This window comes from Tyto alba, unplaced genomic scaffold (genome assembly GCF_018691265.1).
Source record: "Tyto alba isolate M040663 unplaced genomic scaffold, T.alba_DEE_v4.0 Super-Scaffold_2, whole genome shotgun sequence".
Classification (NCBI taxonomy): Eukaryota; Metazoa; Chordata; class Aves; order Strigiformes; family Tytonidae; genus Tyto; species Tyto alba.
The window spans coordinates 3,196,303-3,340,481 of record NW_024881282.1 but is presented as its reverse complement, the minus strand read 5'-3'; the positions used below and the strand labels follow the sequence as shown (position 1 = coordinate 3,340,481).

The 144,179-nt window shown below is 41.9% G+C and overlaps 1 protein-coding gene across 3 annotated transcripts; it reads right to left on the bottom strand.

Annotated features, from left to right (window-relative positions):
* Nucleotides 1-38,665: 38,665 nt before the first annotated feature.
* UVRAG (UV radiation resistance associated) lies at nucleotides 38,666-135,541 on the bottom strand. 3 transcript variants are annotated; one of them, XM_042792662.1, is made up of 16 exons: nucleotides 135,320-135,540; nucleotides 128,520-128,573; nucleotides 117,593-117,710; nucleotides 116,135-116,169; nucleotides 113,637-113,798; nucleotides 111,589-111,663; nucleotides 106,023-106,108; nucleotides 92,511-92,616; nucleotides 91,507-91,633; nucleotides 90,424-90,508; nucleotides 89,878-89,965; nucleotides 89,240-89,300; nucleotides 86,969-87,134; nucleotides 71,495-71,573; nucleotides 54,152-54,243; nucleotides 38,666-42,436 (listed from the first exon to the last, which is right to left on the bottom strand). In XM_042792662.1, the coding sequence occupies exons 1-16, from the start codon at nucleotides 135,398-135,400 to the stop codon at nucleotides 41,734-41,736; spliced, it is 2,118 nt and encodes a 705-aa protein (XP_042648596.1). In that variant the 5' UTR covers nucleotides 135,401-135,540; the 3' UTR covers nucleotides 38,666-41,733. The 3 variants fall into 3 exon arrangements, with proteins under 3 accessions (XP_042648596.1, XP_042648597.1, XP_042648598.1); XM_042792663.1 differs by lacking the exon at nucleotides 128,520-128,573; XM_042792664.1 differs by lacking the exons at nucleotides 38,666-42,436; nucleotides 54,152-54,243 and adding an exon at nucleotides 68,823-69,001 and having other exon boundaries at nucleotides 135,320-135,541.
* Nucleotides 135,542-144,179: the final 8,638 nt, after the last annotated feature.

Here is a 144,179-nt window from a genome sequence, read left to right as displayed (position 1 = left end):
GCTAGGTGTTACCACAATAGAAATAATAATAAATAATAATAATTAGTAATAATAAATAGTAAGAAATAAATAAGAAATAACAATAAATGCTGGAAATAATGTATGAAAAAGATAGAGCAATGTTTCCACAAAAGCACAGTCTAGCTGCTTCCATTTTCCAAGTGCTCAGATGACCCATTTTCCACATGACACTGCAAATTCTTCTAATGAAAGCCCCATTTGTATTTGGGCAACATGTTCTCGGGTTAAAAAAAAAAAAAAAAGTAAAAAAAACATTGATGGAGATGTCAGATCACAGTCAGCATTGTTGGGATGATGGGCACTGACAGAGCCCTTATGAAGTGAATGCTACAGATGAAAAATGCCAGCATTTCTCTGAACCAGGAGTCCCTTTGGTGATCAGCAGCGGCAGGTGAGCTAGCCATGCTGCCCAGAAGCCTGCAGTGGGGGAAACTGGTCACAAACTGACAATGAAACCATCCCCTCAGCACATCAGCAATGCATTCAAACATATGCTCAATGCTGGATGCCACGGGGCAGCAACATCCAAAGCACTTTGCTGATGTCAAAGTTGTTGTACCCCCATGTGAGATGAAGCCACATGTGCCCTGACATGGGTTCATCAGTGAGGTGGGATGGAGCTGTCGTACCCTGAACAAGGGTAAGTTTCCCAGCCTAAACTTAATGCAACTCCTCATCTTCTTCACCATCAGGACAATTTGGAATTCAGAGCCAGATCTCATGTTGGGGCTGCCTGCCCTAAGGTTGGCTTTGTATCTCTTCAAAAAGAGCTGAGTAAATGTAATTTTGGAGGATATTGGGATATCAGCTGAAAGCTGGCCTACAGCTCTGGGGTCCCAGCTTGAAAATGGGGAAAGAATCAGTGTCATGTGTCATCTGTCTTTGCCAATTTTTCCCGTCAGTCCTTCTGGGCCCTCTGTCCCTCTCCAACAGTGTCATGTCTTACTCATTGTGTTTCAGATCCAGACAATGAGCTCCTACATCAGGTTGTTCCACCATCAGGCTGGAGCATCCCTAGAAAGCTCCTTGTGCAGCCCAAAATATGTCTTCACTGCACCACGGGAGCTTGGAGACTGTCTGACACATCAGAGGAGACAGAGCTTCAGGAGTCTGCTCTTCTGCCTGTTTTTCTCTCCCTTGGCTTTGAGCTTACTCCTTTAGACTACCCCTTTGATTTATTATGCTTTTGCACTTCTGAGCACCTGGAAAGTGTTTTTGTCCCATTAATTTTGACTTGGAAGTTTCAATGTTTCCCAGAAGGAAAATAAATCACTCAACCTGGGAAGACGCACCCCACACAACCTCCTCCTTTATCGGGGTCCCTCCTCTCCTGCCTTCTACTTTCTTTCCCTCCTACTGTTCCCTTCCCCCTCTTCTGAGAGAGAAGAGGGGGTGATAAATGTGCCACACAAGGTATGACCTTCACATACCAGGAGCAACGAGGTAATCCTATCTGTCCAAACATCGTTTTGTTGAGCACCTAAATAAAGATCTCTGCACCCAGCACATTTCCCATTGCTGGAGATGAAGACTGTGGTCCCAGGGAAGAGGGCAACCAGCTGGAGGTGTCTTATCCTAGCAGGGGTCTGTCTCCACTTCTAAAACATTTGGTCCCCAGAAGTCTGAAACACCTCTGCATGGTCAGTATTGGGCTGAAACTGCATTTCCTTTAAGGTCTCCGCAAAGGTGACTTCCAACCCAAAGGTCTCAAGTCTCTCTCAACTGCAGTATTATTTCTCCCACTCTCTCGGGTTGCCTCCTAGCTTGTTATTTTCCTCCTTGCAAGGAAGCAACCTACAGTAGTACACACTGGTCTTCCTGGACAGATTATTACCCCAAATCAGGCCTTTTCTCATTTTATCAGGCACAAGCATACAGCAAGGAAATGTATGTTCTCTTGGTTTCTATGGTAAATCTGCCCCAGTCCTCCAAGAACATTGATTTCTTGCTAAACTTCTGCTGTGTAAGTTAAACACTGCTGATGTCTTCTGCCAGGATAACTCCTGCTCTGCCTTGGGGCCATTATTCCTTTGCTTTAGGATATTCACTAAAGACTTAATGATTAGGATTTTGTAATATTCTCCCTTCCCTCACCACTTTGACAACTTGTTCAGAATTTCTTCCAGTGATGAGCACGATGGACAAATTAGATACACTTGGTACTAAAGGAAGTGCTTCAAAATCTATTAAATGTTTGTCTAATCAAGACTTGGGTTTTTTTTTTAAAAAAAAAAGAAAGATAAAATTTTAAAGATAGCCTCAATCCCCAAATTCAGACCTGGCTCGAGATTTTCCACAACTTTCTTCCTCTCCACTCAGTACAGGAAATACAGTGAGGGAATAACTTGTGAGTTCTGTTTACTACTTTAATATATGATTATTTTTTTTTTCCCCCTTGGAAATTATATTTATGTCATCATTCAGTCTGTCATCTATCTGTCCCCAGCAGATTTCTCCACCTGTTGATTTTGCAACCAGCTTTGACAGAAAGCTGAAGGTCTCCAAAGGAATTATGTTCCTATTTCCACATAAAATAAAGATTCAGAGAAAGGAGTGAATTAAATCTAAAGAGCGTCTTCTTACTTTTTATCCTATTAGCTGTTTTCTACAGGGCAGGTGATGTACGTAGCAGATTGTAGTAGATTGTAGTAGACAAATTGTACAGAAACCCCAAGGGAATTCTAAAGGTGCAACAGAAAACAGTGGACAACCTTAAAATAAATCAGTTTAACAGGCCAACAACTTTAAGACATAAATCCATAATGACCAGGCTCTGCTTGTTGCCATCCTTTGTTCTTCTAGTTTCTGTCTGGATTTGAGTCCACTGAAACCCTGCTAGAAAGGTAATTCCTTCTGGTATTTCCAGGCTGTCTAGAAATTTCTGCACAGACAGTATTGACAATTCTTCCAGAAAAAAACATTTTCACATGGTTTCCAGTTGTATTTTGTATGCTGCAGTCCCTAGATGCAGTGTGTGCATTGCAATGAGGAGGCAAAACATTTCAAATCAGTACTTACCCCAGCACAGAGTCCAGTGCAACCAGTGCCAGGTGTGTTAAAACTGGTGGTGACTTCAAAACCACCACCTATCCTGGTGGTGACATCTGGGAAAAAAAAAAAAAAAAAAAAAAAAAAAAGAAAGTAGGTTATTTTCCTCTAGACCAAACATTTAAATTGCTCGGTGATGTCATCAAGAGCATGTTTAGGACATAACTTGTCTCAACTTAGACTTTGTCAGTAAGTTAAATGAATTGCATCACCAAGTGCCTGCTTCTCTCCCTTACACTGAACATAAAAGTAATGAAAGTAAATGAGACTGAAAAAAAAATAAAATCATTCCAATAAGAACACTGTAAAGAATGCAAGTCTTCTCACTTTATTCCCTGCTGCCCTTTGAGAAGTTACAGCGTGGCATTCAATAGTGTCAGAAAGAAGAGGCTTGTCCAATTCCAGAAGTGCAGCCCAACATAACTTCATTTGAGACCTGTCTTGATCAAATTCCACTGGAATGAAAGGATTTCCTGGGGGAAAACCAGCCTAGGAGAGCAAAAAGGCAGGCAAGCGTGTTTTATGAAACAAGATGAGCATAAGTGCTCTACCTGCAGTGCCGTGAAGTTGCACGGAGGATATTCAGTTCCAGAGGGACATGGGGAGTGCGGTAGGTTACATGTCAACGGGGGTGCTAGAACAACACTACTTACACACTACATTGCTAAGGAGACCCACTTGGGAAAGCACAATAAATAACACGACTACTTAATAGCTCTGTAGTGCCTTTCATCCAAATATCTCCAAACACTGTACAAACATTCACTAGAACTGCTGCTAACCCCAGGCGAAGTCACGCTATCTTTGCCATGTGGCAGATAAGGAAATTGAGGTTACGTTATTTCCAGGAGCTTGTGACAAGGGACAGAGTAACAGCCAAGAGCCCCACCACCTATTCCCCTTTGCCTCATGGGAAGGATGGAAAAAAATGGAAAAGGAGGTGTGAGTCCATGGTAAACCCATACTAAAGTCAAGGGGTGCTCCAGTGGTGGTTTCTTTGGTTCCTCCACCAGCGCTGTCAAGCAACAATACAGGGAAAAAATGGAAGATATTAGGAGAAAACATAAAACAATTGCATAATAGAAACTCAGCTCAATGCATAGTACATTGGAGATGACAGATAATGACCCCAGATCTACAGGACACAAATATCCTTCTATGTTGGAAGCTGGAGACCGTGGGGGACACTCCAGGGCATCAGCTTGCACTACATGTCTACAAGCAGATAGATGGGTCCTTGATGTCTGAACTAGGTGTCTGGAGTCTGCTGTAGTGGAAAGAAATGGCAGGTCTGAAGCACAGATCACCTGCCCCAGCTGTTTACCCTGGTATTGGATGAATAATGACAGGGTGAGGCTGGTCCTTTCCACAGACTGTAGCAGACATTTAGATGATGAACTCAGATGTCAACTGTTACACTGAAGACGCCTAAATTGGGGCAGAAGACTCCTCCCTTTCACAGTGGAGACAGGGATGGGATTAGAGAATGTCTGTCCTTTAGACCTATCTATATCTCATGTGTTGGAGCAGGAAACAAATAAAATCAGATGCAGGGGCAACTGTGGGAGACATATAAGGGTAGGTTTAGCATGAGGTGCCCTCTTGAAGGTGTCACCAAATGTTCTGGGTGCCTGAGTTTCCATTATGAGAGGCAAGCCAAAAAGACTGTGGAGCTCAGATTGCTATTTACCTGGAACAGGACACAGTTGCTGAGCAGAAGTGTCCAAGTCACCTGAGATGCCCTAAGAGCACCTGACGAGCTCCAGCTGGCACTGCAGAAGGGCAATAGTATTTCATAAGCCTTCTGTTGCATTTGCAGGATTAATCAGGTATCTCAGACACTCTAGGCATGCTCTAGGGACTAAAGTACCACTAAGTGTTTACATTTAACCAGCTGGATATCATTTGCAAGAATGGTTGGCTAAATAGATCTCCATCAACTACAAAGGCAGAGCAGACATCACAGGGGAGCCCAAGTTTACGTGTCTAGGTCTGAATCACACCACACCCCTCAAACCTACAGAATTATGAGTCCCTTATGCCAACAGCTGGCAGCGGCCAAGTGTCCACACCTGGAACGCTCTGAACTGAGCAGTAGGTTGGCAGCAGTTTGTGACAATGACAAGACCTTTATTAAACAGTTACGAGCTGTGAAGCAGCCTTGGCTTCCACAGAAAACACCGGGAATTGAGGGAAACTCTTTCCAGCTCCCAGGATAAGGCCCATCCATGAGGGGCAGTCCTTGTCTTTGTCCAATAGCAATGTCAATATCTGAGTGAGCAAAGGCCCATGAACACCAATCCATTTTCTTCAAAGCCCTGATAGTTGTCCCTTCCCAAGTCCCTATTGTAATGAAACAGTCTGTTAACTCTAAGTTGTTATTTTTTTTAAGTGAAAAAAATGAGGAATTCAGATTGTTATGTTTTCTGACCTATAGCTAGCAACACATAACCCTCACTCTCCCTTTGCAACTCTAAAACGTTGATGTTAGTGTAACGTAAGATGCCGAGGAAGCGATTCCTCACAAATATTATGATGGGGTTGTCATGTTGCAGTCCATGTGGAGTGATATATGGACTGAAAAACAAACTGACCTGCTGGGACCCAGCCCCAAAAGATGAGTCTGCCTCTCACGGTCTACTCTGCACATGCCGGGGGTTGCTTCTTCAAAACAACTCCTTCGGGGACTGTGAGGGAGGAGGAACGGAGGTGCAAGAGGAACAGACAGTCCTCTCCCAGAGATGTAATGACCCGTTACTGCTTGCTCTAAATCAAATGGTAAAAGTTGGTTGATGGGGGCGTCTGTGGCTGAAGCTGCTCTGCCCAAAGGATGAAAAAAAGGAGAGGTGGGAATGGGTTGGTTTGAGTACAGGTGGAGATTTACTTGGGAGTCAAAAGGGGCTTCCCCCCACTGCTTTTTCCTAAATAGTATGGGATTTCAGGAGCTATTATGATCCTCCTGCACTCACCCTGTTTCAAGCAGGCAGTGCCCAGTGGACATGGGTCTGTCTGTAAAAAGATAAGTCGAACATCCCAGAGGAACCCTACTGACAATTTTACACTCATTTGAGACACAAAAGAAATATCAGAGCTCCGACATCTCTTAAAAACAGAGACACCTGCTTTAATGACAGCCATGTCCAAGTCCAGGGGAGATTTACAGGAATGTCTCCCACTGAGAAACAACTGTAATACCAAAACTCTCTCCAAACATTGGATATCAGCTCTTCCAAGGCTGTCTATAAACCTGTGACCTTGTCCAACTTCTTTTTATGTATATAGAAATTAAGGAAGGAAGAAAACTCCAAAAGCCCATCTGGTTGTCTCCTTCCTCCTCCTCTCAGGAAAGATTCCCACCCCGGGAGTTTATTTCTGTTCTCTAGGACTGGGCTTTTGATTTGGGAGCTCTCAGATCACATCCAGGCTGCCAGACACCATATTGGACTCTTCCATGCAGGTCCAGAGCAGACAGCTTGGGGATTGAACGTGAAGGTCCCAATACTTAAATCTGGTCCAGCTGGACCTCTTGTCTCCTTGACAGCAGTGTGGGATCAAAGACAGCCCCAAGTTGTAGCATAAACCAGCAGCTCCATCACTGTTTCTGCTTGGTCCAGACAGAGAGGAGCCCTCTCCTCCCACCACAGGGTACAGTGGCATCCCTGGTTAGCAGCTCAAGCCCACCTGGAAGACCCACAGCATCATGGAGTAGCTTCTCCTTTCCAGCTGGAGTGAGCCACCAAACTCCTTTATTGGATCCCAGGACCACCGTGATTGCATTTCAGCAGGCACCCCAAGTAGGACCAGCCTGCTGGAGCTGTAAAGATGCACGAAAAGCTGTGGCCCCTCTCCCCATGGCTCAGGCATTCCTCTGGCTGCTGGTGCCTTTGAGCTGCAAAATTACCTCCCATGGGAGTGCTCCAAAACCAGAGCATTTGTGCAGCAGGCTTCTCCACACAAGCACGTTTTCTACAGAAGCACAAGGCACACATGCCTGGGGACTCTGCTGCTGTGGGAATGTTCAGAAACTAGAAATGTCCCAATCTCTCTTAACCACATCTTGTGGCACATTACAGTTGGTGTGTTGGTACTGACATGCTATAGGATGATTAGAGAAGTGTTTTGGAGGAGAAGAGTAAAGAGTATATGCTCTTTGTACCCGACCCCATTGAAAAGTTGTCTGGAAAGCAGGGGATTGAACTCAGTGATGCTTCCTTCCAAGTTTCAGTCTCCTGTCCCATGTTCCTCTGCCTTCCTCTACCACTGTGGGGGACATACTTACTGCACATTCTTTCTCAAAGCATCCACTGCCATCAAAGGGCCTTCACTGGGAACCTTCCAGGACTAAGCCTAATGTGTCTTGCCCTGAGGGATGAGGGAAGACCAACCCACAACAGTTCTTCCTGGGAATCTGGTTCTCCAGACACTTCCAGTGCAGCAGAACAGCTCCAGATCTGTGGTTTCCCTTGCAGTTGAAATTTTCTGTGCCATATGGACAAGAAAACATCTGCCAAGAAAGTAATTAGGCACTGACATGAAGGCGGCCCCGCAGGGAGCATTTAAATCTACGTGCAGACTCCAGATCCAAAGGAGAGATGGGTCTAACCCCCAACCTGGAGAGGCATGCCATTTGCAACCTTTTCTCAGTCCATAATCAGAACCCTACAGTTCTCTGCTATGCCAAGACACAGCATCCCAAAGCTCCTTTGATGTATCCGCTATTTATTGCCTTACTAAAGAAAAGTGTAGGAGCTATAGCTGATTTTAAGATCTCCAGCATCTAAGCAACATGTGAGCACACACTAAGAGAATGTTGGTGTCTTGCAGGGTTTACGGTTCAAGTAAATATCACAGGCAAAGGGCAAGAAGAGACAGTGTAGAGAGCAGAACATGGCTTCCCCATCCTCTCTGCAAATAGGTCCTTATTTCTCAGGGTCTTGTCCCATTTGGCTGCTGACTTGTCTTCCATTTCCTGACCCTTGGTGAAATTAGAGACCCAACTGAGTTCCCCAAAGTCTACCCTGTCAGCCAAGCAAAAAGCGAAACCCTGCTCTCAAAGTCAGACTGACTCACACATGCAGGAGTCCCAGCAGAGAGAGAACCAATGGTTTGCTCAACTCCTCCTGTGGTCTGGACAAAGAGGACCTGTGAAAGACAAAGCGGACTACAAAGTGGACAAACTGCACCCTGAAAGGGATCCTGAAGCCACGGACATGGCTGGATCAAAGCTTCTCGGTAGCACAGGCAATGTTGAAATGTTGAGCTTTGGTGACCTCTGGATAAGAGGATGAGGCTGCCCCAAGCCTGAGAAGGAGAGAGCTGTGGGGCAGTCAAGGGAGAGCTCTAGGGCTGCAGGAGGATGGGGGCACAACTTAGGTCACAGAAGCAGGAGCACACAGTAGGTTTTTTTTACCAGCAGGAGCCTGTTGCTGTTGGCAAGTGCCTACTGAGCTCCTTGGCAGAGCAGTTCCCTTTGACTTCTCCCATTCATGGGACAGATCACTGGCCAGCACCCTGACCCTCACTGCTTTCTAAACTGGTCAAACCAGCCCATAAACCTGTCTCTCCGTTACGATACAGCCAGTAGTACTTGAGGACACACAGAAATACTACACCTCCATATGAGTCTCTCAATTTTCCTCTGGCTGTCACAGTGTGATTACAGGTATCCACAGCACCTCCTGCCCACACCATTTACAATTTGCAGTCATTTATATATATTTTTTTTTTTTTTCATAGAAATCACCACCACCACCCTGAAGCAAGAACAAAAGCAATTATAGAAAATCAAACAGTATTGCAGGCTCTAACTTCTTCTTCTGCAGAAATAGAATTTTGCAAAGGAAAAATATAACTACAGCAGCTCCACTGCTGAGAAATCCCGAGGTCTGCAATTTCTCTTTGCTGCCAGGGTTTGATGAAGGTGGGAGTGATTTGTTGCATCCTAAGAAGACGAAGTTTGTACAGTCACTCTTGAAGCACGTGGGAGGGAGTATAGATCTGTCCAACGGACTGTCTGCTTTTCCTCTAGCAATTTTTGAGCCCCTTCACCAATTTCCAGCTAATTTGACAGAAAAACATCAGTCTCCAAAATACTTGAGTTTCAACATGTTTTGTGAAGGAGAGAGGAGAAGAGGAAGAGGGACACAGTATAAATATCCTCACTGAGGAAAAGCAGGTACATGGTTTCTGTCCTTATTAGACCCTAGAAGATTTACATGGGAGAATCTGTGAACATCCCAAATACTGTAAAAGCTTCATCAAGGTTCATAGCTAGTAGACACTGCAGACCTCAAAACGGAGAACAGAAAACCTTTTAAATCAGGGTGCATTTCTACTCCTTGCTCAAAGTACAGCAATCCTTGCAGAGACCAAGAGTCCCCAGTGCTGATTGCAGCGGGTTGAGCAAGTCCTAAGTGTCTCCTCACCTGTCATTAGAGGTTTATCATATCTCCTCTTGCTCTTCCACTTCCCCTTTACAAGTCATGGACATTTTAATCTCATCCTGCCCATACCTCCCTCCCCAGGAGCTTTTTGCCTCCTCCTACCCACCACCCCTCTGCCGACCCCTTCTTTATCACTGGCGTCTGGCAGGACAATGCCGGAGTGAATTTGCACTTGTATCTCCTGCTGTTTGTTATGATGGCCTGGAGTATTTCTCTTGTTGGAGAGTTTGTTTAAATTCTTACATTTCCAGCCAAGTCTTTGTAGATGAGCGAATCCATGTGTCTTACTCTCTTTTCCCCTCGGAGCACTCCAAGCTTTTCTGGTTCTGCCCCAGGCATGGTGTCCAAGTCATGCTTGCTTCGTGGAGGGACAGGAAAGATTTGTGTCATGTGTGTCTACAAGGTCAAATTCTCAAAGCCCATGGGTTTCCACATACCATTATCCCAAGGTTTTTGGCTTCCTCTCTCCCAGTTTTCAATATTTTTAACCCTTTCTTTCACTCTGTAAATAGACTAATCATTGATCCACCAGAAAAACTTCCCCATACCATGCTGTTGAGAGTCTATTAGTATTTGGGACATTAAAAAGGATCATTTCACTCAGGGGGACAAACAGGGGAAACAAGCCAATTATTTTTTTTCTAGTAGGATGGTGACCATTTGTAGCAAATACCCACAAATATAAAATATGTGGACAATCAAACAAAAGGAGAGGTGTCTTCAATCTGTCCTCATCCATGTGTGGTTTGCACCCCAAAAGCCCTGTTTCTCTTTCTTCCCTTAGCCTGTATCTCTAACACATCTCCATTAGCTGGAGAAAATGAGGGAGGAGTTAAGACAGGACCAGTATGAAAAAAACAAGCAGAAATCCTAAACCAAGCACATGTAGACAGATTTGAATCACCTTGCTGGTACAGTTTTGATTGTGGAGAGGGATATCAGGGTTTTCTAAAAGTCACATGGAGAGCATATTGCCAGTAGAGTGGTATCCTCTACTGGGAAACACGCAGCAGAAACCTTATTCATTCATTGGTGAGGTAACCATGCTGTATTTTGTAGTCCCTAAGGAATGAGATATGTTAATTACTCCTTTTAATGAGGTGTAAAATGGCTGCTTGTGCAATTGCAGCCTTTACCTACAGCTGTCATTGCCTAAGAGCTGTTGTTGATGCTCTTAGCCTAGTGCTTTCTAACTAACTGCAGATCACAAATCTCTGTCCTTCCAATTCTTTCTCCTTTTGCAATGGCTCAGAGTGAAGCCCAGCCCTAATTAATGCACACTAATGAGCACAAGAGTCCACGGATCCTGGCCTGGCATCGGGCTGAATTTCAGACAGAATCAGACTTCTGGAGGTGACTAAACCCATCAGCTTCAGTAGGGATGGCAGCACACACAAACACAGGTCATAGTGTGCAGGCACTCTTCAGCCACCAATATGGATCACACGGCAAAGCTTCCACAGGATGCAAAAATATGATGTCACTAGGAGAATTTTCTGCGATGTCTTATTAAATTTATGTCAGCCTAAATCAGCTGGAATAGCTCAGGGATTCAGGAGAAAAATCACATGGGAAGCTCATCGCCAGGGCAAGTGAGAGGAGTGCATCCTTTCCAGGAACACACAATGCCTAATTTCTGCTTCCAGGCATGGGCAGGGAGGATCACAGACTTGGCTGTCCCTTCCACACCCTCCCCCAACAGAGAAGATACTTATATTTTAACATGAAAATTCTGTGGCACCATGGAAGGCTGCCAAGAACCCCAGCAAACCTCCCTGCCGGGATGGGCAGTCTCTGTGCTGCACGCCAGGAGTGGAAAGCATCCTCCTAATGATACCAAGCTCTTGCTAAGCCGAAACATGTAACAGGAGTCTCTGTGGGGAAGCACCAATTTATCAGTCTAACTGGACTGGAAATTCCTTTCCAGCAGGATCTGTTTGCTCTTGAACATGTGCAGCACAGCCCGAGGAATGAGCAACGAACATGATATCTCTTTTATGTCAGTCATGGCAGACTGCCTTGTAATAATAATAATAATAATAATAACAACAACAACAATAATAATAATAATAATAATAATAATAATAATAATAATAATAATAATAATAATAATAATAATAATAATAATAATAATAATAATAATAATAATGTAGAAAACCTGCCCGGTGACTTCACACCAGTCTTCCTAGATATAAAACATAGACGGGAAACACTATGAGACATTTGTGCTATTTACCCTTGAAATACCCATATGTTGCCTCAGTTTACTTCAAGGTTAATCGGTCACATCTTTAAGATGCTGTAATGTTTGAACAGCAAATTGCATAAACGCTGCAAGTCATTCCCATGAGGATGCAACTGAGGGACCCTGGTCCCCCATAACTTGGGTTTTCTGATATCTAGTAAGAGTTGTGCTCACCCCTTTCTTTTACCAAGCATCAGCTGGATTTCTTTTTCTTGCTTGCTCAGGTTCACAAAAAATCAGAAATTTTCTCTTTGGCTTAAACTGGCCAACAGCATTAATGGTTTTTGAAGAGGTAAACAGACACAGGCATGTGCAGAACATGATCATATAAGTTGTGCTTTCTAAGGGAGCCAAGCAGAAAGCAAGCCAGATGACTTCAACCCAAAATGCATTTAGCAAAGAAGCCCTTATGAAAGTGATCATGGAGGTGAGGATTAAGCGGGTGCAAGGAGAAACAGGCTGTGAGGGTAGCTGTAACTCTCGGGTAAATTAAAATAAACAGTGATGCAAATATAGGTGATATCAGTCATAAGGATTGCAGAATCTCAGCCAAAGCATTTGCACACTGAGAGCAGAATTTGGCATCAGATGAATAAAATTGCTACTAGTCATTCAGGGTAAATCACCCTGGGTACATCCATCCTACAGCATTGGAACACAGAAATTGCAGCAGAGCTGTGCTGATAATAGACCAGAGAGCAGGGACAGGAAGGTAAAGAAGAGAAGCCAAGGCACTTTCTCTTTGTCAAGACTCTCATGTTGTCCCTGAGAGCAGTTGGTTGAGTCTCACCTCCCAAGCTCAGATGGAGAGCAAAGGTTTAGTCAAAGCACAAGAACTGGTCTGACAGACATCAGGACCTGGAGGTATGGTGGTGGGTGCCATAATAATTCTCATCTGAGATCCTCTTGGTGCTTCCCTTTGGATGCTTGACATGGACCCAAGAATTTGTGTCCAGCCAGGGCTGCAATGGGTGTTGTATTCAGGCAAGGCTGGGATGGAGAAGGCACAATGAGAAGGCTACAAACCCCTCTGAAACCCATCTAGAGGCTTACAGAGATGCTGAACTCCCCTAAAGCGTGGCCATCGCGGGGCCGGGGAGTGTTAGCCGCACAGTCCAGGTTGAAGAGAGGTCAGCTACAGGCACATGTCATACTGGAAAAGGAATTGCAGCCAAACTCAAGGCTGAGTGGAGACCTCCCCTCTGAGACCACTTGCAGAATGAACATAATTGTCTGAGCATTTAAGAAAATAGAGATCCATCTTTCCATGCCAGTGGGCCTGCCGCTGGGAGGGGAAAGTTCAGGGAAGTGGTGGAATAAGTATTGGTGCTTTGAAAAGCAGAGATAAATCCACCAGCAAGGAGGGAGAAAAGTAAAAGATCTTGGGAAGCCTTTGTACATCAAATAAGCAGTTCATGCCCTGATGAGTGAGGGTGTTGGGGAAGTAGATCAATGAGCAAACACTCCAAACAGTAGCATCCATCTCTCATAATAAAGCACCTGTAATCTGATAACCCACCAGAGGAAGGGGGAAAATGCCTTTAAATGGTGATTATAATTCCCGTCATGGTGTTTCCTGATAAAGTGGCCCCAACGTGGTGTTAGTATCAATCATGACTACTACAGTAGCATCCTGAGGCTCCCATGGTGATCAGTACCTTCAGAAGGAGACCTTTGCTGTCCTGAAGGATCTCCAGGACCCTCATGAGAGTGAGGGCTCCACAGAGGTGAAATGAGTTGTTCAAGGCCTATGGGGTAAAACCAAAACCAACTATGCTTTTTGTTGTGGGATTACATGAGCATCTTGCAATCACAACAGTGTCGGCTGGTGGGGACCTGCAGAGGTCTCTGACCGAAACTCCTGCTCAAAGATGAACCACCACAAGCTTCCAGACAAAAAGAGCAGCTCACAAATTGGCATAGTCATAACAAACTGAAAGTGAAGATCTGAAAAACATAACCATCAAAGCTGTATGTTATTGTATAATCTCATGAATATCAAGCCAAGTGCTGGCAAGGAGCTGACTCTATGTTTTTAACTATGTATTTAACTGCTACAGGCTCTGCTGTACTGGTATTTCCTCCCATCTCTTCCTGGCCTGGACATTTCAGGCCATTTTTAGTTCCTCCATTTTACCACTAATGTGCGGAAGCAATAACAATGCTCAGGACATTTTTTTTACCTCCATTTCCTTCTCTTTACCCAGCAAAATGCGTATCTGTGGCCATTGTCAACACTGCTGCCATTTGTACTTCAGCTGTAACTAAGGGCCCAGTGCTTGGGTCAAGTGAGCCTTGTGCTAGGTCCTATAAAAGAGAATTCTTCCTCAAATAGGCACTGTATGACACCAGCAGGCGACCAGCACCTCATTCCCATCCTGAAGGTCTAACTTCAGACTTATCGCATGCCTCAACAATCCTTCTGATCAGCAGTCCCAACACAGCACCATGGCTTGACCCTCTCTCCTTCATCCTCCCTCACCAGAGAAGTGTGTTCAGACGGGAACTTTCATTCACCTTTGATCATATGAGTATGAGAGAAGATGAGATCTTAGCTGTACTCACCAACACGTCACTGGAAATGAAGATGAATTATGGAGACTGCGGTGCTGCACAGAAAAGCTGGGTGACTGAGGTAGCAACCATCCCACTTGAGACACATTGACCTCCTCTGGGCAGAAGAGCAGCAGATATCCCAAGATCCTTGTAACATTCATCTACCTGCCTAACTCCTTATGGCTGAGCTGGAATGGGAGACCTGATCCCATCCCTCCTCTGCTTTTTGCCTTCCCTAAGTGGTGAATTCTTCAGAAGAAGGACTGGCTAGCCCAGACATAAATCTGCCTCCTGTGGAGCAAGGGAAGTGGTAGGGCAAGCAAGAGGAGGAAAAATGTTGTGGGTGCTCCAGAACAATCATTAACACAAAGAAAACCCCATATCCCTTTTCAAAATAAAAATGGAGTGAAAGAAGGAGGTCAATAAAATTCCCCTTTTACAGCTCATATCATAGAGACATGGGTCTACCCAGGTTTCTGATTAATTAGGTACGTAATGTGTGACTGCTTCAGACAATGTGCAGGAACAGCTAATATAGCGAGCAGCACTGAATCACGGGCCTGAGAACAGGCAGAACAAAAGCCCCAGATTGCTTTATTATGTTTTTGTTATTAAATCATCTCTTCTAAAGAAAGCGTTGTTTTAAGACGGCTCATGGTTTCAGGCAGGAGGGTTGCCCAAGTCTGGTTTCTGCTCTGCAGCTGCAAACACTTCATTCCCAGCCGATCTACCTGAAGCAAAGGAAACTCCAGACCCTGAGATCTCACTGTTGGTTGTGTGTTCCTGAGAGTCAGGCTCCCACCCACCACCCTGCTGCAAGACCAACACCTTTCCTGGTTAACTCTGGATCCCAGAAGACGTTCTCCTCCCTGAGCCCATCACTGCCAGCTCCCAGTTGTATGTGACTGAGGGAAGCCAACCCCAGGGTCCTCTGGGTGCCTTGAGGAATAATTTGGAGCAGATCTACATGAAGACCTCTCAGTGACACTGTCTCTCTTCTTAAGGTGTGTCCAGACTAGAAACCATAAACAAATCACAACCCCAGTGACATTATGGATTTCCCCAAAATGATGATGGATGATACCTACTCTATTTGCCACAAGAGGGCACTTTTACATTAATTCTCACATCCCTGACTCTATCATGGAGTTTGCTTGAATACGTTTGGCCACAGTGGGATCCAATGTCCAAATCATTGGGGGAAATTTTTTTGCAAATACAGGGCAGTGCGTTCAGTGTGTTACTCATGACATTACAGGGAAGACTGCAATAAGGAGTATGGCCGCAGCTGGGAGTCTTGGAGTATCAGTTCTATACGAAGAGAAGCAATAGCAAAGAAAATCCCCACGATAAAGGATGCCATGTGCAAAGAAGATTTCCTCAGAGGAAAGTTTGGTAGGGAAGATTATGCAAAGCTTAATGTCTTTCAATCCAGATGAAGAAGACATACACTTCTCAACTTCTCTAGCAAAAGTGATATAAATCAGCATTTTGGAACCTGGACAGTGGTTTATGTTTGTTGCAGGCTGTCCTGGGTTGAGTGAGTGGTGGAGTTTCTGGTGGCAAAAAACAGAACCCAAACAGAAGTGGAGCTGACGTGGAGCTGGGGGAGCTTCGAGAAGCTTCTCACAGGGGGCCACCCCGATAGCCCCCTCCCCTGCCACCAAAAACTCCACCACTCACTCAACCCAGGACACAGACATGAGTCCTTCCTTTGCAAACACCTCACCAGCTGGAAGCTGCAGGATAGAGTCCAGGCTGCTGACTTGGAGCTGATTAAAAATCTTATTTTTCCCCCCTCTCCATCATACAGTAGATGTGGAAAACTGCAGACCCTGAGAATATGCATAGCTCTGAAATTACCGTTATTCATCATGTCCAATTGGCTCTTGGAGGAATCCCAACCAGTCAAGGAGTTCTGCAGCATAACAATAGGTGATTATCTTTGCTCCAATTCATTTTGTCACAACAGCCTCCCAGCCTCTGCCTGACTGTGATTTTCATTTGGTTTCCAGGAAAAGTACAGAAGATCCAAGCAATGATACAAGTCTTTGTTTCTCTGGGGAAGGCACCTCGTGTTTGGGCAAGAATTCAACTGTGCCTTGTAAGCCAGTTAACAGACACAATCACTATCTTTTGTCTCAGGTTGGAAAAAAAGCTAAATGTCTCTTTAAATTCTGCAACTTTAGTCCAGAAAGGAAGAGAATGACAGACATTAATTAGATCAGCCCTGAGAAAGAGAAGGTCTTTCTTCAGTGATCTTTACCCTCTCTCTTTTCATCTTAGCTTCATCTTAAGGATCCAACCACAGATATGAGACATAACATTTTTAAACGCCATCAACACTGTGAAAAAGGACAGTCAAATGTTGAACAAACACAGGAAAAGCTCACAGAAGAACGAGAATGATAAGAGACTGGATAAAATAGGACTTATGAAGAAAGACTGGTGGAGTGGTGACGACTCAGCCTAAAGAATTCCACAGAGGGAACATGATAACTGCCTTGGCATCACTTGCAGCACAGCAAGTTTAGGTTGGCTCCAAAGGAAACCTACTAAGTCGATGGAAGAGAAACACTGAAAAAGTCTGGACTCATTTCTACTGTGGGGTTTTATGAACTGGCAGCATGGTCCTTGGTGTAGGTGGTTAGACTAGGTGGTCTTTTGAACTTTCTCCTATCCCAAAGCTTCCTCCATGCCCAAGATTGTGAAATTCCACAGGCTTTTCTATATATGTACCATAAAAGAGTCTCTGTAGCTCTACCACCCAGACTTACACCACAAGGGAAAGCAGAATAGAAGAGAGACATCATTCATCTTGTCTTCGAAACCAGCAATGGTAGCCAGAGACACTCATTCACCCACGTACATCCCACCTCTGAGCACCACAGTTTACAAGGACTGGTTATGGTTAAAGAGGTTGAACTCAACAGATTGAGTGTGGAGGTCATGAATCAAATCCCGTTCTCAGCAACATCGGGTATGAAGTCTTTCTGCGAGCAGTTTATATGAGATTTTGTCCTTGCTGAGGAAATTCCAGTAAAACCAGTAGAGAAGAAGAGAGAAAAGAGCAAAGATTGTTTTGTTTCCTTTGTGGTAAATGTTCAGCATTTCACAGTATTGGAATACAATGAAGCCTTTCCAGCTGGATGAAGGAGACAGTTGAGCATTGCTGAGCCCCTACCTGAGCTGAGGTAGGACACATTGGGGTGCCTGCCTGCACCAAACACCCTGGCAAGAAAGAAACATGGGTCATACTTGTAATTTATATTTATAAAAAGCACCTCTGTCTCACAGCACCATGACCATGGCTGCAACCTCTCTGGGCCGCAGCAGAACTCATACACACCGTTTTGATTCAAACATGTGCACTCCAAAGAAGACCCAGCCACACATTTCTCATCCTCCCACAGAAAGTCCATGCACATTAGAATAAAACTTGAATCAAAATACAACATGACCCAGGGAGATTTCCCTAACCTATTATTTTCTAGCACAGGGAACAAAGCCTGCTTTCAAGTTGGAGCAGACTGAGCTAAAAAGGAAAGGCAGACCAAGGACAGGGAGGACTCCCAGGAGACACGACAAGCAGGAGCACTTATACTGTCTCCAAATGTCAGAGACTCCCTCTCTGTCCTCCTGCACTAACATTTTACCTTCAAGCATCCTCTTCCCAAACACGACCCCCCTCATGAGAGAGCTTTGAGGGGCAAAGCTATTTGCAGCAATCAGCTCTTGCTCAAGAGTCAGGAAGCACACAGCCAAGGAGGTTAATTAACAAGAAAACATTTCAATAACATTTCCGTTTTGTGGGACTCACGGTTTGCATTTGTTCCCCCTTTCCCCTGTGTGAAAAAAAAAAGTGTTGCAATGACTCTCGAAGACAGGGAGTGACATGTGGATCTCCGGCACCTTCCTGTTGAATTATTTCAGTGAAGGAGTCTGACCCTTCCTGGGGAGGAGGTTCATGCCTCAGCTGCATGTGTGTGATAGGAGGTGAACATCTGCACCAAGACAGCCTCCTTGCATGCAACAATGACCACAGAGTGTCTTCTTCCATCACCTTTCCCCAACCACTGATTCCCAAAGTCCATTTTGATTCATGGCTCCTTTCAGGCATGTATTTGTTGGACAAGATTTGCCCCCATCACTCATCTTACAGACAAGAACTACTCCCTCTGGTTATAAAAATCAAGTCATGGCACGCTTGCAACGTGATGATTTGAGAACAGAAGGTTTACAAATGCTTGGGAAAGCCTGGGTTTAAAACCCAGGTAAAATTCAGAGGCAGTAATGATAAAAATATAGATGATTTGCATGCAGTGGGTGAAATATGGTCAGTGCTGTGGATATAATTTTGCCAGTGCTAAGCCTCTTCAGCTGTACAGAGCGATCTGTGACTGCAAACCAAGGGGAGAAGCTTGGGTACAGGTCAGATTTGTAACTCATTTGTTGGCAGCTGAAAGCAGCAGCCAAGGCATCTCCAATTCCCAACCACACCAGGCATTTTCCTGGACCTCAAAAGAATGAAGAAATTCAGCAACTCCCAACTTTGGCAGAAATTTCCTCAAAACCGATGCCGAAAGGGTTTTCCCCGACATCTAGTGGCCGGCAAAAAACACTGAGAGAGATAACGTGGCAGGAGAAAACAAGCCGTGCTATTACCAGGAAGATTAATTATAAGTGCAATAATATCCAGGCCTTCTGATGAAATATTTTACAGTATATTGCCCTCAGGAGAGTGGCTCTTTTTACTGATTTATTTTAACCTTCACATTATGCAGATACGTTATAGATGTCTTCAGAGATGCCCTGGTGTTATTTCCCCCTGACAGCAAATAATAAACTCTTTCTCAGCTATATAACATTTCCAAGGAAGCCCTTGACGTGACTAGAAAAATATCAAGGACAATTAAGTCACATGGCACTCATAGCCCTGTGGGAACAGACTTGAGCTCTGCTCCAGGACACGGATAGCATGAGAAACCCTGGTTCAAATGGAGTAGCAAAAGTCTTGGAGGTAGTAATTATTAAAGATCTCATGGTTAAAGATCCTCTGGGGTCTCTCTATTATTTTAATAATGGTTCAAGCCAACTTTACTGCTTCCAGAGGAGCCTGTTAGCACAAAGGAGGAAGGGCTCATCGCAAGGGAACACGGGCAGGAGATCAGCAGCCTGCAGTTTTGTTCAGTAAGGAGCAAGGGGGTGTTGGGCACACACCTTTGGGGGTCCAGGTAAATTTGGTGGCTCACCCGCATCCCTGTTTTCAGCCTCACAGGATGGAGCAATGTCATGGGCAGAGGCTGCTATGAGGCAGACAACAACATGGGGCTGCCACGGTTAAAACATGGTTAGGAGGATTCAGGCAATTTGGGGAGATTTCTAAGCATCTAGTCTGCCAGCCCAGATGGTTTGCTTCATCCCTGCCCTTGGTTCCGTATTTGCACTTAATAAGGCAGCCTTTTTCCCTCATTACGGCTGTCTTGACTTTGCTCTGTGTGTGCAGCTCCTGGCACTCTGGCCACAGAGTCTGGCTGAGACCCCACACACTTATCACACTGAACAGAGATGCTTGCCACTGGAAGGGGCGAAGTGGGAGAGGCGACAAGATCCTGCTGATCAGCACCATGAGGGACCCACAGCATCCATGGGCATCAAGGGAGAAAGATGCTGACCTCCCTTGGGGCCTGAGAGCTGGGGAGCACACCGGAGGGTGTTTGCACCACGCCGAGCACACACAGACACAGATCCCCCACCGATGCTTTCACTCGTTGCATCATGCAAATCCATCCGTCATCCCTCCACCTGTATTCACAAGGTGTAAGTATCGGTGCTGATGCCACTCCAGGCCCCACCACGCTTCTGAAGTTTTCTCCACACCAGCTCAGTGGGAACCTGCTCTTTCTCTCCCTCGCAGTCTCCTCATCCCACCCACACAGCAAAACCCCTCTTAAATCCTTCAATAACTGTCAAAGCACCTTAATATAACATTAGGGTCCCACCCCATCTGACCCAGACGCCGTATCCAATTTCTCTCGGCGCTGTGAGTATTGGCGTGACGGCATGGGAGTTGCACATTAGACCTGTCTGCCACAGGCTTGTGCAATAAATCTTGGAAGACAATTGGATTTCAGCAGATTTAAATCCTCGTGAACATTCACCTTCTCCATTCACCCCCCTCGGGGCACTCAAACCCCACAGGGAGGAATAAATTAATTTCTAAAAAATCTTAACTAGCAAAAATAACACCGGGGCTTCTGGATGCTTCAGACGAGCCCTTGCTACATCATCAAGTCCTTGGTTCCTACAGCAGCAAGTTGCATCGGGGTCTCCCCTAGGTACAGTTCCTCCCTAATTTCATGGCATAGAAACTGTATTTTGCCATGAACAGGTCTGAAGAAAATAGACTGGAGCGAAGTCCTGGTGGCACGGCTGGCTGGTGGCCCAGGAGAATGGTGTGCCCACAAGAAAGGCATCAACATCTACTTCATGTAGATTGATGTAACCATCTTCTTATTTGTAGGATCCCTGCACCCCTGCTCTGCACTCATGTAGTAGATGGCAATGGATGAAGAGAAACCCTCTGAGATAATCATAAAGGTGACCCTGTAACTCCAGGTTTAAGCTATTCCAAAAGCATTCAGCACTTTGAGCTTCTCCTGCCCCAAGGGGAACAACTCCTCTGCCTGGGGGGTTGCAGCATCAGACCTCAAGCCCCTTTACCAACATTACAAACCTGAAGCAAAGCTTGTACAGTCCTCCGGTGCCTTTTTTGGCTCCCTCTTTCCAAGCCCTGTAATGCTGGAACAGATCCCTGCAAAACCACTTTGGTTGGAGAGCTGTTATCAGGTCATTTTGAAAAGTTTGCAACACTTTGCAAATTGTTCTTGCTGGAGGTTGTACAATAACAGTGCCATTACTCAAAAAATCCATCCAAGAATATTATGTTAGACACAGGTCAGATCTCTCCACCCACAACAATATTCCAAGGGGGAAAAAAAAAAAAAAAAAAAAAAAGGAAAATAAATTGTTAAATACAAGCTGGAGATGACAATGAAAAATTTACCCTTACCTATGCATATTTTGATGGACAAAGTTTATCTATCCATCCATCATCATGTACTAGTACAGGAAAGAGCCTGTGAGTATTTAGCTATTTTTATCTTGCATGTGTAGTTAAAGAGAAAAAATGCTAGTATAGATGCACGGCTGTCTCTACTCCCCGCCTTCTGTCCCCTTAGGTGCCCATCACAAACACTGCATAAATACATTTAGCCAGTCATCTGACCTCTTTTCATAACCTACATTAGGATGAAATGAGTAGAAGTGTCTGTTTCCAGCAACAACAAAGGGAGTCTCAAGCAATTAGTTCAGGTGTAAAAAAATCTTATGCCAGACCAATCCCATCTACATGTCTTGTTTTCTCCATCTCTAAAGCAGAGATGATAAACCTGCCTTTGAAAAGTACTTGGAGATCCAGAGGGGAAAGGTGTTCGTGACATAGGGATGGTATCTATGAAATAGCAACAATAAGGTTAACAAGGTTAGTAATGAGTTCATATATAAAACTTACTGTGGGACTGCAAAAAGCCCAGGCTGCCCTCCGCTTGGAAAATCATGTCTATAGTCTCCCTGTAGCTCAAACTAGATCCATCAAAAGCATTACTTTTCTACCAGAACTCAGTAATTTTCAAATGAAACGCTAAAGAAGAAAGGTTGTTATTTCTAAAAGCCATTCACTCAATACCTCACAAAAATTACATGACTGCACTCAGTGCAATTACCGTATTTTCCAGCATTTTGGTGAGCTGAATGCAACAGATACCAAAACCCACATGCATTAGAATATTTCTTTATTTTTCTTTTTTTTTTTTTTTTCCCCTTAGTTTTGCAATTTTTTTCATATTTGCATTCTCCCTTGACCTTCTGCCTTGGATTCCCCAGCATCAATGAAATCCTTCACAGCACAGGAGCAGAACAAGGACTTGACAGAGCCACCTTGAGAACGGGTGTTTCTCCACTGTCTCTTGCACAGAGGATGCTGCCTCAGCCTATGGGAAGCATCTTGTGCTTCAAGGCCGCACAGAGCCAAGACCTTATTTTCTGGGTTTGCAGCATGGGCACAAGGCTCTGGAAGGGGCCTAGGGTTGGAAAATCTGGGTCCTGATGCCTTAAATGTCTGGAAAAAGACACCCCCTGGGTCTTTGTCTGGTGGGGATGGGAGGTATAAGAAGAAGCCAGGGTTTGGTGGTGTCCCCACATGCACTTCAACCTCTGTGTTGGAGCCAAAACATCTGAAAATCCATGTCTCTAAGTCCATGCACCCTGGGGCTGGGTGAGACATCCCTTCCTATGCCATTCCCTGCAGGATTCACCAACGAGCAGGACGTATAAAGCCCCCATGGTTGGGTTGCTCCTGAAGACACCATGAGACCCCACAAAACTCATATCATCTAAAATAGACCCCTTCTAGCATCAGGGCAGGGAAATGCCAGCCTCTAGATACCTATCTGCTTCATGTCCACTCTTCACATCTGTTCCTGCACACTTTCAGCATCTTGAAGTCTCTGTGAGGGCCTCTGCAAACCTACAGCTCTGGATTCAGTGAAGTTTTACTGCCTCATTGGGTCAGATCAGAATCAGGACCCAAATCTTCAGAGTAATTTCTAAATTTCCACAAGGTTTCAACAACATTAATTTCCTTTCAATCAGCTTTTCCCTCTCTGCTGATCAGTCCTTTCTGCCTTTCATATATTTCCAGGATCTGCAGCCTCATAAAACCACAGGAGAACATTTCTGCTTGGTTGATGTGGGCAGGAAATTACTGTCATTTTTCGCTTCTTAAGCCCGAGGAGGTGTTCACTAGGCCCGTTATCAGGGGGCAGTTGCACGCTGGCCCTTCCAGAACCATCCCTAGAGAGGTCTCAGCACCAGCAGCCGATGCAGAAAAGAAGCCAAGCTCTTTGTTTTGACTGGCACGAAGAAGGCAACCTGGACGTTTCAGCAACACAACATCTCCATCCAACCCCTCAGCAGCATCTCAGCAGTGTAGTGAAGGCTGGAGAAAACCTCAGCCACCTCTGGAGGTTAGCAGCAACCCAGCTGCATCTGCTTATCCTGGTTCTGAACATATCACATCCTTGTCCCACCATGGCTGATTGAGTGCGAGCACCCACATCCCTGGCATACCTCTTTGCTTTGACACCTCTCTGGTGGACCTGGACCACAACGCCCCTGAGAAGGACTCCTACACACATGTCTGTACAGGGAGAGTTAGTAGAGAAGAGCTTTGTAGCAGAACACAAAGCCGAACGCAGGACTTGCAAGTGTCCACCAAGCTTTGTCTTCTTCCTTCATCATTTGAGGGGAATAATGAAAAGCAAAGACCAATGTTTTTGGGTGAAGAGCCACCTCTCCTTGCTAAGTACATCATTTTGTTATTTTTGTGGGTGGAAGGGCAGGGGTTGGAAGATGCAATTCTTGGGGAAAGCTCCAGGACATGTTGAACAGATGGGAAAAGGCTTTTTCTCCTTGGCTGTGCAGTAGCTCCCTATAACACATTTCTTGGTATTTTATCCAGAACAGCCTTCAAACTGCTACCTGATGAACTACACCCACTCCTTGTGGCAGGAAGAGCCTGCAATGCTCAGCTATCCACAAAAGATGATGATGAAGACAGAGCCTTGTCATTCCCTTCCTGTAGATCTGTCTCCTTGGGTTTAGCCCCCATCCCTAGCATTGCACATGCTTCTTCCATCCCAGACGTAAGCACTCACACATGCCCTTAATGATTTTGTTGGGATCCTGTCAGCCTATTTCTCCAGCCTGCCCAGGACCCCCTTCTGAGTATCAGACATGCTCTCCAGCACATTGGTCAGTCCCCTACCCAAATCTGGTGCCATCCACAAGCTTGCTGAGAAAGGAGTCCATCCAGATTATCAATGAAGACTTTCAACATTATCAATGCTAATATTGATTACTGAGGGATATCACTAGTTATTGGCTGCCAGGTGGACTTCACACCATTTATCAGAACCCTGTGAGATGTTCACACCAGAGCTAGCTACTCATGGCTCCTGTGATCATTGTGGTGATACCCAGAATCACACAATAACTGAGATTGGAAGGACCTCTGGAGGTTGTGGTCGGACCTCTGGAGGTTGTGGTCCAACCTCTGCTCACAGCAGGACAAGCTCCACTGTCAGATCAGGTTGCTCAGCCTTACCTTGATCCTGCTAGTTCAGCTCAGCCTTGCACTCTCACAAAATGCTGCTGTTCTCCCTGCTTTCATTTGGAGAGGGCAAACTCTGACCTCCACAGCAAACAGCAGATCACTCCATATCAACCAGCCCTGTGCCGTGAGGGCAGAGAAAAGCATATTGCTCTACCACATGCTCTGGGGCTAAATCTACTGTTCAATCAGCTTGATCCACTGTTCCCAGGTTTTACAGTAATGTTAGCCTCTTTAATTCCTAAATTCTTCCTGCATGCAAAGGCACACCTGTAATAATAAAGAGCCAAGGTTGCAGGTGCTCCATGCATGATTTTAATGTATTAATAATCTCTGCAGCCTGACAGATTCATATCCCAGGAAACATGAGGACATCTGATTTTTAAACAGAAATGAGAACAATCCCAGGGTTGTTCCAGTGTCCGAGTTCAAGAGTAACCCCAAATCACAGGGCCAGGGTTGCAAGAACCCTCATTCATTGAGATGTTTGTGAAGGATTTGATAAAAGATGTGAAGTACAAAGAATGCTTTCCTCCTCGATAACTTACTGTTTCACTATTTCCTCAGTTACCAGCATGCTCTTTCTCCTTTCACATTTAGACTTCAAGCTCTTTGGGGCAGGAGTTGCTTTTACTCCACTCATCTATGCCAAAGTCTCCACACGACTGAAACAAAACTGGATATAACCTTTCCACTTGAAGACAGAAATGAAGCACTCAGGAAAAATTCCACCTACCAGTTCCATTAAAGCCTTCTAGAAGTTTTCTGACCAACACATCCCTTTGCTGAGGAGCCAGGCTGGACTTTTGGTTTTAACATAGTCAGCCTAATCTCTGATTCAGGTCTCCCAGCTCAAAGCAGATGGGTCAATGAGCTGGAGGGAGCATCAGCAGGCCACCAACAGATATGACTGTCCTTGCAACAATCAGGAAGATGTGACTGTGTATAGATATCTATTGTAAGAAAAAAGATTCTATCTCCCTGTCCCACCATCCTCATTTTAGTCGAGTAAGCCATGCACATTTTAGAGATGTGTGTGATGATTAGCAATCATGAAACACTGAATCCTGCAACATTGTGCTCAGCAGAGGTGCTCATGGACTGCCTCTAAGCAGCACAATGAGCAAGAACAAGCCTGGAACAAGCCAACAGCATGAATTTGTCAACCTCGGCACCTAACCAGACTAATTAACTTGAGCCGGGATGAACTGTGACTCAAAGGTTGCATCCATTTCCAACACCAGAAAGGGTAAGAAGAGGATCTCACTGACAGGTGCCTCTCTTCTCTTCTTTCCCCACCTTTTCCCTACAGCTGTGGATTGATGTACTGCTCAACGAGAGACAGCCATGCTCAGCCCACACAACAGCTCAGCAGGCTTTCAGGAGCACTGTGTCAGACCACGCTTTCTCCTGCCACATCCACAACTCAACACCCCAAAAGAAAAGCGAAGGAACCAGATGACAGCATCTCCTAAGTAGGCTGATTGACTCTGGCTTAGCTCAGACCTCTCTGACCAGGAGGTCGCTGCTTCTTGGTGTTCAGACCTCAAAGGGACCCAAGCACCAGGAGTTGTTGCCTGTTGCTTCTATAGAGTTCTGGAGGTTCCCAGGAAGTCATTGCAAATCCCCCGTGTTTCACCATGTTGTAGGTTGCAGATCCCTGACCTAAACCCTTCAGACATGCTGGGCTTGAAAAAAAAAAAAAAAAAACAAAACAACCTGAACCTGAAGCTGACCCTGCTGTACTACCTAGTTTGAGGAAAACAACACGGCTTCTCTCTTTCCCCATCACCACCAGCAGCAAACAGACCGATTTCTAGGAGGACTTGGGCGGTGGTAAGAAATCACACCCAATCATTGTGCAAATAACAGAAATATTAGAACTCACAACTCAACAAAATTACTTCACCTACTGTAATTCGTGGAGAGGTTTCTTCAGCCTCTGGGTTTCCAGGCGTGTTCCAGCTTGTGTTCTCACTTGTACTTCAGCACTTGCAAGAAGGTTTGTTCCACATACGAGTGGTATGTACAACCCCAAGCCTGTGAAGTATTCCCTAGCGTTTCTAGCTCTCATGCCATTCAGAATAAGAAATAAAAGGCATCACTGATGGAGGTAAGCATATAAGCTATCAAACCCTGTCTCCCAGGTTCTGCCTGCACATTGCCTGCATTGGGATTTAGAACTAGGTTTTAGGGAGTCATATGAACTGTAAAGTCACAGTGTAATCCTGGAGAAAGAAGGAAAACCAGTCCCCTAGGAAAAGTGTGACCTGTAGGTCTGACTAGGGGTGCAGCTCGGCAAGAATGGCTCTGTATGTGCTGCTTCTCCCAAGCCCTTTCTGTGGCTGCTAGGGGAAAAATAAAGCTAAAACCCAAAGCAGGCATCCCAAGAGTGGGACCCCATGCTCCCTTCTCTTCACTGGCTCTAACTGGACCTCAGAGTAACCAGTTAAACTGCAGTGATCTGCAGTGCAGACATCCCTGTGAGCAAGCTCTTTTCCTCCAGCCTTACTGTCCTCACCCATCCTGAGGAGATGGTTGCTGTGATGCTGGTTTTGCTCAGCCAATGACAAAAAAGTGAATCAGTTGCTCACCATCCCAAATCCTGCTAGAGGAGAGCTCTTGGAGCAAACATGACTCCCCAGCCCCAGCCCCGGGGCACGCAGCCACCAGCTAACCAGGCGGGCATTGCAATGCCTGTCTGCTCAGTGGATAAATGCACAAGGACAGGAGGCAAAAATAATTTATTTTCAGCAAAGGGAGATAGTTCTGCATGCTTTGGTGACTTTGCAGCTAATAATTTCCATATGTTTAACTATCCTTCGCAAGCATCACTCCTACCTGACTTCCCAGCTTGCTTCCCCACTGCTGAGGATGGGGGAGAAACCTCACTCCTGTCCTCTCCCTCATTGGGGAACCAGCCCTGAGAGCTGCTCAGCACCCAGGACCCACGTTGCTTTACTGGCTCCTCAATATCATCCAGGCCAGGCCCTGGGCAAAGCCCAGCACTGGCTGTGGCAGACTCCTGGTTAATCCAGACAGGCACCTTTTTGACTCTTGTGCTGGACTTTCCTGGCAGGCAGGGAGATGGGAGCAGCCAGGAAAGGAAGGTTTCTAAGTATAAAACCCAAAGCATCCTCAGCGTCAACGAGGCACATGGTTGACCTGAACTATTTATAAACTGAGACCTGCTGGAAACACGATGGAGCAGAACCAAATTCCTGTTTCCAACCCATCCCTCTCCCCACAGCCTGTCACCTGAGCAGTGTGGCACCAGCCAGCATCCTTGGCTCTGACTTCCCCAAGGTCAGGGTCTAAACTATAGCTGAGTGCACAAACTGCACTCCTCAGATGAAAAGTAGGTCCTGGATTCCCCGAGGTACACAAATGGTGGTCCTCAGAAAGGTAGAGATGTTAGTGTACAGTGCATACAAGGAGAAAGCCTGGCTGATCCTGTTGGAAAGAGCTGTTGCCTGCAAAGGGCTCCAAGTATTTTGCTGAGGGACATAACAGGGTGGACACTTACCCTTATTTTTTCACCCCTATATCCATAGGGAAGGCAGACAATAAGAACAATGTGCTGGTTATGTGGGAGGGATGTTCCAGCTCCCCAGAACCAAAAACTCTGCAAGGTGGCAGCGAACCTCTGTGACTTTTATTTCATCTAGGGCAAGAGATGCAAGATCGGGAGGGACTGAACACATGGATCATTGCCACCCTCTGGCACACCAGACACCCCCCCTGTTCAGCTCACTTTTTCCTCAAAGATGAACAACAGCTCCTTGGGCAGTGAGTTACACCCAGGTGGAACCTCCACAGTCCCACCTTGGATGAGGAGAGAGGGTCCTGCTTGGCCCCTGCTCCAGCAAAGGTGATAGCTGCAACAGCAACTGCACATCACACCAAGCTCTGGGGACCAGCAGCCCAGTGCTCCCTTCCTGGCAGTGGTAGCCTCTTCCCCTCACATGGCTGGAGAAGAAGAAGAGGAAGGGCACAGCGGCAGGGAGAAGGAACAATTTGGGAATGTATGAGTCCTAGAAACGTGAAATTTTAAGACCTAGATCTATTCTGAGTCATCAGAAATAGTCTGGACTGGGAAGGTCTATGCCTCTAGGTTGAGCAGGTTTCTGTTCCTTCCTTTAGGGCATTTTTAAAGGGCAAACTTTGCAGGAGTCTCTCACTTATGCATCCATCCCTTGCCAAACCCCAGAGCAGCCTCTGCTCCCCAAATCCTAGGGGAGGAGTAGATGTAGCCACCAGGAAGAGCCCCATCCCCCTCTAGGTGACCAGGCAGCCCCTGAAGGAACAAGGTTCTCCACCTCAGCTGCTGCTTCTTGACACTTCTGCAACACAAGAGCAAGCCTGTAGGAAAAACAATCGTGTGTCGTTTGTCGTAACAAAAAGCTATCAAGAGAAGCAGACAGCAGACCACAGAGAGGAATTGTTTTCAACTCCAGTGGTTAATAGCTTTCTTTGCAGAGCTCATGGCTGATCCTCCACAGAAGGTCCCATGCTTCAGAAGGAAATGTTACCATATTTGTTCTTGTGCCATTGCACCGCTCTCGCAAGCGATAATCCTACTTTTATCACGTGTTCTTCTCACAGGAGCCATATAGGATGCTGCACTTCCAGCAACTAGCAAATTAATTGGGCTTAAGATATGTAAAATTTAAAAACCACCAAGGGAGGAAAGAATAGCAACCTTTTCCTGAGCTTTTTATTGAATTCTTAGGGAATTACGGATATGTGTGATTTGGATGAACAAAAACACAGAGCTGGAAAGGAGCTCAGGAGCCTGTGTAGACCACTGTTGGTCACTGAGACAGGATCACATTGGTATGGGACATCTCTCAGGGATGGTGGAGCACAGGGAGGCATCTGATGGGCTGGAGAACAACTTTTGGGGAAAGGACTTGGGACAATGAAGATTAACATTTCCATGGGTGATGGTGGCAAGAATGAAGCCAGCAGGGCCAGGGAAGTGATTCTCCCTCTCTTTAGCACTTGTCAAACAGGGCACTGGGGCCAGTTTGGACTCCCCAGTACCAGATGGTGAGAGAACCCAGTGAGGCCACCAAGCTGGCTGGGGCTGGAGCTCAGGGCATGCAAGGAGAGGCTGAGAGCTGGGTGTGCAGCGAGAGTAGAAGGCAAAGGGGGGGATCTTACCACTGTCTACAACTCCCAGCTGGGACATGTGGGATGAGAGACAGCCTCTGCTGGGAGATGCTCAGTGATGGGAAGAAAGTCAACAGCACAAGTTAGAATATAAGAAATTCCCATTAAGAAATAATTTTCCCCATGAAAGTGGTCAAACGCTGGAACAGGCGGAGGCCAGGCTGGGGGATCTCCATCTCTGAAGCAACTCAAAACTCTCCTGAAAAAAACGCTGGGCAACCTCAGATCAAACTTCAAAGCGGGCCTTTCCAGACCTGGTTACTCTGTGTGTCTTTGTTCTCACACCTTCCAGTAGCAGGGATTACAGTTTCCTTGGATCAACTCCTCTAATATTTTCTACTTCTACAGTTCTGAAATTTTTCCTAAAATATACCATGAGCACATTTGCTGTGTGTGCATGCATTTCTCACCACGTGGCAGGGGTGGTGCAGAAAGGAGACCTTTCCTACTCTTTTCTTTGCATCCCATCTTATTAATGCTTTTCAAGAGATGCATGTTTTTTTATTTGTAGCAGCATCACCTCTGGGCTGTTGCTCCACCTGGGATGGGGAACCTCTCAGCTCCTCTCCAAGCACTCAACCCCTCACATGAAGCCACTTCATATTTCCCCTCTGGAACACAGCAACATTTTCCCTTTGTCGTATTAGAAAACCAGCTTCAAATTCCACTGGTAGTTTGAAAATCCCAGCTGAAACCCATCAGATGGAGAGCTGTATCTGTTTTTGTAAGGTATCTGTTTCATTGAGGGGAGGAGGTGGAAGCAGAAGAGATGCTGTCCGTGTGTCAGACGGGCATGGACAAGTCCCAGGCCAAGTTCACACCTCATCATAACAGCTTATCAGCTGGCAGGTCAAGGGCTTGAGTAGCAACCCCACTGTGTTGCAACCTTCATGTAGACAGGGGAAGATTGGGAGATACATCCTGCTCATGGAAATAAGGGGAATATCTAAAGCCTCATCTGCTTGTAGAGTTTATCATGGCTGATCACAGGCTGTTTTGGTAAGATGTTGTGCAGATTTTTCTCTTGCTCTTTAGAAAGTGGGATGAGAGGAAAGAGTTTAGGTTCCAAGAACACTCAAGAAATGCTTAGCCATAAGATTGTGAATTCATCCACTGCTTTTTAATGAGCTTCCCTTGAGAGCAGCACTGAGACTCTGGTTGGGAGCTGTGCAGGGCAGGGGCCTCTGCCTCCAATCCCAAGCAACAAGGAAGGATAAGGCATCACTGCGCTGGACAGAAAATACAGCTCTGCTTCGGCTCCAAAAAACCTTTTGGCATAACTTGCTAACTTGAATTTTATCTGCAAACGGTTTCAGCCCGATACCACTGGGAATCCTGATTTTTCCGAGACTTACCAACAGGAAATCCCTGAGCCGGAGGGTTTAGCTGTAATGAACTTATTGTATATTCAAGCACTGAATGTCAATTTGGATTACGATGTCAAAAATAAGCACTGAGAGCATGCAACCGTACCCTGGGGTCACCTGTCAGGAACTCCAGACTGAAATTGGCCAGATATAGGCCAGCACAGCCTTGATTTATATTTTTCCCTGTGCAAATATAACAGCTAAGACTGAACAAACCTACTGCCTCTTGGAGATGAGCCCCCTCCTCCTCTCCCCAGTGCCTTCTTCCACTTTGCACAGGGCTTCCTTGACTGGGGATGTTTTGTTAGAAGCTGACAGAAAAACTCAGGACTAGTCAGATGTGCTGGGGGTCTAAACCCCTCTATTAGTGCATGTCTAAATCACGGCCACTTGTGTCATTCTGGGAGCCTGAAATCCAAGGCAAAAATCAGGATTCCCATCCTCCCAGACACTCAGCACGCATAGCAGAAGACAAGCTCTTGCTCCCCAGCCTTGGGCTAAAGACACACCAGAACTCATCCGGAGCACGGGATGCAAGAGGAGAGGTGCACAGGGGCAGGAGGGATAATTTACACCTTCCTCTCCAGGCACGTGGCCACGGCCCTGCCCCTGTTCAGGGGCTGCAGGCAGCTTAGGTCTGTTTTTCCATCCGTCCCCTTTTCTCCACAGCCTGGCTGCAGGCAGCAGCAGGGAGGCTGGATCAGAAAGCTGGGGATCTCTGTTTGTTTCTCATGCTCTGTCCCAAGCACTCTGAAGGGAAAACTGATCCTCCTCTGCTGCCCAGTGCTCACTGCAACCACGGAGCAGCATGGGCTCGTCTCGGCAGAAGGGGTAATCCCATCACACAGGGATGAGAAAAGGTACCCCACTAAGGGGAAGCTTAAATCCCAGGTAGAAGTTATGTTCTGGATTTTAAAGGAATTCCAGAATAGAAGATAAGAATCAGATGCAAATACACACCTTCTCTAAATAAACGGTTTTGCTAAAGTTTCTGTGAGCTAGGTGCTGTTATTACCTGCAACCTTGGTGTTCCCCCCAATTAGTGTCCCATCCCCTGAGATTTCCTCCTAAATCCTTCTCATGGAGACTCTACAGCCTCTTACAGTGAGCTGGATGGAGAAGATACTTGGAGACAAGGAAGGTAAAATTTGGTTCCTCCAACCAAAACTCATGGGACTGGAGTCTTAAAAAGTTAAATAAAATAAAAAAAATCTTCATTCATCCTCATCTCTCTCCCCAGTAATACTCTAGCCAGTCTGTTGTGAAGCTGGCAATGAGACCTTTATTTGCCTTGAGGAAATGTTGAACTTCCTCTCCCTTGCATGTGCCCACACACACCGAGCTGGGAGACCATGGGCCCCAGTACAGTTATTGAGGTCAGGGATGGGGTTTGCAGAGCACTTGCAGCCTCTTTTCCTCCCTAAAAACATTCAGCCACATGAATAGCTTGTCACCTCCATCCTTTTGTCCATCCATCCCTCTGGCTTCCAGGCACTGGGAAAACCTTCAGGGTGGGAGGATTTGCCCCACCCAAGTAATTGAGAATCGCCCTTGGAGAGCGCTTGCTCTCCCTTCCCTCCTCCATTTTGCTGGCTGCTGGTGTAGTTTGTATTCCTGAGCCTCCAGTTCGCTCCGCTCTCACACCAGCACCAGAATGAAAGTCAGGGATACTGGGTCAGAATAAAACCACTACTTGTTTTAAACTGTTTTTTTTTCAGGGAAGAATGTAGATCACAGAATCAGTTAGGTTGGAAAAACCCCTTAGGATCATCGAGTCCAACCGTTAACCCAACACTGCCACTAAACCATGTCCCCAAGCGCCACATCTACAAGTCTTTTAAACACCTCCAGGGATGGTGACTTAACCCCTTTCCTGGGCAGCCTGTTCCAGCTCTTGACAACCCTTTAATGAAAATAGTGAAAAGCCTTGGAGGCATCTCCTTCACTTTGGCAGATAGGAAAGGGTCGTTGTTTAACTTGTTCATCTTATGCTGAAGATCACAGAGGTTCAGAGACGCTCAGCCAAAGATCATGAAAAAGGCTGCTCGACTCTGCTGGTCCCCAACTTGACAAATATTCGCTCAAGGCAGAGAAGATTTTTGTTAATGCTGGAAGATTTGCTGCACAGAGCAAGCCCACGCTAATCAGCCCACGTACTCCAGTGCCTGATATCTGGCTAACGTCAGGGCAGGGAGGATTAAAGCTTCCCTCTTTGGCTGTCTGCAGTTCCCAGCAAAGCTGACAGCATCTTGGACTTCTCACCCAGGACAAATCCTACCCCAATTTAGCAAGTCTCCTCCCTGGACGAAGGGGTAGCCAAACAACCTCTTTGTGTTGTCACACTCCGCGCTGTTGACAAAGTTATCACTATAAAAACAAGCCAGATCCAAGCCAACCGGGGCCCTCCACCTACTCCAGCATGAGAGCATTTCCTGCTAGCTCAGGGAAAAAAGGTTATTAAAGATACACAGAAAGGCAAAGGTAAAGGTTGCTGCCACAGGTTGTGGAGCTGCACTTGCTGCGTATCAGCATTCAGGGTCTGCGAAAGGTGATCTGTAAAAGCAGGGCTCCATCTGGTAGATGACGAGTCCGAAATCCAAAGGCTAGATGTTAAAACTAGGCTGGGTAGATGATTAAAAAGGTGCAACAGGAACACGGTTGAATGCGCTTAAGCTGAACTGGGAATTAAATGAGAAGATGCTGCGGTTGCAAATAAACACTTTTCAGTTGCCAAAATTAATGCTCTGAACAGTCCTCCTCTCTTCCTCAGCATCTGCTATTCTAGGAAGGATTTCCAGGTTTTTCTGAAATACTGTGGCTTATATTGCAAATAGCACACTGAAAAATCTAGGTGGAACTCTATGGCCTGTATTGTATAACTGTGTAGACAAGACCAGCCTAAAAACTCAGCCTAGCCTGTTGGTACACACTCTTCTAGCAAATGTGGAGGGGAAGCAGAAACACGTGCAGCGTTATACGGGCATTAAGCACCCCTTCCACCGAAGATCTGTGAAGCAGAAGGTCTGGGTGCCTCTTGCCCTTTCTCCACACGCAGCTGGATCTCCTCGTTCAGCGGTTGCTCTGCTCGAGGACCACCAGCACTTCAGAAGGGCGATGCTCATTTTTCACTCGCGCACCAAGCCTATGGTTTCAGCTGTCAGAAACGTGCTCAGACCTTACTGGTGGATTGTGGTTTGGCAAACACCTGAGGAGAGAAATACCCAGGTAGATCTGTTATTAAGAACTGCTGGTAGAGCCCAGCTTGTAATTAATTGGACTGCAAACACCCTGTTCTAAAACAGTGCTAATGACAGGAAAAAAGAAAGGCAACTGACATCAGCGGGTGGAGAAGCCCTAAAGAATCCATAGGGCACTCTCCTTTAAAGGTCACCTGAAGGTATGTGAAATAAATTAGCCTCTTTTGGAAAAAAAAAAACAAATTCATATTTTTTACAAATTTCAATGAAAAACAGAGAATAGGGAACATTTTTAGAGATCCCAGCTATCCTTCAGCCTGCCAGTGCTGGTTTAAAGGGGCTCCTGGACTGCAGGAAACCACCATCCTGTTGTTTTTGTCCTTCTCTCGCATGGGAGCTAAAGGTTTCCTTCCTGAACACATGAAACAACCCGCAAGAAAGGAGGAAGAGCCCACCATCAAGGAAAAGTTGTGTTCCTGCTCTTCAAATATGTGTGGCGTTACCTGCATTTGCTTCCAGAAAGGTGCTTTTTAATTCCAGCACGGCGGCTGAAACTCCTCCTTTTAATCCGTCTCAGCACACACGCTCCTCCAATGCGATGCCCAGCCCAAGGCAATCGCAGCTGGGTCATAAGGAGGCACCTGTAGCAACTCCGGAGCCGTTCAGCTCTGCATTCACTGCTGGAGCATTACCTGCAGGGAATATATATAAAAAAAAAAAAAAAAAAGCAGCTTTGTAACCAGCATTTTGGTTTTGAGGCAAAGGAACAGCACGCTGCTGCTGTTGCAATGCAGCACTGGGAATCTCTGCCTGCTGCAAAGGACTGAGGAACCCCAACGTGCTTCTGGAGCTGAGTAAAACCAGCAATTGCAGCGTGAAAAACTCAGGGATGTCCAGACCCAAAGCTGTAGCTGCCCAGGGATCTTTTACATCCAGGCATATTTGACTCCAGCTCTCCAAGGGATGGGTGTTAAGCTGTGGCCAGGAGCGCAGCAGTCCATGAACAAGAATCCTCCCCGTCTTCGAGACCGGGCATCAAGAAATGGAAGAACTTTGTCGGGTCCAAGTTAGAGAGAGGTGAGCTTGGTTTACTGCCACTCCTTCCAGCATCGGCTTAAACACCTGTGAAAGAAAGAAGGATGCAGTGAGGTGACCACAAAGCTGAGATGTTCACAAAACATCTGCGCTGTGTCTGTGGGATTCCTGATCTCCCCTCGAGGAACTGTTCCCTCTCAGTCCCACACGGGGCACATGTATGTCTGTTTTTTATGGCTTCGGTTCTATAAGTGTCCTCTGTCTTTCTGCCAGCCCACTCACGTCTCCAATGAAACCATCGAGGATGTATCGGGTTGCAGTGAAATTTCACCATCATTGAAAATTTACAGGGAGAAGATTAATAGGAGAAAATGATTTCCAAAACCCAGCAGCCATGTTCTGAGCAGCGCCAGCCAGGTCAGATGGAACGGCAGAAGACAACCCCAAAATCCAAGACTTTTTCTGATCTCAGACCAACGACTGAAACCAGTCTCCTGAAAAAAAAGACCAGAGAGGCAGGAGCTGAAAGGAAGGGACAGATTTCTGCTGCAGAGCTTCACCGAGGAATGGCAAAGGCACCGTGCACGTCCTCCATCAAGAGGTATCCTGCAAGGAAAAGATTTTCTTCCCGAAAAGTACCTTTCCTGCCTGTAACGTGTTCAAGTCTCAGCTGAAAATAGAAGCCCTCGGCCCCAGCCGCAGTGACCCGGCCAGCTGGAGGGATTTTGCCTTCTTGAGCGGGGAAGCCTAAGGAGACTCGTGAGCAGAACAGTGGCTGAGAGGCAGAGCTGGGCTTAAAATTTAGGTAGGCACAGGTAATCCAATCATCGCACCATGCTGCCCCGATCTCCCACCTTCTGTAAGAAGGATGATGAAGAGAAAAATTTCTCAACGGACGACGAAGAGATAAACTTCTCCTCAACGGCTGGATTTCTTCTGCCTGTCCTGTCCATGGGGTGCAATGCCCACCGGTACCAACTGCACGGTCAAGCTTAACAGCTCTTCATGCATAGGCAGCTTAATTGACCGAACCACCTTATTACACTATTTAAAAAAATAAGGGCGTTTCATATGAATTTTCGAGGCAGTTGGGACTGTTTTGTTTGTGGATGTGGTTATATCTGCATTAATAAGCTACGGCACTTCAGGAGCTGCCCATTAGGAGTTGCCCATGATTTCAGTTTAACACTGGAGAGGTGACATTGCAACCTGAGCTGCAAACACCTTTTTTAACACAGTCATGAAAAACACTCCACATAGGAGAGCTGACAGGATGGACTGGAGCTACTTAGGCTTTGCTCACGTTTCAAGCACCTTCACCTAAAGGCAGCAGCTTCGGTGATACGTGTTGAAGAGCGTTCTCTCTATCTCACAAACACAGGAGGAAGGTCTTGCTGGCCCTGCCTGCAACCAAGCTACAGCACGAACCCATCTGACCGGTACCTTGCAGGGGCTGGGGGCTGGTTGCTGCCATTACACGATGCCTCTGGCACCGGCACACGGACCCTGGAACCACCGCTGGCAGGCGGACGCGTGACGAAGGCCAGAGCGCTGCTGCCAAAAAAGGCCAAAAAATCAATAATGAAAGCAAGTGTTGGATTTATTCCCCATCTCACCCCTGCCCAGCCAAGGAAAGTACATTTAGTTTTGCCTAAATAAACAGCCCGAACAGGCGCGGAGCTGCAGCAGAACCCGCCGGTTGTATTTTCCTCTGCGAACGACCGCGGGAGATCGCTTCCCTTGCTGGAGCTGGGGAAAGCAGCGCCGCTTCGCAGGGGTCACTCCAGCCAATTCAAGGCCTGACAGACCTGTGGCAATGAAACCTCTGTAATACTGGACTACCAGAAAGCAGTTTGCATTTTAATTATTTTTTTGTTTGTTTTTTTTTTTTCATGGCCAGTGCTGTAGTTTCTTTTAACAAGTCAGTGCAACACAGAAAAGGACTTTTTGTCCCTGTTAAAACCAAGACCACAATGGATACAGCTGTTCTAGAAGTCAGAAATTCAGAAATTCAAGTATGTTTTTAACAAAACAACCTACTAAAAGTAACGTAATAAAGCTAGACTGAAGAATCCAACAGATTAAGTGACAAGTTAGTCAGTGCAATACATACATGAGAGATTCCATCAGCAGCAGAGCTGATGTCTGACAATCAAGCACTTAGTGGAAAAAAGTTTTCATACTTTTTAATAAAAAATTGTAAAACTGTGTTGCATTGCGCCATATACAAAATAAGCTGATATCAAAATAACCAGCAACTAAAAGAAGTCTTAGTTTTTTTTTTTTTTTCCTGAAAAATATTTTTTCACCTGGGGTCAGGAATACCTTGCCTGCAGACAGGAGATGCTCATGGATGCCCAGATACCAGCTGAGCCGAATTGTTCCAGAGGACACAGAGCACGTGTAAACCCTTCCATCTGAAGAAGGTCAAAATCCAGAAACCAAGAATTAGCCTCCCCGGCCCTTTGAAAGGTGACAAAATGAGGTACAAAAGAGGCCAAGTGTTTATCTAGAACAAGTCCACTCTCTCCAGCAGCATCTCCAGCTGCATTTCAACACAAACCTTTTCCATTCAGAGACTATTCTTCACTTTAACGCAACTATATTTCAACAGCGCTGCTCGATGTTGCAAAACAGCTTAAAGTAAAATTTCTCTCCTGTATCTTCCCCACTTCAGCTCCAGGACTATGCAGTTGGCGTCTTGGCACGTTACTCTCTGCTGACAGACAGATTGGGTGGGAGGAAAAAAGACAAAAAAAAAAAAAAAACAAAAAAAGACAATCAACAAACCAAAACCAACAAAAAAAAAAATCTGTTGCTCTGATGATGCCTGGAGAGTCCCTGTAGCTCTTCACATTATAGCGCTTCCCACCAGCGAGTCCACGGTGGGGACAGTCTCCTCCCAAGACTCATGCACTAGACTCCTGTTCAAGGGGAACGTTAAGTTTTTTAGGCAGACAGATGTTGCTTATTAGCTGGGATCACAGGAGGTGCTGGACGAGGAGCAGTGCCTCCCCAGTTTGGGAACGCGGGCTTTCCGCTATCTGTAAAAGTTTGCAAACCAGCTGCCTCCCAGCCCCACCGCTGTTTTTCCAGCTGCCTGCCATCGACTGGGAAGGAGCACGAAAAACAACGGCAGTACCACCTCGCGTGAGATACGAGCGGGAGCCGACAAGGCTGTGAGGTCTTCTAGCAGACCTTCTCGCCCAAATATTCACGTTTTGATTAATAGGGGTCTGATGAAGAATAAGCCAAAGAGTTTGGGGGGGCTGGGGAGGATGTTGCGGTTCAAATCGGGCTTGTAAAGAAAACAAACACAAAGGAGCCATTAAGAGAAGACACACAGGTTGAGAGATACTAATCAGTTTTATTTTATAAATACAGATGAGCTTTCCCCGCAATTATCAACATAGTTTTAATGTGTCATTTACTATGGGATATTCTGGTTTTGCTTATTTTAAATACCTGGTCAAGCAAGGATAAAGCCAATGCTGTTGTGCTTGCTATAAAAATATAGTGGGATATGATCTTCCAAAACTAATATTCTCAAAAAATCTTAGGAATTCCTAGTGAGGGGAAAAGATCGCAATGAAATGTTTTCTCCACTTGAAGACATTTGCAGACATTTAGCAGTGTCACAGCTGTGCAGGAACTGAAAGGCTCTTGACAGTTTAAAGCACGCTGTGATATATCATCTCACCTTCAAACCTACTATTTGTTTCTCTTCCACTATGCTATTTTCAAAGTAATTTTGAGGGGGGGAAATAAATGCCAAAAAGAAAGCTGTGAGGTTGCTGCAGTCCGTACAATCCCCCATCCTCACAGCAGTGAGAAGTTTGTCAATGCTTTAATTAATCCTACGATGCTGCCCCCCTTCACAGCACCTTCTACATATAAAGTGATGCAAGTGGAAGAGAAATGTGGGGACAATTTAAGGCTTACTATAGATACATCCAGAGAAATCCCGTCAAAGAAGCTTTGCGTGACAGATGCAGAAATCAACCATCGCGTTTGACACATTAACAATCACAGGGCTCAAACAGGAACAGCAACACAACATCAGGGAGGAAAACTAGACTTCATTTGGTCGGGTGCAACCTGAGAAAACACGCAACTAATGAAACCAAAAAAAAAAAAAAAAAAAAAAAATCCAAGGTCCCACTGATGCTCTACGAACCTAATTTCACGTGTCGCTTAATTGCACTGAGCCGCTCTGTGTTTGCCTACAGAAACATAGCGACTTCACAACTACTCTTTGGGTTGCTTTGAAAAGTCACCACCACACACAAGCTACTGCCTTTCCCTTAGAGAAGGAAACGAGCGTGCCTACAAACGGATCTGGGCCGCTTTGGGGGGGCCAGATCCCATCCCTCAGGGTGCACGACTGACTCGACGTTACTGAATTTCACCTAGAATTATACTGCTAGCAGAAGATGGTAAAATATAGTCACAGGGCAGAGTATCTTACTTTGTTAGTAAGTGCTATGCTTTCAGGCATTTATTTCTGGCTCTCAGGATGCCCAAGCACGGCATGTGCTTCCAACCTATCTCCTCTCAAAGACGACAGCAGTGCTTTAAGCTCCTGCAGCATTTCCTTTAGGGAAACTTTTCATGAGGTTGGAACGGAGGAGCTGATTTGGGGGGGGAGAAGATACTCATGAATGCATCCAACTTCATGCCCAAGTTTGCACCTGGAATCACGTTCAATGCCTTACCAAATCAAGGTCTCTGCTTCTGAGAGCTTCCATCTAGCACATTATACTGGGACAGACCAAAGGTAACAAAATCGCTGTAGAAAGGCTCGATCCAACAACTCAACTGCAGACACAACCGTTAAAAGCTAACAGAAGAAATGTGAATATAGTTTTAATACAATCATTAAGGTGTTACCTGGAGAAATGCATATTCTAGAACAGTGCTATTATGTATATTGGTTCTCACATACACATCTTGTTTTGACAACAGATAGTTGAGATTATACATATCCACATTTTAAAAAGTTAATTTAGGCTAGCCTTACGGTGACGTTAGGAAAAAGACTAGGTCATTGGTTCAAAAGAAAGCAGAGACCAGGGAGAAAAAAAAAAAAAAAAGCCAGGCATGATGAAGTGTTTTTTATTCTGCTATATATTTTTATATTTGAGAGCTCACAACTGAGCCCAAATTCTTGGGTATACAATATAGAAAGCAAGAGCAATGAAATCCAAACTGAAACAAATACCAGGAATCACAAAGCAGGCTGCAAATTGCTTTCCCATTAGTGCAGCTGAACACATGTGCCAGTGGTAACCTACCTAACAGCAAACCGCACCCCCAGCGAACCGCTGGAAGTTTCTTCCTTTAAAGTACAGATGGTTTAAAGGATATTAATTTAGATTAATAATGTTAAGTGCCTCCTTTCTGCAGAGGGTGGAGCGATTCCACAAATTCGTCTAATTCCAAAGTGCTGACTGCATTTTCAGTCTGGGTTTTTTTTAGGAAGACGCCTGTGAGGTGCCCCACAGCACGGTGTCCCCTTAGACCCCTCGCAGGGTGGCAGCTGAACCCCGCTCAAGCAGCGCATTCGAGGTCTCTGCTGATGAGGGCTGTGACCACCTGAAGCAGGGAATGGTCAGGCTGAGATTTTTTTTTTTTTTTCCCTATGAAACCCTAGAGGAGATTTAGTCCTCCAGGCTTCTACCGGTAGGAACAGTGGGTATGGAGAAAGGAGGAGGAGGGGGAGAAAAGTCATTTGTGATTAATCGGATGCAAGGAAACCGCAGCTATCACACAGGTGCTCGTTCTCGGGCAAGTTTACACCACCAACTGAAGACCCATCAGTGCAAACTAGAACTTCAAAGGCTACAGAGCACAGCCAAGAGAAAGCTGTCCAATTATAAGAAATCCATGGTATTTCTGTAACAGTGGCTACATTGCTCGAGAAAACACAGGAGTACATGGGAGAAGGGAAAGAGGTCTTACTGTAAATGGTAATTTATGGTATTTTTAAATTTACTTTCTTTTATTTCTTCTGAAAAGATCAGAGTAATTTTAGCTTGAAATAATAATTAAGAAATTAACAAATATTCATAGGAGGGCCTGATCAGCGCTAGAACTTCTTTCCAGGAAAGCTTTTATAAATGGATTCCAATCCCTAATTAAAAAAAAAAAAAAAAAAAAAAGAATTTCCAACAGATTACAAATACCAGACATAAGAAGACTGGAAGCAGAATCAAAATTTACCTGGGCTGTGAATATACCATGATCCTGTGTTATCGTGCTCAAGTCCATTTGTCTAACACCATAGGAATAGCTTTAGCTTTTTTATTTTTTTTATTTTTTTTTTTATAATTAATATAAAGAATAAGTGCAATTTTATCTCTATTCCAGATCACTGATTTCACCTCAATGTCTGCTATCAAATCCCTGTCCCAGCTCACTTGTCCGAACTTTTACGCGGTCTGCGGAAGCTGGACATGTTTTCATTCAGTGCATAGATCCTTCGAGAGAACTCCTCAAACTCCCCTAGGACTTGTTCGTCACACTCCACTGCCACGGCGTGCTCCACCGGGATGGAGTTAAAGTCTTCTAGCTGATCTCCCGTGCTGAACCCCGTCGCTTCCATCCCCATGATCTCCTCCGCTTGCTCCACGGTGCAGCAAAGGACGGGGCCGAGCCGGGGCCGGAGCTCACAGGGCTGCTCGTTGCTCGCAGTGCCAGCGCACTCGCCAGGCAGAAACGCCCCGTTTATTGCACTAGTATGTCCTAGGAAAGACTCCTGCTGGGCTTGGGCATTGTTTAAGCTCCCGTTTTCTCCATTGAAACTGCTGCACAAGTCCTCGCCTTTCTTGGTATTTCCTTTCGAGGAGTCCATAGAGGTATCCAAGGAAGAAGATATCGATCCAGGTTTTTTATCTAACTCTCCTCCATGGGCTGTGATGGCAACAGGCTGCGTTAAAGCAGAGTTGTAACTAGGAGGAGGAGTTTTGTACTGTAGTCTTTCGTTTCCCGTGCTGGCTCGTTTTCGGAGTCCTTTATCTGGAGAAGGAAGCCCACTGGAAAAGCCAATATCCAATCTGCCGAAGCTAGAGCTCTGTCTCTTTGGAACAGGAATTGCACTGGATGTATGGTGTCGATCACTATAAAAGGAGAAAAGGATAAATCACAGCTGTCAGGCATGATCACGAGCAATACAGATGTTTAACCGAAGGCTGAAGCGATTATTTTATCGCAACTCCAGGCTCCGTTTGGCCAGCTACTTGTATCCTAAAGTGCTAAAACCCCAAAAGTGTTTAATGCTGTACGAACTACGGAAGACACCCCAGAGGATAGCTTTACTGCAAACCAGCAAGATTGTGTAGGAACACTTAAAGCTCTACGGTTTGAAGAGTCAATCACCCAAGAAACCACCACATTACGTTAATTTGTACTGTTAACACCATTTTATAGGACCGAGCTGTACTTTAGGAATTATTACTGTTGACCATATACTTATGTATTTATGGCCTGTACTGGGCCATCATAAACTCTTCAAAAGTGAATAATAATGGCCGAATCCTCTATGAGAGACTTCTTCCAACAGTGGCCTTTCCTGACAGCTGCACAAAGGAGAAAAAACAACACACTAACTTTGCTATTTGCAGAGGATTGTTTTTGCCAGATCTTCTGCTTTTCTGTGCCAGTCATTCCAGAACTTTTTAGGCAAATGTCAGCCTCGGTTTCTTGAGGAACATGAACTAATCACGCTTAATTTACAAGTTTGATTTCACTATTTAATACAGTGCCACAGACCGCTTACGCTGTCTCAGGGTGTAGGATTTGGAACATCCGCTTTACATCATCTTGGGAGTGTTATATGAATTTTCCTTCATCAGCTTAATCCTTATCCAAATATAATCACCATCCCATATGCAAATAGTATGTTGTACATTAACTTAAGATACCAGTTCATTTTCCTTCCAAATTAAAAAAAATTAAAACCCCCACAGCTATTACTGATCTGCTGAATGTATAGCTCCAAGATTCAACTGCTGTCAGTACGAGTCTCCTTCATTAACTCCATTTAAAAGAAACTCCTTCTACTCGAGGCCTGATACATATTGGGATCTGTCTTGTGGGGGAAAAATCTTGGAATAGCAGTTATGAGTAGTCCCTAGCGTGGATCCTTTTCCACTTTATTTTTCTTTTTTTCCTCCCTTTTGTAAATTGGATAAGCTTGATTGCAAGAAGTCCCTCTGTGAAAAATAAGCATTCCCATGGGAGGGCAGTGCAGACTACTACCGTTCTTTAATTTCCTCTCCCTTCTTACCTCCTCCCAGGCTGCCCCTTAATACATGTGTAGAGCTTCCTTCTCTTCCATAAAAACCTCAAATTACCTTAAGGAAAAGTTGCTTTTCAGAATTTACAGTTGCAGACAGTGAAGCAGAGAGATAAGCGCCACACACGCAGCTAGCAGTAAAATCATCAACTTTCTTCTTAGATTTCGACTGTTGTTTCAGAACTTTTTAATGCAAACTCTGCACAGCATTTGCAGCTTTGTTTGCAAAGGTTTGGAGCATTCTTAACAGAGGTGACAAAACAGAAAACAGTATGTGCCACAGATCCTAATAAGTGCTGTATACGTGGTCTTGGAGACCAATCTTCAGGTCCCTTACTGACCAGAGGCTTTAAAATACTTCAACCAACTTACACAATCAACCATTTATTTTTAAAATGATATAATATGGCAAACACAAGGCAGGAGAGTTGTGAACTTTACTGAGGCAATGTGCTCTGCAGACACATCGGGGATGGTCTGTTTTCCCCTCCCCTTCCCCCAGCTTAGTCATTTCTGCCTTGATTCAGAAAATAAACGTATACTTGGTATTACTTATTTGATAAGATTCTTTTTATCTTAAAACTTAGCTAAGAAACTTTTTCACATTTCCTCTAGGTTTGCTGAATCTTCCTTAAGAAAGAGCACAGGAAAAAAAAATAAAGGGTGACGTTTTCAGCTTTATCAGAAAAATGCAGCAAAACAAGCTATTTTGTTCTGTACTGAGTTAATAGAAACTTTACAATTAAATGGCAAGTTTTAGGAATTTACCCAAATTCCAAGACATGCATACATTCACAAGTCAACATGTCATTCAAGATACTTCCCTGGGTCCAAAAGCACCTCAACCTGTGTTTACATGAACTAAATCCTCATGGACAAGTGATAACTGATTACTACAGATGACTGTTCAAATTACAAGATACTTTGCAATTAAGTAGATGGTGTGCTTCAGTGCAAGATATCGAAGGTTTTGCTGCCTTTCCCATTCCAGACATAGTGATGTTGCACAGCTAAATTATCTCCTTCCTTCTTGGACAGGATAGAGTGTAACACAGTGATCTGCACGTCTTACCAAAGAGATGCGGCAGGATGCACGGCCCCCCCTTGAGGCACCCAAACAAGGACAAGCAGTGGCTGTGTGCCATGGAACTGGGCAGGGAAGGTTTCCCTCCTCTACTCTTCCTTACAAAACCAAGCCCAAAGCACAGGCTGGGATTAGTCCTGCTGCTGAGATAAAGCCTAAGCCTGCCATGAGTCTTGAGGAGTTCAAAGGGGAGCTTCCAGGCAGAAGAGATCTCAGCTGTGTGCACGTGCACTGTTGTGATCCATCACTTCATGGCTCTAAATGCAGGAGGCTCAGAAGACAGAGAGGCAAAAAGGAGAGATGGGTTCTGTGCTCAGTCTAGTATTTTAGATTAGGAGAAAAAAAACCCTGTTGGTGAAGGTTTGCTTTGTTTTGTTTGTACGGTATTGTCAATTCAAGATCTAGAGGGCAACACACTTGCTTTCTGCAGCTCTAGAATGAGCTGTATAAAATGTATTCTTAAGTCTGTACATATTTGACAAATTAGTTGTCTGATACCATTTAAAATAGCAAACATGTATGCAGTTCAAAAAGAACTGGGGTATATGAGAACACCATTTCCATACAAGCTCCTTTTCCAACTCAAAGGTCACTTATTGCCATCCCTTTCCAAAAGAAACGGGCTGTTCCCGGAACTGATTCCAGTATTATGTCCCCTGCAACAGTAATGCTAAAAATCTTTCTGCTTGGTTTCTATCAAGATGTCAGGGATGAGTCAAATGGGAATGCATTCCTGATGAACTGGAACCCAGGAGGGCTGCAGATTCCACAGAAACAACTGCACACGTTTGAAATAAAAAAAGCAAGACTAGGAATAATACAGACGTGGGCAGGCAGAAAAGGGTAACTTTTTTCCCCCCAGGTACAACAGAAGGTAGATGAATAGATGTATCATGTTGTTCTGCAGACAATTTGGGTCCAGATTCACCAAGGGACTTCAGCAGCAACAGCTGGGACAGTCTATATGCTAGCTGCAGAAGTTACAGTACAGGACACTTGCATCCTCTGCAAAGTAAAGCAAGAGTTTCATGTCAAAGCATCAAATAGGCAACACCCCGTACAGCAGTGAGGGCTTCCAATCTCCCGATCTAGGCACAATGACAAGAAATGTTCAGAGGAAATTCTGCCATTTCTCCCAATTTTATTCAACCATCCACAGGTTGAAATAGGCATTTAAGAGATTAAAATCTAAGCCAGGAAGAATTTCAAGCTGTACCTTGCAGATTTAAGTGCAGATGAATGTTCCCCAAACCAGTCAAAATACTATCTACTCTCTACACAATATTTTAGCAATAAAAGCTCTTGCCTGAAATGCAAGCAGTCAGAAGGGGGTACAGACAAACAACACAGTGGCCTGAACACCAGGCCCTCCTGTTGAATATATCACCTTGCAGCACAAGATCTCACAAGAGTAAGAGCCATCTCAGATGAGGAGGATGTGTAAGGAAAGGGGAGCCAAAAGCCATCCTAGGTTTATCCTAGCTCTTGAGTTGCAGAGGCACACCATTATGCAAAACACAAGTAATTCCTGGAGAGATCAAACTCTAGGCAAAACCTCTTCGCCATCTGAACGAGCAATACCTGCGACTCTCAGTTGTTGTGCTGGCCTGTGCTTCAAACTTGTTCAAATCCATTTATCTTAGATCAGACTCTTTAAAGGGCAAACATGTAAGTATGGCATAAGACTGCCTAATTGGCAAAACCCAAATTACCTCCAGCAAGTGCTGATCAGCCCAATTTAGGCACAACAGCAACTTTTCTGTGTAGCAGAAGAAAGAAGCAGCAGCAGAAGAAATTTGAGCGTCCGAGTAAACCAGCATGAAAACTGTGGTGTTTAACTAGCTTGAGAGAAGCAGCTTTATAAACTGTTCTAGTGGGCATGTAAATTTAAGTTCCTCCTAAAGGGAAACATGCCTAAATTCCTTTTATAAATCCAGGCCTTACAGGCAAACGGGCGAGAAATTAATTAGTTTGCAGGACCAGGAGAGTTTTTAAAAAGCTTGTTATGACAAGGCTATTCAAGCAAACACATTATGTATGCCTGAACAATACATCTTTAGTCCAGCAGCCAAAAAAAATCTTCCCTTCCTTAGTAAGTTGAACTGGCAGAATGATCTATACTAAGTGATCTAACAGCCTAAATGTAGCAGCAATACAAATCTAATCTCCCTCATCTACAAAATAACTTCCCAGTTAATAGAGTACGTAAGGGCTGCCCCATAAGGCAGGAAAGCAGGAATGATCTTCATTTATCATGCAAGCATTCAAACTAATGAATTAGAACAAAAAGCACTTGCAGCCGGGTTCTTTAAAACTACATGCCATGAAATGGACCTTACTTAAGACTGCAAAACCAGATTTTGAACTGCTGGAGACATATGCGGGCAGATTTCTGAAACTGTTCATTCCTACCAATAAATATGAATAGGATGGGTTTAGCTTCAGTTAGGAATAAATACGGGGATAACAGCCCAAATCTGAGAAAGAAGGAATGAAGTCAATAGAATGGCTTAACTACTTATCAAATATTATCTAGGGCACTTAGATAAAAGTAAGTTTGCATGAAGGACTTTGGAGATCAGCTATCTAAGAGTTCATTGCCTAGGCTCCTTCCACAATCAGTGGAGAAAGAAAATGAGCACTGGAGAGAAGGGTGAGTAATAACCCATTGCGAGCCATTTGTGATCAGTGGGACAATCACCCTCTCAAGATGCCTATTCCTGACCACAGGGGCAACCTAGGCAACAAGTTTAGGCTGAGTGATGAGTGTCTAGAAGGCAAACACAAGAAGATGAATAGCTCTCTGTATACTGTTAAGTAGAACAATGGTCAGTCTTGCAGGCAAGTTAAATAAAAAAAAAAAAAAACAGCTCTAGGAGCAGTGGATTAAGCAGTTAAATCAAGGGGTCTTTTCCCATTCCATCAACTCCCTCCAGGTGAGGATGAGAACTCAAATTGAGGGTTTCGTTCAAAAGTAATGTTTACAGAGAGGCACAGTGCTCAGAAATACTAGGTCGCTATTAATCTTCGTGAAAACAAGCAGCTGACAGAGGGTCTCTATTCCATTTGCATTTTCCTGGAGGAAAAGGCTGTACTGAATTCATAGCACTGCATCAAGGCAAAGTCCAGAGAAAGAGATGCTTTATCAGCCTCACGGCTCATGGAATTAATAAAATATATTTAAAAAAGCAAGTCATGTTTGAAAACTAACATCCACTTGCCCAGAAACTTTAGAGACTGTAAGGTATCATCACCAGTGAAAAGAGTTTGGCTTGCAGGAGCATTGCCCTTTACTCCAAGGCAAGATCTTGTTCTGAGTTACTAAGGTTGAGCTGGTTCAGCTTCCAGCCACAGTTACTTGGTCAGTCTTCTGAGAGAGCAAACAGATGTGGACACCCGTCTAAAAAGAAAGGCCCGTGACTAGTGGAGTATAAAAACTGATTTGATGAACTGTCACCAGGCCTTAATGACTTTTAGTCATTGAGTTGGATTAGACTAGAACTGGTTACATATAGGAGCAGGTATAGTTTCTATCAGGATGCAGGATTTCTAAATTAAAAAAAAAAAAAAAAAAGAGAAACCTCAGATTTATTGGACATTATAGATAAGAGAATTACATCATCACCAATCTCAATGTTTCAACTGCATCCAAATCTCAAAAGCCAATTCATAATAATCTAACTTCAGCTGTAAGTTTTACTGGCAGCAGAATTACAAAGTAGCTGCTTTCTCCCAAAAATATTAGTTTTCAGGAGTTAACAGTTGGTCCATTTGGGCATTCTTAGAGACCTAAGACAAAAGACTCAGACTCCATGCTGTAAACAGGCGAGATAAAGCGATTGAAGTTGGACACAAACATTTTTAAAGTTATTTTCTTAGTGAACAGATTCTGGTTGTAATCTGTTTGCAGTTTTGATAAAAAGTTTCTTCAGTCAGATTCAGTTGTGATTATCTAATCTGTCTGCAAGGGGCTCAGAGAAACTGTAAAGCAATATGAGAGACAGAATACAATTCACAGGCTCAAATATGTATCTTTTTCCTCCCCACAAAATGTTTCCTCTGAGGAACATTACTGGATCACAGCTGGTCAAAATACTAAATCTTGATTGTCTGGCCAAAAGCCAAAATCCACAGCTACAGCTCTTTGGTATGAGAATACTTTAAAAAAACCCAAACTTAAACACCATTTGATCTTTTTTGTTACAAACTATGACCTCATGGCAGTAAGAATGCTAAATGAAGGTGTTTAAGTTGGTTTATAGCCATCTGAAATGTTTGAAGCTCCAAGCACAGCTCCAAGCCAATATCATGTCAAGTGTGCTAAAAAGCAATAATAGTTTCTCACCTTTTTAGAGATTACTGGTTAAATAACGCACAATAGTGACAGGGCTGCAAAGGGAGGCTGCCAATATGAAGTTAAGGTGAAATTGCGTCCTTTGGCAGCTAAGAAATTCTGACACACTCTTTAAAAAAAAAAAAAAAAAATCTTCATAAATTAAGCTACCAGAGTTTTCTTAACTCAAACATAAAGCTTTAGGCTCCTCTTGAATCTAGCAATGTATGAATCAAGACATACCTTTGAAGCACAAGTTTAAGCATTGGCACGCAAGTATTTTTGAGTAAAGCTTTTAAATGCAGGCTCAAAAGAGCATCTCCCTGACTACAGGCAAGACTTTCTAAAGGAGTATCTCATATTTGCCAGCATTAGATAAGCCTGTCGTCTAATCTATTCACTAAGAAAAAACTCAGTCTCTCACTGGACTGCTCAAGTTTGCAGTGTGCTTTTTACTTGCCATTAATAAACACAAATACTATCCCTCAAAAGTTACACCGAGTAAATAAAATTAAACTGAAGAATGAGGGAAAATGAAAGTCTCTTGATTTAATGCACCCATGATCTAAAAAGCCTGGCTTATGAAAGAAATCAGAACATGCAAATAGGAATAAAACAACATTCAAAATGTCCAGGCTAAGTGTAAATATAGATTTGGTCTCAAAAGCTGGAAGAAACTGCATACTCAAGAGAAAAAGAATTTAAGAGAAAAACTGCGTAAGTTCTTTTGCATCAGCAAAAGCTAATCTTAAAATTGAGCTGCTTTTCTGGAAGCCAGTGATATTCCAGGACAAAAACCCTAGGAACGGAGAGAATTATTCCCAAAAGAAAACTGAAAAGAGTTGGGAGACCACAACTTAGACAGTCTAAATCAACTACAACTTTGTCTCATCACCTTTCACCTTAAGAGTCAACATCCAGATTTGGTATCAGAAAAATAAGTTTTTGCAGTTCTGTAGCCTCCGTAACAGTGTGTGCAGGAACCAACAGATCTGTCTTGATTTCATCTACATACAGCACAAATAATATTTTGCAGTAGGGGTAAGGGGGAAGAAAAGTAAACACAGAAGAATATAGGTGCCAGGAGAGATACGAAGAGGGAAGCGGAGCTTGTAGACCTGCTAGCTTGCTGCAATAAATCACGTGTGTTGGGATGTGAAAACATGTATTAATCATTTAAGTGTCATGCCTGAGAAACCAAAACAACACAAATCTCACCAGGCAGAGGGATCCAGCAGCAACGCAATTAAACCTTGATGCAAAGGCACCGGCCTCTGCAGACCTTCAACAGGGCCAAGGGCTGCCCCAGAGCAACAGGCAGAACAACAGAGCTCACGAAAGCCTGAAGCAGAGACTTTAAACACAAATTTGTTCTAAGTATGGAATAGGTGGGGTCTTCTTCAAAAACTGTGGGGGTTTTTTGTTTGTTTTTAATCTGAAGGGGTAAAGAAACTATTTTGTACTCAAATCTAAACTGATGCTTATCAGAGAGAGGTTCAGCCTGAAATAATTATGTATTTCAGTTACCCTGAATATCTAGGGGATTCAATTTCATTCCAGTCTGCAGAAAAATCTAGATGTCTCCAGTCAAAAAAACACAAAAATGAGGATGATGCATGGGCTAGGAATTAAAACCAGTCTTGTTCAAAGAGAAACTAAGTACAGTGCAAGTATTGTTTTTTACCAGTATGATTATGATTTAACAGAATTTAAATTCAGCAAAGCCCAGCTGTAGTGCTAAGAAAGGGAACTGAAGACCAGCAACAACACAAGCAAGCAAACCAGGCAGTGCAAGTGAATCTGTAGATAAGAAAACCCCATCACTGCTCCCATGTTCATGCTCTCATCCTGCAAATGAAGCATAACCTGGAAATACTTTACGGACTACCGTTTGTGGCAGAGGCTACCAGGTGACTCACCTACAGTATCCTGACAACAAAAAAAAAATCCTTCAAATACTCATTTTAACAGCTGGTGGCTTTTATGCTTGTTTAAATATATATAATCAGATATTATCCACAAGACAGTGGGCATCTGTACTCTATGTATGTATTCAACTGAAATGCCTGATTATGAAAGTCTAGCCAGTTTACCCCTTGAGCTAAACTCCCTGTAAAGCCTCATTTCCATTTATATTATTAGGAAGTACTAAGAAGCATTGTTTAGAATCATTAGCCTTAAAAAAAAAAAGTTAAAAATGAACAACTATTCATACAAGTTTTGGAGGTGAGAAGGAAATGAGGCATAGACATTCAAGGGGGAGGGGGGGAAGGAGGGAACGTGATACTCCCAGAGAACTGTGCTTAATATTCCTACATGTTTTGAAATATTATCCAGCCAGAAAAATGTGTTTTGTCTTGCTAATGACTGTGTATCACCTATAGGAAAATAAACCCCTGGTAGATGACGGCAAAACCTCTAAGGCATAACTAAAGCTTCCACTATCAGTTCTTCAAAGCCAGCACACACCAGAAGGGAAGAACAGACACTCTGTGTTTTGAAAATAGTTCCCATTTAACTTGTCCCGGAGTCATCCCACCTCTGCTTATCCAAGACTGAAGGAGACATCCACAACCTGTACCCCTCCCGCTCTGCTGATGAGTACACACAAGTGCTACACAAGTCACAATTTAGGTATTTTGGCCCTTCATTTTCAGATTTGCTTAGGGGACCACACGTCATCTTAAGACTTTTACATTACAGTGATGGATACCCCATGAAAACTCATAGTAATACTTTCCCTGATGAAGAAAGCTTTTCTTTATGCATCTTGCTAAGGGATAAGAAAAGCAGGGAGAATCTTTTCAGCTGTGCCTGAAATTACTGACAGAATAAAACTGCACAAGGGACTGAGCTTCCTTTTCTCAGAGCCTATTTACTTCCACTGTTTTGTTGGCTGAGTTGTATTTCCATCAGGCAACACTTTTTACAGTATTGCTCAAAGACTACTTTTTCTACTCCCGTATTTGTTTTCCTTTGCCAAGACTCTCTTCCCAAAATAAGTGATTTGGACACTAGCTTAGACCTCACATGGATCAGTATTTCTGTGCAAGGAATGAAAGGTAACAAAGGCAAAGAGTGACAAAGAAATAAGGGCTGGTAAGAGCTGTGGCATGATGACATCCCATAAGATTTTCATCACTGCTACGCACTGAAGCAGAATTTTTGTCCCAAAGGTCTGATATATTGAACTATGCTACTCTGAGTCACTAACCCTGTTTGAAGCTTGCTCTAATAATTTTCAAAGGGAGCAATAACAAAAAGCTTGGTTTTGCATAAAAGGATGTGTGATCACCTACTGCCTTTAGACCTATTGTGTTGTTCTTCCCATGTTCTTCATATTGCAGAAAAAAATAAAGAAAGGAGACTTTTAGAGCTTAGAAACATTTTAGGACCCTGTTAAAATATAGCAGCAAGAATGCTGTTGACATAGTAAAATCCTTTAAAAGTTGCCAAAGTGCGTACATGAGAAGGCTGTATTTCAGCAGTTTGCCCACTGTTTTTCAACCCAAAACTATTTATCACATGACACTGTTTGTTTTGCATTCATGGACATGTGTTTCCATCCCTACAAAAATCCACCTTGTGCTATGCTGCCTCTTCAGCTGTCACAGAGAGCGTGGCAGGAGACTAGGCTGCATTACGCTAAAAAAGGCTTTGCTACTTCTGCTGGTTTAGCACGTAAGGAATTCAGATATAATATGAACAGAACTAGAAAGCTCGACTCCACTGTTAAAGAAGGGCCAGTGTGGCAATGCTTAGTAACATTTCACATCTGATTTAAAAATTAGTTCAATCCTGGTTTTGAGTCTCCCCTAAAAGCCGTATACTAGCCCAAAAATACTAAGGTTTGGCTATTAGTGCTTTGTAGTTAATTATCTAATTAGGAATAACTAGCTTCTGTTAAGAAAACTGGAAGCACTCTTTCACCTCAATTTAGGATACTTTTTGTGCCAGAATAAATTATTTCTCAGACCACATGAAGCAGCGAGGCAGTCCATATCCATCACCAAAGCATCTTGCAGCAAAACCTGGTAGGGTTACCTCAGACTAGATGATATTTTAAATACCTTGGAGTATCCAGGGCATCTGCAGGAGGTCAGGTATGACACGGGGACCACACAAGACCTCTGCAACTTTGGAGCAGTGAATAATTAATGTAGGGATCCTAAAATGGCACGATGCTACGTTTGGGTGGGATTCAAGCACCCAAAGAACAAAAATGAGAATGCAGGACAAAATAATTGCTTAAGGTAAGAGGCTTCATGAGTACAACAATTCAAAGACAATAAATTAAAACAATGAGAATACAAAGCATCTAATACCTGAAGAAATACACTTGGTAGTGAATTGTGCCTTTCACATTTACTAAAGTTTACCTTGGTGCTTTTAAGGCGAACAGGTCAAGCCTCATGACCAAACAACTGCTGCAAGGTAAGCCTACCCTAACTTTGGTCTTACAACATAGAAACTGGTCTGCTTTGATTTTCTGAGCCCACAGTGGAGAGCACGTCTGGATCCTCCAGAGTGAATCAGAGCAGAAGCACTCAAGATTTCCCTGGAAGGTTACTATAACCCTTCAGTTACTTCATGTAGCTTCGGATTTAGCAACAACACTCAACACACAACAGCTATTTTCATTAGCAACAATTACACCCAACATAAAACTGTTGATTGTAACTCACATTCCCATGCAGCTCACCCGAATGACACATGTAAAGCTGATCAGGTACTGACCAGGCTCAGAGCTGTTCTGCTAAGGTTGTTACACCTTTCTACTCTGCTACACTATCATAATACAGAAGATGCATCTGCTACCAACCCTTAAATGATTACTTCATCTCCCTCTAGTGAAGAACACTGTTTTTCAACCAGTCTTCCCCCTGCTCCATACAGCTCTGAGAAGTGTTGCAGGCCCATCATAAGGAAGATACTATAATAGCAGAAGAAAATAGTAGAATATTGTGGACATTTACATAGTTTCTATTTGGGAAGGTCACAATCTTCACGGAGCATGCTTAACTCTTGTGAAGAGCAGCTGCTTGTTCATGAAAAATCTTTACGCCTAAATTTTTTTGTAGCACCCATCTCTTTCTTTTTAATTACAAAAAAATACTTACCATCTAACCATTAGCCCAAGCTCCATGAAGTTTTTCAGGTTAGGAAGAGTTTGCCTTAGATCTGGAGTACTCAGCCCATGTTGGTATCTAAGCTACAAGAACAGGAAAAACTAAAGTTAACATTGCTTTCCAAATGCCAGATTCCAATGAATATAACATTATGGTCAGTTAATTTACTAGGTTTTCAAAGAAAGTGTAGGATAATCAAGCAGTTCCAAGAGATCTATTCCCTTTAAGGAAATGTTCCATTTAATACTCATAACCTCGTATTAGCAAAACCCACCCAAGAACAGGGAGAAAATAATCATTCAGTCTGACTGTTAAAGCTCATTACATTTTTTCCATTTCCTATCTGTAACAGGAGAACAGCCTCCCAGCTTAATAAAAATACACCCATTAAGTAAAAAGACCAAATTTCAACACGATGTTCTATATTCACCAATTCAAAACATTTATTTGTGTGCAAATGTCGTCTGTGATCCTGAGGGCATCAATGTATGCTGGAATCTGTAGTGGAACTATTGACAGTATATTATTACAAGTTGATACTACTGTATACAAGTAATCTAAATCTGTGTTCCTTATACAGTTTATATCAACATTTAAACTGCTGCTATTATTCTCATAATTAAACCCAGCACTGAAATAAAACGCCATGTAGCTAAGAGAAAGGCTTCAAACACTGACACACTTTAGCCCAAGTATTAACTCCTATGTGGGTGCAAACATAAGTGAAAAGACTGAAGATGCTGACTTCATGCAAACAACAACTTGCTTTTACCCTCAGATTATCAAACAATGTACATGACATAACTGTCACTGCTGGTTTAAGACTTATTTAAGAAGTCTCCAAACTAAAAATACTTCTGAAAAAAATGGCACATAGAAAGGAAAAAGTCTTTCTTTCTTTCAAATTTGAATCTCAAAACTTTAGGGAAACTTTGCAGGGAAATTTATCCCTTGTATGGATAAAATATGGGAAAAAAAAAATCCCTAAATACCAGTATCTTTCAGGCTATTGGAATGAAGCAGTATCAACTTAATATGCAGTTCTCAGCAGATGTTAACACACTCTAGAAGTCACAGCTGGCCTCCAATATACACATACAGTAACTGCACAAATTTGATACTGATAGAGCTACTTTATGAAACAGGGAACAATCTCAAAGTTAAATTTGGTTTTTAGAATTACACACCTGTTTCCATAATTTCATGAAAGTAAGGTGTAGCCAAACATCCTCTAAGTCAGAAAGATTTCTGACTTCTCCAAAACAATGGGCCAATCAGTTCTTCACAGAAGAAACACTCTTGAAATTGGGAATGATTTCTATGCTTGTTTGAGTTTTAGAAAGAAAAATTGCTTTGGAAGAAAGTCATCCTCAGTACTGCATTGTACAACAGGAGGCCATTTATTACACAGTTTATTATTTCCATATGGACACAGTCAAGTCATATGGTGGGCTTGGATTCATATTTTCTGCTACAATGACAGAACTTGGATTAATACAACCATACAATATAAATTACTAAATGATCACCACATTCTCCTGATGGGATTACAGTGGATTTGGTTAACCAAAGAACTTGCCTGGGGCAAAAGAAATAAAAAAAGAAAAAAACAACATTACATTTGTTCCTCCTACTACAATCATATGTTCATAGAATACCCCTTTTTATAGTCATCCTTAAATTCTAGGGTTTCAGAGCATGAAAAGAATGGGATTAAGGGATCTCTCTATTTCCAACAGCCAAGATCAGAGGAATGCATGCGAGACTCTTGTATCAAAACATAAGCAAAAACACTGTTTCTGCTAAAACATATTTTCATACTGCAAATGGCAGAGATGTATATGCATAATAAGTAAACTTAGGATGTAAGTTTTGTGAAGACTCTAGGAAACAATATGATTTAACTTTATAAATGGTATTCTATTTTGGCTTTGTAGTAGCTTAAAAAACAAAGCAATATTGCCTTATGTGTCTGTATCAATGTACGCTGATGATAATATATTTACAAAAAAATCCTACAAGTAAACTCCACAAGCTTCTGAAAAGCTCACCTGTCTTCCAGTGACAGAAAAAATTAAGAAAAAAAAAAATCGGTTGAAGCATCAGAGCCATGAGTTACTTCCCAGGTTTTAGTGTGGTTCCAAAATTACTGCAACAAGGTTAACTCCTACTTTGCAGTGGTCTGCAGGAGTCTCACATATCCCTAAAAAGAAAACTCTCTACCTTTTGTAAGTGATAGAGCCCACTACACATACAGCACAGAGCAAACAGAAGCATGGAAGGAGAAAAAAATTAGATTTTTTTATTTTTTTTTTTTTTTTACTTAAAAGAGCAGAATTATTCTTCCTCCTACCCTTGCCCTCTGACAATGCTGCATTACTAGTAAGGACTGGGGCTTTTTTTCCCCAAATCGTAAAACGTCTCATACACTTTTCCTTAAATTTAATATTTTTTAACAGCCAATGCCATACATACAGGGATAGTTACTCCACCTCATCCAATAAACAGTGTGACACTGAACAACGGTAAAAACCATCACCTGTAACCTGTTGCAGCAGGATTCATACAAGTACACTTTAACATCAAAATCAATTTTAAAATGAGAAAAATGTAGGGAGAAGACAGCTGCTTTGCTCATGAGAGTTAAAAAGGAACTTACAGATAGAGCTCAGCATTATGGAAGATGTAAAGAGAAAAGAGGCAAGAAGGAAAGCAGTGAAGCATGACATCTGGATAGGAAAACAAAAGCAGAAAGAGGTGACAGTGTGCTGTCTCGAGTCTCCTAAGAAACTGAGTTCACATTTCAAGTGTTGCTATTAAACATCACCCGTCTCCATCTGCCCCACACTATGTTTCCAAAGGAACTAGGTATCATTTGCAAAAGCAGCATTTTATTTAAAGATTAGATTGTTCCTTCAGGATATTAAAGACCCAGCCATCCAAAGAAAACGTGCCTGCTTTGATTTGAGTTAACAAGTGTCCAAGACTCGTGTTCACATTTATGACTGTATTCTCCATGGGACTGTGACTAAATCATTAATGATGTTCAAGTAATAAAATATTAATTGCCATTTCCTTATTAATATTTAGCTCCTATATACAGCTTTGTTTTCCCAACTGCTGTGTGAAACATTACTTGATTGAACAAAAACACATAGCACACATGAACTGGAAAACAAATAACCTAAAGACATCAGACACTTCAGACAGGAGTGTGAGTCTGCTCTCATACAAGTTAACAGCAACAGTTACTCCACGTAAACAAGATGTGGCAGATGAGATGCATCATATTTTATGAATAGTTCAAGACAGAAGAACTTAAGAGTACTGATATTTAAGGAAAAACAAAAATCTCACTTTGCAATTTCTTTCAATTACACGGATTAATTCATTTTATTCATCTTAAAGAAAGAAAGTTTCAATGTTTTACTGTCCTTTCCTATATTGGCTTCTATGTTAACTGACATAATTCCAAGTTATTCAGAGATGTAAAGAAGTAGCTAGTCAAATGTAACTTTAAAAAAGTGTATATTCAAGTTTCTACAAGATTTTAGAAAACCACTCTAGATTCATCCAATTTGATTACTTTCTCAGAAAACTTGTATCCCCAAACCTCTGACACTGCAAATCCAGTGTGATGAACATAAGAATTTCAGCATTATCAAAATACTTTGAAAAGAGGATCGACAGTATTTATAACTGTCAGTAGGTAACTGCCTAGACTGAGTTTGTAAAATCAGAGTTTTTTGTTTGTCCTAAGACAATTTCAGGAAGTACCTGTATAGAACAATCTGAAGAAAGAGGAGATGAAATTTATATTAAGGCCAACTCCACCTCTGTAGAAGACCAGGCTATCATACTAGTGAGTATTTTATATTATAGTTGCTATTTATTTCAACACCAGAGAAAACCATAAATGTTGAAATAAGCTGCATTTAAAACAACGGTTCTCAGACTGAAAGGCAGATTTATTTTTAAAACTTGTATTAGCTTTCTAATAAAATGTTGAAATGCTTAATTTCCATCACGGACTAAGAAAATTGTTCCAGCTAGCACAGCCACAGTATTAGTTGTAGGTGAGGTATGACACACAAATTAAAGTTAACTCATAAGAAGCCAGGTGTAATTGGTTCAGACTCTAGGAAAAATAAAATAAAATTAAGTTGTTCCAGTTTCTACTTGCATTTCCTTCTGTCCAACGGGCTGAACTTCTACTGGAAGTTGTCGGTCCTCAGCAGTGAATCAGCTCCACCCTGAACATCTCTAAACCACTCCTGCTATCCAAGCATCTTCCAGGTAATTTGTCAACCAGACAAGTATACTTAATTAAAATCACGTCAGGCAACATAAAAGGTTACCACGTTCCTAAAGGTAACAACTCCACAATAAAACATTCATTCACCAAATCATGACACGTGTAGCTATCTCATTTGTTAATGTATTAAAATACAAACCTGCAAAGGCTTAGTTCCTTTCTTATACAGTAAGAGATAAGAGTACTAGAACTATTACAGTTTTTCAAGTAAGTTGCCTTAAAAAGAAACCATTTAGCTATCTTTCTATTTCTGGGTAAAATCAGATTGCACTCAAGAACAAAATTAGGGTTTATAGTCACTAAGGGACTGTCGCCTTAGGAACAACAACAAAATCCTGCATTTACGTGTGAAGAATAGCTCCCTTCCTACACTAATTCCTGTAACAGTATTTAATGACTAATGGTATACAAGCATATACATTTACTTCCAGACAGAAATCACCAAGTACCTGGACTGGAATATCCTTTTTTGGGAGCGCAGAATGACTCCAATTCTGAACTCATCTGGTCAGCGTTTACCATATTGTTTCCCCAGCCATATTCATCTTGTTCTGAGACATGTGGAAGCAGTCTGACAGCTCAGACTATGTTAATAAAGTTCAAAATACCAGCCACTTCAGTACATGTTATGCATAATACTCGAGTCTACACCGAAACCTCCATCATTTTTGTACTTTCCTTAGTCTCTACTGCAGGCAACTGGTCTTTGATGTTGTAGCTGCATCTATACAAGAGGTGGACCCAATTCATTACTACACTGTGCAAGCTTATGTACTGTTAAGGCAGTCAAGAGCAATTTTGCATTATTGTCAGTTCAACAAGGAGTTTTTCTTGATAGCATCAAGCGTTTAAAAGGACATCTGCTCTACAAATGTGAAAACCCACAAACAAAAATAGAAGCAAAAGTGTTCTTTCAATCAAGTTTGCAGTACTGGTTAGAAGCCAAGCATTTACATAAGGTTTTCAGAGGATGTCAAATGCTGGGACAGAAATATAAAATGCAAGTTTTAATAAAATGACATAGTTAATTGTTTTACAAGATCCTGGATGACTTTTCAGAGTATGAAGGAGCACTGGCTGGGATTCAGATGACTAAGCACTGCAATAATGAAAACAGAAAGTGTTGTTATAATGCCTGTTGCTATATAAACAACCTTGGGGGATCAGTGAAATAATGCCTGCTGCTATATAAACAGTTGTATGTGTTTATACCTTTTGGGGGAAATTATAAAATTTGAGATTATCTGCACTCTTAACATCTTGCTTGCCTTTGTTTTATTAAATCTAACGAGTTGTTCTCGCTCTGAACAGCTATGTGGGTTTACTGAAAAACCCTTCAGCTGCAACATAAGTGAAACACATTGTGGTATCAATTAGCTCTTGAGATAACATCTCAAAACTAAACATTTAAAATTCATTTTTATTTTTCATATTTAAAAGACTGTCAGTATACATCTATCACAGTTTGGAAGTAAATCTAACCAAGGCTTTTCTTTTTTTTTTTTTTAAAGCTTCTTGGGGAAGTAGTAGAGAAAAAAGCAACATAGCAAGCACTGTGATTATAACAACTCTTCAAGTCCTCAATCGCTTTCAGAAGGAGCACATAAAGGACTGGCACAGGAGGGACAGCCCCCATCCAAGCAAGAGAAAGTGCTCGAATACAGAGCTATTTTTATGGAAATGCTGACTTATATGTTGATATTCCAACCCCTGTCTCCCTCTCCCAAGTGGATAGGTCACCCTTGAACAGCAGCTGTTTACTTTGCAATTTTTCTAAGAGTACTAAACTAACAAGAAAAAACAAGTTACATCAACATCCCTGAAGACCCATGTCCTTCATTAATCCATCGGGCACAGGCTTTAAAGTTCTTCAAGGTGACCCAGAGTGCTTAAAAAAGCCATCATTAAAACCCTCTTAAAGGACTCCCATCACAATTTTGATTTAGCAGTAAGAAAGGTGGAATACAAAGAGCAATCAAAGCAGTAGCAGGAGATGACTCCTCCATTTCATGCTGTCCCTTCAAAGGCTGCTTACAATCACACTTATTTTTAAAAAATGCTTAGTCTAAACTAGCCTGATTTCCCCCCACACCCTCATTTACAAGGTGGAGGTATCAATAAAATGATAAAGAGATGAGAGGCGCAAGTATCTTTAAGATACTTTCCTCTTCTTTTTCTTTGATCTGTAACAGGGACAACTAACTGCCAGGATGCTGCACAGCCACTGTGGTCCAAGACAGCCAATGCTGCAGTTGGGAAATGATCTCCACATTATGGCTAAGTGTCTGCACACCTCAGGTCTGCATGGAGCTTTGATTCAGAGCTCACAAACTGCATCAAATTCATATGGTAACTTTTTCTCACACACTAGTTCTTGCTACCAGAAGAACAGCATGTCTCCTTTCCTCTCCTCTCAGCCTAAGAGGTTTAATTCACTTCCACCTGAGAGGCAGGGGAAATTCATGCATGAAATCTAGGTACAGGAGTGATTCATCAGGAAGCAGGAAACCCATATTCTCATCTGATAACACATCCAATTCCCTTCTACTTTCTTTAATTTGCCTTAAAATGATATTAAGCTGCTTCTTCCCCTTGCATCCACCAAAATACGAAGTCTGATCGTTACTCAAACACAGCAGCAGCCTGGAGGCTAACGCTCAGCAACTTGTAATATTCTGCCAAACATTTATGAAGTAGTTTTCTTCTCATTTTTAAAACTGAAATGTGATAATAGGCAATATTTAATACTGGTTTTTGGTTTCGCAGCAATAGTGTTTATTGGAGATAGACCACAAGAAAATAAGGAAATAGGAGTACGTGTTTGAGTACATGCAGAACACACTGTAGAACTAAACATTTAGATGAGCCAAAAGCCGCGTTTCCTCTCGCTCGTGTTCATGAAACTCTTCCTGAGCGTAAACACAATATCCCTCCAGAGGGGTCTCAAACATTAGCGTTCATGGTTCAAGTCTGGTGTCCCAGTAAGGATATGGGAAACCATTGTCCAAGACATGTAAGTGGTGTTTCCCCCAGCCTAAGTAAACTATTCCTGTAAAATCTGGTGGTTAGTTGGTTCATTATAAAAATAACATATATGAGCCCCCTTGCCCATAAAGGTGCTTCATATACCAGGTCCATTTTACAAAAAGAACATTAAAAAAAGCAATTTAGAAGATAGAGCAGTTACTGGCCTCAGAAAAGCTTCCCCCCTTCCCTAGTGAAGCACTCAAATAACTAAAACCATGTTTACTGTTCAGCTGTAGTCTTGCTGCTTTATAGCTTGATGAGATGAAACTATACAGCATAACCTTTCCAGGCTCAGGTCAGAACTTCTTAAAATGGCTTGGTATCACAGAGTGATGTTTATTGGATTATAAGACATGGGCACACTTACTTCCTATGACCTCATTCATCCAGAGCTTTTGTATTAAAAATCATTACATCAGGCACGGAACAAAAGGTCAGATGTGTAAAAGCCAGAAGGAGAAAGTCAAGTAACATTTTCTACCTCCATCTTGAACACAATGTTTTCTTTACGCAATTAGCTCCGCAAGCTTAATTTTCCACTGCATGAGAACATCTGAAGTTTGCTTTCTACCTACAGACACCAGACGGGCAACAGCCCGAGATGTGCACAGGCAGGTACAGAGAACTCACTCACCTCACCCCGGCTGGAAATCCGCATGAATATAGCGCAGAACCCAAACTCATCAGCCGCGCTGAAAGGCTGCACGGCCACCCCCGGGGCTGTCCCACCAGCTCAGGGTGGGGGGACGAGCACCCCCACCCATTTGCACAAGCCTGTGAATGCCTCTCTGCTAGCCGGGAGGCTTCATCACTTGATGACAGTTCAGAGCAATATAAGTAAAGTTTCCAAATAAGTTTTTGGAAATTTGCACGTGGTGCTACTCACTCCTCCTACATTTATTCGTTACCTTCACATTTTGACAAATCCACTCCAAAAACCAGGCAATTTTCCCATTTGGCATCAGTCCAGCTTCACCTTGTACCTTAAGACGCTGTAAGAAAGGGACCTGCAGAATTTTTTCAGTGTGCATGAAAAATGCACTCCATTAGGTATTGCGAACACAAAGTCCTTCAGCTATTTGTTCTTTCATGCTACGTTGGGAAAGCCTTTGTTTTAAGATGGGTAAAACTGAGCTTTTGCCAGTTCTTCCAAAGCATCCATCCAGGTTTGTGAGACCTGCTCCAAGTGAAAAGGCTCTTGCTTTGAGAAAACATGACTCAAAGGGCAAGTGGCCCATGACACAGAGCCTAAATGGAGGAAGAATTTGGGGATTCTCAGCTCCCAGCCCCATGTCTCACCTGAGCTGAACTGCTTCCCACGTACCCATTATGCTACTTTTAGTGGGCAAAGGAGATTGACTTCTAAAAAAGATTAGATGCTGAATCAAATGGGAAAACCTCTCATTCAAGAAGCACAGAATCAATAGTTTAACACGTGTAAGACTTGCTCCCTATCAGGATAACACTGTCATTCAGTGAATACCGAACAGCACCAAGACACACCAGTACTGGACATCTTTTCTCATACGGTGGATGATATTTCAAACTTAAAAGCTCAGGTCAGGAAGCATTAAATCAAGGTCTCTTCAGCAGTGGGCTTCCTGAAAACAACTAGCAACTTATACTTGCAAAATTGAACCAGAGTTTGTTTTTCCTATTTATACACTATGAACTTGAGAAATAGTCACACGAATTACGCACAAGACCAGCAAAGAAAGATACAATAGACCCTTTAGTATTTCCAGTCTCTTGAAAAACAAAATACTTTAAAGCTCTGGATTTCAAGAGTTCTGGACTGATAAAAAAAAGTAAATGAGCCAATATATATCAGACACTTTTATTCCTTTTATTGGAGAACAACTTGCTCTAAACTTCAACTACAGTATATAATAAGCCCGAAAGGCATTTATGGATGATTAAGCAGCTGTCATACCCAAAGCTTTCAAAACAGGATTTGTGCCCTGATGTGCCAAATCCTATGCATAGAAGTATGAGACAAACCCTGTCTCATGGAGCACAGAACATACATATTAAACTATACAAGAGGAGAACAAAGGATGTGCGTGGATGGAGAAGTGAAAATAACAGAAGCTCAGCAAAAAAAAAAAAAAAAAAAAAAGAAAAAGAGAGAATTCACAGCTTGTCACTTGTTAGTGGCAGATAAGAGTAATTTTTATGCATTAAAGCAAGTGAGGTTTCAGAAAACTATGTAGATTCTAGCATAACTTTTTTTTCCCCATTAAGAGGTGGCAACACAGCAGAAAATGAGAAGGCTCCTGAAGGAAGAGACAGGCTTACAAATGAGGTTCACGAATTCCACAGGTGTTAACACTTTGTATCTGAAAGTCAAGCTTTGTCTCCAGAGCACACACTCTATTCATTAAGAACAATTATACACTATATCTTTTTCCTACACTAACACTTTGTGTTGTGGCTTGATAACAGACTTTTCATTTTTCTATCTCTTTCAATTTCAAAATGTAGTGCTTTTATATACTACAAAGCAGTTTAAGTTGGCAAATCACATGTGTTTATGTCAGCTTAACTATATCAGGAACCCATTTTCCTTCTGATTACTAAATTTTGGTTCTATTTTAACAACGTACTCATTTTTTTTAAAAAAAAAAAAAAACCTTAGCAGGCTGAAGAGTTAATACACAGAGACGATGACAGCTACGCAGTACACAAGTGATCTAACACACAGGACATGTTTGCAGGGGGTGGTCCCCAAAATTGTTCTGAAGAAGCGACTCTAGGCCCAGCTGGTGATGCCACCTCTCCTGTTCCACACATCCACGTTGTTCACCCCACCTCATCTGCTCCATTTTCTCCGCATCCAGAGCGGGAAGCACAGCCTCCAGCACGGCCTGGGCTCAAGCTGCAGGTGCGGTGATGGGTACAGGTTGGAGTGCCAAGATCTGCTCCTCCGCGGAGCAAGTTAACACCGGCCTTTGCTGATCAGCACAGATTGCCCGCGGGCAAGGACAGGCAGGCTTTCATCTGAATGAAAGGGTGACTGTTGTTACAGCTAATCCAGTCTCATTTCAACCTATTTTATCTTGGCATGGGCGATAGGAAAGGAAAAAAAGAAAGCCTTCCAACAAGTTTTCAAAAAACATATGTAAATTCCCCAATTCTAAATGATCTGGCTAGGTATCAGCCCACTGCTACCCTAGGAGACTTTCAGGAATGAAACCTCTCCTAAAAGATTTTGGCTCTACGCAGCTGGGGAAGGTACTTTGTGGTTTTTCAGGTGCAGTCCCTTCCTCTTAACATTAAAATGAATGCTTGGCACTTTACAAGATGAGGACTTGACTCTGGCTTCAACCTGTGATCTTTCAAGAACACTTTTCCCTATGCAGTTAAATTGGCCACAAATTCAGACAGTCCATTCTTTCTGAACTGTACGGTTTATGATCTTAGTTTAGGGGCCTCATAAAAGATGTAGTGTGCAAGTCACAGTATCCTACACGCAAAGGGTCATAACCACTGCATCTACATCGATACCCACAGAACTCTTAAAGACACTTCTGCTCGCTAGTGTTTATTGCCAAAACAAATTTCTAGTCCTAACATTTCTGCCGTTCAACTTCCCATGGAAAAGTTTAATAGTTTCTATTATAAAGTTGATTTTTTCACATGTTTGATAGTCTAATAGAGCCAGAAACTGAACATCTTGCCTCATTTCATGTTTAAGAGCTGAATTTCAGTGCAGTTTCTTACATATGGCACTAGTACATAAGCATTCAGCTTTTATTCCATGCAGCTATTAGAAGGATCAGTTTGACTGCAACTAAAATACATCAAGAAGCATTGTGCTTTTCTTCTGTGCTTCTGTGAATGTTATTTACCTCGTGCATTAGACAAGCAACTGAACCAAAAAGCACCGTTCCCACGAGAGCACCACTGGCTGATCAACATCTCTAGCAGGTTGCCTAAAGCACGTAACTGCTGTCTGCCACCACGTGGACACAGCAACTCTGGACACACAAAAGGAGGGCTAGGCCCAAGTTACTTGCTTGGATCTGTATTGCATTGATGTGAAAACAAACACCCTTGGGGGAGCTGACGAAAGATTGTTTGAGTGATTTTTTTCATGTCAAATAGCAAAGTTCATCTGTTGCAAATGACTGTCAGATGAAAGCAGAACTATTCTTTGGCCAGGGTTCAGCAAATCATGCCAGTGTGAATAAGAGTATCAGTCTAAGATCACTCAATAGTTGTCTGACAAAACAAATCAAGGCTGGATCAGAAAAGAAGCCTTGTCTTGTGGGGCGATCAAGAGTATGCATTCAGCCTGAACAGAAAAAAAGTCCCCTTAACTCATGCGGTATAAAAAAAAAAAAAAATCAAAAAGATTTAACAAAACCTGGAAGTGATGCTCTGACTGGCACCAACTCCAGAGTCTCCCTGACAAACACCAGCAACGAACTGGGGTAAAACCAGACACATTCACTCTTTCACTTGGCTCTAGGAAATCAAAGAGTTGTAGAACAGTCTAAATTATTTGATACTCAGTTTTGCAAATCTCCAGTCGAGAGCCAGTAATTTAGGTAAGGACAGAACATCCACGTCCACCAAAGCCAGATGGAGGTAGTGACCAAGGTCACAGTAGCAACAAGACTAAAACAGGACTCGCAGTGTTCATAGTTCTGGCAAAGCTGGGCTGAGGTTCAGAATAAGAAATCCAGAAGATCAAGAGACAAATCAACTTCTACCCCCTTCAGTGGCTGACCAAAATACCCAATCATCATTTGATACTCAGAATTGCAAATAAATTAATGGTTCCATGCAAGGAAATAGCTGTAGTAACTCCTCTTCTGACTGGGACCAGAGGAAACTAGCTCTACAGCTGTAACAATTATTTCCTCTCCAAGCAATCTTGCAACTGGACAAGGAACAGTGCCTGTCAAGTATTGTGCAAAAGACAACCTCTTGAATACCTAATGAAATTAGAAGTTTCATGAACAAGACAGTCAAGCTGTGTTCAATTGCTATTCCTCATATACACATGGGTTAGAAATAATGACCAATACGGGAAAGAAACAATGTAGTATCATCTTTTATACAACTCTGGACCAAGTATTCTCCAGTAGTGACGCTGTGTGTGCTCACTAAGGACTCACCTCAAGGATGGTCACTAAAATAAGATGATCCCTTCACATGTAATGAAGAATCTGCCCTGAATTCAGGCCCAAGCAATCAAGGCTCTGGGAATGAAGGAAAGAGATAGCAAACCAGCTAGTAAAGCAGAAATAAAGCCTCCTTCTCCATGCCTGAGAGTTGAAACTCAAAGCCACTGTACTTTCAGCAACACACACTCTAAGGTTAAAAAAAATTTAAAGAACTGAGAAGAAGAAACCTGGAGTGCCAAGACCAGTGCTCAAGGACTTGTGAGAGCTCAGCTTAGCAAGGTCCATGTCTATGCCCCAGCTGAGCTGTGTGCCACAGGCATTACAGTCAGTGATGAGAACTCATCAAGAGAAGCAAACACAGAGTATGGGCAAGCTAGTATATCACCCACAAAAAAACCCCTCACAACGCTTCAGTGAGTTCCTGATGTTTATCTGCTATAACAGGAGGTTTTCACAGTGTAATCTCGACTCCTCTACTGTGGAAACCAATGCAAGAGTTCGTTTCATTCTCCTACTAAAGCCTCATCTTCCTCAGACACTCCACACACATCCAAAACTTAACAGCTGCAGAGTTTGTGGGGCCAGCTACCTACTGAATGATCTCCCAGTGCCTAATGCTTTTGAGAGCTGAGCAATTCACTCCCATTTTTAGCAACTGTATTGTGCTTCACCTTTGACAATGCTCTGGAATGACAGTGATTTTTTTTTTTTTTTGTTGATATTATTAGACATAAGTCACTAATTTCCCTTTGAAAAAGAAATAACACATTTGTATGTTTGTTAGAGTCAAAGAGCTGAAATCTTAACTAGAAATTTATGGTCTTACCCAATATTATCCAACTTGAAAAGCTACTCTGTGAACTTCGTGAGGGATTCAATTTTACAAATAGAAAATATGGGGATTGAAACAATTTGTGAGCACATACAGATGGAAGTTATTATGAACTCTCAGAATTAACACACATTGTTTTGACTTCGGAATGTAACAGCAAAGCAAGTTTCTCCAAATAAATGCTCTCTCAAGCTAGCACTGAGCTGCTTCTAATTCCAGATGAATTCTCCTGAGTACAAGATGTGGTTTTCATTGTTATTATCCTGCTGTTTTACAAAATAGTACCACTTTATCTCTAGAATAGTTTTTATTTCAGTAATTTAACTTAATATCAACCCAGTCTCACTTATTCCCCACTCACATTTCTCCTTGCTGCCAGAACTCCAGGTACTTGTGAAAGGGAGAAAAAAAAATATCTGTGAAACCAGGGAAACTCATATTAATCCTTTCAAGTATTTCAAGTTGATACAAGTTTTTCTGGGCTCTTTTTTTCTCACCTGCAGTGATCAAGACTTGCATGAATGACTCGAGTAAGGTGATGGAGACCCAAGCTCTTCTCTCAACACCCCAGTAGAGTCAGCACTGTTCCTCCTAGGCACCTCCAATCTTTCCTACAGCACCCAGAGGGAATTAAGCAACTGATCTGCATTTATTAATGACAGAATAATTTGCAGGACTGGCTCTCTGAATTAAGGCCAACACCTTTGGCCCTTAAAAGGATTCCCTCACAGGTTGTGATGGTCTTGAGATGAGAAACAGGCAGCTGCTCATTCTTCAAACTTAATTATTTTCACACACTCACATGAACTAAGCGTATCTGGAAGCTTTTCTCAAAGCAGCCTTAAGAACTTTTAAAAGCTACTTAAATTCAACATTTCCAGCCTCCAAAGGAATACACAGAGGATTCAAATCATCTCAGGTTTTTAGTTCAAGTTAGCCCAAGTGCACAGGTTTTGTGATGTATTTCTGCATGTTATCTACCTGTTCTGCTTTCACAATGGAATTTCCCCTTGGCAGATCTATAAAAAGCTGCAATATTTGACCAAGGATATCAAAACAAAGGCAACTACAACAATTTATATGGATTTCAGTAACACTTTCCTGATTAAATAAGTAGAAGCCCCCCAGAAATTCTGATTTACTTTTATTATGGTTTTATATTCAACAGCAAACAATGTCAAGCATTAACATGTGAACCACTGGTGGCGTACAAACCACTTCAAAGCGTGGCCACCGGTTTACTCTAGCTTATACCAGCACCAGTGACCCCATGTAAATTTGGAAACTTTTTTATACAAATATGTACTTAAAGTCTTCATTTACTTTTATGAGTCTAAACACATGCCAGTGATTTCAGAAACCAACTGCAAGGACTTGGAAGGCAACATGGGTGAGTGACCATGCGTTCAACTCCAGAAATAGGACAACAACAAAATAAGAATGAGAGATTTCAGTAGGTCCAACAGTGGTAACAACTCAGAGATGACGAGTCAAAGAGAAAAACAGGGAAACACGTGAAGTGGTGACAGTTCCTATAAAAAAAAAAAAAATATTACAGGCACAAATGTCAACTAACCCAGACTACAAGAATTGGAAAGACTACCAACTTGGGCCCAATTAAAAGTTCATAATCTCAATCAAGGAAGAAGCACAGAGCGCTTGCTTCATATAACTGAAAGGCAAACTCCAGAATAGGAATAAAAACATGAAAGGCTGAAAAGTAAAGCAAGCAGCATCACGACTCACAAATTACAGAATGAACTAATGTATTTACATAAGCAGAGATTAAGGAAAGCATTGATTTGATAGTAATGGAGAGAGAAAGCTATCAAAGCATTTGAAGGAAAGAGTATTTAATCCCTTTCTCTCAATAGTCTTCCATATGAAAGTCAAGTGTGAACAGCTGGCTGCCATTATTAATACCAGCAACAAAGAGTCACAGTCTAAGTTATATTAACAGCTTGGTTAAGTGAATTTCCAAGATTAGCAGGACTTGATTAACTTCGTCTTAAGATATTTTAGCCTTTAAGCAATTTCAAAGCCATTGGAGGTTATCTTCCAAAATACACTAAGCATGGGCAAGATACCAGAAGTCTGGAAAATGGTAAATGCAATTCAAGTTTAAAAAACAAACAACATAAAAAGAGCCAGAAGCTTTACTTCAATTTGGGGTAGGGAATGGGGAAAAAGTGGTGGAAGAGAGAACTGGAAAACCGAACAACTAGAAACTAAACTTAAAAAAGATCAGATTTTTCAAGAATAAAGCTGTCATACCAATCTAATTTCAAGCCTTACAAACAGGTTAGAAATTGAAATGTCATATTTCTGTTGGAATTTAAATAAATCTCTTGGCACTTTATGGTGTAATATGCTCACAAGCATGCTGGGGAAGTGGCATATTGATGAAGTACTAATGAATATAGAGCAAGTAAGTACTTTTTGGGTGTAGTTAAACAATGATTCACTGCTATAAATGGAAGTAACAGGGAAGTGGGGCTTCACCTGGGTGCAGGCTTTACCCAACTTCTATTCAATATTTTAATTAGATGACCTGGATAGAGAATAGGCTCCAATGCAGATAGCACAAAGCTGAGATTGAGTTCTCAACCTAATATCTCCCCATCTTCTAGAGTTACATCACCAAATCAGAAACATGATTAAGAGCAAAAAAAGTGCATCTTTAAGGATACATTCAAGGTACAGCATGTAAAACATGAATTAAATGAGTCACCCGTACAAATTCAGAATGGACTATTTCATTGCTTGGGATTGTTGATTGCACAAATCACAGAATTCACCGTGTTAGGCTATTGAGAGTACAAACCTATTAGAACATAATGAATTGGAAAAAAAAAAAAAACAAAACACCAAACAAAAACCTGTGAAGCTTTTCTCCCATCCTACTCAATGTTTTGAAGATAACAGTTGCACATTGTATCCAGCTTTGGGCACAGCACCTCCAAAAAGATGTGGATTCAGATGGAGAGTAAGAGAAAACAAGAATGCTCAGAAATTAAGAGGCACAACCCATGAGATAACACTTTAAAAAGGAGAGGTTGTCTTTCAAAGCATAAAAGTTTGCAAAGAAGAGACTTAAAAGAACAGATTATTATAATAAGTGATTATGTGATTAAACAGAAGCAAGACAGATTTAGATTAGATGTCAGAAAAGACTTTAATGTCCAGACAGCCAATCACTGGAAAAGACTACTCGGCTCACAGGCTTTACTTCAGGATGAGTTATACAAACATCTACCAGGGGTGGCATAAGAGCAGCTGACCCTGCCCTAGGACTAGGCAACAGCCTAAGCAGCCTCCTCTTGCCCCTTTCTGAGCAGCTTTTGGAACATTTTCTGATTTCTATACTAAATAAGTTTGTAGCAGATATTAGTATGATCTCAAATACAAGTTTGGAAACTTGTAAACTCTCATGAGTTTGCCAAAGTAGAGGATGACATAAAATACATCAAGAGAAAGGAATTAAGGATGGCTAGAGGGTTTTTTGTTTGTTTGTTTGTGGGTTTTTTTGTTGTTTTTTGGGTTTTTTTTTTGTTTTTTTTAATATAAAGTTATGTATTTGCAATACTTAAGATTTCCCAGCTTGTTGTGTTTTCTTATTGTAAGTATAGGAGTAGAAGACTAGTTAAAGTAATAATGCAGCAAAATTAAAGCAGCAATGAGAATGACACAAATGGATCTTCAAGTATGACAGAATAAATTTAAAAGAACCCACACCAAAAAAAAAAAAAAAAAGATTTCACAACAGTGTGTACAGACTAATAGTATTTATTTGAAAAGGAAAAAAATCATTATTAGCTGGCAAGCCCTTCTCCAGGCACCACAAGAGAAAGTCCCGAGCACAAAGCAGTAAGGTAAGCGAAGACAAGGATGTGAAGAATGCCTCCACAAGTTCACTGATATTCACCAGAAAGAACAGCATCACTAGACTGTAGATGCACACTCATGTCATACCGACACTAAGCAGATGGTAGATCCTCATGAAAAATAAATCTCAGTGTACCAACCTGTGCTATATTTTTGTTGAGAAGATATACTCCATATTCAAACTGCAGCTTCTCCCCTCCTTTTGGATATAAAGGAAATCTGATGGGAAAGAAAAAAAGAAAACCAAAAGCATTTAAAGTGAAATTATTCATTCAGATGCTTAAGCAAGCTTTAAAAAGCCACAGACTCCTTTTCTGAGAAGGTAAATGTTTAAAAACCCTCCCTTGCCGACTTCTCCCAGGAATCCCCTCCACAGGCTGTACTCGGGAACCCACTACAACTCCAGTAAATCAGCCTTTTAAAAACTGACGTCAAAATTCAGCTAATGAATTACATTTCTTGAAGTATTTTAAGTTTTAAAAAGATGCTTTATGACTCTCCCAGTGCTGCAACATTCCTATCACGAAACGAAGCATATTTTAAGAAGCGTGCAGCATAATACCAGATCCCACATCATTCCTTTGTATTCAGCCATTCTGATTTGATTAGCTCATTTCCAAACAGAAATAATATTTTGAGAGGTGTTTTCTTTTCATTGTTATTTTGTGATTGAAAGAGCACAAATCTCTCACGCAGAGAAGACATTTGCAGGCTCACTTACCATCACACCAGAACATTGCTCAGAGAACAGAAGTGATTCCTTTCAACAAGCTCACAACATACCAAAGGCTCAAGTCAGGAACAGCATCATTGGTCACTACAGCCCATGCAGTTATTATATTCCTAACATTTATCTCTCCTGTTTAATAAAGCATTTTCACAATTTTAAATACCTAGATGTAGCAAATAGCTTATAAGTGGCACAGCTTATTTCTGTCTTAACTGCTGTGTGAGATCAGAGGACCAAAACTTTTTTCTCTAAAGTACTGAAACTGTTCAACAGTCTGCATTAGAGAATGTCATTTTATGCATACGTTCTAGGAATCTTTGCTTAAGTGAAACAGTTCTCAATCAGTTCTAATATTTGTACACTGCATTTCTTAGGATTGTCTTTTGGCTCTTCCTTACCACCAGAGGTTATGAGGTCATCATGGTCAATAAAGAAATCTTAGTACAATCTAAAATGTATGTTTATGGGAACTACACCATGAAACGAGCTTTTGCCTTTTCAAGAACCCTATGCCCTATGTTCTGTAGCTCCTAATCAAGATGCCGAGTGTATTATCTACACAAACCCCACATTACATCAGAAACCAAAGTCTCTCTCAAATATAAGATAACAAATTTAGGAGATCAATATCTACTAGAAACAACACACATTCTAGAGGGGTGATTACACAAAGTGTATTTTATCATCAATCAGCCCCACAGTAGAGTACATTTGCAACTTTTAAGGAGAATTATATAGTGCCACTAAAGCTAAAGGTTAACAGGTCATGATCACAGCAGATCAAATATTAAGATGTCAGCTTCAAGTTTTATGCTACTTTCAAACTCACTAGGTCACTTCAAGTTGAGGAATATAAAAATCACCATTAATAATATATATCTAGCTCACCTTGCTTAATAGATCTATAAATCCAACTAGTTCCCCATGCAAGAAAATAAAACCTTTCAAAATGAACACATGCTACAAAAATTCTACAACACTTTATCCTAAGTGTAAAATACAAATCAAAAAGAATTCATTTCAATATCTACAATTACACTACCCAAATAGAGCAGGATTTAGACTTAAAGGATACCTTTACAATTAACAGTATAAAACTAACTCAAGCTTGACAATAAAAGCACCATTAGGAACACAAGCCATGTTTCACTAGAAGATAGTATTTCATTAAGTCACTAGTAATGGGAACCATGTATTCTATTATTAGACACAGAGCTCTGACACATGCAGTACAGAAGAGTATAAAAACTGGTTTACAGTGCTCGCTACTATCTCCCACATACAGTTTCTTTTAAGTGGTAAAGATTAAGCTTTTCTCTTTATCACGTTGGTCCTGCTTCTTTGCTAATATTGATTGGTCCTGCTTCTTTGCTAATATTCACATTTCTGTCCTCTAACTTCCACTAATTAATCTTGAAAGCCTCTAAACTACATACATCCTCATGTCAGCTTTCATAACATAATCATTTACATGAAAATCTTGAAAAATGTCAGCGGATGTCTTTGTGTACGCACATTTATGACTCAGAAAAACATTAACAACTTTTATGTCTCTTTATTTGTGTGTTATCTTGCTTGCCCATTAAGTCTGGTCACAAGCAATAAACTCAAGGAAGAGAAACCACGACATTTTATATAGCGCTTCATTGAGTATAACTGAATGCAACTTTAACTGCTGGTTCTCTATGTGAAATTCTTCTTGCCTGCTCCTCAGAAAAGCACGACTGTAGGCTAAATCTCTCACTTTGTCATGCTGCAAAAAGTCTGCTGTGTGACGTTTTAGTTATACTTGCTCAAAAAATAGATTTGAAAACTATTATTTTAGTATTTTTATAATCACGAAGCACTCAAACTCCACTTGCCCGTTCTACTCCAACACGTACCTTCGTCGTTTCTATTTTTGCTGGTATGTTTGGGGGTAAAAAAATAAATCACTAAGATCCTTCTCAAAGCAGAACACAGATACTTTAAGATGACAAACTCAAATGAATAAGTGTGATATGTTTAGTGGAAATTAAAAAAAAAAAAAAAAAAACACACAAACAAGCTACAGGTGTCTGCTGTGTAATCAGCAGAACAGATCATCTGAGAGAAGCTACCAAGTAGTAGGAAACTTGTTCTGAGTAGCCTTAGAACTTGAGCTCTGGTCTTCCTCAGAGCAGTACTTACACACTGTAGGGAAGCCACACACCGACCATGCTGGCAGGCAGTGATTATGAACAAAGCAGCTTCTGGTCAGTGAAGTTCAAATTGTGCCCTTGTAAAAATATGTTGATATTTATCTTATGACTATGGAATATTACTTTTCAAGGGTGTGTAGACTACTTAAACAGCCCTAATACACTCTGAGTTTAGAGTAGATATTCTATTTCTGTATATAAAGAGCACGCTGCTCAGCTGGAATACAGCAGTAATAATTTTAACATTGACTCACAGAGAAGATCTTAGTTCAGAGAGCATTAACATGACGCAAGAAAAAAAATACAACACTTAGTAACTTCTAACAGGTTAACTCCATTTGGAATTGTTTTTGCTGCTTGTGCTTCCATTATACTCAAGGTTATTCTTGCTTCACTTCAGACATCTGACATGTCAACAACGACAAGAGCCTGTGCTGGGGAGGAACACAAGGACCAGCAGTGATAAAGGGAATGAAAAACCAGCAGGCACATGGAAAGGAAACTTTAGGATCTTTGACAAGTGTGCCAAAGATGCTGAATTTAAACAAGTCCTCTGAATTCAGAAGGTGGAGAATGCTGTGTAAAAATGATCCAAAATGCACACCAGACTGATTTTAACCAGATGGTCAATATGTGCCTTTAAGATCTAAGATAACAAAGAGAATTCTCGATCTTAAAAGCTTACGTTTGTTTTGGAAGTTTTATGTTTTGCTTATTTCATCCTGAAGGACTGTGACAAATGCAAAGTTTTTATTAATTTGAGTCATGTATTCTGTTTTACAGGACTCTCTGGGATACAAGTCAGATGACCAGTGTTACCCAGCTGTACCACACTGCAGTAACAGAGGCAAACCTGTAATAAACCCCAGAACATACACATGCATTTTTAGACACATAGCTCACCTCCCCTTTCAAGGCCTGTTACTTTGGACAAAAGTTGTGTTCTTCTACTTGTGATACCACAAGGACAGAACAGTTTCTTCCATAGTGAGCCAGAACTATATGATGCTGATATCCTCAAAACACACGAGGCCTGTACTAATACTAATACATTCAAGACCCAAGTTCTCCCAGTCTCACAAAAAGAGGTTTTTGACTGCTATTTCTCATGGGCAAAAGTTAAAAAAAAAAAAAAAAAAAAAAAAAGAATCACAGAAGCAGTTACAAGGCATTCCTAGTCATCTCTGAATAATTCCATTTTAGCAGAGTTTAGAATAGAGATGACAACTCATCTACCCCCAGCATATCTCTCCCATCTCTCCTGCTTGGAGGGTTCCCAAGAATAAGCATCTCCTGTCTACCTGCAATCTTAATTCCAACAAGTAAACATCAAATGCTTTTTTTCAACCTATCCCCTATTAATTACTGCCACACTTCCTAAGCAGACATCAGCAGCTGGATGAAGAACTCCTCAGCTTAAACCTCAGCCAAGAAAAAACTGGCATGGGAGTCAGAAGGGAGCACATTCTTAACAGCTAGTCAAGAAATTTTCCATTGAAGGCACCTAACATTCAAATCAGATACTATTATTAGCACTGCAATCCTATGTTTAACACAACTGGATGCCACTAACCATGAACAGTTCTATGAACAAAGCAGGGGTTTTTGAAGTACAGAGGGCAACCGACTTCCAGTCTATTTACACATAAGGAGGTTTTGCTGATAAGCAATGAGTAAGCAAACAAGTATGAGCAGGTCAAGGCTTAGAGCACTGCTGATCCACATAACCAAATATACCTACTTGTAAGAAACTCAAAGGAGACCAACAAATCAAAGCATGCACTCAAGTATCAGAATACAGATTAGTGCAAGCCTAAAAGGAAGAATCTCTAATTTCCTTGTAAACTGCCCAGGCAAACAGGGGTGGAAAAGGAAGAAATCCCAGCTAAAAGGAACAGCTAAGTCAAGTGTCAACATCGGTATTATTTTACATTGTAGACTCCACACGAAAGTTTCTAGGGTACGAAGCCTCATTAAACCCTCCCCAAAGAGTTGTGAAAAGGAAAAAGAAGCAAAGGTTACGTGCTTTGTTCAGTTACTCTGATGGGGAAAAGTAATCTCAAGTCAGCCTTTTAAATAAAAACCAAAGCTGAAAGTCTACCTATTCTCCAAGCTGGAACTACCATCCTACCGTCAACAATGGAATTAAATGTCGAGTTCTTCAAGGACCTCATAACACTTCACAATTGCTAAGTTTTAAAATAGTCAATTTGAACTTGCCTAAGAAATGACATTCTGATGGGCATCAAGCTTACAGGTACCCAACTACACCATCAACAGGACTCTCGGGGAGCTGTTACTTTGGAGTTAGTCTTACTCTAATGAGATTTTTTTCTAACATGGTATTTAGTCAAGTAGAATACACCTTAGACATAATGAACACACATACACCTAATGAACTGAAAAGCAAAGTATAATCTTAGTATGGTAAATCACATTTTTAAGGTTACAAAGACTGTAGACAGGGTACTAAACTGTCAACTCTGGTTTAAAAGTCTTTTTATCAAGAAAAAAAACTTCAACATACGCATTTCCAGTCAATATGGGAAACTAATGGTGACTGGTTGCCATCATTTCCACTCCAGCTGAACCATTAAGATTCAAACAGCTAAACAGAAATATCTGTGTTAAGCCAAGGCAAATTTCAATTTTCTGTTCAAGGTGTATTCTTCAATATATCTAAACACATTTGTGGTCTGAGGGCAGTTACAGGATGAGCAGGCTGGAGTTTTGATGAACACCTTTGCCAGCTGTACCTGTTTAGGGGCCTGAAGACATTTCTGCTGGGAGTAGACTCTGTGACTCTGACATCTGTGCAACAATCCAATCCAAAAGCTGCAGCGTGCCCCATGAAACCACCAGTCATTGCTCTGTATTGCTGAAACTACCTGTTCATCCAGATACAAGCAGATCATCTTATAATCATAAAGCCACGGGCACAAAGAAAGTCTAATGTATCCCCTCTAAGGCAAGTTCAAACCACTCTGTATTCCCCCTCTAAATAAATCCCATCCTTCCTCGGGGTAGGAAGGTTGTCTAAATTACTTTCCAGTGTTGATTTCAGCCTTATTTTCCGTGATTCAAGGCAGAAGGAGAAGACTATGCTTATGTGCTGCCTCTCGCAAGGATTTTTCCTCTTCATACTTACAGTCTAAGGTGAGATGCCTGCAGTTTGAATCAATCCGGTTTGGTGGGGTTTTGCCTTATAAAAAGTATTAGTTCTTAATAAAAGAAAGGGATTTAACCCATCTCTTACTGACTTTTGAATATATGGACTAAACCACTGGTTTTCATAAGACAGCGTGGGCAGGAAGTTTGCTACTACAGTGTTTCCAACCCAAACCGCTCACTAATATTGATGTATTTAAAAATCAGAAAACTGACTACAGAAGAACAGTCTTTTAAAGACTGCTTATATTGCCAACAGATATTGATGCTGGCAAGCCAGAGGTCTGTTTCAAAGCTAAAAATGTGATTAGCCTTATTTCAGTGTTTGAAGCATTAGATCACCCTTCTTACAGCTCATAAATTGTGCTCAATATTCTACTCTAACCACTAAGAACTTTTCTTCACTGTCCTACCTTTTTCAGCTGACTTTAGAAAAGTACTTAGCAGCCATCAAGATCTCATTTAATTTTATATCCTCAGCTAATCTTTAGCTGTTTTACATAGTAACTTCAGTGTTTGATGAACAAGCAGTAAATCACCACAGGACTCTTGGTTCAGTCAGATGTTAACTGTTAGGAAAAGCTGAAAGAATCCTTATTCCATACATTTATTTCAGACCTCAAGTATCTCTTATGAATTCAAGTCCAAATACTTTTACTGTTGTGTTCTGTGATTTATGAACTCCTCTGTATCCAGAAAAATCACATATGTACCAATATATTGGTGGCCACTTTTTATTGTCTATAACTGCCTGTCTTTAATACAAACTATTTTTAAAGCTTAAAAAATTGCTTCATTTTTAACTGCTTTCACCTGCTTCTACTTTGGGATTATACCATGTGTTTTACATCTTTTATTCTCTTTTCTGTTCAGACTTCTGCCATATCCCAAATTATATTAAAGTCTCAAAGTTTAATCTCTACTTCAGAAAGCTCTTTAGGGAAGAGGTCAGTAAAATAATAATTTTTTACACATTACATTTAACTGGTTTCCACAGGCTGAAGTGTGGCCTAATTTAATTAGCATATTACATCCCATTTAGCAAATGGAAGTAGAACTCCAAATCTAGTTTGGAATTTTGTTAGATAACCTTAATTTTCAAAGTGATGCAAAAGTTCAAGGACCACTAATATTTGTAGCTTTGAAAGCTAAATTAACAGCAAGGACATTTATGTTTTAAGAACACTTAGCTTTCCAGCAGTTAACTGAAGATCACAAACTTAGTCCACCGACTACATGAAGCCGATATTGCTGTATTTTCACATCACCATATTTGCAGTACCTTTGTTATTTCCTGCCTAACCGCATCCACCGTATTTGTCAGAGAATAAACTTGACACGGCCTTTTCCTTCACTTTTTATTTCCGAGGACAGTAAGCAGAATGGCTGCAGGGAGATGACTGTAGAGCAGACTTGGCAGAATGCAGCTGCAGCCCAATATCTCACTAGTATACAGATAAAGAACTGATGTAATTTCTGTGACTGTAACAGTCATTGGTGTGATAGCAGGGTCATCCATCAGATCTAGGGAACAACTGTGCCGCACATAACACTACCAAAACATAGGGAAGTTTACAAAATTATGACTTTCAAGCTTAAGCCTGTGGACAGGACACCCTATACAAGGATAGAACTAAGCAGCCCAATCCAGATAAGATAATGACCTGAAAAAGCCACAAGTTCTTGCTCGATATGACTGAAGTATGAGGAGCATGCAAGAACAAGGTTTAAATATTTACTGAAGTTTGAGTTATTTCAACCTCACCCTTTTGGGGGTCTGTGAGGGGGACAGGCAGGGGAGGAAGGAGCTAGAGTTTTCCCTCCAACCTAACCAGATCCTGTTTGTTCACTCTAAGGGAATGCTGTATCCAGAGGACAGAGCTCGTCTTACTTAGAAGTGCTGGGACTCTGCTGAACCAGAAGAAGCAAACCTTGAAAGCCTTTTAAGTGAGAAGGACTACCATTGTCCAGCCAGCTCACCTGAAATCACTATTCCCCGGGACACTTAGAATCAAATATTAGGAGAATCAGGCTGCTGAAGAGCCATAGGCACCAAAACACGCAGCATTTCCAACCTCTTAGCACTCCACCAGAAGACCAAGGCACGAGAAGCTTTGGTTGCACGGCTTCAAAACCAGTTTCCTTCTCAGATAAGCTGCACCACGGTTCTATCAGCTTCAGAGCAGAGACTGGCACAGATCTTAATTAGCAGACCCTAGCAGCCAAGTGCTTGTTGGAAGGAACACAAGTAAAATGCAGCAGTATGAAACTGCTGTCACCACCCAACTTCTCAATTATAGAGATGCTACACAGAGCATTTGGGGTCCTTTTTAGAGCAAGCTACTAGCTGATGGTGGTGGCCACAAACTGACCTTAGGGTGACTATTAGCCTACCAGGAACAGCTAACTAGTCTGACAACAATCAGTACGATTGGAAAAGTTTTAAATGGAAATGTTAAAATCCCCACCTGGTGAGCAAAGCCAAAATCAAATGAAAAGGCAGGGGAAAAAAAGGATTGCAAGTGTGCACTTTGCTTTGTTAGAGATAAGATTAGGACATTAATATGAATCACAAATCACAAGTGAATTCAGATTTGATTACTATATGGTTTTTAGTTTCTACTTGAGAGAAAGAGCTACACTTGTAAAACAAACTTGATGACAAAAATACAGACTGCCAAGGGAAAAAAGCATATCCTCATTCAAGCTTTACACAATACAAAGATAATTAGTTTACTGAGAAAGGAAAACTATTGGCAGTTTCACTTTATGAAATGTATTTTCAAAATGCCTATCTGACTAGCTCAACAAGAAGATAATCAAAAGCAGAAGCACTGCCATCTTTCTATTAAGAAGTGTAACTGCTGTGACCTTGCTCTTGGAGAATGTACAATGGCTTCAATATGTAAAGGCTGCATAGAGGAAAAAGCAGAGATACAGATTATGAAAGTCAGGCAGTTCTTGATAAGACAGTCACCGATTTATACAAGAGGGTATCATTCTACTACTTCAGCACATAATGCTTTCAAAACACCTCAAAAACACAGCTAGCAATCCATGGAACAAGCAACACTGATGGCTTTTGGTAAACTGTGCATTTCCATCACATATTTCAGCCAGAATTCAAGACTTGTTACATACAAGACATGATGGATATCACAACACAAGGACTATCTGTAAGGACAGAGCAGACAACCTCATTATCAGAACTTTAAATCGCCCTGCCACTGAAGGATCATTTTTAACTAGAGGATACTTCCTACAGGTCAAGTCCCTGCTTACTGAAAAATGAAGTAATGTTTTGAAAAATAATCTCATCAGGAGTATAGTGTTCCAATGGGAGCAAATTAAGACGAGTTTATCTTCACAGAAACATTTCTCAGCTGTAGGTGTCTGGGGTCAGTGGGCTCATCTACTGCAGTAAACAAAATCTGCTTTCTCAGACTGGCCAGGAACATGTAAAAGCTTCTGGTTCCCAGAAACAGTGTTAACAGTATCTAAATTTATTAAAGAACACCTGATCTAATTCTTAATCTACACATAGTAATATTTGCTGACCTAATGAAGGTAAAAAGCAGTATTTTGGTGATTGAGAATAAAATAAGTCAGGATTCTAGCTAAATATCCTCAAGAATGTGGAATGTAAAAAATACAGTTCAAGATAAGTTCATGGCAAAAAACATTCTTTGAGCAATATAGTTGAACACTTAACACACACTCAATCTACCACAAAGAATCAACTTTGCTTTGACAGCTATTAGATTTCTCAACAAACCATCTCTCTCCATCTGATTTAAGTTTGCCAAGATTTCTTCCCAAATCTGCCATTTTATTATCTCAGCCAAAGTACCAAATAGGATTAAAGACTTCTTGATTGAGTTGGAAGATATTAATGTCAGTGGAAATTCATTCTTCACTTGTGTCATGATTTTTCAGATTGCTTAAAGTGTCTTATCTGTTACCAGGCAAAAAGCAATAACTACCTTCAGTTGTGCTAAGTCTACTAGAGCTGAAACTGTGATTTTCCCATTCTTTGAAGCAGAAGCAATGCCATGGTAGCGAGGACCGCTTTTAGACTACATTCATTCAGCAAGTGGTTTCCAAATGTTCCAAAATTATCCATATGACTGTTCAGCAACACCTATCTCCACTTACTTGAAAATCCAGCTTGTCACAGTTAAAGGAATTGAAAGACACCACAGTTCATTGAGAAAGGTAATTTGGAAATAGTCTTGTAGCAGAACTGGTTTTGATATAAACTCTGCTTTACTCGCGGCCCTGAGAAGTGAAGCTTTTTACATCAGAACTTGTGCTGTCAGTAACTCATACTGCATGATTTAATACTGCGTGAACCACACACAATATAATGGAACTCTTCTTTATCAGTGCAAATGAGCATGTCTAAAAATACAACACCAACACATCAAATTAACTGCTTGAACATGTGCAGATTCAAAGTACATCTGGCCTGACTCGCTCTTAACTTTTCCACTTCTCTGAAATTTGGCTCCCTAATCTAATTAAAAGCATCCCAAACTGGGACAAACCAACCTGCTGGTTTGAATTCAAGACTCAGTCAAGAAGCCACACGGATCCGTTAACATTCACCACACGCTGTGCTGCAGCCCTTTGGCCCTGCACTTGCACTTCGGCTTTAGCTGTACAGAAGCTGTGTTAGGATAAACTCACTCGTGGCTTCACATCCGTAAGGAATTCAGAAGTATATTCTGAAGATCCAACAAGGGCAGCTGTGTTTCAAGCTTGGTACGCTCTTCAGATCACCTCACCCCAGTGAAAAATGACCTGTTTTTTTATTATTCATACCTTTGCACTTCTCACACAGGCTATGGCAATGAAATGAAACTGGTCTTTAAGGTATTGGCATCAGAAGAATTACAGCTAGTTTTGAGCTCTGCAGTGCCTCTGTGATATATGAGGTCAGATGCACTCAGACTGTTCCCAGATCAAGGCTGATGCCAGCAGATCTCCACAACCCCGGCTCAAACCAGCTACTTCTAGAACCTTTACCTAAATTAAACATTAAGACGAAAACTGACTAATAATTACAATCTTCTGGCATGCTTGAAGTTCTCAATAATGAGACTGAGCTCCAGAAAAAGACAATTTTGAGCTTTAATTCCACATCACAGAAACAGTTTTGAGGAAATTACTTCAGGATCAGACCTACCCCTTTTAGCTGCATACAGAGCATACAGTTTTGATCCTGTTTTCTATGAGGACACAGTAGTGCAATATATAGACATTTCTTATGTTTAGTGACAACAGAAGGTATTCACAGGACAAGAAGCAGCATAATTTGGAAAGCCATGGCAGCACACTCAATTTCCCTCCTCCTTATGCCATTTCATACAACAGTTGGGTTCCTGAGGTACAGAAAAGTCACAAAACATAACTGCAAAGATGTCAGATGCCTAAGACTGCATCGCAGCTGTTTGTATATCCTTCAGCCTGCTAGTGTCTGTATTTGTCAAGCAGAGTGGAAGAAAAGACCTTAAATATTTCTATAAATTATAAAATGCCAAGGAAATCTTTACAGTAGTTCACTGTTATCTCAGAGCAGATAATGCCAAATATTCCTGCAAAAAAATACACCAGACTAGATTAGACTTCTTCCATGACTGTCTAGTGCCTGTCTGATTTTTATTTAATTTTAAAATTATATATATTTTTTACCTTTATAACATTAAGTGGCAACAAGTTTAATATTTAAACATTTAACACAAGGAAAAAAAAAGACCTTCAAGATCAGACCACTCTGAAATGCCTATATATGCTCCAGTAGCTACACTTGAAAATTATGATGTTCTTTTCGCCTTTTAAGATCATGTATTTTACCGCTTCATTTTTCCCCCTAACCTGAAATACGACTTTGAGGTGGTTACTGTCTTACTACTGCTAATTTTCTAATCCTCCCTTAACACACTTCAGTGGGAAGAAGGTATAGCATGAGCCGGAACAGACTGTATGTACTATTTGATTTCTCTTTACTATTGCTATAGAACAAAACTATCTATTGAAACCACTCGTTTCCAAACTACCTAGCAGGGAAGTAGTTCTTGAAAATCTTTTAAAAAGACACAGGTATGAATGAGAATGCAAAAATACCACAGAAATAACTTCTCTGATTATGAGTTTCACTTGTCCAGATGCACACTGGGTACCAGAAAGGTGATTAAACTCCAAAGTATGTTATTTTTTTCTTAGGGGAGTATACAAATTTCCAAGCTGTCTAATGTGATTTGATTAAACAAGTACTCTATTCTTAAATATTCAACTAGCAGGTTGTAGAAGTGTCATGTGAAGTTTCAGTTATAAAAAGTATCAGCTGAGCAGAGCTTTGAGTGAACAGAAATGCCAAAAGACTTCCAAACAGATGGCATGAGTGTGCTTTCCTGTACTCACTTTAAAACTAACAAGTAGACTGATACAGCTTCAAAAAATTCGGTAGCTTCCACCCAGCAAAATGCAGGCATTTACTTCGTGAGATGTTTAGCTTTTATCAGAATTGAAAAAAACTGAAGTGAAGACTATATAAAAAATACTACGGCAATAGCAGCAACACTAACACAGGCCACTGCACAAAGTATGTCTTGCTTCAGACATAACAATCCTTATTTTGCTCTAACTGGAAGCTGTTCTTTATTTAAAAATCTGGGAGCAGACTAACAGAAGCAGGGCTTGACAGACAGTGTCAGAACATATCATAAATAGTTTAATCTCAGCATTCTTGCTCTGTTTATGATAATGCAATGAAGTGCTAGGCTTCAGTTCCGCAGGAACAGTGCCAAAGAATTTAGGTGGTTTATTCAGCAAACGTGTTCATCACTGGAGAGAGGAACATGCTGCTGTCCTAAGTAGCTTAAATTCAAGAGTTACATATCTATCATATGCCTTGAAATCTTTCAAACTCCAGAATGTTTGAGAAATGGTACTCTTTCTTCCTACATCTTCGATGAACTCTGGAGATGTTGAAAGGGAACACTGAAGAAATACACTTAGATATTTAGAAAAAATCTTATTCTTGCCTTAAATTGGTAGTTCAGAAAGTCATAAAAGTAGATTTATGTGAGAAAGCTTACAGCCTTTTAGTAGTACCAAAACCATTTTATGAAATGGAAGAAGGGAACAGTTATTGAATAGATTATAAACACTAATAACTCTACAATTACAAAGCTGACCATATACTGTATGCTACTGGCAGGTATTCTATAACTCATTCTACCTTCAGTATTGTGGCCAAACAAGTGCAAAGTTCTCACCACAGCCTCTGAATTCACTCTTAAGTTCCAATATAACCAGTAACTGCAACAGACAAAATGGAATATTTCTACAAGAACCCTGAGATTTAAGTGACCTGTATCATCCAAGTAAACAAATCTGTAGCAGATAAAGTATTTCCCAAATGTAACTTACATTCTGAAAGCTCTCAAGATATATTTAACCAGCTTATTATAAGGGCTTTAAAAAGCTGGTAAAAAAAACTTGAAAGTGAAGTAACACATTTATACAGTATAACATTAAAAACAAGCACGTGTACCTATGAAATTGCTCGAGTGAAAACATCAGCTACTCCCCTAGTGCACAATTTTTAGAAGCTCTTAATATGGATCTCAAGGCAACCCTGCAGTCCAAAAGAAAAGTATGAAGCCAAGTAAAATGTTTAACCCAGTCAATAATGATGATGCTATGTGTTCTAGTAAGGACTGAGTATAGAGAAAATGTCACTGTAATTACTTAACAGTTTATGTTGGAGTTTGAAAAGCTGCTAAAGAACAGGTGATTGAAATAAAGATATTTAATAATGCCTGTTAATTGCTATGTTCAATTCAGTTAGGAGCAGGTGAGAAACATGAGCTATTAGTTTGGAAAGAAAACTGCAAGTTAAGACATTTGAGGTTTTCTATAGCAACCAAAGTCCTTTGAGACTTGGTAGGATTGACTCTCCAATAGCTGGGAAGAGAAGATCTCAGGCAGGAGCTAATCCTGAAAAAATCTTGCAGAACACAGGTAAATGGCCCAACAGGGATTCATATACTTAGCTAAACCTTCTCCTTTTCAGAAATCTATTGTGAAATAAAATATTAAGTCATGAGGGTTTGGAAGGCTATAGCCTGAAGGACTAAACCTTCCAATCTGTCTCAGACAACAGGAAATTGGTTTAATCTTTATACACCCACACACAGGCAGCTCCACTCCTCAGAAATTTGTTTTCCAGCTATAAAGGTTTTCCTTTGCTACCCTTCTGAAAGGGATGTACAGGAAGGAGTATGATCATATGCTCAGAGAACCAAAATGAAGCAAACCAGATTAATGTTCTATTAAGTTACACAGGAAATGTTTGGACAAGTTATTAAAATGGTATCAAAATTAATTTGCAACACATAATTACCGTAGCCATATTTTATTGTGTCAAAACAGGAAGACCTCTGAGTTTAACTCTTAAGGCAAGCTACCTCTGCTGTACTGCCAAAAGTTACTGAGCTTCAAACAGAAATCAGACACTTCCAGGCATCCCAATCCTCTCAACTTTGCACAATAAGACTCTTCCATCTTTATTTGGACTACTAGGAATTAATGTTAAAATGCTATAATGCTTTGATTATATACTTCCAAAGAGAAGAGGGGTTTTTTAACAGGTTTTTTAACATCAAGAGACAGCTAATTTCCACAAATTCATTTCTCTTCAGCCATTTCATTTTCTCCCTTTTCAAACCCTGCATATGGAAAAACAAAAAGTCACTGGTGCTGCAAGCCTGACCTTGCAGCCACCCAAGCATGCACAGGATCAGAGCAGAGCAGCTGACCTCCCACAGCAGGTCAGTCTGGCATTCCTGAAGCTTAACCAATAATTGCCACTATTTTCATATTAGAGCACAGAGGTGCAAAGACAGCGGGAATATAGGCAAAGTGCCAAAATGCAGGAGAAGGCAGTCAGAAAGTGAATTTAAGAACAGCAAGATAGTTTCCTAGTAGCACAACACTAACAACAGTGTAGCTACATATTGAAACACAGAACAAATAAAGAACTCCTCACTGAATATTAAGTTGATTTACAGTAGATAACAGTTCACAGTGCTCCTTCTCAATTGATTAAAATCCTCTGTGTTAATGCAAGCTATTTGTTTTCTCCTGTTTATGAACCACTACTCCAGTACTGGCAGTAACTCCTCCGTGAAGCTACACTTGCTATCTGAGGTTTATTTTCATGGCCAGTAGAAAAACATGGAAGGCAAGTTTTCCAACCAGCAACCAAAACTTGCCTATTTAAGTTTTTCTGCGATTATTAGAAGCCAAATCAATAGTATATACATGCCAACAGACCTAGAATGACAAAGCTGAACTGATCTATTAGGTCACTAAATTCCAACCTAAGAAACTCAAACGACTGTCCCACAGCTACTGAAAGCCGTAACAAATAATTTCAAACTCCATGTCCCCTCAGACTACCCAAAACCGTTCACAATTTTTTTGTTGTTGTTTTGAAGAAAGTACATAAGCATATTTGACATACTTACTCTCGCTCTTTCTCTGTCAGTTTGTCATTGATATTATCTTTGATTGTAGACCGGGAGCCCTTGTGAATTATAGGATACCTGAGTGGTACTTGTAAGAAGTAGGATATCATGGAAACCAAGTGAGCGGTGTAGCCCAGGGCAACGGCAATGCTTCCGTCATCTTTTGCTGTCAATAAACAAAAAGACTCCTTTGTTTAATCAATTGGATCTCAATGCAGGCTCAGCACAAGTTCATCCTTATTGCTTAGTGAATGATATAATTAATGAAGCTAGCAGAAGTTGTGACTTAAGAATAGGTATAAATCTGAAATAAATTTAGACTGCTTTACAATTTGCTGTTCACTGTATGTGTCTCTTTCATTAAAGGGCAATGTAAAATGGGTAATGGCTTGTTCTCCTTCCAACTTTACACTTTCAAAGTTAAAAGTTACTCAACATTTGGCTGGGTGGGGGAGGGTAAAGAAGAGATGGGAAAAGTGAAACAAAATTCCCAAGACAAAATTCAAGTCTTAAACTTTCTGCATTTCTCTAGATGTAGCTGACATGTATGACCGGGGTCAGGGAAAAGCTGCATTCCTCCATAACTGTATTCATTAGTGAGATCAGTTGGAGAGACACCGACCCCAGGGTATGAACTCTGTTCTCTGCCAATAACTGGAAGAACTTAGATTAACCCATTGTTTTAAAGCATCATTTTCAATTTGACTTTTAAGGTTTCAACTTTAAAAGCTTCACCTGATGGGAACACAGGCAAATGGCAATTCAAATGACATCCTTTAGCCATGTAAGGACTTTTCCTTTCTGTTTTCTCTCTTTTTCTTTCTTGTAAGTGAACGCACCAATACAAACAACATGACAGTCATCCCTTCTGAGGCACAAGGGAGTCCCGTAAAATCAATTAAACGGAGGACCTTTTAAGAAAACTTGTAACGATGTTCAGTAACAACTATGAAATCATACTGAGCTCTATTAGAACACGACACAATATATGGATTTAAGTGTTACATCCTTTTCAAAAAGGATTTTGTAAAGTGTTCAATATTTGCAGCAAAACTTCCTCTTTAGGGAATAAAATTTTTTTGATACTTCAAGTGTCCTGGGTTTTTTTAAAGAATATTATTATCTACCAAGAGCCTGAAATAAGATACACGTGTCAGCTGGTTTTCAGATATAACTGCACATTTCACTATCTTGAATGCTTAGTATTTCTTCCTTGTAATATAATTTTCCTAGAGACTTTGATAAAGAATAAGTCTTTTGTAAGGAATTAATACCAGCAAACTGAAAATGAGCCAAAAGATGCATGCCACTGGTTTCTCGAGAATTACCAAACTGAGTTCATTAGCACATTCAGTGCAATCAGGAAAACAAAGCAATAGACTAATTATTTTGACAAATAAATTCAGTTTAAAGATTATTCCTCCATTATTCTAGCATCCAGTATACATGTTAGCACAAGTTAAATTGTATGAGATGGCTTTAAAGAGTTAGACAACTGAATGACAATTGAATTGATTTTGCCCAAGAAACCACATTCCTTTCAGAGTGTGCAAGTACTGGGAGCAAGAAATTCTCAAGGGGATTTTAACGAGGTTCCAATTCATGTCAAACATTTGTAGATGAATGCATGCAGCTACCTGTGTTATACAGACAGGTATATTATATATTTGCTCCGCAATAAGATGACTACAGATAAAGTAGAAGCTGACTTGTAAAATACTCCATACTGTCAGGCAGCTTTAAAGTCTTACTTATGCCAGATATTTATTTGGTAAATTCACCAGCAACTACAGCAAACTGAATGGGGATTCGGGCATGTTGCCCCACCAAGATTTATGGACTGAAAGTAGCCACAATGGAATTTTAGGTCAGACAAATATTTTCCAGACTCACTAAGTTTGGAAGGTGCCTCTGGAAATTGTGTAGTGCTAGCCCCGTGCTCAGAGCGGGATCAGCTACAGCAGGTTGCCCAGGACGGTGTCCAGTTGGGTTTTGAGCATCCCCAGGGACAGAGAGTCCACAGCCTCTCCGGGTAACCCGTTCCAGCATTTCAGTACTGAGTCTTAGAATACAGAGTTACTTTTCCAAGAGTCAACAGTAACTTCCTTTGTACTAGCTAGGAAGCAGGAATAAATAATGCATAAGTTTTCTTCTAGTCTAGACCTTCCTTTCAGAAATTTGGATCCTAAGCCATTGCTATCAGTTTACTTAATTTTATGAAGTTTAGAAGCAGTGTCAACTGTAACAACTAAATCAAGAATATCCAGCTACCTTGAAAGTCTTCAGAATTAGGAAGCTTGACTCCACAAACAAAGTAATCCTTTTGATCATTCTGTAAGTTTAAAATCAACAATGGAAAGTGAGAATGGAACAACATCTAGAAAACAGAAACCCGCACAAAATCCGATGACAACAAAGCATTTTTGTAAAGAAAAAACCTAAATATTCAATGAAACCCAGAGTGACTTCGACACAGTGCTTTAGTCCACATTTCATATAATTCAGAAATAAATGCAATTTTTTTAAAGAAGGAAGATCTTCATCTTAATCAACTCATCATATAAAAGGTTTTGGAGCTCAGTATTTTGACATCTGTTTATATGCACTCTGTTAAAGTTCAGCTAGCCCACTGTCAGGGTTACTTTAGATACTTGTGAACAAAATGGAAAGTATCCATTAAATTACAACTACAGTTATTCTCCTTTTATAGTGGAGATTATTTGAGAGATGCTGGCATAAGTCGTCTCCCCATGAGGTTTGCAAGCTGACCAAACCCAAGAAAAAGCTGGAAAACACAGCATGAGTCTTGAGCAAGTTTCATCATGAATAAAACATTATATTTGCTTGCACTGTAATAAATAGGAAGTTCATTTCACAGCAAGCAGATATTTTGAATGTTAAAAACATACCAGATCAATGGGGTAGATATAGGATAGCTCCGACAGCAATTGCTTGCAGCGAATAGTCTGCTGGGCATTTGTCTTCAAAAAAAGTTCTCTTTGGGGAAAGAGATCCCAAAACAATTAGTTTCTTCAAAAGCTTTAACTAAAAATATCAAGCCCTCGTATTCCTTCTGCATCTTCCCAAATACCACCTCCCCTCTCCCAAAAAGCTAGGTAATTCCACCAAAAAAAAAAAAAATACAGAAGACAAAGCTAATTCTTTATTTTCAGTTGTACCTCATATTATAGGTGTATTTTGACTACGACTAAGTATTACAAAGCTGTGTTACATGAAAACAGACCTGAAAGTCCTACTGTGGTCTACACATGCAACCAAGCATCTGTTTTGTTCTCTTCTGGACTTACCACTGTTAATTATCACTACAGAGATGTCTTAACAGAAGTTATGGTGTGATATTAGGAAGAATTTGGTGCCAGGAGCCTGGTTTCAAATGGCCTACTCTCAAGCCTGTATTTCATTTCCAATTGCAGAAAAGGCAAAAGTCCTTTTACCTCTTAGCAGTGCATTCTTTTCTTAATTCATGCAGGGATTCGTTATGCTCTTGAAGTTTCTGGTATTCAGTCTCAAATGCATTTTCTAAACAACATGAGGAATCAGGAAAACAATTAGTACAACTAAGAAAATATTTTATCTGGAGTTTTTAAGTAGATACTGACGCAAAAGTTGGCAATGATCCTCCACTCACTTTTAGATACCCATTTTCCATATTATGCTGCCAAACTGGGGAATGACAGAGCAGGGGGAACACAAGTCTTCATGCACTATACACCATTCACCAGCCAAATACAATCAACAAAACCTCATTCTCCATTAATACATGTTCCCCTCATGCCCACAGTAGTGGAATAGTTCAGTTAAGGCATCTTAATATTTGCACAGCCAGAGTTAAGTAAATGGCAAAATACTCATTTTTAGTAGTGACTATTTTAGACTCAACTAAGTATTTAAAAGGAAAAAAAAAAAAAAAGTCCTGTACGAATATCAAACATCCATGCAGTTTGGTCCCTGGTGAGCTCCAAAGAGACAATGGTCTAACATTTTACTATAGGACATTTTCCTGGTAGAAAATACCACGACGACTGAGCATTTCACCTTTCACTTACATAATAAGCTATTAAGAGGGAGTTTTGTCTTCTAACACTTAAAATGGGATCCTAATCAGAGGTATAATAACATCCCTCATGACATTATAATGTGCCTGCATCAAGCCACTGTTTACTGTATCTCAGTGCAGCTCTTCTGATTTTATCATAGAACATTAATTAAGCAGAGATTTAAGATTGCTTTAGAGAGGTGTCATAGTAAGAAGTTAGAGACAGGATACCAGAAACTGCTGTCCAGAATTCAGTATAACACAGATGGTGAAGAGATTATATCTGGCTGCAAATTTCAGATAAAGAAAAACACAAGCACATTAGAGCCAGACTAAAAAAAAAAAAAAAAAAAAAAAAAAAAAAACACAAAAAAACCCAGCACCTTCATTTTGGTCACCATGATCATAAGGTAGGCGGCTACTATCCTGATCAGAGCATTATGACTATCTGCAGTAGAAGCAATAACATTTCTACGCTTACCTCTGTCACACAAAGTACTTTTTTTCTTATGTAACAAGGCTACTTCTTGACCAAGGGCCTTCCTCTGCCTCTCCAGTTCATTACGTAGCACCAGGATCTTCAGCTGTAAACATTCACTCTCCTTTTTCTATTGGAAGAAAAACAGATTTTAAAAAAATAAAAGCTTTTTCTGCACACAAGCAGTTTCATAAAAGGGGTGATAGAAGGGATAGACAAACTCCCACTTTTCTATTTTGTCAAACCCTTAAGCCAGTTTGACACTTTTGGAAATTAGCTGAGTGATCTCAACCCAGAATCTACCTTAGAGCAATAAAGTAACTTCACATCACAAGTTTGTCCTTTCCTATCCAAGGCACCAGATGGGTGCCAGTGAGTACCAATATAATGAAATCACCATGAGCCACTCTTGTTCTGTCAACTCTGCTTCGAAATGAGCTCAGCTTTTCTGATCAGAAAGTAGAAACTAGTGCCAGTACACTTTGTTGGAGAGGGGAAGAGGACAGGCAAAACAAACTGTCAAAAGCTATTGCAAGATCTAATATAATTCTTCCTTAAAATGAACGTGTCACTTGAGTGACAGCTTCTGCATAAACTCTGTTCAACCAAAGGGAGTAGTGGTACAGGAAGATACAACGAGTAGGCTCACCTCACTCTAAATCCACCACAGGTTCCTGTCAAGATTTATCTAAATCATTAAAAGTTTGTTTTTCCTGATAAACCTCTTTCATGCACTGTGCAGTATTTATGCTTTTATACTATAAATATATAAATTTGCCTTTATCCAAAATAAAGGTAAAAAGAGGATAAGCAATCTATCAATCCATCTGAGTAACATAAATCTAAAATCCATTACATTACACTTCTCAGATGAGTTCCCATTTAAAATGACAGGTTTAAAAAAAGATTTCAAGTTCAAGAGTTAAAAAAAACAAGCTTATGGTAAAGACCTCAGCCAGGTGCTTCAGCAAGCCCCGCGAATAAAGTTCTAGATAATCAAAACTTACCAGTTCGTTGCTTGTAGATGTACATCTCAGCTTCTCTTCAATCTCCCTTCCTATTTTCTGAACAGTTACCTGAGTCTGTTTAATTGCACACTGGGCTCTGTGAAGCCTGTAAGGAGAAGAGAAGTTACAGCTGCAGTAAAGTTTCCCCACACACACCCTAGTGATGAACACACCAGTCACCTCACAACCAGCAGCACTAATACAAATTCAGATTGCCAGCTTCTATTTTGAAATAAAACATTAAGAGGAATCATAACTTGCACTGTTTAGAAATCAGTATCCAAAGCAAACCAGCAAAGTCTCTAAATTTGACCAAGTACCAAATTTCCTTTTCACTTGTTAAATTCAATAGATAATCATAGGGATCTTATGTCACAATTAAGTTATAACACTGCTAACATCAAGACAGATAAACACATGACAATCACCATGAGCTCTGTTAACACCGGTCAGCTTTTAAAAAGTGCAAGTATCCTTTCAATAACACAGAGCTTCCCAGGCCAAAAACATGAAACACCCTTCAGCATCCTCAAATACGCTACAGGCCCTTCTGTAACAAAAACATGGGTTTCTTGATTGAATCACATTTGAAGCGTGTGTTTCTAATCAATAGCCCTGGCTTCAGGGTGAAGAAAAAAACCTGGTTATTTGCCATATTTATTGAAAAAAAAAAAATCAGGCAGATGAAAGCTATGGCAAAAAATAAAAGTCTAAGAGAGGCATTAATATCTACTTTAGAATTAACATGGGGTGGAAATTAACATATTTATTAGAAAAACTTAGAGTTGGTCTGCAGAGACTGTGTTTTTTAAGGCATGCAAACCCATCCAAAGTTTCACTATTAATGGCCACTTCTTTTGTAAGGATATTCTTCAGACAGCCTTGCTGCTGGGGTAAACACTTAGCTCAACTAAGGTCTTGAGGAAAAGTGGTCAGATAAGCTACTGTATGACATCAGTGCTTTGCTGGGCAAACATAAGGAAAAAGACCGAGCCTGATTCAATGCACGCTTTAACAACCACCTCTGCTTTGCTGCAGTTCAAAAGCTCTGCCTCTCCATAGGAATGCCTCATTTTACTAAAGTAAGACTATGAGTTTGCTGTGCTCTAGTGCTTTGGTTCTGGGTGCACACCGAAGAGTCTACTCAGCTCCTTCCTTTTACGTTCTCTAACCTCTTCCAGATTTATAAGCAATTGAGGCACTGGTATTGAAAGTTTTTGCCTAACAGTTTTTAATGGTCTGTACGCAGCTAGACCAAGGCAACCAGGCTGTATATTTCAAGTGTGAGTGACCACAAAGCATTACTCCTCCTCGCACCACCTCCCATCAGCATCCCATCTCAACTCGCCGGCACACATTACATCTTACTCAGTGTGAGGACAGTGCCCAAACCACCTAGCCCAGCAAACAAATACATGGGGAGGAGATTATACATGGACAACAGGGAACAAGCAGTGCTTGTAAGATTAAACAAGGTCATTGCAATTTAGGATTTTTACACGTGTAACTCTACAGTGAATACATTTAAGTCAGACACCTTTAGTTCCTTCATATTATTGTTTCTCCTAAATACCGCTCTCTGTAATGGTGCAATTTGAAACAAAAATTTAAGAGATTCCTTCGGTTTCTTTAGAGCTTCTCGGACTGCTCATAGCACAAGCACAGCTTTTTAGGAGTGGTTGTACCCCATCTAAATCACCTATTGAACAGCATGGCTGCTACCAGGGGTGGGGGGTGGAGGGGTAAGACCGCTGAGGCCAACAGCACTGCGTCACCCAAGGGCTTGGTCTCACATTCCTCATGGAGCAGAGACCTCCTGGAAACATTTCCTACTGGGAACTACTACTTATACCTCCCAGCTTCCTGAACGCATCTCGGGGCTGTTAGCTAGGTAACATATGGCTACACAGGTCAAAGCCAAGGTTTGCTGACCATCCTGAACGTCACACAGCAAGGTCTAAGTTTCCTTCCTCAACAGTTTCCAGCCTGCCTCTTTCCAGAAGTCTGGAACATTTTCTTTCCAGACATAAGAAAGCCTTACTCTTTACCTATAAGTTTTAGCTCTGGGTAATAACTAAGTGACATTTCCCTTTCCCCTTCTCTCCCCTTCATCTAATTTTATACTGGAAGACCATTCTTGATTTAGTCCGTTAGGTGATTAAGAAAGAATTTTTACAAGTCTTCACCTCACGCCATTTAGGTAGCAAAATCTGACTGCTGGAAAGTGTTTTACTCAATGAAAGAATATTTATGTAACTGATACATTGTTAGAAGAGTCATTTGCCACACGAGTTCCTCATAGTGGTTTGATCAATATTCAGCTAACAACATACAAATTTTCTAATACTTTTAAGTTCTTCTACCCATGCCCAAGTATAAGACACAAATATCTATTCAGACTGACTTCTCAAAACAGTACATACCTTAGAATACTACTTCAATTTGGTGAATCTCTACCTAAAGGTATATCCCTAACCTATAAGGACTGCTATATAAAATAACTAGGCAATTGAGTCTGTTTTTAATAAGAAAGGGTTTTATTTTTAAGCCAAATATCATCCAGTCATTTCTTGCTATATAAAAAACCCTTACCATTAAACTTGGCTGCCTTGATGTCAAATAGTGCCATTTACATTGCAAGACAGAAAACTTACTGATACTGGTTGACTCAATCCCAGTATGTTCGCTGTTGTTCCAAGAACTTTAAAATGGTAACAGTAAGATCATGACCACATCCGAAGTTAAGCCTTCCAAGACTAAAATTTTAGGGGCTTCATGTCACAAAAGCAGCAACTATCAACAGAAATCTCCCTTCCACAGCCAAAAAAGCCCCCACTGCACCCACATGGAAATCTTTGGTCATCCAACAAGGGGGGTACAAACTAAGCCATAAGAACATCAGCATAGAAATTTTGTCCATCATTTCTGCACGTACAAGACAGACTTCAGTGGAGGCAATTATGATTGCACCAATGAATGGAGATCAGCAAGCTGAGGCTATAAATATGGATTAAAATTTATACATAATGAATGGAGAGAAACCTCAACACTAATTGACTGCATATTGTTTCCATTTCTAGTCCGAATGCAAGTCCAATGCTACAGCCCAAAGTTAGCACAATTTGTGCTTAGAGTACAATCCAGCTTGGTTTAGTAATTGACAACGATGAGCCAACTGATGGCATAATCTACGTGCTATCAGCCAACACAGGATTCTTCCTAGATTGCTCAAGAGGGGTTTTTTTATTATTCTTTATTAAAATTAGCACTTCCATAGCACTTTAAGAGCTAATTCAGTGCTTCAAGAGGCCACTGGCCCACTACCAAATTTCCTTCAGCGGTCAGGAAAGCCAAGCCAGATACAGCAGAAACCCAAGCCTTTTCAAAGGGATAGCTTAGCCAACAGTGTCGTCATCGTGTGTCTGCAGGCTGCTCTGGTGTCCCTGCAGCAGCTTGCAGCCACTGCCAGCCAGCAGCAGAGTAATACGAATGTTAAGTGTGACAGATTTACTGCTGCTGCTTGGGGCCCTGAGAGCTGCTGTGCAATTGTCCAACATCAGGTGAGTTGCATGCTGCTGCCTGGGGAAGAACTGGAAAGCAAAACAGACGTTAAAATTCCTTACAGGGGAAGGCTGCTCTCATATAGTTTGGAGGTAGAGATCCATGAACCTCTTGTTCCACTTCCATTCTCATATCACCTGCTTACCGAGATGAGGAAGACTGAGAGGAAACAAAATACTCTCCCTTCCTTTGGAAGATGAAGAGATGGTGGGATACATGCAAAAATGTTTGCCGTGTACTGTAAACTAAGACCAACAAAAGCTGTATCCCTAATCGATCTAGGAAGAACCAGCAGGCAAAATTTCAACATCTTCCTCTTCACTTGCTAGTTCCCAAGCTGCTGAAATACAGGCTATTTGAGGTATTTCTTCAAGGCTTCTCAAGTCTGAAAAAAAAAAAAAAAAAAACAGTTTCCTTTCTCCCCCCACCCCCCTAAAAAAACCCAACAAACCTACTTTCTACCTTGGCTGTAGGGTTTGAAACAATTCTAGCATATGATGTTCTGCCAATCAATCCAACTTGGGTACTGTCTTAGAGAGGGAAAAGTTTCTGAGTTTTGGACTTCTTCACCATTACAGAATTTCTTTGTAATAACATCCTTGTCTTGTTTGCAAGATCAAGCAGTTTTCCTGACTGCCCAAGACTGCAAAATGCACTGGTCCAACATAACTTGACTTCACAACTTGGGAATGTGCTGTAACAACACATTTGCTCTCTTTCAGCTTGCAGTAAATTTGGGGCAATGTTTGAAGGTTCAGCTGAAGCGCTTTCCTTTAAGACACAGCAGCACCCTGCAACTGAGATATTCCTCTTGGTCATGAATTAGTCTAGTGATTTACTAGTTTAATAGCAAGTTCACTCCTCGCTGCAATCTTTAAAAAACTGGAAGCTGGAGGGTGGAGACAGTTGTGTCTATTAAGCTAACATATGCTTATATTTACATTAATGAAAGTCTCTCAACCTTATTAGACATTCGATACAAGATTTTGTAGTTCTATCATACACTCAAAAATATATTTGCTCCTATCAGACACATCTGGATTTTTCATGCATGGAACTTTAAACCATAAATACATCAATTAATTATAGCAGTCACATACTACAGCTACTTCTCACAAGAGAAATAAATGCCTATGGTCTTATTTGCCAGAACAACCTTCTTTTACAATGAGACTAAATTTAAACTGAGAATTACTACCAGGGATTTAGAAAATAGAACAGAACATTTCTGGCAGTAAGTGATATGTAGGATCCTGGAAGTCAAATACCTAAGCCTATTAAAGAAAAAAAATAATCCAAGATTTTTCTATTGCATACAAAAAATGGAACATGCACTACTTCATATCAGTCCAGAAATTAGATTATAGGGAGTGCCAGCCAGCTATAACTTTTTTTTTTTTTTTTTTTTTTTTTACACAGCCCTTTAAACCATCATTTGCTACCTCTGCTTTCCCTCACGAAAAACTTTTCTAATTTATAATCATATACTCCCTTTCCCAATTTCCTCGGAAACCTATACCTACAATTTGTCAAAAACAGATTTAGAGTGAGAGAAGACAGTAGGGAGTAAGAAGAGAATAAAATGCAAGTCTGACTTGTTCATTTATGGCATTAAAGCTCTACAAGAGCCAGTGCTCTAAGAAATTCAAACAAGAGAGTGCTGTCAAAGCACAGATACTTTCCATCATTCTTTCAAACAGTTTTGAGTCTTACATGTGTAAGACTCAAATTAAGATTTGGAATAATCAAGTCCACATGGACACTGCAACAATGGATGCTTTGAGCTGGCTGCAAATGGAGAAAAGGAAAAAATACGTCTATCAGACTGGCAGCAGGGGAGGTCCTGGCCTGCAGTGTGAAGAACATTTAAAGGAGCTAGCTAGCATACAGATCACCTTCAATACACACAGGGTATGAACAGAAGAGTCTTAACATGAAGCGCAGACAATTTTTTCCAGAAATGAGGTCACAAAACCTGAGATGTCTCTAGTTCTCTTACTCCAATTCACAGATTTAACTCCAGCACTGGGGTGGAGCTAAGGCTTGATTCTTTTATTCAAAGAACAAATGTGTTTATGGCAATTAACAAAGGAAGTTTCTTTTTGTTCTTTATACTGGGGCTTATCAGTTTGTGATTACAGAAACCTTGCTGCCAAGGCAACAGAGAGAATCACATTCAAGTCACTGTATATAGCAGAAAGGTAAATTGCATGCAAAACCAATTTCCAAAGGGCATAAACATGTAAAGATGACTCCTACCAGGACAACGACACTAGCAGAAGCCAACAGCCTTTGGTTGACGTGTAATTTGCCAACAAATCTTAATGTAAGTTTCAATTCTCCCTCTGAGACAGTGAGCAAGCCTAAGATTGGAGCTCCCTGCACAACTGAAAAGAAAGATGCATAAATTCAGGTTGAATGGGTTAAAGCTCAACCTAAAACAGGAAACAGCTGCTCTTCAGCTGATTGTGTTCTTCCAATCACACTCTGGACAACTGATAAGGTGTTTGTGACAACTGAGCACAAGCCTTACACACTGGAGGAAGAAGGAGAAACAGCAGTCAATATACAAGTGACTCATTTTTTCAAGCTGCATACTGCTGCACTTTTTGCTGGATGCCATCCCCAAACTCAAATCAGAGTTTGCTTCCAAGAGAAGTAGAATACTGCAGCTGAAGTAGAGAAGCAAGATCTCCCACCAGGTGACAGGACAGTTGTAACACTCACAGGAGCCATCTGCAGCATCTCAGTCATAGGTGCATTCCCTGCCCTGCCCTCTTTGTAATTATCAAAGATAAAAGAGCATTTCCCCAATGTGAGAGCTTTAATCCATTTGATTTGTTCTCAGTCAAAATGCAGTATTGACTTTCCCTGATGTGGTTAGGTATTTCTGAGCATTTTGGAGACATGACTGCATTCACTGAAATCTCTGCCCAGGCTGAAAGAGAAAGCAATTAGCAGCACCATTCTCATGGCCAAAGTTATACCAAAAATAAAGAGGAGTCCCAATGTCACTGTTCACAAAATCCTCCTCCTTAAACACTTTCAAGTATCTGTTAGAAAATTATTTAGCTAAGCGACATGCTCTGTTTTTCGTCAACTCTAATAAAGCCAGAAATAGGAGGAGGACTGGGTTATGACTTCTAATCTAATTGAACATGGTCTCATTGACACGGTCTTTTACATGCCATCGCAAATAAAGCAGCAGAATAAAGCTATTTTTGATGTTCTGCACAGCTCTGTGTAATATCTCAAACAGGGCTCAAACCAAATTTGATCAAGAGCTAACAACATGCCTATCATGCTCGCTAAAAATCTGCCACTGTAGGGGTGTTTTATTCCATATGGCATATCAGGAAAGCTGAAAAGCAGCAGCAGAAGACTACTAACCCTGCAGCTAAGTTAAGGTACAAAAAAAAACCACCCCTCTCATGCTTCACGGACTGTTTCAACTTGCTATGACCCATGCCGCTCTCTCTTCTACAGATTTTGGCAAAAGGCGGGCTTGTAAATTGACTCTTCTGATGACTGATTAGCCCTAATTTCCATATAGCTTAGCACCACACAAGCAAAATGCCTGGGAACAGATTTGCCTGAAAGTCTGAGTCCACAGATCAAAATCCCTAAGGAACCTCTCAGAAAAATTCAGATCCCAGTTTCCATCTCCATTGCTACTTCCCAGGAAGACACCACCCCACAACTCCAACCCGCGTGGATTTTAGGCCAAGAGAGATGACACTTGTTATACTATTCATCCATTTCAGTACCGCTTATTAGAGTATACAGAGGCACTCAGATCCGATTACAATTCATATTTATTTATGCTGGCCTTAGGCCACCTGGGTTTTCACGTCCAAAGCCAAGGGGATGCCTGCCTTGTCTTGGCTGCCTATACAGTACGAAGAGCCAAGTCTTCCAGGTGGAAATCTTTCCTAGTTAGAAACATCAAACCTGGCCATCACAGAAAATCAACCACACTTATCACTAGCAAAGGGAAGTTTTAGCACAACTCGCTGATTTAAGAGCACAAGTCAGGCTAAGAGGAATCCTACCACCCATTACACACAGCTGAGATGGTGTCTTTCTACACCTGCTGGGAAAGGGCGATGGCAGCAGCAGTAGCAACATTCAAGTCAAAGTCTGAAACATGAGCCAGCAGTTTGTTTGCTAAGATAGAGGAAAAGCTAGAATGAGGCACTGCCACAAACGCACACACCATCTTCTCAAGATGTGGTACTGTTTCTACTGCATGAACATCCATAACTACCACACTTAGAAGGGTTTTAGTCACACCTATGAGTTGGGACACTTCTCCAAGGAAAGAACAGCAGAGGAAAAAAAAAAAAAAAAACCAACAGAAACAAAAGACTTAACTGTCAGTGCATGTTTTAAAATGTAAATAAAAATTAAATTATTCCTGCCTCCCCTTATCTCTGTGCATCTACCAGTGGGCTACGAGGAATAGGGTAGCAAAGAACAAACTCTCTATTTCCACACAGTCAGAACTGCGGAGGTGAGAGGCTGAATTCTACCCACTGCACAGCTCCAGGGGGTTTGCTTCTTCCATGAAGGTGGGGATGGAAAGAGAGGAACTTCAGGGAAGTTCAGAAGACAGTGCAGCTTTGTGTGGCTCTGGGTTTGTTATCAGATGCTGTACAACCCTCCAACAGCATGTCGTCTTCCTGCTTTCACTCCTTTTCACCCCACCAAATATTTGGGAAGCCTAAAGTTCAGAATTGCTGCTTATAGCAATGATACAATAGCAAAGTCTGACTGAGCTACTGGCTCTCAAGACAGGACACTGACATTATTCAAGATTGACTTGTCTTGTGCTTCTCCTTAGCTGTACGCAGGTCAATGTACTCCCCAGATACACCTTAGCACAAGTTTAAGCCCGTGATAACCTTGCTCACTCCACCATTGCCCACTCAGCTTAGGAAAAACAGCTTCAAGTTTAGCATAATTTCCATGTGTTAAAAATAGCTGCCCAAAGGCAGTTACTACATTTGGCATGTGCAATTCCACTGACAGTAGTCTCAGAGAAATTACTCTGAGCCACTAATGTGTTTTTCAACACTACAACTGCTTACTTTTGTCTGCTTCTAGTTTCAGAGGTCAGGTCAACTGTGTAAATTCTATTCATTCAATAAGACTGCTAATAAGGATGGAAGCATTTAAACACACAAGCAACATATCTGTTAAAAAGCTACTTTCCTAAGATAGGTAGAGCTAAACAAAAGCTGATTTTATATTGTGCCCCCGTGTTTTAGTCTTGGTCACTTGAGATAGTTGATTTTACCAACATCTCAAAGTTTCAGACTGCAGACAAACACTATGTACAGGTGTATTCTTAAATAATTTCTCTTCAGCAATAAGACATGCACTCTTCTTTAAACAAGCAGTTATTTCACAAATGGCAAATTCTGAAACAAAGTCTGTCACTTGATGAATATCCCTGGCCTAAAACAGATTATGAAATCTGAAGACGACTGGCATACTTAAGGTACTGGGACTTAAGACAACTTCTAGTAACTTATATTTCTACTTGTTATCTACCAACATGCCCAACGTTCAACAGTGCACTGCAGGTTACTTTGAGCCCCTAACCTAGAAAGTAGTAATGAGTTGCTAGTTCAGAGGTTGAGCTCTGGTCCTCCTCCGAGCAGCGTCTTGTCATTGGCCATCTTGGACCTTTTCAAGTCACTGAACCTGGGGCCATCATTGCTGTGATGTGAAAGACAAGGAAATTGTTCACTGCATGTTAGAATTTGATTTGAAAAGTCATGTTTACTTGTCCAGGGCACTGCAGTCAGATTTCTTTGCTTATCACCAGAACTCCGATAACCTGTTGCTTTTAATGAATGCACACCCCGTGCAGTCTCTGGAGTTGCTCTAGTTTTCAAGATTTAATCCACTAGATCAGATGCACATGTGGCAGTAGCAGAAGTAGCCCTTTAACACCTGGAACTATTATTTAAGTCAACTTCAGCCAGATTAGGTATTAGTAATACTACAGCAGTTGCCTGGAGCTAGTCTTTTATTCAACTCCAGCACTCAAATTGTACCAATATCAGATGATGATGATGTTAAACACCAGTATTTTTTCAAACAAAAATACAACCAAAATGTTTACAGTTTGCACTAACTGGCTGGCTAAATAGCACAAACGTGCCACCCCATCTGCTGAAGGAATGGTTAAACCATAGAGGAAGCGGCTTAACTGGAGAGATAAAAATATAGGAAGTAAAACTTCAAACGGGTAGCTTTCACTAGTCCTTAAAGCACTTTTGTCTCCAGGCAGAATTTGGGAGGATTTCAGGTACTCACATACTTACGAGGCACAAAAGATATTAGCAGGCCAATTGCTCCAAGCGTCACAAATACCATGAAAAGCTGTTGTAGAATCAAAAATACTATTTTTTGTATTTAGAAACTGAAGTAAAATTTTAACATACAGGATTTTAAGCCCTTTCTTTAGTGATTATCAGCACATCCCATCTTCCTGACACCACTTAATAACAAAAGGTCTATTGTTTAAAGTTTAAAGAAAAGAAAGGATAGAAAACAAAGAGAATACTAAATATAAACCTATTCCCATTAGCACTGCAAACGTGCCGAGAGCTTAATTATGGAGACATGTCCAGAACATGACCTCAGATGAATTTGGCCCATCCTGAGTGTTATGTGAAAGGTGAAACGTGTTACCATATAACCTATTACTACCAGCTACATAATATTTAGAAAGCCTTTAAGTGACCTCTTTTCAGGAAATCTGACAATATGGCCAAGGGACAAAAACCTCAAAATTTTAGCCTTCCAGTTGGGGTGGTTAATTTTTGTTAGTTAGCCTTTTTAAAACAAGTGGCTGGAAGAACATTCGTTATTTCCATATGGCATGAACAACTTAATAGCAGCACTATGTTTGCCTGAGGATCGTGTCCCTGCCCCAAAACAAGGTTCATGAGCTGCAGAGGTGCTGAGAACTTCCTTGTGTAAAGCTAAGCTGTTTGAGTACTTAAACTTTTCCTCCTGCTTAATTAACTTGTAAATCCATGTAATTAAGCATCTGAGCACACAGGCACTATTCTAATCCAACACTCAAAGTTTTCTACTGTTCACACACTCTGGCATTCCTAATTAATTTTTTAAAATCAACATAATTTGAGCCAAGCACGTGCTTCTCATTAAGGCCTATTCACAAGCTTCCTAAGTTTTAGCTATTCACTACTATTGAGAATTAAAAAGAAAAAGAAAATCAAATTAAGCAATTTCTTCCCCAAAAAAGCAGCTTTGGTAGTAGATGGAGATCAGCCACAGAGATTCTCAGTTTGCAGTTTTGCAGGAGTTAAGGGTTGAGCTAAAACCTGCTCCGTCGAGCGATTTTCACACTGTACAGTGGCTGTGCCACACCTGGCAGCGCAGCACCATCACAGCAACTGGGACGCAGACACCACCATCACCAGGACTTGCTTCCTTTTTTTGAGAAGTTTAAACAAAACCGGTACAAGCTGTTCTTCGTATTCACATGTCTCGTGAAAACATTAGGAAACCACATGTGCAGCTTGTGAATTTTTACTACAGACAAGTATCGTACCATGAGAAAGTCTTCAAAATGTGGGATTTATGTGACCAGATGCAAACCTTTATGGTGTAGACACCTCCCTATTCTCTTTATAGCCAATGGACAGAAGCAGGCAGACAGCAATTCATTTCCTCCCAAAGTACATGTCCTGTCAAATGAATCACAACTCAAATTATGCCCATCTCTTTCTTCTGGTTGTAAGTGGAACCTGGTCTCACAAAAACTATATTTAGGAAGAGTTCACAGGCTAGATACTCAAGCCTGGACTCCTGGAGGAGGTGGCAAACCAGACTGCTTCATATGAGAAAAAGGACACCCGACAAAAGAGACTACATATTATTTTAAAAGAAACAAATGCTATCACCAGTCTTTTGAGCTAGATATCAAAGGTAAGCAGCAGTAGAGAGAGTGTACCTGTAAAAAATCAGAGTTAACGTGAGAGGGAATAAAAAGGGTTCTGGACTACTGGGAGGACTTTGCCTCAGTTCCCAAAGAACTTTCCTAGTTAGGAAGGGAACAGGTAAAAATAGCACCTAGATATGGTCACAAATTATAGCTCCTAACTTTTTTTGGAACTAGACAATGCAATATATGCACATTCCTTGATAGAGTATGTAGAATCCACTGAAATATAAACAGCAGCAGGCCTGGTGCTGAGGCCTGGAAAAAAATGTTCCTTTTAGGACAAAGCAAAAAAAGGAGGACGTCTTAGCTCAGAGGCAGGGCTAAACAGGAGCTACACCAAACAGCACGCCTAGAAACGGTAAGAGACAGTGCCTGGACTCTCACCTTCCCAAAGCTGAGCAAAGCACATGGCTCCAGTAAGCAGGTTTCAAAACAGCACTGGTGAGCACCCAGCACTGGGAGCTTTATCAAAGCTGACATCTTCATTTCTTGTCAACTTTGTGACAGCCAGTCAGATACTTTCAGAAGGACCACAGCTCAGAACAGACAGGGTTAGACAGTGCTCCAGTTGGTCAAGTTCATGACCAGCTGGTAGAACAGTGTTTTTTCTGAAGCGTGCTTCATACTACAAAGAAGTGCAAAGAAAACGGTGTGGGGGGAGGTAGAAAAAGGCATGAATAAAACAATCAGGATGACCAGCACACATTTTCTTCTTTCTATTTAACAAAGACTTCATGTTAGGTAGTATGAGAGTTCTCTTCTAATGGACTGTGCCAGAACGTAACCAGATCTTCCTAACATGCCCCCTGGTTGTTTTCCACTAAAGTACAGAAGACATGCATTTAGAAAGCAGCCTTTAGTTTAAATATGCTTTATAGAATCAAGAAACGGCACATTTAAATTTTAAGAGAGCTTATAAAATAAAGACTTCTGAATAAGCAACTTAGAGTTAACTTTTCCTACCAGTTTCTTCACTCTATTGAGCTAATGCTTCATACAGGCAACAGTGACACCTACTGTTAACACTATCAAATGGATTCAACTTTTACATCTGATAAAAAAAAACAAATGCATTTTTCCAAAGACTTTTGAAAACATATTTAACTTTTCCTTTTCAAAGGTTTCCTTTGTAGCAAATCTATTGCTATTACTGCAGAACTGAAGTTAGCAACCTGTTTTGTAAAATGCCTTTTAAATACAAATTCCTCAAAACCAACCTACTGACAGTGTTTAAAACCTCTATTATATTTCCCGACAGCTAACATTCTTGAACTGTTATAATTAAAGCAGATCTCAAAAAGGCCTTCTTGTTTACCTTCATACCAGCATTTCATGTTTTCACCTAATTAACCACCCAAAAGTGCAGTTATCATACCTTTCTATACTATACATGTGTTGGAGTAACTGGGTCCTGACTATGCAATGCCTCTGTTCTAGATTACAAAGAACTATGTAAAAGGTTCAATGTTAAAAAAAAAAAAAAACCAAAAACACAGACACAAAAAAAAACCCCATACACCTACATGTACAGCTGGTTTATTCAAACTACAGTATCACTCTACCAAGCTAAATTTTGGCAAGTTGCTTTTTTCCCATCATTCTACTTTATTTAAATAAATTCTACTTTTGTTAAGGAAAGCAGGCTAGAGGCTTTCCAGAGAAGTTCTCCAACAAAGAAGCTCTGTGATTTCAACATCCCGAAGGCAAGTCCATGGGCTAGCTCTGCAGGCAGCTCCAGTTCAGAGCACTCAAGCATCCACATGGCAGAAGCCTAAAGACCAAGGCACACACATACATACATCAAGCCCCATCTTCTTGCTACCAGAGGTAAATGGGCACTATCAAGATACCTCCTTTGCACATTCCAGTCCAGAAGGTGGGGGTTATTTTATATTTTGAAAGTCTCCTTTCACACACACTAAAGAAGTTACTATAGCTATACAGAATATTCTCAAAAACCTTACCTAAGCAAAGAGAAGACATCATAAGAGTTACGAACACAGTTCTGATCCACCTGGAGAAGACTATTCTTCAGGGTACCTGAGTGATCCTTAAGGCAAAGAAAGAATGTTAATTCAAGAATCAAAAATTTTTCCAACTTGACTAAAAACATGCACTTTTGGTAGGAGAAAAAAATGATTTTGCATTTAATGTATTTTAAATCCGTCTTCATGAAGTTTTATGTAAAGTAGATAGAAACAATTTGAGGCAGCAATAACAAACACTACGTTCAACTCCGGCTTACAACAGCACTTACCTATAAAGATGCTAACAACCTATCACACTAGTTGTGTTCTAGACACGGAGTGTTTTCTTGAACTTTATAATCCATTACTGCACAAATTTTATGCACAGAAATACTGAAGGATGGAATTTACAGTACTGCCATTTTTCAGCTTCAGATCTGAGAGTCTATTCAGTAACGTGCCAGAGATGTACAAGACCGTGAGATAAAGCTCTATTCTTTATCCATGCTGTAACATGTTTCAAAGATCAAAACAATCTTAGTTTTGAAGGTTGTGAACAAGTTTCTGGAAGTTACAAAAAAAAAAACCTTCTGTCATTCTGAAGAGGCCAAAGCGTACATTCTGCACAAAAGGCATCAAGACAGTAAGAGGCAAACAGCAATTCTTCATGCTGCAAAGGTCAGATAGCGAGCTTTGCCGTATCAGGCACATTCACACAAATTCCTAGAAAGACACAAACTCAGAACTGTTTCTTCAGATGATAAAGTGAATTCTAAATAGGTCAAACCACCTGGCAGCATTGTCAGAAAGTTTATGGATTGTAGGAAAAAAAGGCATTTATTTTAGTGTACGAAGTAGCCCCAGCTGGTACATGTGATCAGCTCATTTTCCAACAGTGATGCAGATGTACCGAGTACCACAATCCATACTTATGTGTATTCCTCCCTGCCTCAACAGGCTGTTTCCATACAGAAGATGTTGAAATGCAGAGCTACATGTCAGCATTTACTGACACAACTGCATTAGCTGCAGGTCATGCAGCAGACATTCCTTTCCACTAAAAATAAGGTTCCACCTAAAGAATCACGCGATCTATACACTCGATTATGCAACGTATTGCAATAGAGGCACCGTATCAGCAGCTGTCTCAGCTGCTCATTTCCATTCTCAAGATGTTGGATCCTATATGTTGAAATTTCTGTATCCCCTGAAAAAACACTAAGATAACGACATCTTAATGACTCCATGAACTAGGATGGTAGAAAACTGAAAAAAGCACAGCTACCAGCATCACCATTTTACACCATGAAGTTGATGTCTTTTCAAGAAACACTGCCTTCAGAAAGCAAAGTGCAAAAGTTTTGAGAGAACAAGTGGAATGGCCTAGAATAACTAGTTTCAGGAGGGAAACAATTTGGAGCAGCAGCATATTTTAGCCTTTTCTTTTTCCCCTGCATTACAGTGTGTTGAAAGGAAATTCCCAAAGAGTCAGACACCAAGTGGTCTATACAAAACCATTCTTCCCTGAGAAAACTTGCAGAATGTGAACTGGAAGGGTTTCAGACTTCGTTATTAAAGAAGTTTGCCCTTTGAAAGGGGAGTTTGCCTATGTCTCTGCCACAGCATTTCTTAAATACAGGCACATGTATTCATAAACACACAAAAAGGCATATGCAGGGAAAGACTCTACCTGCACTGATGGAGAGCACATACTGTAGACAGAGATGCAGCTTTCCAAAGATAAGGATCTTTCCTGCTTGATGGTTGAAAAAAGCTACAATTCGGTATCCTTGAAGAATATAACTTACTCTTTTGTTCCCCCGTAGCCCTGACCACAGCCAAATATTTAGAGTTATGGAGAGCTGGTTTTATTTCTTTAAGGTGACAACAGAAAGCTAGTCATTAACTAAAAGCTACACTTGCTTCCCTAAATGCACTTTCTGAAAAGATATCACTGCAAGAGCAAGAGCGAGTCTTATCAGTTAGTAGCAGCAAGTATAAAATGGTTGAAAGAAAATTTGAAAGCCAAGAAGGCACTGAGAAAACCAGAGGAGGAGAAACCTGGCTTTAGAAAAGCCTGTACAGCACTCAAAACTGATTTTCTGAAACCTGGGTAAAAAGTGGTTTTATACAGAAGCATGCAGTTTCAGACAAAGCCAAGCAGATTCAGAAAACTGCAAAAGGATTGGGAATACTTTAAGTCCAGGTTGACAGCTTCAAGAAACCAAAAATCTCTGAAGCTCACATCTATCTTATTCAAACATTGGTCCAGTTTGAGCAAATCCAAATTGAGTTTCACTGTATGATTACTAAAGAGGATGAAACAAAGAGAGGAACAAATGCTTCAGAGGTCCCATGCCAGAACAGAAAGAGGAAAATAAACTGGACATGGTTGTGAGAAAAGAAACAGAATCCTGCCGAAATCTTCTAGCAAAATTGCTGCATAATTTACTACAAAATAATAATAAAAAAGCTTGAACAAAAACAGAAGTTGGAGATACAATTATGTGGAAGCCAAATGTGGTTACAAACAAAGCAGCTATACTGCCAACACATGTTTGTATTTACACTGAGAAGAAAAGCTGTAAACACTAGAAGAGGAGTTACATGAGCACTGTCAGACACCTACAGTGAAGCAGTAATACCCTTCAGGACTCAGAAGGCATGCACAAAATCTTTTGAAACCCTATTTCCCAACTTTTTTCTTGCCGTGGGCTAAGTATCCATTGCAGCAAGAAAACTGCAACTTGAATGAGAACATCATCCAAAGAAAACATTAATTTTTTTCATCACATATCAGCAACAGCCAAGTTGCTGATGGACAGAAGAGATGGAAGAAAGGTAAAATTCCCAATACTTATATATTGTCAAGGATACAGATTTTAAAGGCTTTTTTTTTTTTTTCCTACTGATGTCAAAAAAGTAAACAGTCAGTGAAGATATTAAAAATAAAGAAGTCCTGGATATGGTTCTTTTATTCTGTTAAGACAGTAATTGCTATACGACAATTGTCTGGTTTACCTAGAATTTCTCCACCAGTATTGCTGCTAGAGTTTTCTACTTTGTTCCTTTATATGACAGAAGCTTCCTACAAAGCAATCATTCTGAGCAAACCTGCATCTTGAAGATTACCTTATATGCAAGTGGGCTTGAAGATTCTAAAACAGCAGCTAAAGTGCATTACGTAGTAAAGCTGTAAGCCTTCTGTGCTTCAATTTTAAATTAAACAATTTAGCAATTGGAATATTCCTATTTGAGCATGTTGCTCTTGCTGATTTTGTTTACCAGTTAGATCTGCATTTAATCAATAAATCTTCAATTTTCATCAATAAAAACAATAGTTGTGAGAGTCCCTAGTGTTCCTGCCCTACTTCAGTTTATTCTGCTACAACAGCTTTTAAGCTACCACCTCTCCTCACAGGTAAGTTCACAGAACAGAAAAAAAGGGAATTTGCATTTAGTTCCAGATGGATTGAGCAATGCTCAGAAGTACATCTACAGTGTGTTTCGAAGTTCATGAAATATCGCCAGAATGATTTAGTCAGCTTCCAACAAATTTCTTATTTTGGCTCAAAAGTGGTCTTAATTAACGACTAAGACATTTATTACATTAATAAAGTGTACTTTATTGTAAGTCTCCATAAATCCACTTTGGCAATTTATTAATTTTTTGGACTATGAATTAAGTAACAAGTGGGTTTTCTGAGCAATGGGGGCAGGTAGGGGGAGAGTCACAAACCTTAACTTCATCCATACTGAGATGTGCAAAGAGGACACTTTCAACATTGACTGAAGTGTCTTCATGCACAAGGTTTTCATTAGACTTACAAAATGATATTTGTGAACATCTATATTCATAACAAAGTTTCATATGCATCAGTGCAAAGAAACTAAAACTGCTATTCCATCCACATATTATCTCAAAAATTGAGGCTTATGACTAAGATGTCTTGAAAAATTACAGAGATCACCAGAAAGAAAAAAAAAAACTGCAGGACATCAGAAACCTGAGACTAAAGATCCCTTTCTGCAGAAGGTCTCATGTGGTGCTTCGTAAGTAATATTTAGTATAACCACCAAAGTGGGGCTGTATAATATTTAGAATATCCAGCACTGGCATGAAAGTTATAAAGCACGACCAACTAAGAGCAGAAATACCTTTTAGGTGCACACAGCTTCTGAAAGTCAGAGGAAGAGTTTGCATGTTGCCAACTAGTTCGGTTTCAGTGGCAGACAAATCACTTAAAACAAGAGGTATGTACTATACAAGGAGAGATTTAGGCCAAGGAACTGAAAGAAAGCAATCAGAAGCTAGAGAGCAGAGTGACAAAATAAATTTCTAGCTCTTGCAGCCAGAAAGAACTGAATACATTTTAGGGAAGGACAAAGGAGGAGATTATTTGTGCTACAACTGTATTTGCAATTCAGCTACAGAGCATGTACAAGAGCCAAAAATCAAGATGTATTTTCAAACCTTATGAGCTAGGGAGCAAGTCCTGACAACAAACAGTCGTGAAAGAGGATAGTGTTACCATCATTGAATTCAGGCCCAGGTTATTAATACTGAAATCACAAAAAACTAGAAATGCATCCCTACTTGAGGAAAACGGAGTTAGCAGCACCAAAAAGCAGAATCTGAGCTGTGTACCAAACCAACTAAAATTTGAAGGATAACCACCAAAATACCAGAGTTTGACAGCTTGCATACAGCCAGAGTTCTGCATACACGGCCACCTTGTCCCCTGCTCCCCTCTCCCCACATATGAACGGTTACCCATGTTGCTGACTATAAAGCCATTGCTGCCATCCAAATCCCCACAAGACTGGACTTGCTGGTTGTGGCTAATGGAGAAGCTGTAGCTGTGTGTCAAGAGTCATCTTCTCTCCAGCCAAGGACTCCTTATACAACCTATCTATACCACAGTACTGCCAGCAGCAATTTGGGATTGAAAAAAAAAAAAAAAAAAAAAAAAAACCACAAAAAAACACCCTGTCAACAGTGTTATTTACAATACACAAGTTTAAAATTTTCCATCATGGATGTAGTAATCAGCATTGCCATATAATTAATTTGGCTGTAGTCACAATATTGGCTGAACAAGCATAAATACTACAGTGGAGACTGGAAAAAAATGGGGTGCAACAGTTGCAACACAGAGCAAATAGCTTCCCATTTAAAAGCTACAAACTGGTTTTAAGAGTAAGAACCAAAACTTTATGTGCTTTTGTATTTGCCATGAAAATGAGTCTTAACAGCCACACCATTTTCAAAATGTTCTACATTTGAATGAAGTGTCTGCCTCAAAGAATAAAGTCAAGGTTTATGTTCATAACCAGGCTTTTTTTGGACTTAAAATGCTATATGCCTTCCAAGAACAGTTCAGATGTCCATGCAACAGAGGTGAGATAACAGTTCTTAACTGTCATGTCAAAAAAGTATTTCTTGTCAAAATCTAAGCATTTTAGCATTCTGAGCATCGAAGTGTGAGGATCTAAGTTTAGAAGTTGAATTTCAGCTTGTCACCAGTACTATCAAGCCAGAACAAATACGATACACCCTTACCTTCTGTTCAAATGAAGCTCCGTAATATCCATCATTGAGACCAAAAATAATCTCATTTGGGTTTCTTGCATGTATCTGTAAGGAGAAGACAAATTATTTTACAGTCAGCTTACTACGACTTTATACTGCAAACATGCATAAACTGCTCTGTTTGATAGTCAAATGCAGGTTTTCGGCACCTGTAATTCTAGACACACATGAAACCTAAGAAAAAATTAATTTCTAGAAAATGCATTTGCTTCACAGCTTTAGTAACAGTCACTGAGTATGTACAGCCTTCCACTACCTAAAGGGGGACTACAAAAAAGCTGGAGAGGGACTTTTTACAAGGACATGTAGTGATAGGACAAGGGGCGATGATTTTAAACTGACCGAGGGGAGATTTAGATGAGATCTAAGGCAGAAATTCTTCCCTGTGCAGGCAGTGAGGCATTGGCCCAGGTTGCCCAGAGCAGCTGTGGCTGCCCCCTCCCTGGAAGGGTTCAAGGGCAGGTTGGACAGGGCTGGGAGCCCCCTGGGCTGGGGGAAGGGGGCCCTGCCCAGGGCAGGGGGTGGCACTGGGTGATCTTTAAGCTCCCTTCCAACCCCAAACTGTTCTGTGATTCTGTGTTCAGCCATTCTACCTTGAAATCAGAACCACTGGCCAGTGCATCTTTCCTAATGTTGCATTTCCAGTCAACAAAAATAACTAAGCGACTAGGAAACTAATCAGAGATAAGTCAAAAGGAATTAGTTGTCACATGGTATTACCTAAAATGATACTCAAACTTAGGCTTTTGTGGTCATAGTAGACAGTGTTCAGCATTATAGCTAAGATCCTGCTATTAATGAATAGTAAACCATAAATAAAACCATGCACTAGAGCACATTATTTAGGGAACCATTTCTTCTGTCCAGTGAAAACAAATGGAAAGAAAGCTATAGTACAAAGGGTACTGGGTTTGGCTGTGATGGAGTTAATTTTCTTCACAGCAATCCCTATAGATCTTTGACTAAAACACTGCTGGTAACACATCAGTGTCTTAGCTATTGCTGAACAGTGCTTGCACAGCATCAAGGCGTCCTCAGTTTCTCATTCTGCCCCTGCAGCAAGTAGGCTGGGGGTGGGCAAAAGCTTGCGGGGGAGACACACTGCTGGAACAACTGACCTGAATTAACCAAAGGATGTTCCACATCATATAACATCATGCTGGTGGGAGGTGGTGAGTGACTACCTTTACATCACTTGTCTGTTGGTCTCCCCCCCCGCCGCACTTTTTAATTTTTTTTTTTTTCTTTCAGTTATTAAACTGTATTTATCTCCAACCATGAGTTTTTCCTCACTTTTGCTCCTGACTCCCTCCCAGCCCACCAGTACAGAGGGAGCTGGCCAGGATCAGAGCAGCCATTCCCTATAAAGCTTTCTTCCCAGGCTTTGAAACATCACAATTTGAAAAAAAAAAAAAAATAGTTTTAAAGTGAGAAATAAACTATGATCTAGTTTAAATAGATCCTATGAATTATTCAATCAAAAAGTGCCCACTGAAATTAAGGGCAATCTATTTGATTCAAAAGACATTATTTTTTGGTGATTTTATTATTTAAATGATATGGGTTTCTTTTTGAGCCACTTGTACTATAAGCTCCACAATACAGAAAACACCTCACTTTTTACCTCCTTCAGAAGGCTACTAGTAAGAGACAAATACCGGAATTAAAATAGACCTTACGGAGTAAGCTCCTGGGACTGAAGTTCTTGGATGGGATGTCATTCCCATGAGAATGGATTAAAACTATAAGATAAACAAGCTATTCCTTGAATCAAGGCACTGCAATCTAAAGCACCAAGTGCTCTCAGTATCATTTAAGAGGCTCAGTGAACAATGGTAGCTTAAAATATTCAGCTCGTCAAGATTCAGCTCTGAAGCTAACATGAAGCTCTGCAATCAAACTTTAAAATAAACCCTTCAAATGCATTCATTTCCTTTCTTAGCACTTTATATATTTGTTCATCTAGATGTTTTGTTTCTGTAAGTAAAAAGGTGAGGAAAAAACTGTTTTCATATTACCTGCTGGCCCAAGTACTTTAACCCATCTAGATTGACCTTCCATTCAATCAAAAGCTGAAAGTGCTCCTTCTTGCCACCCCAGATCCTCACAACAAAACAAGAGACAGATGTATCAAGACGATCGGGCATTATCCCAAAGTCCAGACTCCTCCATGTTGGATTCTGTAGATATTCAGAGACAGATAGAAACAACTCAAGCTGAAAGTAGTTCTAAAATTGACAATTCAGAAAGTACAAAGTCCATGTCAAATATTAAAAAAAAACCCTTAAGAATAATGAACACCAGTCATTTCAAGGTTTACAGAGTTGAAGCCAACAGGCTCTGTTGATTCCTCATTCTGCTCTCTAGATAGAATTCCTGGGTTAAAAGCTACATGCTGTAAAGTACTTCAGAAACTGAGTAGGCTCTGCTTCCTCCCGTTACAAAACGTTGAAGAATTTACTAATTCAGTTTAGCCAAATCAGGAACTTTAAAAGTGGAAGTAACATTCCTTTCCAAGTTATAATTCAGCTTCTGAAAACTAGAGTACAGCTTATATTGCAAAAGTTAATTTAAAATGCCAATCTATTCCCCAATAATTAAGCTTGCGTAATTTATTAACAGGTTTGTTCACATTCTTCTCCTCCTTGACTGATGCTGATGGCAATCCTCAAATGTTGTCACAAAGAGCTTCTCTTCGCTCCAATAGATCAGACATGCATCTCAAGCTTTACAAAAGCAGCATACATTAAGCTAAACTCCAAACATCCATTCCACTGGAACTCAGATTTGCAAACACGAGGCATTCCAAGAACTTGCACTCACCTCTGATAACATTTAAATTAAAGATTTATAGAAACTGTTGTAACTGGCCCAAGCTGCAACCAAAACAAGTCAATCCAACATTACTCGTTCCAAGAGCCAAGTACCAACTTTAGGACTTCCACAGGCCATAAATCACAGGGTGTCCAAATGCAGAAATGGGAAAGTGCTTTTTAGCTGTATCTCCCTCTGCTGCACACAGAAATGGTAGCTCCTCCAAAACAAAAGGTAGGAATCCACCATACCATGAAAGAACAAGCCTCTCCTCCTGGTGCTTAAGCAGCTTGGAACAGGCCAAGCATCTCTGAACTGGTATTATGCAATTTAGAGTAAAATACCTCTGAAAAGAAGGGAGGGGCAAAGCTACCCAGTAAGTATTACAGGAGGAATGGGTTAATCAAGGTTTCCTAAAGAGAAGGAATATTTGGTGGCTATTCATACATAAGAATACCAGGCCATTAAAGTACCCATATATGATGTATGGAATTCACTCAAGACATCTTTTATTTACATAATTCCATCGCCATTCCATCTCATATTTCCTTTGGTTAGATTCCCTTTTTGTTATTTCTTTTCCTGATTTAGACCAGGCAGAACTCAAAATCCTGAAGTCACAAGCAACTCGTCTCTCAGAAAAGTTAACAGCCTTAAGGATACAGACAGCTTTTCCTCCATTCAGGTTTTCAAAGCATTTACAGCCCAGTGTGCTATAAATGGTGCACTTGTACCTTGTTAATGCAGACATTAAAAAGTCTGTTTAGCAGGTTTTCAGACTCCCTTACCCAACACTTGCAACATCCTACTCCCAGAGACACCTACCTCTTCTCAGCTGTAATAAACTGTTCAGTTCTGAACTGGAAAATTTAGAAACTAAGATAATTTCAAACTTCAGTTTCTTAAAGCTATTAGCTCTTCAAAGAATATACATGTTTATATATGCAGGTACATGTTCCTTATTGTTCACCTATATAACAAAAATATGTTCAAAGAAATCAGTGGTATGTTCTGCCACACTGTTTGACTCTCCCTTTATTTAGGATGTTGCAAGCAGGGCCTCTGCTTCTACACCAGCATTGCTAAACTGCACAGCATGAGCTTCTAATGCATCTGTACACCCAGCAAAGTAATACACAAGTGCTCTTGAATTTGCAGACATTTAAATAAAAGCAGCTATCTCTGTTGCTAACACCAGCAACAGCAGGAGGGTAAAAAAAAAAAAAAAAAAAAAAAACACACACACCACAACCAAAGATGAACTGTAAACAAACCTGAGTTATGATGCAAACAATTCTCAGCTACTGAAAGAAGTTAAACCAGTGAAAATCCAGCTAATATTACTCTATTTGGTGTTCTCAGTATTTAAAACGGGTATATATTGTAAAGCTTAACTTAAGCACTGAACAGTTTTCACGTGAAAACATCCTACCCTTGGAGTGTTTAGTCCTATCTGCAGCAAGACCAACAGATTATAGCTCCACAGCTGTTAAAATGAACTTGCATTTCTACTATTCAGTAACTCACTATTCCAACCCTTGTGAAAAGAACCTGAAAAGGAGGAGAAGCACACGATGTTCCTAGCAGGACTGAAGAGTAGAAATACACATTTAACAGTTATGGTATTCAGCATAGAAATCAATATACTGCAGTAAAAAATACAATTTTGAAAAGAAAGTTTTTCAATATTAAAATAACTTACCAGAGAATTCTTGATCACCTCACTCTTATAAAATTCTAAAGAAAAATGAATAAAAAAACACCTTTAGATTAGCTTAAATACTGATACAAATCTTTGTATTTGAAATAGAAAAAGCTAAAATAAGTAACACTTATGAAAGACAAACGCTACTGGGCCTAGTTTATCAGTAACAGATACATGAGAGTCCTTAAAATGCCATGATGCTTTTGACTAAAAGTATTCATTCCCACTTAATTATTAGAAGTCATTATTGAAATTTAGCATTTCATCTTTATACCCAAGATAGTCCTCAAGATTTACGGAGGCTTTGGTTTCTGGGGAAAGAACCCCACTACTTTACAATATTTGGATGAAATTTGCAAAGTGACTGGTCTGTCATATGGCATCTTCCTGGAGGAGTACAGCACGGATAAACTAACTGCACAGCTTTCCTGAAGAGCAAGGGTGACCTGTTCCAGATGCTTGGAAAGTGAACAGCCAAATTACCTTGCAGAGGTGACAAGAACCCTGTATTTAAATGGAAATAAGCAACTGCTGACACATGGATCTCAGCTTTCGCAGCCAAAGTAAGAGCTTAAAATCTTTAGGTAGACAGCTCTGGAGGCTGGAATACAGATTTTGTACAATATCTCCCAGTCCACTGGGGTCCAAGGATAAAGCTCTGATGGAGCACACGACAGTCCCGTACACTGCAGAAACAGTGAGCAGTTAAAGGTTCAACCAACCACTACAAGAAAGTCCAGGTACCAACTTCAAGTTATATATTCTTACCCTTATAAAACAACAACCTTAAAAAAAAAAAAATAAAGGTTTAACTACTCTAGCTGAAAATAAAACTTAGGTGAAAAAAAAAATTAATTTGTAAAACTCTAACTGTTGATCATAAGGAACATAAAAATTTATTTTTAATAACATCTCTCTACATTGTAGTGGAAAGAAAAGCATTAAAGAGAAATGAGATCTAACACTCAAACACGGTTATCAAAAATGGAACAGATGCCTGGATGCTTCGTGCCATTGGCTGACAATTCTATTTTTGGAAAACTTTGATAGTATTAAGTGCTGGCTTATGCTCCGTAAAATAACTGGTATGCACAGAGTGGAACACCCTCCCCCCCACAAAGCAACTGAGCCTCCAAAAGCTTTAACTTTTCTGTGCTCTTGGAAATTCCCAAGTTTCTTAAGTTATTGGTATGGGGACAGGAGAGCAACAACAAAAATAGGCTGATTTAAGAGGCTCTACCAAACCTGTCATCTGTTTTGCTTCCTTGAGCTGCTAACACTGAAAGCTTTTATGAAGCTCAGGAAACTAAAGAGCTCTTTTCCACTGTTAGTATACATGATGTAAATAATAGCAGTAGGTTGTCATGGAAAAAAAAAAAAAAAAAAGGACAGAGAATTGTATCATAAGAATTCAAAGATTAACTAGTGAAAAAGTTGATAGCAAGCCTGGTTTACCTTTGTATATCTTGGCATTATCACACAAGTGAAGAGTGAAGTACGTATCCAAGAGGCGATAACCATTCTTATTGATAATGTTACGCGCAGCGATATTCCGAAGATGACGAAGCCGCCGCTAAAAATAAGAAAGACACCTAAATAGTTAAAGAACTTTCTTAGATTGAAATTGAACCCTTTCTTTTTTTTTTTTTTTTATTAAAGCACTTTAATGATTTCCAAAGCACCCCTGTCAAAGAAGTCCCACCAAAACACTCAATTTTCTTTGGCAGAAAGCTAGTGTAAATCATACATGTTCAGCAAAGCCATAGGAAACAAAGTGGACAAGCAACAACTAGCCCCGACATCAGATTAAGCAACACCGATATAAAAGACAAGCTATTCTTACTCATGTCCTCTACGTAATTTTTATTCCACATGTCTAAATCACCCCAAGTACTTGAGGAGTTTCAAGAAAATATGTGACACAATTAGCATCAAACAGCAGCAGCACAACCCAGGTGTTCTGCATCATCACACTGGAAACACTTCCTAGCCAAGGCTATTTTCAACAAGCACTAGTAGACCAAGAGCTCCAAAATAAACGACCACCTAATCCAGAGCCATTCGTAACTGGCTGAACAAAGCTTCCTGAATTCACAGGAATCCTGGAAACTGATGTAACAACCTTAAAAGTAAAATATAGCGGAAAGACCTATCCAGGTTTTCAGAGAAAATTAAGGGCACAGTCAAATTTGTGATGTCTGTCAGCTACCTTCTCTTTGGATAAGTGAGTACTTTTCTCTTGGATTGAATACACTAGAATGTGTCACTAAAAACTTTAGCTTAAGTGGTTTTATCCAACTCCAAAATTATGTTACTTTGCTACAATACTGGATCTTGAATGAAAATCATCAGATTCAATCAATTTTTCTCTCTCCCTCTAAATGCCAAACAGCTTTAATAGCTGTGGCTAAAATCCTCAGCTTCAAAGCATACTACACCCTTCGCCTTTGACAAATATTTAACAGCACTAGTTAATTGTTAAATTTAACTAGTTGACAAAGCAATTTTGTAGGACTGTCCAGTCACTCTTAAATCATTGCTTAGCTGTGATTCTTACTTTAACTTTGAAAACCTATGCATGCTTAAAACAGACTACCATGAACTTGGCACTCAAACTGCCACTTCAAATATATAGTTCACACCAAATCCTTCAGTAACATATTCTTCCAATTAATATCTCCACCTACCAGTGTCTCGCCCATTTACCACAGGTGGTGTTGGCAAATTACTCCCTATCTTTTTCTGGATCATCACAAAACACCTCCGCGCCTCAAACAATGGGTTTAGTGCATCCTTTTACCACAAAGTTCATTCTACAGCATACTACTTTTTTCCCCAAAATCTGGTTAAATTGTAAATCTGGATCAACCGTAAAAGAAACACTCTCACATTGACCAAAGGCAAATTTAAAATGCTTTTGAAGCCAAAACACAACTTTTCTGTTTGCAGGTTGTCCTAAAAGGTTTTAAACAAGAGTTGAAAGGCCATCATCTGTTTTGAAATCACAGCACGACACTTTGTATCACTTAGTATCACTTAAGAGATACATTAATTTTCCTTTCTGGAAATGTATTAGAGGAATATTACATTTCTGTTCATATGACAGACTCAAAAATTTGAGTTAGACTAAAACCAGTGCCTGAGACAGATGCTCAGATACCTCTAGTATGCACATGCAAGACTAAATTTAAAACAAATAAACAAAAAACCCCACAAAATGAAACACCCACAAAAAGCACCTTTCTAAGCTGCTTAATTGCAGAACTGTGGCCTTACATTGTTAGAAATTGGTATCAAGAATGTGAACAGCAAGATTAAGCCTCACTTAAAAAAAACTATATGGACCTTGTACATTCTTTCAAATCTAACCTTGAATTTGTACAGTTTTGCTGGCCATTTTTATGAGCAACTTAAACACTACTTAAGAAATGGCTTTGAACATAGATTGTACTCCCTATAAAAATGATTCAAGCATTTTATGTGCCATCTCTCTCCTTTAATTAATTTCAGTAGCATGCAACTCAATCATCTACCATGTTCATTTCCCCCTTCACTTTTTTAATGCTTTTTTGTTTTGTTTTGGGTGGGGTTTTTTTGTTTTGTTTTTGGGTTGTTTGGTTTTGTTTTTTTTAAATCCCTTACAACCTAAAAAGAATAGCTCACATAGCATCTAACAAAGAGGGCAACTTTCTCCAGGTCTTTTCAGGACTGCAAACTAATTGTGTGACTGGTTTAAGTAGTATGTTACAATGAAGTAGCCCACAAGCAAAGTCAAACAGGTTTCTCATCTCTCACTACATGCAGTGAGGTTTGGGAAAAGCTGTAACGTCTCATAACCTACACCTACACCTCTGGACAAGAGCAGAGAGTCCTTATCTCCATGGTTTGTGACTTCTCTGTATCCTTCAAAGTCTAGAATTCATCCTGAAGTCTAAAGCCTCACTTCTCCCAAACCAGGTGGAAAAGGAACATTCAATTTGAGGCTGTGAGATCACAACACAGTTCAGAACTCAACATGCAACAGATGTCTATTTATGTCTCCAACTTAGTCATCACTCTCCTCCTCCCTTCTGTCCCATTACTTGTCCATTTAGCCTAGCTGATAGGGAACTAGTTTCCAATTACATGGACAATTTTCTTCTCCACATTCTTTAGCATGAAGTCATGATAACAGAGGGACTTGGATCCTGAAAATAAATATTCCAGTTTGTCCACTACATTGTCGCTGATATTATATTGCATATTCAGATTTTCTCAGAACTCGACAGAGGCAGCATTCAGAGTTAATTAACCTCTCCTGACAAAAGATAATTAGCTTTAGCCAGGAGACTATCAGCTAGGAAGACACAGCCAAAAGGCAATTCACAGAGCCTCTAAAATTTTTTTTCATCAAGAGCCTGCAGCTGTTCTGTGACAATAAGTATTAATTCAAGGGAATTTTCAAATCTCTGTCGTTACCTCCTATGTGCTTCATATCATTTTTCGCTCAAGATACTAGAATACACAAAAACCCCACTGTGTTGTAGTTCAGCTATCACCGGCATCAGCCAAACCATCCTGCTGCCAGCCCCGCTGCTTATTCGCGCTGCTGCATCGCCCTCCCCGTTTGTACCCCCACAAATAAAGAGAATGTGCAGCCGCTCAGTGAATCACACTGGGGAACCAATCGGGCTGAAAACCAACCACCTCTCCTTCACTGGGCTAGTTTCACCAGATCAGTTCCTCAATACGGTTCATGGTGTGGCTGCACAAGCAGCTGTGCTGATGAAAGAGGGGACAGGGCAGCAACAAGGGACCAAGGGCAGACCAGATCACTTAAACGAAACCGCCTGCTTAAAATAGGTGGGGAGCTACATAGAGCCTGGCACTTCTATAAGCAAAGTGAAAAGCAGTTCACAATGAGGTGTCAGTGCGTTCCAAACTGCAAAAGCAACTCTTTATGGAGAAGTGACCCATTACACTTTGCACTGAATAAAGTAGCTGCAAATAATCCCAAATTCTTTCATTTCCTTTTTCTTTTAGACAAAGTGGGAAAGAGTAGTCACTTCTCAGCAGAGATAAATTTTAGCTATTTGCTCTTTCTATAAAAATACCAAGAAATTTCCATCGCATGGAGGGATGCCCACAGATGAGATGCTGTGCAACTAGTACAGCCATTCCAAAAAGCCCAGTTTAAAAATCAAAATACAAGTGCTAAAAAACACACTAAGTGCTTTGGCAGCCTCATGACTCACATAACTTCAAAGAGGCCAGCTGTGTTTGCAAGCTGATAGTGCAGGATCTGCTTTCATAAAAAAAAAAAAAAAAAAAGATAAGCAAAATATGCAGATAAGTATAGATAATTTTCACCAGTATCTCCTCAAACAGTTGACAGTTTATCAGTAACACAGTACTGATTATCTCAGACATTACTCCAGGCATCTTAATAAGATATCCTACTGCAAAAAGAAAACATTATTTTTTCATCAGAGCAGTGACAAGCCGAACTGATACCATTAAAAATGGTATTTAACTTTTCCAACAGTTCTGAATTCAGTGCAGGCAGCAGGAGTGGTGGCGTATCTGGATCATTGCTTAGCAGAGCAGTAGAGCAGGTTTAACAGCTCATTCTAGGCAGTTTGTAACACAGAAGTTATTTTGATTACTACAATTGTTCTAGTTCTTTGCAATTCCCAGGCAAGTCAATGGAGCAGTGAAATTACATTGTAGGCTTTGTTATCATTTGATTTAATTGCCAGTCTAAGTTGCAACTGAGTGAAAGCAATTGCTATACAGCAACTCTCTGTTGACCTACATGAAAGAAATCAGTGCTTCCCTCTACCTTGAAGATAAATGTCTACAAAACAGAAGAGATCCACTCATTTTCCCTTAGAAGAAATCCCAAGTAGTAGCTTAGATTTCAAAAACATTGCTGGAGGTGAAGATGTCAGAGGTTATAAGCATACAGCTATCCTTAAGACAGACAGAAAGGCAGATCAGGAGAGCTTTAGAAGAGATCAGGAGAGCAGAGCCTATCATCAGGTTTCAGCCCTCCTGCCTGCAGAGCCACAAAACCGGCTTCCCAGAATTCAACAGCAGCATCTTGACAGAGCTGCTCAGAAGCGCAGCGAGACCGTCCGCACTCAGCAATGACCAGCTTCTCTCAAAACTCAGGGGTCCTTTTTGTTATTTAAGAAAAGCACTCAATTTGCATCCTTCTGAAGAACTATTATCAGCTGTTTAATGTATCTAGTGTTCCCATTCAATGACTTTCTGGGAACCTCTCCAGATTTACCGCAGGCCTTAAGTCAGACTGCTACAGAATAAAGTATTTTGATCAACAACCTTGTTAATGCTTTGCTTTTTCATCAGATAATCCCAGAACTCTACAGTCTACCATGTCTTCTGAGGTTTCAAGGACTGAAACTGCCAGGCCCCTTCATGCTTTAGTTCCCTCAACACTAAAATACCACAGTCTTTCACTACCTCTACCTAAAATACCACCTTCTGCATCTAGACTTTCATTTCCATCCTGCACAACGTTTCCTTGTGCATTTGTGTAGTCTCATGGTGAGGGTCAGAGAATTTAACCAAGGTAAAGCTGACAAAAAAAGCAGTTAGTCTGAAACCTGTGTAAATTCCTCCAATCCAACTCAATACAGCCACATAAATGTGCACAGATGTGCCCAGCACAAATGCAGGACAGAGCAGGCAGACTGCAGTTTCTTGATGTCTTAAACTGATCCAGACACCATTCTTTGCTTCCCTCCAGGCCTGAGAAACTTAAGTGATAAAGCTATTCACTGTTTTTTTGGTTTTTTTTGTCTAAGAATTCAGTACCATTAATAAAAATCACTGCCCAGATTGGGGTGAGGGAGGAAGGGAAGAAAAGGTGATAAATCAAAACAAGAGAAGTGCACTGTTGTTAACATGAGGTCTGGACTGTTCATGGAACCACAAGGAGAACAGTGACTACCTACAACAGCCTAAAGTATTTGTGGAATTTCATAATTATTTGTTTAAGGTCACATAATGGGTAGCAAAAACAAGCACAGAGAGTTCTGACTCCTCTTCCATCTTAACCACATTATTATTCTCTTACAAGAACCTGATGACCCTGGGAAAAAAATAGTAATAATAATGTAAGTATATCCAGGCTGGATGAGAACACATCCAAACTCCATTTTTCTATCTTCACTAGTGATCTACCACACTTAGTAGCTCAGGCTTCAAGCATAAATTGTGAAGCTCAGATCATTAATATGGGCAACAGCTAGCCTATTCTTTATCACACAGAACCTATCATTTTATTAGCAGCATAGATGATCTAATAGCTCACTGCTGGGAAAAGGAGGAGGTGGTGGGGTGTCTGTCTTTTCATCCCACATCTGCCTCCTCCCACCCTCTCTCCTAGTCTGCCCTCTTCAGCACTGGTGCTTTCAGCAAAATTATTCATGAATTCTTGCTCCTAGCAGAAACACTAGTACTAAATCAATTAGCAAAGGTGTCAAAGGAGCATCTGAAGTCAAGCAAGGCAGGCAGTTTGGTTCCTTCCAGCATCAGCCATGCAAGATGCTGTCAAACAGCCCGCTCTGAAAGAAGGATTAAGCTGAAAACTCTTCCAGATATTAAGAAAAGAATGACAGTGGGCCTATTGCATCCATGCCCATGAGCAAGTTTCAGAAATTCTGCTGGAATAATCTAATTTTTAAAGAACTTAGTAAATTTGAATACATTTTCCAAAATGAAGTGTAAATTTGGCCAGGAAGAAATTTTTATAAATCCATGGCTGAATTGGAAAAAGGCTTTTTTTTTGCCCCCCATCCCCAGTGACATCCCATATAACCTATGTAAAGTGCAAAGCATTATACAGGTTCAAGAGAGCATTTCTGATTTAACAAAGAATGAGGAGGGGGAAGAAAAACAAACAAAAAACCCAACCTTTACTTTTGCCTGAAGTGTAAATACAAGGGTAAAACCAGCACAAGAAGGCTGGAAAACCATCTTGTACAAGTAAAGTCGAAATTTACAGAATTTACTTAAGAAGTCCAAAATTGCCAAAAGCAAATCACCACTCAGGGTCCTCACAGAGGCCCAACTACCTGAAAATCAAGGATTTTTTTCTCCAGAAGATTTACTGTGCAGGACTTTCAACACTGGCAACAATTTCAGCACCAATTATCTTTAACCTTTAACGGAACATCACCTATCAGATAGTTTTTAACATAAACACCAAGACATAGTCTTCATCTCTGGATAGCACCTCTGATTTTCAGACTGCTGCCTTCCTCCTGACTGTTTCAAGGGAGAATATTCCATAAACTCTTTTCAGGTCAGGATCAGCTCTGACCTCTGGACAAGCTGATAAGTATTGTGGTTTTACCTGGCTTTCACATGAGTTTCCTAGCGTCCTTGCTTTATGACCCACAGTAGCTCTGCAAGAATTTAAGCAAAATCCTTCCAACTATTTTAGCATTAAAGCAGGGTGCAAAGATTAGTTAGCAACACAAACGTTACTACAGCAAATCTAGTTATTTCAAACTTAACAGAACTGAACTTGCAAGGGCAGCTATTTGGGTCTTCGAATACTTGTCATAATAAAGTCACAGAAAACCACGCAGCTCTGTACAGTACATGTTTGAATATTAAGTAGAAATCATGTGATCCGAGTACTTGGAAGTTAAATGGTAGACAAGATTTCATATTTAATTCAATTTCATACAAGTTTTCAAGCTGCCTTGTTTTCCAATTTGATATGCTCCACTACGAAAAATAAAGGTACCTCACAGAAGATTTGGGTCAAGCCTGCTGCAGTACGTAAAGCATTTAATAGTAAAGGAACATACAGTGGGAAGATTAGATACTATTCAGTTGTGTTGTTACTTAAACCAGAGGAAGGACAAGAAAATGCTAGTACTCCCAATTTACGGACTGGCTAGGAAGATTTATTTAGAAGTTTCGTAATTAAACAGTTTTCCACAGTTCAGCTTTTGACAGCTCAGAGTCAAGAGAGTCACACGTGATTCCAGATCTATTTCAGAAGCAAAGCAGAAGCATCTGATATGCAATTTTGTAGGACATACCATCAGGAATTTTTGGAATTCTATTTTAATGTCCTTTCAGCACACACTTGAAGACAGCAAGGCCCTCAAAGATACACAACCATGGTTAGTTCAATGAATCTCTTGTGGATCTCCTTATACTTGCACCCCCTTGGTATCGCAATTTCCTCATGTCAGATGATGGGATACAACAGTAACTCAGTTCCCTTTCTAAGACTTAACTACTTTCTGGGAAGAGTCTTTCAAAAGTTTTGCCTGAAACACCAGTTCAAAGATGCACAGTAGGAATGCACCTGCATTTTTTTCCTGTGAAGGTGCTGCATACACACATCCAACACTTTCTTCTCTCACATTCCTAAAGATGTGACGCAAGGAACAAGACACATTCAATCTGTGGAGCGTGATTTTCCCAGACTAAATGACCACAAGTCAAAACTATTTTTACCAACATGGGCTCAAAGTTTCCATACTTGTAATTGTGGATTGTAATTTACAGTTCCTTAAATCAAGGTGCTTCCTTCCCTTTACACTTGTGGACATCTGAAAGGCTTTTGAAAGGTTCACTTCAGACAGAACACACCTATGAAGCTCTCCCTTGAGCACATTAAAGCTCAATACAGGTTTCTAATCATCCACACTTCACCACAGCAACTCCTGTTTCTGTACTGCAATAAGAGTTTCAACAAGGACAGTCAGCACATGGAAGATGTTGACCAAAAGGCATCGAGTCTTCCTTAATTCATACGGGGAGAAAGCAAAAGAGGAAGAATAAGGAACATCTCTATATTTGACATGGCCCATGCAGAAGTATAATTAATTTTCACCTACTTGAATGCAAAAGAGCCCTTCATTAGCTCAACCCAGAGTCAAAGAATGCAACAGTTAAGAAGTCACTGTGATATCTAACAAAATATGTCAGTCTATGGCACAACTTGCTCCTTTAATGGTAACAGAAACAGCAACAGTAGTGTCAGAAAATAATTAAGATAGCTAATTATATAACAGCTGAAAAAAAAATAAGAAAGCTAGATATTACTCTTTAAAGGTAGCTACGTCTTTTGGCCTACCCTCCCTCTCTTACTAGCTAGCCCACTAAATTCCTTCCTCACTAACTGAATTTACACTGGGGAGCAACTCCACTTCTCACTTCAAAGCAGTGATGTACACAGCTGGTAGCTGTTCAGCAGGTGCAAGAAATCTTCTCTTTGTGTTCCATAATCACATGTAGAAAATCTACACTGCTTTTTTAGAGCTCAGAAAATATGAGACAACCAAGACCACAAACTGGTATTCAAATGCAAGCCCAAAGTGTTCACACTCTTCACTGATTTTGTGCAACCTCATCCTTTCTGCATGCAAAATTTGAGCTCACCTCTGCAGAAAGACTGAAAGAGCCTGTTATTTAAAACATAAGGCAGGGACAGGTAGAGAAGACAGGGGTATTCAGTCTTTGGATACAAACAGGATAGCTGATTAGGTGTAACAAAACAGGACTCAAAACATAGAATTTATTTCAATGTAATGTTAGCAGGAAGGGCTCAAAAGCAAAATCATAAGCCCATCCAGGGTCTTAGGCAAATGAGGTTCTCTCTGTGTGCTGTTTCAACAGATGTGTTTGGTTGTGGTCAGTACAACATCAAGAGTGACAGACCAAGAGAGCTGGCAAACGCAACTCTGAAGAATAAAAACTATAAGCATACCTTAAAAAAAAAAAATTGCTCTAAACTGGGGTTAAGAAAAATCTTACAAGCACTGACCACCAGCCAAACAAAGCTCCTCTTGTTAGATGTTTATATAAGATACAAATAACAATGAACAATGTGCAGTCTCTCCATCTTTAACTAAGACCTTCAAGAAGCAGCAGCTAGAAATACCATTTTTCCTTATTGATGTTTTCCTCTGAGTTTGTCTAAATAAATATTTACTCACTCGCAAGATGAAAGACCAGCATGGTAGCTGCTTCTTTGCCACCACATGGGAGCTATGCCATAGGGTAGAGGAGAACATCAGGGTGCAAGTCCCACCTCCCAGTTCAGGGAAGTCCCTTAAGCCTCTTAATGCCACCTTGGGCAAGAGAGCACTAGTCCATATTAGCTATGGGAATGACCTGGGAATACCTCTTGAGCATTGGAAAATGAGATGATGCTCAGAAGGAAGGACCTAAAAAGTAAACAGGGTCTTACAGAAGAATAAAGCATCAACAAAAGCAAATCAAAGGCACTTTTGACCTTAAAGAACCACTTGATTTTAAGCATGCACCAAGTTGCACAAGCAAAGAGCATACGCTGATTAATATCCTGAAGCATATTAGTGTTTATCATGTTACTGGATGACAAACCACAGGCAAACCAGTGAGCCTCTTTTCATAAATAAGGGATGAATCTAGTTACCAGCTGCCAAGACCTTTTCTTCACTCAACTAGGAATACTCCCTAACGCCCGCACAAGCCTCCTAAATAAAGCATCAAAAATTATTTACTACAGCTGACAGAAGTATCTCTAACTTATCGACAGATCATTCACATTGAAAAACACATTGCATTCCTTAGGAAAAAAGAAAATTAAAAAAAAGTAGTACACTGCAGATAGCAAAAATCTAGGCCCAGATTAACAGCCAACCTTTTGGGCTACAATTACAATTTTACAGTAACTTTAACAACTATTTCCTCCTAATTGTCTCTGACAAACACTAGACATCGATACACCTGGACATGGGTATAACTGTATAAAATCACTAGGTCAGCACCCATGAAAGGGTGTTTTACTGGAGCAGCACTTCCCTCCCCACTTGGTATTTAAAGACAGTGCATGTCAAAGAGAAGTGAAAGCAATATTCAAATATAACACTTTCCATCCGCTATTCTGATTTCCCCCAGCATATTTACTAGGAAAGAGGAAGTAAAGAAATTTAAGAGTCAGTCTTTGTTTTCATATTACTTAGTGGAATATATAGCAATAGCTACATCGAACTATTTAAAAAAAAAAATATGTTTTTCACACTGTTTTAGTTAAAAAAAACTAGTTCACATGCAGCCCTGAGCCCATACAATAGCCTTCTTCACTTCTCCCACATATAAGACCTCTCAAATCCATTTGCCAGCACACTTTGAATCACCCATTCCTGCCATGTCACCTACGTTGTTGTGTACAAATGGTATGCATCTTTAAATAAGGAAACTATGAAATTTTAGCCTTGTTCTTATTCATCCATATTCTTCTCATGTCACTTTACTTCTACTCACTTGGATAACCCCAAGTACCTAAACATATACCCAAGGCACTCAATTGTCACTTCCAACTGCTGAAAATATGGTTTTATTTATTACTGGAATCCAGACGTACCTGCAATCCAGAAGTACTTTCTCTTTTTGTCCTGGGAAGTTCTTTCCAGAAGTACTTTCAAAAGAAAAAAAAAACATCTTTTGCTTTAAAGTTCACTTCGCTCATGATTTCCATTCCTTTGCATCCAGGGGTCAAACAGGGTAGGCAATGCAAGTTTCTGAAGTATGTACGTTAAGCTCGTGCGATTACTAAAATCCCAAAAGTTCAAAGACCACTGAATGTTTAGTATACATAATTTCTTTAAATATTGCTCAATTGAACGATTTCTTGTACAAGAAATTTTACTGAATGGATAGAATCTTCACTTCTATGATCATCACTGAAATATTCAACTTCCCATTTCTTTATAGGAAGGATCATGGAGTAAGAGTACAAACCTGAAAGGGGCATTCACAGTCTTTGAATTCAATCCCTTTACTACAGTCACCCAGTTCAGGGAATATAAACACTACAGCATGGTTTCATGTTCAAAGTAGATTTGGGGGGATTTTCTTCCTACCACTTAGGGGTCTGCTCCACAACTTTGTTCAGCTGAAAGAAGTTTTTCAATTCCTTAATAAGATTTCCATCATTACTATTCAAAACAAAGGACCCTTCCCTGCCAAACAGGTTTAGGACAGGGATAACTCATTGTTTCAGCAGTGGTGGGATGTGAGAAAATGTATCTTGGCCATGTGATACTTTTAAACCAGCTACTGGAAATGCCAACCAACATGAGCATGCATCCAGTCAGACAAGTCTGTATCAGTACTGAGTATAAACAAACTGGATGCTCTGCAGTTTGCGAATTCAGAGTCCCATGGCTCATCATGGAACCAGTTCAGGTCCCCTGCCCTCATCTCAAGCCTCTGTCTCATACGATGTGAGCTAAACTGCTCCTAGAGGTCAGCTACGATGGAAGCCACGGGAGCCATGTTTGCTAAGCGATGCTCTCTGGCTCCTAAAAACCCATGAAACTCCAACTGGTTCTTTACGAGTCCCAGTCTGAAAATGAATGGAGGCTACAGAGCATTCTTGACAAGTTTCACTAATTGCTGGCTCTGCCCTAAACACCTATTTCTGACGTCTGTGGCTGAAAGCTCATTGCTGCTCCTTCCCACAGAAACTTTCACCACCAGCCAGGAGATATCTATGAACTGAAAGACACAGAAGATGCTGGTTCACCTGGACTTTGGTCTATGTTCAACTGTGATAGTGGCAGATTTTACCACTTCCCTTCTTACCACCACATCCATATTCACCAGAGCATATCTAATTCCCTCCCATGCTCCCTCCCAATGCAATACACCCAAAGTCTTTGAGCAGCTCATCCTGGAAACCTACCTGGGACATCACTACCCAGTGCACAGTGAAATGTGATTAGCCAACACTGAACTGGAACTAAAACATCTGATGGAAAAGACCTAACTCTGTGTACAGCTCCTAGTGTATCCCCTAGTATCTATAATACCTAGGGGTTTTTTCCCCATTACTCAGGCTATCTCCAGAAAATTGCTTACATCAAGGTATCAATAATAAGAGTCCAAGAGCTGAACAGTTTCCTAGGGAAAAAAGCAGATATAGATGAGGGTGATCTATGGTCCCATTATAGGGCTGCCTTATGTACAGTCTAAACATTACATACTGGTTTACCCCTACAATTTGGAAGTAAGCCATAAATGATCTTCAGAAGAAAGCTTCTTGCAACTGATCATCAATCAGGCCAGTGGAAATTAGCATCATGAGCAGATCAAACTTTTTAGTTTACAATGGGCAAGCACTGGTGGCAGAGATGCAACCGGCTGATGAGTGTTTTCCCGGTGGTTGGTGTATTCAAACCTCTTGGGAATGAGCTGTTGAAATACTTCACAATCAGCCAAGTCACAGAAGCACTAAGCAGTTACACATATGATTTAGTGCTCACCTACTACACTGGAATCCACTCTGGGTTTTGTTTGCTTTTCTTCTGTCATCTATCTTTATCACAAAAAAGTAGTAGGGGACATTTTTGTAATTTTCTAAAATTGTTCTAGCCACTATTTCTGAGGGTTCCTCCTCTGCTCCACCCAAAAGCAATTATACCTACAGTTTATTGCACTGGTTAGCCATACAGACAAGAGAAATGCTTCAGTCTGTGGACATGGGTCTGACTGAAAGCCTGAACCACAGACTGACTGAAAATCATTTGATTAAAAAAGAAGTATGGGTTCTTTTTCTTCCATAAAACTCCCTAGTCACTCACTAGAAACTGTGTATCCGTACAGTTGTTTGTACAACAGTATGTCCAGTTCAAGTTCCAGTTTGCAGGTCTTCAAACACTATCTCACAGTTCATTAAAAGCCTCAGTCTCTCTAATGTTGGAATTGATAGTAAAGGCTTATCAATTCCAGCGTGAAGGAAAAGTTTGAAGTGCTGGAGGCACCGGTTCTGGAGTCCATGAAAATGTGCTTTTGTGTCTCTAGACAACCACACACAACATCTGTTTTGGTCAGCAATTAGCACAGTAACATTCAACAGATCATTTGACTGCAGCATGACTGGCTCGCTATGTTGACTACTTTTTTTTTTTTGTCCAAACCCTTCCATCTAGCATATAAAAGTCCAAAGGGTTTGGCTCTCCTACCCCCCCCCCCTCCCCCCCGCCATTGCTTTGAACTGCTTGTAACGACAGGACTGGAAAGTTTGTTTTGAGCATTTAGAAATCAGTAAGTTATCATGACACCCTTGGCTTTCTTGCATCAAGCAACTAGGAAGAAATAATGGTAAAGAATCTCAGCTTTTAAAGCGTAATTACTTCTCGACACATTTTCAGTTCTGTTCGACTCACTTTTCCAGCAGAAGAAAATTACATCCTGTCACAATTACTTAGGAATACAAATTGGAGTTTTATGCTTAACCAGATGCATTTCTTTACAGCCATATCCTCTATTTCTCCCACTTAAAATGCAGAATACAAAAGCAAGCAGCATTCTCAGGCCAGGTCATCCTGCCACCAATGAACAAGTTAAAGAATAGGTTAGTCAGTCTGACACAAGCATGGTCACATTGGCAAAAGGTTTTGGACAGGACTTTTCACTCTTGCAAACGTGTCAGCAGCAGGAACTCTTTTCAAATCAGTGAGAACTTCACTGGCACAGTTAAATCTAGGCTAAACCCAAATTACACTGTCAACACTTCAGTCCTTAAAAAGTCACTTCAATCATTAAAAGCACTCCCCTTAAGTTCACATTTAAGAATTTGGTCTTTAGAGAGATTTATAGCCGTGACTCAGACCATCTTACTCTCATCCCTACAGTCAAAAACAATGCAGAACTGGGTGTTCTACAGAAAATTGCCTACTAAAAGAAATCACCAAGTTGATTTCTGTGCTGGCAGGTAGCAAACAATTACCTTGTGTTACGTAGCACCAGACTCAAATCAGACAGATTTTCACATTATAGAAGTGGTACAACAGACAAGAATGACTTTTCCATTCTTTGTCATGATTCTGCAGTAAAATATCTCCAGGGTGATTATCCTCTTCAAGGCAAGGTATCTCGCAATTCAGTAACGGACTTTTAAGCTCAGATAATACGGTGAAAGAGGATGATTTTTTTATCAGTGTATCCAACTGCAGTTTCAGAGCTTCTTGACTTGATTGCAAACACTGACACAGCATACAGATACCTCAGCACATGGTCTTTATGTTTGCACAGCACACAGCAAAACAATACTTCAGACTTTGTCACAGACTTACACTCGCAACAATTATCATTTCTTCAGCGCACACACACACAAGCATCCTACATGGCTTAAACTAAGTATTTACTCAGCTGGAACATCCTATAATTGATGATTCAGTTTCTGTTCCTACGAACTCCTACAAAAGTTTCTGCTTCTGGAAAAAAAAGACTGTGCTTTGGTCTCACTTTCACAAATGAAGTCCAATGACTAATAACTAAGGTTTCTCCTTGCAGCCTTCACTTGGTTCTTGAACAAGCCTGGGGAAGAATAAAGCCAAAAATTCAGCAGGGAGAAGGCCATACCTGATCTCCTGAACGATCCACTGCTCCCTGTAAAGTTCATCCAAAGCAGTGCTCATGTTTACGTTCCTTTACACGCAACAGGCCCACATTTTAGAAGAAGTACTTGCTTTCAAATTGGGGCCAATACTTGCACAGCTCTGGTGGCCAAGAGCCATCTCCATTCTCTCCCTTTGCCCCTCAGTGGATGCCTGGTAAATCATGTTTATCTAAGGAGCAGGTATATCTTCATTTACAGTTGACATCTATTGATTTTTCTCTAGTAACTCCTCATTTTCACACCTGGTAACACACAGCTCAACTAACTGACAGTGTGTCTACTTCTTAATGTTGACTACACCGAGTCAATGAACCAAAACTTCAAGTGTAGACTCACATCTTACAGTAAATCTGCAGAAAAGCATGCCTTTGCTAAGCAATTATTCCACCGTCTACCACTACTGCTTAAGCTCCCGTACGATAAAAGTCACCACATAAAGGAGGGGAAAGGGCAGAGACTTAGTTTGATACAGATTGCTAAACCCTCATGCAGAGCCGAGACTTCCTCACTTAACCTTGCTCCTAATGCTCTCCAAAATTAAAACATGGGACAGTTGCCCAGTAAACCAAAAGCCAACTATCAGCAAACAGGAAAAACAGTTAGCTGAAGGAAGGATGTGATGGGGAGGGAACATTTCACCACTTTTCAGAATACACCGTATGTTTTTTTCCATGCTCACTCCCCACCCTGTTAAGAGACATGGCAGGAGAGGACAGGGCACCCCAGCAGCTCCCACCTCATCACTTGCCCAAGCTTAGAGCAAATTTATCTGGGCATTATCTACACTGTAATTCCCAGATTTAGTTTGCACCAGCACCTCTACAGACACAAGAGCAGCTTCTCGGGGAGAAGGACCCCCTGCCTTGACTCTCCAGTACTGGCAGGAGAGGGGCACAGGCAAAGGGGATCTCACACTCCCACCTTCCTACCAGCGCAGGAGAAGGATGCACAAAACCCCTTGCCTCAGGGACCATGCCTCGGGCAACCCAATACCTCAGGGAACCCCCCCCCCTTACACCTCAGCGAGTATCTCTTCAACCCTTCACCTCAGGGCACCCCGTACCTCAAGGAGCACCCTCCTTCAACTCAGGGAATAAGTGTCCCCCCCTTCACCTCAGGGCACCCCATACCTTGGGGAGCACACCCCCCCCTTCACCTCAGAAAGCACGACATACCACGGGGAGCACCCTCCCCTTCTTCACCCGAGGGCACCCCATAACCTCAGGGAACACCCCCTCTTCACCTCAGAGAGCAAACCTCTCCTTTCACGTCGGGGCACCCCATACCCCAGGGAGCAACCCCCTTTCACCTCAAGGCACCCCATACCTCAGGGAGCACCCCCATTACACCTCAGAAAGCACCCCCAACCCACGGGGAGCGCACACACACACACCCTTCACCCCAGGGTACCCCATACCTCAGGGAGCAAGCCCCCCCCCTCCCCTTCACCCCAGGGCACCCCATACCTCAGGGAGCAACGCCTCCCTACACCTGAGGGCACCCCACACTCCAAGGGGCATCCCCCCATTCACCTCAGGGGACCCCATACTTCAGGGAGCAGACCCCTTCACCTCAGGGGTGAGCACCCCCCCCCCTTCACCTCAGGGGTGAGCACCCCCCCTTCACCTCAGGGGTGAGCACCCCCCCCCCTTCACCTCGGGGCTGAGCACCCCCCTTCTCCTCGGGGCTGAGCACCCCCCCTTTTCACCTCGGGGCTGAGCACCCCCCCTTTTCACCTCGGGGCTGAGCACCCCCCCTTCACCTCAGGGGTGAGCACCCCCCCTTTTCACCTCGGGGCTGAGCACCCCCCTTCTCCTCGGGGCTGAGCACCCCCCCTTTTCACCTCGGGGCTGAGCACCCCCCCTTTTCACCTCGGGGCTGAGCACCCCCCCTTCACCTCAGGGGTGAGCACCCCCCCTTCACCTCGGGGCTGAGCACCCCCCCTTCACCTCGGGGCTGAGCACCCCCCCTTCACCTCAGGGGTTAGCACCCCCCCCCCTTCTCCTCGGGGCTGAGCACCCCCCCCTTCACCTCAGGGCTGAGCACCCCCCTTTTCACCTCAGGGGTGAGCACCCCCCCCCCTTCACCTCAGGGCTGAGCACCCCCCTTTTCACCTCAGGGCTGAGCACCCCCCCCCCTTCACCTCAGGGCTGAGCACCCCCCTTCACCTCAGGGCTGAGCACCCCCCCCTTCACCTCAGGGCTGAGCACCCCCCTTTTCACCTCAGGGGTTAGCACCCCCCCCCTTCACCTCGGGGCTGAGCACCCCCCTTCTCCTCGGGGCTGAGCACCCCCCCTTTTCACCTCAGGGCTGAGCACCCCCCCTTCACCTCGGGGCTGAGCACCCCCCCTTTTCACCTCAGGGCTGAGCACCCCCCCTTCACCTCAGGGCTGAGCACCCCCCCCCCCCTTCACCTCAGGGCTGAGCACCCCCCCCCCCTTCACCTCAGGGCTGAGCACCCCCCTTCACCTCGGGGCTGAGCACCCCCCCTTCACCTCGGGGCTGAGCACCCCCCCTTCACCTCGGGGCTGAGCACCCCCCCTTCACCTCGGGGCTGAGCACCCCCCCCCTTCACCTCAGGGCTGAGCACCCCCCTTCTCCTCGGGGCTGAGCCCGTACCTCGGGGAGCACCCCCACTGCACCTCAGAGAGCACACACACCCACACACACCCCCCTTCACCCCAGGGCACCCCACACCGCAACGAGCCCCGCCCCCTTTACCTCAGAGAACACCCCCCCCCCCCCAGAACCCGCCGTACCTGCTGCGAGGGCAGCTCCACATGCAAGACCCGGGTGGCGGAGCCCGGGGACAAGGCGGCGGGGCCGGCGGCCGAGCTCATCCTCACGGCGGGGCAACGGCCGGGCCGCGCCTCCCCCCCCGCTCCCCGCCGCCGGGCGCCCGGGGGTTAATGGCGGCGGCAGCCCCGGCCCGGGCCGCCCGTCACGGAGCCATATTACCGCAGTGCTGAGGGGCGGGCAGGGGGCGGGCGGGAAAGGCGCGTCGCGCCCCCTCATTGGCCGGTGCTCCACCGAGGCGGGAGCCCCGAGACACGGCTGGCTGAACCGGAACGCCAATCAAACGGCTCCCGCCCCCCCCCCCGCCCCGGCCTCTGTCAAACGGTGGGGAACCGGGAGCCGGCGCCGATTGGCGCGCTGACTTCCGGGAAGGCGGGACGTCGCTGGAAGGGGCGGCTGATGATTGGAGGAGAGGGTGCTTGGCTTGACGTCACCCGTCCTCCGTCACGTGTGTGGGGAGATGTTTTTATCACGTGGTGGGACGAAAATATTTTGTACCGGGGGGGGGGGGGGGGGGTGCGGTGGCGCTGTCGCCATAGCGACGGGAGCGGCCTAGTCCCGCCGCGGCCCGGGGCCTGCGCAGGGGCGGGCGGCCGGGCCGGGGTCGGTGAGGGAGCTGCAGAGCCTCGGCGGGGCACTCACGGCTGGCCCCACATCTCACCGACCTGCCCCACATCTCACCGGCAGGCCCCACAGCAGATCAGCCTGCCCCTCAGCACGCCGACCTGCCCCACCTCTCACCGAGCTGCACCACCTCATGTCCACCTTGCCCCACTGTCACACCAGCCGGCCCCACATCTCACCAACCTGCCCCACATTATGTCCCCCTGCCCCACAAAAGACCAACCTGCCCCACATCACACCGACCCGCCCCACAGCAGACCAACCCGCCTCACATCTCACCAATGTGCCCCATGTCACACCAACCAGCCCCATATTGTGCCAACCCGTCCCCCATCACACCAACCTGCCCCACAACAAACCAGCCTGCCCCACATCACATCTACCTGCCTCACATTGTGTCCACCTGCCCCACATCTCACCGATGTGCCCCACAGTCACACCAACCTGCCCAACAGCAGACCAGCCTGCCCCACATCTTGTCCACCTGCCCCACTGTCACACTGACGTGTCCCACAGCAGACCGACCTGCCCCACATCTCACCACCGTGCCCCACATCACACCATCCTGGCCCCATCACACTAACCTTCCCCACAGCAGATCAACTTGCCCCACATTGTGTCAACCTGTCCCCCATCGCACCAACCTGCCCCACAGCCAACAAACTTACCCCACTCCCACACTGATGTGCCCCACACCTGACTGACATGCCCCACAGCCAGCCAACCTGCCCCACCTTTCACCAATGTGCCCCGCACCAGACCAACCTGCCCCACATCACATCAGCCTGCTCCACGAAAGACCAACCTGCTCCCCAACAGGCCAACCTGCCCCACATTATGCCAACCCGTCCCCCATCACACCAACCTGCCCCACAACAAACCAGCCTGCCCCACATCACACCTACCTGCCCCATATCATGTCCACCTGCCCCACACCTCACCAACGTGCCCCACATCATGCCAACCTGCCCACCATCACACCCACCAACCTGTCCCACAGCCAACCAACCTGCCCCACTATCGCACTGAGGTGCCCCACATCCCACTGACGTGCCCCACAGCCAGCCAACCTGCCCCACATTTCACCAATGTGCCCCACACCATGCCAGCCTGCCCTGCAGCAGGCCAACCTGCCCCACATCACATCAGCCTGCCCCACAAAAGACCAACCTGCTCCCCAACAGGCCAACCTGCCCCACATCATGCCAACCTGTCCCACATCACTCTGACCTGCCCCACAGCAGACCTACCTGCCTCGCATCTCACCAACATGCCCCACATCACGCCAACCTGCCCCACACTGTGCCAACCTGTCCCCCATCACACCAACTTGCCCCACATTGTGCCAACCTGTCCCCCATCACACCAACTTGCCCCACAGCCAACCAGCCTGCCCCACTATCACACTTACGTGCCCCACATATCACTGACGTGCCCTACAACTGACCAACTTGCCCCACATCTCACCCACGTGCCCCACAGCAGAACAACCTGCCCCACGTCACGCCAACCTGCCCCACATCACGTCAGCCTGCCCCACGAAAGACCAGCCTGCCCCATGACAGGCTAGCCTTTCCCGCGTCCTGCCAACCAACCCAACACCCTGCCAACCAACCCAACACCCTGCCAACCAACCCAACACCCTGCCAACCAACCCAACATCCTGCCAACCAACCCAACACCCTGCCAACCAACCCAACAACACCCTGCCAACCAACCCAACACCCTGCCAACCAACCCAACACCCTGCCAACCAACCCAACACCCTGCCAACCAACCCAACATCCTGCCAACCAACCCAACACCCTGCCAACCAACCCAACAACACCCTGCCAACCAACCCAACACCCTGCCAACCAACCCAACATCCTGCCAACCAACCCAACACCCTGCCAACCAACCCAACAACACCCTGCCAACCAACCCAACATCCTGCCAACCAACCCAACACCCTGCCAACCAACCCAACAACACCCTGCCAACCAACCCAACATCACACCGGCCCGTCCCACATCGCACCGCCCCACATCAGGCCAACCCTCATACCAACACGGCCACCCGCCCCGACACCCACCTCCGTCCCACCCCACCCAGACAACGCCCATCCCGCCCAGAAGGACCGTCCCCACCATCCCCACCTACCGCGCAGCGCTGAGGGTGCCAATCCTGCCCCCGTGCCCCACCGGGGCCACCCGTCCCCGCAGCACCCTGTACCACCTGCCCGGCGTAGGCAGCCGCGCTGGAGATGCTCGTCCCCATCACGCTGCCGGGGACCGGCACGGGCTGTGCCGAAACGCTCGGTCTCCGCACCGCCGGGAACACCCGTCCCACCGCCCCGGCAGCAGCGCTGGGAGCGCCCGTCCCCAGCACGTGCTGAGGCGCTGGAAACGCCCTGTTCCCACCGGGCTGGGAGGCTCCGAAAGGGTTGAGCGTGGTGCGCAGCGCTGGAAAGTCCTGTCCCCTTCTCGTCCTCTCCTCCTGTCGTCAGCCCCGTGCAGCTCTCGCACCGCAGAGAACCTTCCCCGCTGGCAGCCCACCGAGGCTTCGCTCACCTGCAGGGCTCGTGGTTTTGTAATATTGGTGCTATGTTGATGCGCGCTGCGCCGGCTGTGTCTTCAGCATGCGTTTTGGTCTTGGGTATTCAATGGTGAACTCGTTAAAAATAAAAAAAAAAATAGAAAAAAAAATAAAAAAATATTTAAAAAAATAATAAATAAAATAAAATAATAAAAAAATAACAAAATACAAATAATAAATAATTAAAAAATTTAAAAAGAGGAAGAATAGTGAAAAGTGGAGTCGAAAGTCAAGTTTTCTGGAATTTGATGGCCACCCTTGCAGAAGTCATCCTCTTCCATCCTCTTCCATCCGCACCCTCCCTTGCAGCTGCTTGCCACGGTCTGCCTTTCCCCAAAGCACTTCCCAGGAGTTGAAAACGGAGCTGCCAAACTTTTCCCCTTGGTAATTCCCTGTTTTACCATGCAGTGAAACGTCGGTGTGGGCTTTTTCTACCAAATCGTGTGATTCTATGCGTGGTTGCTTAATAAATTCGATACCTCGAGCTTAAGTTTTGGGCAGTGTGAGCCTGGAGTTGTATTTGAGTTCTGAATGTTGCTGTCTCTGATCAGGAAAATTACTTCAGAACAGGGTCATTTTTTTGGAAGATCTTCTGAGAACCAGTGCATCTCAATTTTTTCTTCTCATGAAAAAAACCTTTGCTACTTCAGTATTTTCAACAGCAAAATGCACTGTTTTCAAGCATGCAGACTCCTGAGCCATGTGGAGATCAGGAGGTTCAAACACAGTAATTTTGGACTTGTTGTATGAGTTTGATTCACCTCCTTGTATCTGGTTCATTACAAAGCACGTGCTCTTTCCTTTTGAAATTTCCATCTTCATCTTGGAGGATCAAAACTTGCTTTTTAACATAAATTCTGGAGGTTTTTTTGTCCAAGGTGTGAAAAACGCATTTGAAATGACAAAAATGATCTTAACTTCAAGATATTTGGGAATGCTTTCTGAATTTGCAACTCTTTAGATATGCTTCCTCCAGTGAGCAAAACTAATTCTAGCTCAGAATTATATATAAAATCAGAATGGATCACGGTTGTAAGAACAGTTATTCCTGAGATGAATCACTAAAAACATTTTACAGAAACAGTGTGAATATACCACTGCTTGTTTGCCCAAAACATCAAAAGATTTAAACAAAAAAAAAAAAAAATCAATCCTCGGATGATACATGACTTTTCTGCGAGTAGCCTGTGCTGATTTGGTGAATTTAAAGTCCACATGACACTACCATAGCAGAGTTTTCCTATTTTAATTCATTTCCACAGGAGCAGATGACTATCTCAAAACTTTCTTAAAATACTGATGTTTAGAAAAGTCAGTTGAGTTACTTAGCCTAGCAGCTTGCATGCCCTATATATGGAGATCGCTTTTAATTTGCCGCTTAATGTAGACTGAGAGATCTAACCTATAATTCAGGGACTAAAAAGCAAAATTTCCCCCAGAGGAAAATTCAAATGTGACCCCAAATCCCATGTTGATTTACTAATGACTTTTTAGCAGTGGAACTGATGTAGCTCCAAAGAAGACCCCGCAGATTTCCAGCTCATACTAAATAAGGTTTTGGCCTCATACTCTAAATTCCAGACTTATCCTTGCTTTTTGCTGTCTTAGCATGTCAAGAGACTGTTTGCAAGCGCATTATAAAATGAGGAGTTTCTAAGGATAAGGTTCCAGTTTTACATTTGATTTTCAAGAACTTTGAGAGGTTACGTCCATTGTTTGCATAGTTCACTGCAGCGAACATTCAACAAGATGAGAGACATTTAACAACCCAGATTCTGCCTGAATTTGAGCAAAATAATCATCCCTTTTGGGCTTAAAATGATCAGTTGATTAATAAGGATTGGTGGATTATTTTAACCAGGGTATTTTCAAGCTGCAGCTGGGGAAGACTGTGGCTTCTTTCATCCCTGGTTTATGAGGAGTCACTCAGAGCAGTAATGCTGGAGCAGTACTGCCAATCTCAGGTGTATACGTAGCATTACGTAGGACTCTATGTAATTTACTGACGCCCTAGGAAACTGCCATTTGAATATTTTAACCACATTAAAAGGCCTGCGTTATCATCTGCATCGTTTTGAAGATCACAGCATGACTTTTTATTACGTCCCAGTGGATTTTCCTGCGTCTGATTACCATAAAAGATTAAATTCCTGGGGCTGCAGCACGTGCACGGGTGCACGCAGCGCTCCCACCTCCATGACCTGCTCATCCGCCCAAGCTGGGTGGTGTGGCCGGTACTCCAGTGGGCAGGGGTGGCATCCCGAGGGACCCGGGCAGGCTGGAGAGGTGGGACCAGGTCAACCTCATGGGGTTCAACAAGGCCAAGGGCAAGGTCCTGCCCGTGGGTCGGGGCAATCCCCAGCACAAATCCAGGCTGGGCGAGGAGGGGATGCAGAGCAGCCCCAAGGAGAGGGAATTGGGGGGGTTGGTGGGGGGAAAACTGCCTGTGAGCCAGCACCATGTGCTCACAGCCCAGAACCCACCCGTGCCCTGGGCTGCAGCCAGAGCAGGGGGGGCAGCAGGGCCAGGGAGGGGATTCTCCCCCTCTGCTCCGCTCGGGGGAGACCCCCCTGCAGTGCTGGGGCCAGCTCGGGGGCCCCCAACAGCAGAAGGACCCGGAGCTGCTCGAGCGGGGCCAGAGGAGGCCACGAAGATGCTGGGGGGGCTGGAGCAGCTCCCCTGGGAGGCCGGGCTGAGAGAGTTGGGGGGGTTCAGCCTGGAGAAGAGAAGGCTCCGGGGAGACCTTCGAGCGGCCTCCCAGGGCTTAAAGGGGGGACAGGAAAGGTGGGGAGGGACTCTGGATCAGGGGGTGGGGGTAGGACGAGGGGTCACGGTTTTAAACTGACTGTGGGCAGGTTTAGGTGAGATCTAAGGCAGAAATTGTTCCCTGTGCGGGGGGTGAGGCGCTGGCCCAGGGTGCCCAGAGCAGCTGTGGCTGCCCCCTCCCTGGAAGGGTTCAAGGGCAGGTTGGACGGGGCTGGGAGCCCCCTGGGCTGGGGGAAGGGGGCCCTGCCCGGGGCAGGGGGTGGGACTGGATGGGCTTTGAAAGGGCCCTTCCCACCCAAACCATTCCATGATTCTATGATCTTCAGTTTTCTTCAAGCAAATCCAACAGGCAAACAGGAAAAAAAAAGTTTTTGAAAACATCAACTGATTACTGAGCATGTCTTGTATTCACATTTGGTCTAAACTCACACCAGCAGCTCCTCACTTTGACCTGATGGAAATGCAGAAGCAGTTTCTTCTGGACATTTTTTGTGGAAAGAAAAGCCAGAAAATAATTGAAATTATTATTAACAGAATTTTAAAATGTAATTTTAACAAAATAGGGTAAATAGTCTTCCAGAATAAAGCATATTTTGAAAGCCCTCTGGAAAAAGCTGGATGAAATACCACTCTAGAATTTTCAGAAATGCTGTTTGAAAATTTAAGTGCCATTTGTTGAAGCACGACTATACCAGTGCTCTTTTCGCTTGGTGGCACTGAATTCGAGACACGTGAGCTAGTGTCCTTTCAAATGACATGTGGTGGAGAGATACTACCTGCAGGTCATTATGGAGATTATTTAATAGACTTTATGGCAAGCTTTGTCATGGTAGAAGCTTTGAGAAAGGAAGCAATGACTTTGTGACTAACGGTAATTCCTACTTCTGCCACAGATTGGGTCAAATATGCTCCTTATTGAGGCATGAGATCATTGCAAAATCACTCAAATGAGCAAACATTCTTGACTGATGGATGAAAGGATTCCAAGTGCAGAGCAAAATACTTCAAGTTTGTGAGCTATTTAAAGAAGCTCACATAATATATTAAATAATGTATTTTACAGTCACAGATTGGGATTAAAAGAGTTTGTTTAGCTTTGCCTTTGGAGAGATCCAGCTCAAGCAACAGAGATTAACATAAGAGATTGGGTTTGTAGGCACTAAACTCTGGACTCACAAGGTATTTCTGAGTGTCTGTATTCCTAGTTACAGGAGAATATGTTTGCTGTATCCCCAGAGTTTGTTTTAAACTGCTGCGAGACACCTGCAACTACCTAAGACTTTCTAATCATCCCTATGCAATGTATCAGAGGCTTACAGTGAAAAGCATAATAAAGGTCAGACCTTTTTGCTATGAAGGCCCTTTGTTTTGAATTAATAGCAATACATGTCTATTAGCATCAGCTGAAGAGCCATTAAGACATCAGCTGGTACTATAAACATACAGGTCTGCATGAAGATGTTCCAAAAAGTGCTGAAAACATGTGCTCAAGTTATACCCTACTTCAAATAGCGAGAATTCATTGTATTTTTGACACGTCATCAAGCAATTCTGGTCACATTATGTGCACAGAGGAGATCCCTCTTCAGCAGAAGACATCTTCAAGTCAGCTCACAACTATTAGACAATTTCCATGGAGGACGTGGAAGGGGATTTCCTGGTGCTTTGGAGTGGAAGTGATGCTTAGAATATCTATTATTATCCTAGTGCTCAGAAGAGCTATTATTTTCATGGAAAAACTTCCTTCTCAGACTCAAATCTATATTTTAAATATGTATTTTAAATGAGATAGCATCATGAAAAACAGCAGCACCATCTCAGAACAAGGTGATCTCCACATTAACCTTTATAAACTACCTTTATTCCCATACCAACTAGGTTGTGCAAGAAGTAACTGGTAATTTCGGTAATTTCTTTAGGCACCAACTGTCTTTTTGCTATGTGAACTTTAGCATTTGGCACCTGGGCTCTTCTCCTGTCAGAATCTTCACAGCACAATTGCAAAATATGGAGAAACAGCCCATGAAACAAACCTAATTTCTGGGAAAACACATATTGCTTTAAACCATATTGCTTTAAAACTGCGTGTGTATTATTTCTTTGAAGCCTTCAATATACTAAAACACTGTGGTCTGGGGGAAAGGGTGTTGTTTGTTTTGCTGTTTTTTCTGGGTAGCTTGAGAAACATGATGGTTGACTCAAGTCATGTGACCAAGATAGGCTGATCAAAAATCCACTTAAATCAACAGATTATAGCATCTTTGGTGGGCTTTTGATCAAGTTTATGGTAAGGGTTTGCAAAAAAACCCCTCCTCAAGTCATGCTGGCTTGGGATGAGGTTCACCAAACGGCCAAGACACCGTGATGCAACTCAGTTCAGCAATGAATGCTGCAGAGGTAGTTGCATCTGAATTAGACCTGACCCACTTTTTTTCAGCCTTTTCTCACCAACCTGTGATGAAGTCAATCTGTTCCGACCTTCTTAACTATCCTAGAAAGTTTTTCTTTAATAGCAAATCATTTTGGTTTTTTTTGTTTTTTTTTTTTTCTGCTGCCTTTAAATTCTCTTGTTATTTGCCTTATTTTCAGGGAATGATGGATGCATGGATCTAAGATAGTGACAAGATTTAGGGATATGGCGCTCAGTTTTGCTACAGGAATCTCACCCACCAGTTATAGTGTAACCTGAATATGTGAACCTGATTTTTTTTCTTTGAAAAAGATATTTCAGCATGTTTACTCCTATGAGAGGGCTGCCAATAAGTTTAGAAGTTGTTTGACTTAGCTTGTTGAAAAATCCAAACAAAAGCTTATTGTCCAAAAGAGCTGGAGGGGGGTCAAGTGGCGGGGGGGGGT

What these genes read in the sequence shown, in the direction of transcription:
- UVRAG (XM_042792662.1), bottom strand. Translation starts at nt 135,400, where the DNA reads ATGAGCTCGGCCGCCGGCCCCGCCGCCTTGTCCCCGGGCTCCGCCACC. An exon ending in AAAGTACTTCTGGATTGCAG is followed by an intron (nt 117,711 to 128,519) that starts GTACGTCTGGAT and finishes TCTTATTTTTAG; the next exon opens with CGGCGGCTTCGTCATCTTCG. An exon ending in CTTGGGCTAATGGTTAGATG is followed by an intron (nt 42,437 to 54,151) that starts GTAAGTATTTTT and finishes CTCCTTTTATAG; the next exon opens with TGATCGACACCATACATCCA.